Below are 144179 nucleotides of genomic sequence, written 5' to 3' on the forward strand. Positions count from 1 at the left end.
GGCCACACTTTGTCTCCTGCACTTGAATTAATAACAGCTTAGCAGAGGGAGCTTTGAGAGAGTCCTGAGCTTTAGCTACAAAGGGAGTCTCAGCTTCTGTCTCTTTAAGTGTGTTCTGTGTATTTCCAGGCCATAGAAACCATTCTGGTTTGTCATCAAACAGACAAACAGCACAGACCACAAACTCTCTCTTTTTCCTTTTTTCTTTTCCCCAGACTGAGTATTCTGCTTGTCCCTGACAAGGCTCCCAGGTAATGCAGGACTGGGATGAGCAGTGGTTCCTCACTGAGAAGCAACCAGCCTTTATTGCAGCATCCCAGGGGCCTAAGGGTGAGAGAAACAAGAAGTGAAAGAGGCAGCAGGTGCTGAGGGCAGAGCCATTCCTTTTCTCCAGGGAGCAGCCCATGTCCCAGCCAGGCACATCTGGGATCCACTCATCCCTCTGTCCTAGGTCTGACCCTGTCTTCCAGTGGTCACAAGTTGAACATTAATTGCCCAAATGACTCCAAGCTCAGAATATCAGATGAATTGGAGCAGCCAGCCATCCGCCAGAGAGATTTCCATCAACATTCCCAGTGCTTGGAGTGCAATGGAGCAGATCTGCGATGTGATCCTGAGCTCCTCCTGGCAGAACTGGGCACTCAACCTCAGAGGAGAGGACTCTGCACTGCAGCCAGCAGTTGTGTCTCAGCACCAGGATGCACCAGCAGCCAGCCCAGCCCTGGGGAGGTGCAAACTCTTGTCACATATTCAGCATGGGAAGAGAAATGCTCTAATGCTCTTTGCTTACCTTTTGGAATGGGATACAATTTCAAACCAAAGGGTTTCCAGAGCAGGTTGGCAGCTGTCATTTTGCATGTCTGAATATACTCAGTAAATTAGAAGGTAAAAGAGAAGCATAAACTTAAGGCAAAAGCTTTACTACTGTAAAATCAGAGAGTCACAGAATGGCCTGGGCTGGAAGGACCCTGAATCCCACCCAGTGCCACCCCAGCCCTGGCAGGGACACCTTGCACTGTCCCAGGCTGCTCCAAGCCCCAATGGCCAAGCTGCCCTTGGACACTGCCAGGGATCCAGGGGCAGCCACAGCTTCTCTGGGCACCCTGTGCCAGGGCCTGCCCACCCTGCCAGGGAACAATTCCTGCCCAAGATCCCATCCAGCCCTGCCCTCTGGCACTGGGAAGCCATTCCCTGTCTCCTGACTCTTGCAAAATTCCCATCTCCATCTTCCCTGTAGTCTTTTTAACCCTCAGGCTATTGGGGATGTCTTCATTCAAGCAGATAATGCTGAAGAAGGTTGTGTAACAAGATATCAAATGATTGGCTGACCATTGAAAATCAAATGGCATGAACAAAAAAATCCAGTCAGTCTCCTTGTACCTGCCACAGACCAATAACCTCAACAAAACCCTGATGCTCAGCAAGAGAGCAGGAAAAGCAAAAGGGGAAGGGGAATTGGTAGAATTATTTTCTCTCTTTTGCTCCATACTTTTAAACATTTACATTTCTATTGCTTTTGAATTGCTTTATGTTTGTTTGGGTCCAGCTAAATTGACACCATTTGCGTTAAGAATGAGGCAAGTCTCCCAGATTGTTTAATGTTCCTGAGGTGGATTTCTCCAGGATGTAACACATTTATTGGTGTTCTCAACTCAGCCTTCAGCAGATCTGAATCATTTAAGGGTTCATCCTCATCTAGTTAAAAATCAGTGTTTGAATATCTATCAGTATGCAAAACATTCATTTGCTACCAGAGTTTTAGAGCTCCTTATTATACCAGGAAGAATTTAAGTTTTAATTAGCATTTCCTCTGGTGTACTAAACCCACTGAGACTACTAGACTTACTAAAATTTAATTAACTTGACAAAAGATCCTAATTGTTTTCATGCCACTAGTCCTTAGTGGGACTAAAAATAATACCCTTCAAATTAAGTGTCTGCAACCCACCTTCCTTTTGGCTGTCCTACATACATCAAACTGGTTGGCCTACATAGAATTATAGCTGGTGGGAAGCCTTGCCCACTCTGGAATCAAAATTGTTTCCTCAAAAATGGAGATTTTTATGGCAATGAAGAGTGTTGAAAACTTAGTATTCAAAAGACCTCGGCTAACATTAATTCTTTCCACCATCTTATTAAGTTTTGGGAGGTTTATTGATTTATCTTGGTGCACAGACTAATCGACGAGATGAAGCATCCATTTAAATCAATACAGAAGCCTAATATTGGCAAGAGAAAAGAAAGATTAATGTATTGGTAGTGCAACTATGATAAACAGTATATATCTATCTGAAGTGAAATTTGGAATTAAAATAAAAACAATTCCTATTCAGGACTCTTCTCCTATCTTTGTCTCTTATGGAGCTGCTCACACCATTCCAAGCCTTTGGCTCACTTTGAGACACTCATTTGGACAGAAATGTGAGTGTGGAAAGCATTAAGGCACAGCCAGCCTCAGGAGCTCTGGGGACAGCTTTGTCACACGAGTTTGCATGCAGAGCTGCAATCCAAGGAATGCTTGGGCTGTGGATGTCTAAAGCAGAGCTTTTAAGGAGAAAAGATCAATTTAAAAACCCAAGCTCTTTTGCCAAGATGAGGATTTCTTTGTGAGCATCCCTACATTACAGGGATCAGATATGTTTGTCTAATTATTACCTCCAAAATTTAAAGAATGGATCAGCTTGGAAATCAAATCAAATCAAATCCATCACTTGTGATTGCTCTACTGAGCTTTGTTGGGACTGAATATCCCTGATGTGCTCAGAAATCACTGCTGATAGAGGTGTGAGTTCGGCAATATAATCCATTATGTGGATGCTCTTCTTTGTGTTTTTTGGTAAGGTTTAAACTCCAACCCCTCCTGAAATTCCCAGTTCAGGCTGAAGCTGTGCCACTGTGAATGCAAGAGAATATCAAATATCTGCATTGTTACATCCTCACAGCACTGAGAGGGGAAAATCCTGTAAATCTCAGAGCACCCAGAGCCTTCACCTCCTCTTTCTGCCCAAACATCTGGCTGCTTTCTCACATCTGAATACTAAGGAGATTATCTTGGCTGATGATCCACCCAGGTTGGCTGTTAAACACCTCTGTTCTGCTTTCCTTGCCAAGTTCCTCCTTTGTTTCCTTCCCTCTCAATCTGAAGCACAAGGTGCTCTCCAGGCCCCAATTTCCATCCAGATTTATGGATGAGAGCTCAAGGCACCCATCTATTGCACTGCAATGATTAGAATCCCCTGAATATGCATAAACAAAATGTTTTTAATGAACAGCTCTGTAGACCTCACGTTCATACTTTTGCCCTAATAAATAGAACCTCTTAGTGAGTTTTTCTCTAAAAAGACCACCATTTGTCTGTAGGTGTTTACTGGAGACAAATCTTTAAAATTAAACTCTCATTATCTTCCCTCTGCATCTATAAAATTGTGAATTCTGAAGACTTGTCAAAGGCATAGGTTTAGTCCATAAAATGAAAAAAATATCCCAGGTATATAGTTGATAACACAAGACTACAGGGAAAGCAGGCCACCAAATAATCACTGCAGAAGACTTTCAGCATTTGGAAGAAATTAAGTTCATGTGTGTAGGAAAATGTTCATCTTTGCTCCTGCAGATAGCATCTCACAAACAATAAAAATCTAAAGTAAACTTTGTTCCTCTTCCCATCTCTGCCTCGTGTTTTACTTTTTTCCTATGGCTAATGAATCCTTGGCAGCATTAGGTAAAACACAGGAATTTTATCTCCTGGGTTTAACAACTGTGAGGAGCAGCTTGGAATTCTCTCATGTTCTCATCATCACCTCTCAGAATGCACTGACTTTTAAAAAGGCTGCTTTCAGCAGTTTTTCGTGGCCTGACCTCCTGCTCACCTCCAGCACTTAGACACATCACATCTCTAATGAAAGAGAAGGTATTTTATAAAACAATTAATTATGATCCAGCTTTCTGATCCTGCATTTTCACACACCTTTGGAGTTTCACGTTCCGCCAGAACAATTTATGCATTTAGCAAATTGAAGTGTAATTGAAAATTATAATGTGCAAAAGCAGTTGTGATTAACATGGAGACATGCAATAGGAATGGCAAAGACTCTGAAAAGAAAATAAAGCACTTCAAGCCTCTGAAGTTTGAAGTGTCTCTATCCCAAATATAATCCATCAATAATGCAGTGATTTGAGGGAATGCTGAGGACACTTAAAAAATCATCTCCTCATTAGCTTTCACCAAGAACACTGATAATTTCATTTAGATGTCCTAACAGTCTTTCTTTTCTTATGCAGATAGACATTTTTTAAATGGTGTGGTTTTGACTTTTATTTTAAAATTGCTTGTCCACTGTAAAGGAAAAATAGGCCCTCCAAACAGCTGGTAGTAGATTCAGAAGGGACCTTTTGAAAGAAATCCTTTAAAAAGAGAACACATGCTCAGTTTTAAATGAGCCTTAAGTACACTGCAGTTTCTATTTTTCAATAGCAAATTTAAGGCTTAACTCTGCCTGACTCAAACAAAGAATAATTCATCATGGAGTAATTTATCAGGATTTTATTTCTTTTTATCTGTCAATAGCTGTTGGAAGGATAGCTCTGGTACAGTTATCTTACAAAAATGGAAACAGTGATAAAAAAAGAAATCTGAGATTTGTGTTGGGATTGGATTTCAGAGAGGTAGAAATATTGTTGGGATGAATCTCTGATATGTGGCCATGACAAAGCTTTGTATAAGATTTTCTTAACCAATTTAAATATCAGTATAATGAATATTCATTTCCTGCTGCTTACAAAAGAGAAAAACAACCTGAAGAAGGTAAAGCCTTAGCAAGTGTTAACATCTCTCTCTTGAAATCAGTTATGCTGATTTATACTTATGGTCTAAACCACAAAAATCATACATTTTTGTAAAGAAAAACAGTTTGCAGTTTAATTATCAAATCCCTTTGCAATTCTGCAATGACAGATTTTTCTGGGAAGGAAACACAGCATCAGGCTGGAAGAACATTGGTGCCATGAGGAAGGAAAAGCTGCTTTATAAAGGTTTCCCAGCCATAAGCATGATATACAAAATTGAAAAGAGAAGTTAATATTTTGGTAGGAAAAATCCCAAACTGGTGGAAAAACATCTGCTCCATTTAGAAACTAATGGCAAATATCAGTGCAATAAAAAGAAATAGTGCAATTAAAAGAAAGGGAATTGCTGACGAAATATAGTTTGTGGAAAATGTTTATCAACTTTGAACATCTACTGAGGATTGTGTAGGCACTTCTCTCAAATCAACAGAAATGCAACTGAAACTACAGTAAACAGTGATTTTTTAGGCAGATCTCAAGAAATTTAACATTAAGTCATAGAAAACATCACAGCCTCAGTGTTCCAGGACTTTTCCTCCTGGATTTTTCAGTAAATTGAAGAGACAGACTCACTTTATTGGGGGAAAGTGCACATTGCTCTTTTGCAAGAAAATATCCTCATGTTCTCTAAACCTAAAAAAAAAAAAAGGAAAAAAAAAAAGAAAAAAGGATAATTTGTCTTTATAAAAGCAACAGCCATTAAACCATGATATTGTCTGGGTATATAGGCCAGAACCACAGGATTCTCCTCCAAAGCTTGCAGAATTCAGCAAGTTTTTTGTGCATGCATGGGCTGGTTTTAGTTACAGTGGGAGACAGGGTTGAAGAGAACTCATTCCACTCTGATTGCATTACTCTCCATCCAGCCATAACTCCCCAGACTTCATGGAACAAAGGCTGCAGAGCTGGAATACAAACATGAACTGAGGAAGATCCAGTTAGAAACAGACCTGAGGATTAAACCCAAGTTGTCTGTAATTCATTTGGGAGGAAAAGCTTATAGCAAAGAGTTCAGGCTGCATTTAACCTCCCCTGTCTTCTCTGAGAAGCTGAAAGTGCTGAGGACTGTGGGCATTCCGTGGTCTGAGCCCAACATTGTTCTGACCTCCATGCTGGGACCACAGCAATTGCCTCTGGTTGGAAAAAAACAGTTTCTGATTTAGGATGCAGAGAGAAGATCAAAACTCTCAGCTAAAAACTTGATATGCAGTTTGATGTTCTCAGTAAACATGTGGCCCTAAACCCAGATCATCTTAATTCTCATGGGTTTAAGACTTGAGTTGATCCAAGTCACTTATCAGTGATGAAACTGAGGTTTCTGACTAAAAACCTGACACTGGCTGGTTCAAAGCAGGACTTGAAAATCAGCTGCAGAGGTTATTGAAATACCCTTCATCTCATCTCTGATTGGGTTCTATAGGAAATAGGAACCACAAAGAAACCCTACATTTTCTAATAGACATAATTCAAAGCACATATCTGAGTTTCTGAACAAGTAGGAAATATCTAAATATTTTGATACTGATAATATTGTGTGAGAATATTTGACTCTGCTGGGACAGTTTTAGATGGAAATTTTTTCTAAAGGAATTCAACATCAGCTATCCTGTTCAACCTTTTGATTGCACTAGATAAGCATATTCATTACCATTTCTGATTCAAGAATTTGCTTATTTAGCCATCCATCCTTTCATTTGTAAGGCTTAATTAGATCTCAGTATTGACGTCTGATCACCGCAAATCAGAAAGTCTCTGATTTGTGTTCATACTCGTCTTTTGGTCTTGGTTTTGAAAAATTGATTATAGTAGGAAATAGCAAAATAAAAAAAAAGACTTGGGCACATGCTGACCCCCTTGAAACATTGATTCAGAAATGCTGAGATCTGTAGACCTCAACATGATTTGATGGGCAGGAACATTGTCAATATATGCAACCGGAATGATTATTTTCTAGAACTCATTTGCAGAGCTAGAAGAGCAGGATGGGGGAGCTCTGTCCTTGTCACCTGCTGCCAAGTGATCCTGTGCACTTCTCTTTGCACCTCAGAATTCCCAAGGCAGCCAAAGTCCTGTATTCCCTCTGGTCTCCATTTCCCTCTGGTTCTGCCAGCTCTGGCAATCAGCTCCTCTGTTGATCACTGAGCCCTCAGCCAGACACAAGGAGGTTTGTCTGACTGCTGACATTTGGCTCCCAGGGACATGCTGGGTCACAATTCTCTAGCCCCAGGCCCATAAAATGTGATGTTTGCTCAAATTCCAGCTTTGAATGCTCTGCTGACAGACCAGCCATGGAACCTAACTGTGCTCACGTGAAAATAAATCTGGGGCTGCTCTCCTCTTACACCATTGTTCTGTTTATCACATTCTCTAGCTGCCTATATTAAAAACAGACTTCCCTGGTGGAATGCTGATGTTAAAAAAAGAGCTCAGTGAAATCAGGAAAAGCACAGATAATGCTCTGCTTCCCTTGTCGTGGTTGAGCTGATCCTACTGTTTGCCATTCCTTGAAGGATGCAGATCTCCCAAGGAGCTGCTGGTGATGCCAGATGGGCAGATCTCTCTCTGCAGGTAAGCAGGTGATGGAAGCCTTCCTGCAAGCCAATGTCTGGAATGCTGGAAAAGGAGCACTGACCATGAATGACCACGAATTAGACACAGCAGGCCCTGCAGGGCTACTGGAGATGGAGAACTCACTCAGAACTGCAAAATGATTTCTTGGCTATGCAGAAAGCCTGTTCACATTTCTTTTCCAAGATCAAAGGTTGTGCAGGGAAATGCAATTTGAACCCCAGCAGGAGTGTGCTGTGTTCAAAGCAGTGATGCTCAGGACTGGGGCTCAGTTCATGGCTCAGGGTACATTGTGTCTCCAGAGCTGCCACCAGACCTCAGCTCAGACACTGCTGCTTTGTTCCCTGGCCTCACCTTTGCAAGTTTAATCTCAGATCAAGGAAGGGCTGCACAAGAAAATTAATGGTACCTGTGGAAGCAATTAATTCATACACTCAGCATTTTGGGTCTAAATTCATAATTATAGGTGAAATCAGCCTTTCTGAAGAGCTGCCAGGAGCACTTATGTAGGGCACAGACTTTATGCTGGCTTGCACAGAAGAAAAGTCTTATTTTCAATAATGTTTCTTTGTTTGATTTATGTAGATCATGTAGCCAAATACTTTGTATTTTTAGCTGACATGAAAATACTTTCTCAATACAATGTGGTTTAGAAAAATCCATTCAGTCAGGAAAAAAGGTTGTGATGACCCATTAAGGAAACATTCCTTAAACCCCAGCAGTTTAATTTAAAAATGTCTTGTTTCTTCAGTCTGTTAATCCTAAACAAGCCCTGGACGTTTTTGAACCATGCAACTAATCCTGAGAATGCTCACCCATGCAAATTGTTGCTTAGAATGGGAATCAAAGATTATCCTGTCAGGTTTCATATCTAGGATATGGAGGACTTCACATTTTAGATTATAGAAGTGTCACTAATCTTCCAAGGGAATGAAGCACACTTTAACCTTGCCCAAGTACTTCTTTGCTGTCATTAAGGTAAACAGAATGAATAATAATAGGAGAGTTTGGCCTGTTTGGGATGGAAGGCAGTATCTGTACCAAAATGCAGCTCACAACACTGAAATTGGCTAAAAATCCTAAAATGTATTAACATCCCAAATGCCATGAGGGGCTTCTGGGAGTTTTTAAAGGCATGAGGCTAAAATTTCCTCCAGTGTGTTCCAAACGTGCAGAGCAGAGGATGCCTTCTGCTGGAAGGGAGCAGGATTGACTTGCTGAGATGTTTGTTCATTGCTGTCCATGGATCTCCAGCCACAAGCTATCAGACAAGGTGGGAACTTGCATTTGCTGTGGGGAGAGGAGGAGAGCTGAGATCACAGCCCTGGATAACATGGCCATGGTGAAATATTCATGAGTGTGATGTATATATAGCACCTGCCTTGGGTTGCCTTCAGCAACACAAAACATGACAGGCTGTTTCTTTGTTTCCAATGATTAAACAGACAAAAAGCTTGAGACAGCTTCTGTCTTCTCTTTCACCTTTTTGCGATTTTTATCTTCCTTTTTTTTTTCTACTTCCTGAGTGTGTAGACACAACTCTTTATATAAAATAATGAAAGAATGGGGAAGGAATGAAGAAAGAATGAAACAGCAGAGAATGGAGACAGAACTCCTTCTCCAACCACTGCATAAAGCCTCTGACGCGCCTTGACATTGCTCCTCTCACATAGACTTAAAATGTGTATTTCAAAACTTCCCCTTGCTCCTAAGCCATAAATATTTAATTCTCAGCATTACCATCAATCAGGTTAGAGGATCTATGAAAGATATTGGTGGTAAAAGCTTCTTGTGCTGTTTGCTGCAAACCTCCAAAAGCACTCCAGTTTCTCAGAGAGCTCCTGAGGAGCTGATGGCAGAGGGGGCTGGTGATGAATGGCTCCCTGGGACACTCTGACACCTCTGCCTGGATCACAGAGATAACAGACAGCCCAGAGCAGCGCTGTGTGCAAGGCAGGCAAAGGTTAGCAGCACCAGGAATTCCTGCAAGGAGCAGGAGATAGGCAGCAGCTGCCTCTGGGGCAGGATAATGGGCTGCAGAGGGGAGAGGAGAGTGAAGGAGCTTTTTGTACTACTCAGGCAAAAACAAGAGACAAGACAGATGATAGTAAAGGGTTGGAATAAAAGCAAGAAGAATCCACCGAGGAATGAAGCTTAAAGTGTGTCAAGGTTTAGGGGTTTTTTTAAGGTATAGTTTAATTTATCATCCAAAACAGAGGGCTTGTATCAGGAGGATTTTGTTTATTTATTCTTTTATGTCAGCAAAATATTCTATACTTTGGACAGCAGGAGGAAGGGAATTCTCCCCCTTTACTCTGCTCTCCTGGGACCCCACCTGGAATGCTGTGAACAGCTCTGTGCCCCAGCACAGGAAGGACATGGAGCTGTTGGAGTCCAGAGGAGGTGCTGAGGGGACAGGAGGAGCTCCCTGTGGAGCCAGGCTGGCAGAGCTGGGGCTGCTCAGCCTGGAGAGGAGAAGAGAAGGTTGTGTGGAGACCTCACAGCTCCTTCCAGGGGCTGCAGGGAAACCAGAGAGGGACAATTCCTCAGGAGCTGCAGGGCCAGGAGACAGGGAATGGCTTCCCAGTGCCAGAGGGCAGGGCTGGATGGGATCTTGGGCAGGAATTGTTCCCTGGCAGGGTGGGCAGGCCCTGGCACAGGGTGCCCAGAGAAGCTGTGGCTGCCCCTGGATCCCTGGCAGTGTCCAAGGCCAGGCTGGATGGGACTTGGAGCAGCCTGGCACAGTGGAAGCTGTCCCTGCCCATGGCTGGGGTGGAATGAAATTATCTTTAGGGTCCTTTCCAATCCAACCCATTCTATGACTCTGATATTTGCCAAGCTGAAAGAAGTGCACCTCTCCATCCCAGCAGTGTCCCCAATACATCTAACAGTACAGTCCAGTATTTAGTTAAAACAATGCTCACACCACAGGGGTACAAGGAAATCTCAGATTGGTTAGGGTAGCTTGTTCTGCAAATGTGAGCTATTTGGGATGATATTTGCACAAAACATCTCTTGTAACAAGGCAGTTTCCCCGACCCAAGAACATTTCTTCCATGTAAACCAGAACAGAATGCAGGAATTTGCATTGCTCAGTCATCCATTTATCCCAGTGCCATGCCACATGAAGAGTCCAGAAACACATGCTCCACAAAACTGAAAAATTGAATTTTAGGTTAGCTTTATCTTCTCCCCAGACTGTGCTCAGAATTGCTGGTACAGGGCAAAGTAGGCTTTTTGCAGTCAGTTTCCACTTGAAGTCATTGGAATACTTTTCTGGAGTAAAATGTTATCCCACAGGTTGCCTTCCTGAGCAGGCAGGGAGCTTTGTTATTTACAGATCTAACTATTGGTAAATGCCCTGCATAGAAATAAAGGTGCCTTTAAACTTTGCAAATGTTGCTTGCAAGGCAAGGCATGAGACAGCCTTGGGAGAATTCTGTAAACAGGGGTGATTCAGAGAACCTGGGAGTCATTGGAGGGGGAAAATAAATTGGCTTTAATGAGCTTTGATTTAGTATTCAAAGTAGGAAATTTTGACACATTTGGGAGTACTTTGCATTAGTGCAAATGAGCCAGGAGCACAAATCCTTGGAATGGGAATTATTTCCAAATGATGGTAGGCTGACATCACTGACTGGCTTAAACTGCATCATTTTCAGCAGGAAAGGGATGGGGGAAAGGTCCATCAGGGCATGGCAATGTAAAGTTGTGCTTGGCATGGAGTCTGGCAAGGAGAAACACCTACAGCACCTCCAGATGTGGGTGGGCAAAGCCTAAAAACCCAGAGGTGCTCTCCTACATAGGAATCTCTATGGCCATGGAGGGGGGACTGCAGGAAAATGGCAAAATGTCAGGGATGTCCTGCTTGGCATGGAAATATGGACACAAGTGAAAATCACCCATAGGAACTCAAGAAAAAGTGATTTCTTTGGGTCAGGAAGGAGGATTTAGAAAGGTCCTCAAAGAGCTTTTATTGGCAGAGTCATCTGGAGTGACGTTTTGGGACGACAGGGATACACCATCCACTTCCTCCAAGTGTGTTATTCCTGAGAGATCCCACACCACCCTCGTGTGCAGGATCCATTTCCTAAATGACTGCAGCAAAACATAAACTTAGGAAGCAACAGGGTTTCATATGGAATTGGTCCTTCTGGTGAGGATTAGCTATTGTCTAATTAGAGACAAGAGGCAAAGACAAGTCTTTGCTGCTTGAAGCAGCAAAAATAAAAATGTTACATGTTTTCACTGAAAGAAAATAACTTTTAACATTTTGGTGACAAATTATGTCCAGAGGGTAGTGTGAGCAGTGGTTTTATTTGCTACTGGGTGTAACTGGGCACGATAGTTTGTGCCACACTCACTTTCTTGCCACAATCATTCTGAGAGGCATCACTAACATCCAAATGCACAAGATTTCTAAAAAGGCAATTAAGAAAGACTTTTATTAGGCAAATGAGCATTTTGGTGCCTGTAGGTATTTTTAAAAATCCCACTAGATGCCCTAAACAGTGAAGTAGTTTAAGCATTAAGGTCTGTAATTCCTCAAGGAAGGAAAGGCACCTCTTCCTTGCCCTGGTCTGTGAGATGCTGGCCATGCCTTTCTCATGGACTTGGGCTTTTAATGCCAAGGATGCTCCACCTGAAAAACAAATCTGTGACAGCAGTTTAGCTACTTTCAAAATCTTAAAAGCACCGTGTCACTAGGGAAGAGGTTTGGAAATAACGGGACAAGCTAATTATTTATAATTAGGTCAGACTGGGTAGTCTGATTGCCATAATTAACACAGCCTAATGACTGGCCTGGGGGATTTTACTTGGCTGTAGCGGGTGAAATGTGGTCAAATGGATGTGTGTCGTGCTCTGTGGTGTGAGAGCATCCCCAGCCTGGCAGTGTGCACGGGGCAGGAGATGTAGGTTGCTGTGCTGGAAGGCTGAGCAGGGATCTCAGGGTGCTCCCAGGAGGGAAGGGAAGGGTTCTGGGAACTGGGGAAATGTTCCCCAGAGGGCAACAAGGAGCTGGGTGAGGTTAGAGATCTGTGCATCACAGCAAACAGCAGCACTTCTGAATTGACACAGGGTATCTGGAAAATAGAGTGAAAATAGTGTTGCTGTGGCTGAGAGAGCTGAGGACTCATCTCCCAGACAGAGCTGACCCGGGGAGCACAGACTGTGCATGTAAATATTGCACACAGCAAGGGTGAGTCAGGAACACTTGCCTTCCCCCAACTCCTCGCAGGGAAGCTCAGAGAGCTCCCTTGGGATCCCCAGTGAGCCTGGGCTGGTGGCACTGCCTGCCTGTGTGTGATGTCTCCTTCCAGCCCAGCTCTGCCCTTCCCTCGCTGCAGGAACATCCCCTAATTCAGTCCCCACAGCACAGAAATGGGGCTGGATAACAGCCCAGTGCATTCCAGAAATAATTAACAGCCAAGAGAATAGAAAACAACCAGAGACCAATCTGCTTCAAGCCCACTTCAGATGAGCATCACAAACACCTTGGAAGATAGATGGTGTGAGCAAAAATCCTGATGGGGTCCTTGTGCAGCTTTTCCAACTCCAGAAGTGACCCAGAATTCCAGGCTGCACCCAGGCTGTCACAAGCAGTATCACACAAGCAGGATCACACCATCAGGCCTCATTGTAGCACAGGAAAACACTCACCCAGGTGCTTTGCTCACCAAATAGAAGTTGCCTGAGGAGAGAAGACATAAAAATGACTGGTTCAAATAATTTCATAGGTAATAGATGACAAGACATCTATCTATGTCTATTACATCTGCTCCATAATGCCTTGTGTAGCTCAATAAAAAGATGCTTCTCCATTCCACAGACCTCAGGCCCAAATATTTTTGGGATCTCCAGGTCATTCATAGGTGTTTGGTGAAAAAAAATAAATAGTCCCAATTCCATTGCTGTGATCTGTGTAATGCTGGTGTAATGCCTCTCTGTTGCCCCACTGGAAATGTGGGATTGGGGTTCTGTATTCAGAGTTAAAGTGGCTCTCTGAGGAAACCAAATGCCTAGAGGATCTACAAACCCCCCAGCTGTCAAATGCACAACCAAAACACAGCTTACTGGAAGTGTGTGACAAATACAGACACTTGACATTGATGGGCATTTTCAAATCACATATTGCTTTCACTGAAATATTCATGGCCCCAAAAAAGACAAACACAATGCTTTACAAAAATCAAAACATTTCATTTTGACAGTTTTTAAACATATCTCCCTGCTCCTATTTGCATAAGATTTCATTTGGAAGTTTATTTCAAATTCAGGTAAACTTTCCCTCTGAACTACACAAAAGTGTTGTTGAAATACTGAAATCCAAAATGAAGGTTCATTGCAGATCAAAGTAGAGGCTTCCATCCATTAGTAAGCTTCAAACACATTCTTGTCCACCCCCAAACTTTAAAAATACTGTTCTTACAAACCTAACTTTTTTTTTTTAATTGAAGAAAAGCAAGGCAAAACCTTTATCTGGAGGCAGCATTGGCAGCCTCCTGATCAAACCCAGCCAGACACTCCCAGTGCCACAGCACTGCATGAACAACTGTTAAAAATGACCTTGGAAATGCAAATTTGGGGAATTCAGTGCAGTTAGCTGCTCAGAGGGCAGTTTGGCAGTTTTCTCTTGCTTCTCTTCTGGTTGCTCTCCCCAGCTCACCATCACTGCCTCATTTGCTGAAGTCCCAATTATCCAGCATGTTAAACATTCCCACTCCTGCAGGACTGTTGGGTGTTGTAATGGCACAACCCTGGAGCCCACAAACAACAATGCTGCATTGTCTGACAGCCACAGAGCTCTGTAAAGAGGGCCATTGTGAGCCTGCAATCCCCAGGTACTGGAATTGTCAGCCTGGAATTGTCAGCCTGGAATTCCCTCCAACGCCAAGGGGGATGGAGCAGCCACAGGGGAACTGGGAATGCAGTGAATGAGTGCCATTGAAAGTGGTGCTAAAAGAAAAGCACTTGGACCCAAGACTGCTCATTTGATATAAAAATATATATTAAAAAAAAGCACCTCCACATTTTAAACTAATGATGACTTTTAGGCACGGTGTAATTACAGCACCGGTGGGAACCCATAAGTCAGCGAGCTTTCAGATGGAAAGGTTGTGCCTACAAAATGAAGCCATATATTCCCATTAATTGAAGCAGTTGATTTCCAGTTACACAATATTAGTTTTAATGGTGGGACTCGTAGAAAGTCCATGAATTTCTGTATTTTTTTTGCTCTTGCTCTCTGGTGCTAAGGTGGCACAATTTAAAGTGAGCTGGGTGACATCGGTGCCAGCAGGGTTGTGAACAGAAGTGACTTTCAGGGGGATGGTGTGTAAGGTGGCATTAGAATAACCTTGGAGGAATGGTCTGTCAGCACTGCCTGCACTGCCAGAGCAGAAAGGATTAGCAAGAGAAATTTTGATGAGGGTATTTACTACTAATGACTGCCTTCAAAACTGCCTTTTATCTACAGCTTTTCAAAGCATTTTCCATTCATTAAGTCTTATAAAACCTTTGTAAAATTGGTAGAAGATATAGAAATGCAGATATCTTTGTGCCAAAACACACAGTAATACTCTGACAGAAAAGGGCAGCAGTACACACTGAACATTATTTAAAATAGGAATTGCACAATGTTACAGTGATGCTATCGCTCTGTTAATTAGAGTTTGACCAGAACAGGGGAACAGTCTTGCTCTTAAGAAAAATGGTGTGGAATAATCAGTAAATAGTCCTCAGGGCTTCTGTTTTGTGTTGTAGCAATAAGACAGATGTATGTTATGCAGTGATATAAAAAGAAAAAAAGTTAAGAATATGAATGGCACCTGTTCTTTTATTGTAATGAAATCTGCTTCCCAAACTGCCAACCCCAAGAGATAAAAGCAATGAGTCAGACCTACTAAAGTGCTGTACTGAAAACCCTGAGATTTAAAAAATGATAAATGTACAGCGTTTTTGTTTGTTTGTTTTTAAGCTCTTTTGAGCCTTTAGAGTCAGTTTTCCTTTTGTCTGTGGCCTCAAGAAATACTAGAAGGGAAGAAGGGAAGAAAGGAAGAGAAAGAAAGGAAGGTAGAGAAAGAAAGGAAGGGAGCAAGACAGAAGACGAGGAAGGAAGGAAGGAAGGAAGGAAGGAAGGAAGGAAGGAAGGAAGGAAGGAAGGAAGGAAGGAAGGAAGGAAGGAAGGAAGGAAGGAAGGAAGGAAGGAAGGAAGGAAGGAAGGAAGGAAGGAAGGAAGGAAGGAAGGAAGGAAGGAAGGAAGGAAGGAAGGAAGGAAGGAAGGAAGGAAGGAAAAGAAAGAGAAAGCCTAAAACACTTCCAAAAGGATACTTGGTTTGGTGATGTCCAAGAGATGCCAGAACCAATCATGCAGCTGCTTCAGAATGTGAGGGCTGGGAAAATTGGTATTTGGAGGCTCTGTTAGGGCAGTCTTGGTAAGCAAAGTTTTGGATATGGGAGTTTTTGGTAAGTTCTTTTTCCTTCCTTCCCTCCTTCCTTCCTTCCTTCCCTCCTTCCTTCCCTCCTTCCCTCCCTCTTTCTTCACACACCAATTCAAACTTGTTCAACAACAAATTAATTCTCACTGCTGCTGTTTCAATTCCTGCTTCCTCGAAGCACCCCAAGAATTCAGCAGTTGCTATAGGAGCAATGTTTAAGGGCTATCAATACCATTAGTCTATCCTATAAAAACACAAGCAGTTTAATAGCTGAAGGCTGCCAAAAGATAGAGAAATCTGTTGGAAATCTGAAGTTCTGTGCACATGTGTCAGAGTGAGTCAATGTACATTAAAAAAAAAAAAAAAAAGAAAAGCACATTTTTTACTTGGAAATGACTTTTGGAAGAAGCTTCCCAGTATCTCTGAATATTTTTAAAGGGAAAGACGTAGCAGATAATGCACAGGATGACTTGCAGATTCAGCCATGCCTGCTCTGAGGGCCACAGGAGTTTAGTGCGTCACTGAGCGACAGTTCCTCCCCACAGGGCTCGGAAGACGCGGTAAGAATGAAGGGTCATCGTCACAGTGAGTAAAACATTGCATCCAATTTGGGTGGATTCCAGGGAATTCTGCTGTTTAGCTCGTTTGCTCATTGCTTTACCATTTCTGCTCATTAAACCAGCCAGAGTGAAGCTCAATTTACAAATAAATAAATTAATTGATTAACACTCCTGCCAGTTCAATGATGCAGAAGAAGGCTGGATAAGAGCTGGTACACTGAGAGCTGAGGAGGAGGGTGCAAAAGTCTCCTTGCAGCCTTCCTTCATAAATTTTCTAATGGTTTGTAGAAGAAACCTAAGGAAACTTGCTCTTTATTTTTTGGACAGTGTGAAATCTCCACTAAACTTGTGTAAAGGCCTGACCATGTCAATAATGGCTGTAATAAGGTTAGTATAAAAAATCAGTGAAGGGTTTTCTAGGTTATTCAGTTTGTAAGCTTAGGAAAAAGTCAAGTTTTTTGTTTCTCAGGGCAGTAAAGCTGCAGAATTGTTGATTAAGGAATCACTTGGTGTGTGAGAAGTACCCTCATTCCTGAGTGGAGTTCAGTTTGGTCATGCTGATTAAAATATTCCCATCCTGCAGTGCTAAACTACTCTTTCATAGCCTGGCTCTGGCCACTGCAATTCACTGCAGGATTTTTTTCACCCAGGTTATTTCACAGCATTTTGGATTATTTAGATAGTAAACAAACAACATCCAAGCAAACAAAAAATTGCTTCATTTCCCAAGAAGATGGAAACTTTCAAAAAGGTTCCTGGAGCACAGATCCATTCACAAGGAGGATCTCGGGAAATGCTTTGGGGAAAAAGGACACCAGATTTAGGGTCTTTTGAAGCCCCTGCTAGGCACCAAAGAGCTTTGAAGTTCTTTTAAATGGTTCTTTTACAAGCCATTGGCACAGAGCTCAGTTAAAGCACTCAGCTAATTTTTAATCAGATATATGAAAAAACATAGAATAAGAGTGTGGATTTCTTTTCTAAGGTTTGTTGGTTATCAGAGTAGGGCTGCAAAAAAAGGCAGCTCCATTTCAGTGCTTAATGTGCCTTAATAACTGCATGACCACAAACCATTAAGTTCTTTATCTCATAGGTGATTAATTTCCAGGAAACATATGTTAAGAGAATAACATATATCCCCAGACTTCCTCCCCAAAAGGTTCTCACAAAGCAATGCCAGTGTTTTGTATTTACTGACACAAAAATGGAAAAAAAATGGTGATGAAAAATCAGAAGAATAATTTTTTGCAGTAAAATTAGTTTTGCTCATTAGAGGGAAAACAAATATTTCCCTAATTTCTGGGAAGTTCTGTGAAGTAATACAGTGGTGATGAGGAAAAAATAATTGCAACTAACTTAATGTGAGCATGAAATGCATCATCACTGTTCCCTGACTTCTGAAACCGAGTAATGCAAGTTCATAAAATGACTATAACTTCTCAGGGAAAAAAAACCTATTTAATCTCCTTTCAAACAAGCAGAAATGTCATTCTGTTGACCCTTTCCACACCCTGTTTGAAGCAGACAGCTCAGGCTGCTCTGTGGGGGCTGATGCTGAGCCTGGGGAGGACAAGGACGGGATGGGAAAATTGTCTGCCCAGCCTCCTGAGAGAATTTAGCTGCCAAGTGCTAACAGGTCTTCACTGACCATCTGCAAACTAGGTTTTATTCCCCTCCTCCCCTCCAAGGCTTAGGCATCTTCTGCACTGGGATGGGTTTTCTTAGGGCAGGATCAGTGAGGATATGGACATGGATTGTCCAGGATTCTGCCAGTTCCCACAGCCAACCCCAAACCTGGGCAAGGCTGACATTTCACAACAAAATTATTGCCAGGATTCTCTTCATCTTTGCTCTGCCTCTTCACTGAAACTTTTCACCTGCTTTATTCCTCCAACAACTTGATGCTCTTTGAACTAAACCAGGAAAAAATGAGTCTAAATAGTTTATATTTGATAATTTATGAATGTGTGTGTGTACATGTCTGTCCAAGCAGATCTTCAGTGTGAAGTTCCAGTGCTTTCTTCAGGCATTGTGTAAGGACAGCCCAGCAGGGTTTTCAAGTTATCTCAGTGCAATTGTTTGAAAAATAACACACAATTAAATCTGTCTTTAGAACTCCCTATTTATTGTGTAAGCTTTCAACATATGGACTTAAATATCACTATTGAAGTCATCTATTTCACCTGTCTCATTAGAGAGCTGTATGTAACAGCCACAAGAAAGTAAGGGTTATATAAAATTGCATCCACTATTTATGTATTATTGTCTCCAACACATATGTCCTTTCCATATGGGATGTTCTCACTGTACAGAACATGGTCGGTTCCAAGTATAACTCAACAGAAGCATTCAACCTTTGCTTTTAAAACTGTGATCATCCCCACTTCAACAGCCCACGTTGGGAGGAAATTCCAGATTGTGGGGGGGAATGGCTGCCAATCTGAATGAGGAGGAACATCGTCAGATGGCAGGGAAGTATTTGTACGAGTTGTATTAACAGAAGCACTGACCTTTCCACACTCCAGAACAAGCCAGATGGGCCTTGGATCACAGCACCAAAACTCCTGAATCATTGCAAGCAGTGTTCAAACACAGCCAGGAGAAGCCTGAACACAAAGATCCCCTCGAAAATACAGCCCTGCAGCAGCAGAGCCGCACCAGGTTTTGAGGTAACAGCTATTTAAGCCTTCAACTCCCAGGCAAAATTTCGTTGCATAAATTTCAGCCTATCCATTGTCTGGGATGGAAAACAGATGGGCTGCAGTCTAGCTTTGCAGCAAGAATCCAAATTCAATTCTCTGGCTTGTTCTTAAGAGAGTTAATGAAAGTTGAATAATATGCACTGGCAGTCCTGAAACCCTCTGTGGTTTGCTTCCTCTTTTCCTTGGCAGGGTGAGGCCATTTTGCATTAAATTTGCATATGGCCACCCTTCTCCCCTGAGCAACTGCAGTTATCCATCTGACCATATTTCTGGTGGATAAGGGCCCTAGAATTTAGGAACTTTGCCCTCACAGACAATCTCCATCCTCCTTACAGCTTCTGCAAGTGAACCAGAAGGACCTGTAGAAGTGAGCAATGATTTAGTATTTACCCTGTTTATTCATTAAACTGGTGAGGGGGATATTCTGCTCCTCCATGACAACACTGATCTTTAACTGAAACAAATTAAACTTTCTTGAGGGAGAGAATACACTGAGTTGTGGATGTTTGAGGCAGGGATATTAATAGAGTAGTCAGGGTGGCGAACAGAACACATTTTAAATGGAATCTAAAAGAGATCAAGAAAGAAAATATCATCTTTCAGGGAAAACAGCAACAAAAAACCCAGACAAATTGAGCATGTAACCTTTGCTGTGAGTAGCATGAGTAGAGTAAAAAAACCACGCTGGGTTCTGCTTGGGGAACCTGGAGGAGAGGAGGAGCTCATGTGTCAGAACTCAGGGCTAATAAAACAACACAAACATTGCAGTCTTCTGAGTTTAAGGGATGATGGGATTCAATCTGACAGACTCATTTTGAAGTTTCTGAGAGAGATGGAAACTCTTTGCCAGATAGATAACTCTGAATTTGGCCCATTAAGAGCAAGAGCTCTTTTCCAGCTGGACACTGCTTCCCTGCCATCCCACGGTGAGCTCTCCTGAAGCTCTCCTGAAGTCAGGACTGAAGGATATATCCTGTTTTCTGGCAGTGCTCTGACTCTGCTCGGATGGCAACGATGTGCTGAGCCCATGGGGAGCCTGGAGCACCAGAGGGTTGGGAAGGAACCCAGCAGAGAGAGGATGAACGTTTTCCAGGGGTCTGCCACTCTTCTTAAAGATCAAGGCTGGTGAGAGAAAGGGCTTTAAGAGCTGCAAGGTTACATTTGAAGTCAGCAGGGCTCTGGATTCTTCCAAATGCTGCACCCTGAGCAGATCTGCAGGACATGTTGGTGGAGCTGGTGCCATTCAGCAGGGCACAGAGCAGCCCTTTCCTGGGGCATGGGAACAAAGCTGCTCCCCATCCCTGGTGTCCCCTTGGCTCTGGGATTGGGTCTCACCATGGCAATGCAATCAAAGTGGTGCTGAGGTGCACACTGAGTCCCTCCTACACTCACACACACTCAGGTTATCGTTTGCCTTGCAGGCTTTGATTTCTCACCCCACAGGACATTGAGCCAATCAGACAAAAAGCAATTTGCCTGAATCTTGTCTCCTCCCACTCTTCTCTGAAAGTTTTCAAGACAAAGAGTAAAACTCAAGGAGACCAGGATGGTTTAAGGTGAGCTCCTCCTCCTTCCCCTGCTGCCTGGCCTTTGTAGGCAAGCCTCCTTCCTAGAAATGTTTCTGCCCCCCAATTTCCTGACTCCCCAGATGATAAGGTGTTTTGTCTGGCCGTGAGGTGCTGGTTCTGGCGGTGTGGTCCCAGCACATCATTCTCTTGGCAGATGCAGCTCTGCCTTGGCTCACCTGCACTGCTGCCAGGGCAGCCCAGGTGTCCCATTCCCTGGGCAGGGAGCCCGGAATCTCTCATCCTGTGGCTGTTCCAGCTGGTGACTCCCAGGAATATTTCATAAATGTTGCCCTCAGACTGTGCAGCCAACACAAACTGGGAGCAGAGGATGGTATGCCTGCAGGGTGTGGGGGAAGGCACAGGGAAGGACACAGCCTGGGCTGGATGAGATGGAAGGCTCCAGCAACCTCCCCAGCACCAAACAGAGCAGCTGACTGCTCCTGGCTCTGGCTCACCTCTGCACCGTGTGATGGGAAGGAGCTGTGTCCACAGTGGCTCACTGGCATATGGCTTCCTGCACGGCACGGGAACGGCTGGGTTAGGCTCTGAGTTTTATAGGTGCACTGGGAGCCTAATGCTCTTTTATTAGCACGACTCCACGCTGACCTCCATGCTAAAAAAAGCAGGGACTTTCATTTCATCTCATAATCCACCAAGGGCAAATAAACAGTCAGAAATTCTACTCTTTCTTTTTCCCCAACTCTCATTAAAACTGTGGTCTCTGTTATTACCATGCAGACATTTTGCACTAGTTTTTTATTACAGTCAAGTACAGATGCCCTTTTTATTTTGAGGCAGAGTTAATAGCAAAGCTTTTTTTGCTAAAGTTTCTGATTATCTGCTATGGCTGAGAGCACTTTGCCAGCAACAGTCTCCTTGGAATATTCAGGGTTATGCACAGCTTTTAATTCTTTAAAGGGTTTGGTGGTAAATAGCTTGTGTACACTGTGATCTCACTTGAAAAGCAGCCAGCAGACTTCTGAACGTGCCTGTCCACTTCTCCCAGGGTCAGGAACGTGAAGCTGCTGATGCAAAAGGCACCTCATGGATTTAATCCAGTTGGTATTGGGGTTTTACAATGCACCATTGAGCACAGCACAAGCCATGCCCCATGTCCATGCTTTGGATGCTGCTGTTGCTCTGAGTCCTGCAGGTTGGCTCTGTGGGCTGTAGGATGGCTCTGTGTCTGGCAGGATGGCTCTGTGTCCTGCAGGATGGCTTTGTGTCCTGCAGGATGGCTCTGTGTCCTTTAGGATGGCTCTGTGCCCTGTAGGATGGCTCTGTGTCCTTTAGAATGGCTCTGTGTCCTTTAGGATGGCTCTGTGCTCTGTAGGATGGCTCTGTGTCCTGCAGGATGGCTCTGTGCTCTGTAGGATGGCTCTGTGCTCTGTAGGATGTCTGTGTCCTGCAGGATGGCTCTGTGTCCTGTAGGATGGCTCTGTGTCCTGTAGGATGGCTCTGTGTCCTGCAGGATGGCTCTGTGTCCTGTAGGATGGCTCTGTGCTCTGTAGGATGGCTCTGTGCTCTGTAGGATGGCTCTGTGTCCTGTAGGATGTTTCTGTGCTCTAGGATGCTGCTGGCCTTGCTGCTGTCACTCGGAGGCAGGGTAGGAAAGGGAAGGAGAGGGCAGCAAGACAGGAACCAGCTCCTGCTGTGATGTGTGTGCTGGCAGTGCCCAAGGCCAGGCTGGCAGGGGCTCTGAGCAGTGAAATGTGTCCTGGCCACGGCAGGGGTGGGAACTGGATGATCCTTAAGGTCCCTTCCAACCCCAGTAATTCTGTGATACTTTGATACAGTGTCTGGGTAGTAGGGGCTGACCTTGCTGGAGATTTACGGTGTCTCTCAATATAACAAATTTCTGTTGTTTTCTTCTGTCTTTTTCAAAATATTGTAAAGCAGCTCCTCTGTCTTTATTTATTTTTCTTGGTTTTATCCTTACTAGTTGGGTAAGGTAGAGTTGTGTAATTTTACTGCATGAATGAAACAGTCAGTTCTCCTTGGGTGGCCAAGACAAAAAAATATGTCTTTTTTAGCTGTTCTTAGTGGGGAATTTGGGTGTTATTGGAGGAATTTTTCTCATGAGAGGAGCGTTACAACACACCAGGCACTCCAGAGCAGTCTGCAGTGCAGTGGCCGCCTGGGTGGGCACAGAGTGTCCATATTCCTTCATTTAATGATGTTTAAACACAGAGTGACACAGCAGCCTCCAGGAGTGTGGGAGCACTTGGATTCCAGCAGTGCTCCCTCATTATAGTTACTGCTATGAGTGCTACCATTTACTCACAGTAGTAAACACTGTGCTCAAGAGTGTACACAGCATTCAGGCTTTACAAAATGATGCAATTATGAGAATGGAACAATCCTGAGAGATTGTGTTTAGTGAAAAAACATTTGCTGGAGCATTTTGTAAAGCCACAGAAATGGGCAGTTCTTGGTTGTCAGGAGTCTTTCTGAGTCTTTTTACCCAGATAAAATTCTGATAGAAATTAAATGTCTGAGATTAACTATGATCCATCAGTGAACAAACCTGCAGAACTTGGGGCACTGAGCCATTCTGTGCCTGAGCTCCTCTAAGTCTCTTAGCAAGGGTGATGGATGGCTGGATGAGGACAGCTTTTGAAGCAGAGATTTCTGCTAAATCAATGGACAAGATATATCAAATTTCCAGTCATTTCCCAGAGCTTCTGCCAGCCCCCACAAATAGCTACTCTTTCATTCATTCCAGGCTAGAGCCACATAACAGGAGAGAAAATCATGCTCTGTGAGTTTTTATACTTTAAGGCATCCAACTTTCCATTTTAGAAAGCAAGGAATGTAAACAACAGTTTTGTTTCTATGTCTGGGCAATGTAGAGCAGCTCCAGAATCAATAATAGAAAATGTTCCTGAAAGGCCCAGTAGACCTCAAAGAGATAATGTGAATCGGCCATTAACAGCAAGTCATTATAGAACTTATTAAGTGAAGCCTTGGGACTGTCATAGAGCCTAAAGGTTGACATAAATTTTTCATACACATTGAACTTTGCTAAATGTGCTTGCATTTGATTAATGATGACTTTCTCCAGTGCGCTAATAAGAAGAAGGGAAATGTGAGCTGGGGCTGCAGCAGGGAGAATGGGCTCCTGGAAGGAAGGGCAGTGGTGGCAGCAGGAGAACAATGGAGCTTTCTAGAGATGCCCTGCCAAGCAGGAGGGAGTTTATTACTCCCTGAAAAATTGCTCCTTGCCACCCAGAGATAGGGCACTGAGCACAGCATGAAAGCCAGTGTTGTAATTGTGGAAAATATCAGAGCTCCAAAGCACCAGCAGAGAAATCCTCCTCCCAGCCCCCTAATGCACTCACATATCACAAAGAGCCACCAAAACCCCTACCCTCATCCCCTGAAGACCTCCATAAATCACAAAGAACCACCAAACCCCGCATCCTTAGTCCCCAAAGCCCTCACATATCACAAAGAACCACCAAAACCCCACCCACAGACCCTAAAGCCATCCATACATCCCAAACAACCAAAAATTCCAACCTCAGCCTCTAAAGCCCTTCATATATCACAAAAGTCAACCAGAAACCTATCCTCAGCCCCTCAAACCCTCCATACATCACAAACAACCAAAACCCCATCCTCAGCCCCTCAAACCCTCCATATACCACAAAGAGCAACCAAAACCCCACCCTCAGCCCGTTAAGTCCTCCACATATCAAAAAGAACAACCAAAACCTCACCCTCAGCCCCAAAAGCCTTCAATATACCACAGAGCCACCAAAACCCCACCTTCAGCCCCTAAAGCCCTCATACATCACAAAGAACAACCAAAAACCCACCCTCAACCCCTAAAACCCTCCATTCATCACAAAGAACAATCCAGAAGAGCTTTATATTTAGTGAAAGAGAGGAGTGGTGTCTGCAAGTCCTGCTGGAGACAGAGCTGGAGGAGATTTGCCTTGGCAGGCAACGCAGTGAGTCACGGACTCATGGAATGATTTAGGTTGGAAAAGAAGACAACAACAACAAAACAAAGCCTTCACTTGCAGCTAGGTCTGGAGAACAGCATATGGATTTGTTCAGTTAAAGTAAACATGTTACTCCCTTGTTTGGAAGTAAAAAAAAAAAGAAAAAAAAAGGGAAAGCAATCAGTAACCTCAGTCCAAAGCAGTCACAAAGTCTAAGCCTCTTTCAGTAACCACCAAAAATGCTAGGCATGCCCTAATATTAAATTAAAATTGAATTCATTAAAAAATAAACAAACCTACAGGGTAAGTTTTTGGGGTATTTTTGCTTCAGTTTTAAAGCTGCTAAAGGTCAAACTTGCAAGCTTTTATTTTGTTTTATTTGAAAAGAGCACACCTATAAACAAAAGTCTTACAAACAGCCCTAGCAAAGAAGACTCAAAGTCTTCTCCTAGCTTAGATAGCTGAGTAATCAGGTATTGGTCCAGGTTTTACAAATACAAAAGGAAAAAGAAATGCGGAAAACAAGAGATGTTGCCATTCTTTCTCTTGGCAGTGTGCAGTCAAAGACAATTATTGATTCCCCATCAGCACCAGCTATAAACTTGGCATTCCAAAGCAGATTTCCCCCTGCCATGGAATGCTTTACCCACAAGCCTGGTTGGTGCTCTTGATGCAGTTATAAACTACTGCAAACGGACTAAACAAGTACAGAAAAGCAAAAAAAAATAAAAATCAGGTTTTGAGTTTGGCAGTAAGAGAACTCACAAGGACTTTGAAAATGTCAGGTTCAATTCTCCACCTTGAATAATATTTATTTATAAAACACAAATTGGCTTCACTGGGAAGTCTGAAAGACTCTTGAGTAAGACCCTTCCCTGGCCTGGAAAGAGTTCTGAGAGTCACTCACAGTCCAAGCAAGTCTCTCCCTTTGTGTTGGGTGTTTTCTTTCTGCGGAGAAACACGAAATCCTCCATACCCTCTGCAGAGGGAGGATCAGGAGCTGTCCCTGGCATGGACATCCCACAGCAGGAGACAGGAGGTCTGGGACAGCAGCAAAGTCACACCCATGAAGTTCCTGTGGCTCCTCCTCTGCTGGGACAGGGCAGGACACCCACTGTGGGACTCGCAGGTCATTAGGGGAGAGAATAACATAGATCTAAAGTTGGTGAGCAGGCAAGGCCTAAGATTTCATGCAGAAATACAAGAAACAAGTTTTTCAAATGACTATGAATCCATGAATTGGAGCAGGCTAATTGTTCTTATGGCTTAGGTAATTGTAGCCAGTCCAGCTCAGTCATGTTTGAAAGAGCATTTCTTATCAAACACAGAGATCAGTGGTAATAAATAATGGAAAACTTGTGCACTAGAACGCAGGGAATGGAACTGGGTCAAGCTGGTTGATCCCCAGTCTCAGCCTAAATCAGTGAAACCAATAGCAGAGCTCCAGAAACTGCAGCTTACTCCCTGTAAAGCTCACTCAGTCCCTTTCCCAAGCCATTCCTTTTCTTTTCTCTCTCTCATCTTTTTCTTTTTCTTTTATTTTCACCCCTTAGTACAGAATGTGATTCTGCTGCCAATTAATCGGAAAAGACCCTTTCACTACAAATATAATTCTGGATGGGGAAGACATAAAAGAATTTCAGATTTTTAGGTCCCAGAAAGCAAAGGTTGTCTCTGTGAGTCTTGTTTAAATTCCTACTTCTCACTTTTTCTCTGAGCTTATCAGCAGCAATATGGTAAAATTCAGCATTTTGTTTTGTCAGTCAGTCAACAAAATGGAGCCAACAACACCTGCAAGCTCTTTAAAAAGCTTTTCTTATCTGAGGAGTAGCAGTGTGTGGGGCAGGATCTCACCTGAGATCACAGAAATGTTGCTGGTGAGCTTGCAAGCTCGTCCCCCTTGCTATGGCATCAAAGCCTCCTTGACATTGCAGCAGGAACGCTGCAGAGGGATCTGAAAATTCCCAAACAAACCCTCCCCTCCCCTATCAGTGCAAGTTTGGAGAGTTCCCTTAGCAACCAGCCCTGCGCTTGCCTCCCTCATCGCTCCTTGCCAGCCAGCAGGAATGGTGTCCCAGGCACTGCGGGGACACGGCAGGGAGTGGCACCTCAGCTTGGTGACACCCAGCTAGACAAGGAGCTGAGCAGCTCTGCCAGCTGGAGCTCAGAATTCCCTCAGTTCACAGAAATCCCTCCTGGTAACGTCACGTTGTCTGTTCCTGATGGTGTTTGGAGGAGGTGTTTGTTGTATCTCTGCAAATGGTGCCTCAGGCAGGACTTCCAAGAGGGAAACTCAGCCAGAGCACCACCTGCACTTGTCCCTGTCCCCTGTCTTACCTGGCTCAGCCGTGGGGGTCCTCCTTGTCATCAGGGTTTGCTCCAAACCCACAGAAGTCGTAATTAACCTTTGAGGTGTTTTCCATGGATGTGAGGCTCATCCTTCCCATGCTCCTGGGGGAAGGCAGAGCCACTAGGCTAAAGAATTCCTGTGGGTGAATCCCTTCCCAGGTCGCTCGGATCATTGGGAATGCTGCAACAACCTCCAGCCCACCTGGATGTGCTGGGCCTGACCAGGAGCTGCTGTGCTGGGCTGGGTTTTAACCAGCTCAGATTAAAACCCGAGGCTCCCGCGAGCGAAGGTCAACGCGAGAAGTGTCCCATCGCGGTGCCACAAGGCGCTGCTCTCCGAGGTGCTGCCGGTGCTCCAGAGTGAGGATCATTCCCAGCATTTCAGAGGTGGCCTTGGCTGAGGTTAGCAAGCCTGACTTAATAAAGCACTACCAGAATTGCATGTTCACTGGGAAGGGGGAAAATAATCAAATGAAAAAGGACAAAACCAGCAGGGAAAAAAAATTTATTTCCAAGCATCTACGAGAGTGCTACAAACAATAGAGACTAAAACTCAAAGCATTTGAAACTATTAAAAAATGTAGTTGACAATGTCCTTCTCAAAAATTAAACATAAAAATGTAGAAAATGCAGTTATTAATTCTAAAACTTGCTCAAAAGTGAAATAAACCCAGATAGCATCAATGAGGATGGAGTCCTACAAATTACTTTTTTTTAACTTTATTTCAATTTGTTAATTTGTAAAGTGATACTCGTTTCTTTTCTTTCTTTTTTTTTTAATGTTTATTTAAATTTATAATGGAGAAATGTGCAAATCTAGCAAAATATTCTTTGGATTATAAACAGAGAAAAAAAATCAACAACCAAAGAAATTTGAACCAAGTTAATAATAAACTATAGAATTATATAGAATGCATACAGCTATAATAAAGTGAAATATTACAATAAACATTGTAGAGCAAATCTGCTGATTTAGCAAACTCTGCCTTATAAAACATAGGGATATAATGGGACAAGTGAATATGTTATGGATATAGAGCTGAAACATCAGTCATAATTTTAAGGAGTTAAATTTTAATCTAACTACATATATGGGGGTCTTCAGAAAAGCAACACACCAACAAATCAGATTTCCTCTCAGATCAAGCAGTTTGGTACCTGACTGCAAATGAAGGACAGGATCTGTAAAGTGAATGTAGGAAAACGCAGATAAATTCTATTTATTGCCTCTTCCCATATTGCAGCTGCTGATCTCTGACCCCAAACAGCCAACTATATTAAATTCAGTAGAGGTACAGCTGTACACAGATGCAGAAAATGTTGATGTGCAGAACATATTCCAATCCCTTGCTCCTTCTGAGCTAATAAAAAAAAATTATAGAACCCTTTTTGGATTAAAAACATACATTACAAAGAACAACTCTGAAAGCACTCTGTATTTCTGTCATCACAAATTAAAATGTCTCCCTATCCGCAGAAGATGCTATTCTACTGGAAATAAAAAAGAAAAAAAATAAAAGAAAAAAATTTAAAAAATCAAAATAAAAATAGGAATTAAGTGCCGGAATCTTAATTACTACTCAGGTAAGGTAATTGTCAGGTAGAACAGTCCTTAGGGAAGTCACAGCTAAACTGGGTCAGATTTCAGTCTCTAGAACCCGCAGAAGCTCAGCACAGATATGGAAACTCACAAGGCTGGAGTAAAGTGTAAGTACAGAGTACTCCCGTCCACTCACAAAGTCACTTCTGAAACCTTGGGAACCTCTAAGATATAAGATAAATGCATATTACATGGGAAATATTGAAAAGTATTACACTTAATTTAATCCAGGAAACACAGTAGGACTATATGACTACTCTTACTGTGTTCTGGGAGCAGCCACAAGCTGTAGATAGAGAGGGTACAAAATGTTCACCAGACGTTACATTTGTTTTAATCTAAAAAACATTTGTAAAATGTACTTGATTTTTAAATAATCACTTAACAAGGCAACAAACCAACTACAAACACATAATAAATAAGGCTATTAAAAGGTCACAATTGTAGTAAATTAGTCAGAACTATAAATGGGACATTAGAAACACTATGTTTTTCCTTATATGCTTAATAACCAGAACAAGAATTAAAAAAGAATCAGTTTATTTCAAAGTCTGCTTCTTATATTGAAGCACATATTAAAGCAACAGTACAATGTTCATAAAATATAAGTGTGATGCTGTAACATTTCTTACATGTCAGAATACTGATATTTGTATGTATACTAAAATAAGAATTTTAAAATTGTACAAATAGATACATTAAAAATGACATAGAAATAGGGCGCCTCCCACTGCAACAAGACAGAGTTTTTATATCTGGCACGTATTAGTTCAAGATGAAAGTATAAGCAAAAAGATTTACAAGAATCAGCAGTAACAAGTTTGATGCTCAAGAGACATAATAATTGTACATTGTACTGTACATACATCATATGGGTTTAAGCTGGCTGAATAATATATATTTCAAGTTTAAAAATGCACTACCATATAGAGTGTCCATAGTTTAAGGCGAAATTACAGCTCAGAACTGTTATCTTTTCTAATTTGTGGAAGCTTCTTTGACATAAAAGATTTAGATGTTCATAACACACAAAAGATTTCCCTTATTTGTAGGTTCGCTTTTAGCATTTTCCTTCATTTAAATATTTCGCATTTCTCAAGTGGGTGTTTTCCTTTAGTGAAGCTGGCAGCCAACTTCTAGATTTGCCTTTTGTAGGAAAAGGTACTTCACAGTATTTACCACTTTCACGTCCTTTTTTATCAAAGGAATCCTCTCTGTCAAACTTAAATGTTTAAATGAGATTTTTCTTGATTTTTAAAAAAATACCTGCTTACATTTCCTCTGGATTCTTCAGAACTTCGGACACAGTTCTTAAGGCCAAATCTTAAACTTTATTGTTAAGAATCATCATCGAAAGTGTCTTTGGAGCCATACAAGTCTGCAAGTTTCTTAAATCGAGGTCCCCAATTTTGTAGATAGTCGTAGTCCAAGTCCGAATCTGTGGTCGCTGACTCCAAGGAGCTGAGTGACCCAGCCACGGAGCCTCTGCCCTCGTAGCCATAGATCTGGATGGAGTCATAGGGAGGGGCAGTGGGGTCGTTGTCAGCCTCCTGTATTCGGGTGTTGATGAAATCATCAACGTCCACGCTGTTGGGCGCGGGCCGCAGCCCCGGCCTGGGCAGGTATTGGTACTCGGGCTTGATGTCCTTGCGCGGGATGAAGCCGTTGATGCCGTCAGGGTTCTGCAGGGTGGCGATGTCGAACGCTTCCGTGTCCTCCTCGCCCCCGCCCTCGTCATCGTACGTGATGATGTTCTCCCGGACATCCTCCTCCTCAAAAACGATCAGCGGCTCTTTCTTCTGCCTCTTCAGCGTTACGAACAGCACGACGATGACTGGAGGAAACCAAAACACGAGTTAGACTGCACTGTCAAACAGCAGCTCCTTTGTAAGGAATGATGGCACTGCTGAGCCCTCAGCTTTTGTGCTGGATAGTTGCAAACTTGTGCATTTTTAGCACTCCTTGCTAGGTAAAAGCGGCGATGTTTGTACACAGAGCTGCACACACTGATCTGAGCCTTTCTGTCTGGGCTGCGTGCCACTGCTCTTACTAATTGCTCATTACTGCAACACTAATTCAAGGAAAGTGTTTGTGAGGCCCCCAGTGCTGCACAAACACTGTGACACTGCCTTTGAGCAGCTCAAGCACATGAATATCTGCAACAAAACAAAGATGAGTCTTTCTCCTTTCTTGCATGCCTAAAGCTTAACTAATTCCAAGTGTCATTTCCATTAAAATAGAATTGTTTTAAGCAACACCTCCAAACACATATTTGTTTTTGTGGTCTCACTTCAAATTTCTATGAAATAAAGTATATAAGAAAAGAAACACTATAAATTACTGCAGAAAAATTATAAAATATTTTATCATTTTTTCCCAAATCATCAGGAAACACTTTGCAGCACTTTCTTAAAAGCAGGTCTTCTGAGCCACTCATCTGTCTTCCATATAAGATGGGTTTGAGGGAAATAGCTGGCAGGGGCCATTAATCCTGGCTGACCTCAATAAGGAACTTGTCATCCAGGGAAGATCACAAAACTTGGAACTGTATGTCATGACCTCCTTTAAGCAGTGTCTCTGATTAGCTGATATTAAGCCACAAGAGGACATTCTCTAAGCACATCGAGACAAAATCACTGATGTTTGCTTTTCAAGTTATCACAGAATCACAGAATGGTTTGGGTTGGAAAGGACCTTAAATCCCATCCAGTGCCACCCCAGCCCTGGCAGGGACACCTTGCACTGTCCCAGGCTGCTCCAAGCCCCAATGGCCAAGCTGCCCTTGGACACTGCCAGGGATCCAGGGGCAGCCACAGCTTCTCTGGGCACCCTGTGCCAGGGCCTGCCCACCCTGCCAGGGAGCAATTCTTTCCCAAGATCCCATCCAGCCCTGCCCTCTGGTACTGGGAAGCCATTCCCTGTCTCCTTGGCAATTGTCTCTCTCCAGCTTTTCTGCAGCTCCTTCAGGCACCAAAAGGCCACCATCAGATCACCCCAAAGCCTCTCCCAGCCAGGCAGATCAGTATCCCCTCTAAAAATAAAAGCTAAGAAATTAACATACACTTCTCCACCTGGGAGCCAAAGGCAGGATTATTCTTTTTCACACTAGCACAGAGAAGCAACGAGGCAAGAACTCCTTTTTACCTAGCAGGATGACGATGCAGGCCAGGATGGCGATGAGGGCGCCGGTGCTGAGCCCCGCGTTGAGCACGTAGGCCTCGGCGTTGCAGGAGAGCAGCGAGCCGCCGCTGTCACAGCCACACACGCGGATGCTCAGCGTGTTGGTGCTGCTCAGCGGGGGAACGCCGCCGTCGCTGATGACGATGGGCAGCAGGTACAGGTCCTGCTTCTGCCGGCTGAACCCTTCCCGCCTGACCAGCACGCTCGCCGTGTTGTCTGTTTGAAGAGGAGGGAGAATCGTTGTTAATTTTTACACAGAGTTGTCCTCTTAGCCAATATTGAAAAAGAAATTATGTCGCTGCGATGGGTCTCAATTTTCAGATGTTTAGCATTATTTCTGCAATAAACTAGTAAAATGTGTCACCTTCCTAATGACCCAAGAGCAATTACAGGATTGTATTTAATTCATACAGCACCACACTCAAGTTTTAATTCTTTAATTAACACAAGGAACATGGATAATCTCTGTCTGATAGTACCGGCTAGTACCTGCAACTCTCTGAAAAACTCACAGTATTTTTTCAACTACCCACATGGCTGGACCTTCTTGTTGCTGTTTGAGCTGATTTTAGTGTCTTTCCAGAATTAAAGCTTTCAGTTGAGGGGTAAAACCTGTATCTCCCTTACGTGTTGTTCTTGGAGTCACATCCAAAAGCATGGTAGACAGAGATCAGTCCCAAAATGAGCTGCATTCATGAGACTCACACCGAAACAAAAGCCAGCATTTGCTCTGTATGAGCAAATTTGAGCCTCATTATTTCAGTAAGAAACACTGAAGTTTCACAGTGTTTTATCAGAATCTGGTTTTCACCCAAACTCCCAAAGAACTCAGACACCTTGATCATACATGCACAGTATGTCTGGGCACATTTTGAATTACAGAGATGTGAGGAGGACTTAAATCATAGAATCAAAATACCCTGAGTTGGAAGGGACCCACAAGGCTCATTGAGTCCAACTCCAGGCAGTACTTCTGTAACAAGTGTTTCTATTTCCCATTGTCCCCATGAGAGGTGCCCTGCCATGGTTCTCCTGGTGCAGGTGACAGAAAACAAGCTGCCATCTGAGCATAAGACATTTGGGATGGTCCTGCACACTTCCTGTGGCTAAAGCCTTGGAAAGGGAAGTGTGGAGGTGACAAACTGGGCTGAGGCAGCCCGTGCTTCCTGCTCCCAGGGAAACACCAACAGTGCTCCCTCCCTGTGCTCCTCCTCTCTCAGCTCAGCCCGAACCAAAGTTTATCACAGCTGTAAACATCCCGAAGGAAATAAAGTGAAGCAATCACATTCGTGCTTTTCAGACCTTCAAAAGCCAGTTTATATTGAAGATTTATTCCACACAACCTTTCCTGACTTGCCATGTTTTTATTTTTCACTGTCTAATGGAAAGAGGGAAAAAAAGAGCAGTTCTTTTATCTGCTGAGGGAGGGCTGTTCTCCTCCAAAGGTACCCACTTTGCTGCTGCCTCAGGGTGCTGCAGATTAATCGTCTTCCTGCTGAAGAGTCAGCATAAATTCCAGAATTTAATAATGCAAACCACAAAACCTCTCCTAATGATCTAATCACTGTGATTTCCATGGAAATCTGTGAATAAATTACACCTAAAGAGAAGAGTCCTTGCCTGGCAGTAACCACCCTTGCAGGCAGTGCCCCTGATGTGGGACAAGGTCTGAAACTGCCCCCAGATTTGGTGGTCACAGGCCAATCTGTGGGATGAGGAGGATGTTTGCACTGCTTATGACTCTCTCAGGAACTTGTGCAGATCACACCAGAAGGGCTGGATAGTTTAGGTAGGACCTGTTTGTTACACACCAGACAAATCCATCCCCCATATCCACCCCTGTCCTGCCAGCCCACACCCCTGATGCCCTCAGTGGTCACCTGGGCACTACACAATTGCTTCTTTTTGGTGTCGAGTCTCACAAAAACAACAGGGGAGAAAACAGCTTGTTAACTTCTCCTTTACACAATGTCACATTTGCTAAGGACAGAGACGCTGATAAAGATCTGACTGTTTATTACTTGTGGCTCTTGGAGGTGCCCTTTGTCTCCCTCCGAGTGCTTCTCATCTCCTAAATGTTTACATGCACCATCTAATCTTTGAGGCACAATTTTTTACAGGATATCCATGTCTGAATGGCATGAGCTTTATTTTATTTTAAATTAATGGGCTGGTAACGATTTGGTACAAACAGAAATACAACATCTAATATCTATTAACCTATCAACTAATTTGAACTAATATATTGATCCAGAATAAAACTGTTCCACAGAGTCCCCTAAAACACGCTTAATAATTCATTTCCTCAATGGGAGAACCAAGATCTGCTCCATTAAATGAAAAATCACAACAGGGCAGATTATTCTTGTGGCAAAAAATACGAACATTAACAGCAGGCTGAGCTACAGCTGCCTCGAGGCTGCAAAGGCACTGTGCAAGGAATGGCAATACCATCAATTAGTATATTTAATCTTTGGCTACAGATTTTTTATCATATATTTTATTTTTCTTGCCTTCTGTCAGCTGAAATAGTATTCCTAATTAGAAATAAGAATAGCAAATTATTCAGCTATTATACAGATTGGCCTGTTCCTGCAGTCACTTACACTAAACAAAGCTGATTTAGATCTAATGGCTGATTTATCTGTTTTAATGGGAAGTGATTTTTATTTTAACATAAATTTTTTAAAAGGATAAGTTCAATCAACATGCCTGGCTAAAGTTTAAAAAGATCTACCATACATCAAGCCTAAAAGGTCATTTTTAAAGCTTTTTTTTACTGTTTATATTCACTTCTCACATTTAGGAGAAACATAATATCCATAAGAGGAAAAAAAACCCCTTTTACCTAGATAAAAGATAACATATAATCCTAGCTAATATTCTCATCCTTGCTTTTTTATTATTTTCAAGGCCCAGGAGTGGAACTATAATCCTGGTAAAATGGCATTTTTCAAGCCAACAGCAGTTAAATGTCAATACCAGCTTAAAACTATTACTTAACACATATGGGAACTACCTCACTGTCAGTCCTAATGAACACAATGGAGGTCAACACTAGAGGGAAGAAAACTCAACTCCATCCCCAAAAATACATATTTTTCCAGCTATTATTGCCTGGGATTCCAATATCCAAAGGTGATGCAAGTGAAGACTCCCTGTACTCTCCATGTAATCTTCACAATTAGAAGATAAAATTGCATTATTTCATGCTGATCCTTATACTGATCTTCCTGACCTTTGATTTTTGTCTTTTTCTCTGGTGATCTTATTGATGATTTCCAATTTTTCCTGCGCATAGAGGCAAATGTAGCTTAGCCTTGGGGGTTTGTTAACATATAGATTGTATAAGGAGGATTCTAGATTACAGGAGCTGACTGCAGTGTGAACTTTATCACCCATATGAGTGTGAATGCTGACTCAGCCAGAAAATGAAACCATTTCAGGGGTCCTGCTGTCTAAAATCATTGCCAGGAGTGACAATCACTGCAGATAATCCATGGCAAAATCCTGTAACTTTATTGTTTTAAAATTCCTTGTTGAAAAAGTATGAAACACATGCTTGAGTTTAAAAAGTGGATTTTGGTCACTGACTCTTGGGGGCTCACAGATTTAATTTCAGGCTCTGTAAAGCACTATCCTGTGAATCTGGGACTGCAGCCCTTCCAGCAATGCCAGGCTGAGGGAGCCCAAGGAAAGAGCATCTCAGCACAGGACCCAGCAGGATTAAAAGCAGGAAATCCATTTACTCCAATCTGCCTCTCTGCTGTGAAGTGTCACGAGCCTCTGTTGCTCTTTTGAAGGCCTGACTTCAATGGGAGCAGAATTGAGCAGAGCCCAGACAAACAGAGCTGTTTATTTACGAGCTATAATATAAGGAAACAGTGCACAAGTAATTCCATGTTTTATCCCAGCGTGGGCTAAGCCATTATCTCGTGTTTTCTATGGGAGATGGGCTCAGCTGAAGACTTGGGAACACAGTGGGCTATTAATAGGATGTAGAACATGATTATGCTTTTTTGGATTACTGCAATATGTGATTACTTTCAGGAGTCGGTAAAAAGAAACTCTATTAAATGATAATTATGGGACTGTATTCACTTTAAAGTTCTGTAATAGGCCCAAACACTGGAGTTTTCATTAACTGTTCTCCACAGTTAATAAAGCCATTTTTCTTTGAAAGTAGCAATTCCCTCTGAAAGCTGTAGTGTGGCTTATAGAATACTCAGACTTACAACTGAAAAAAACCAACTTTGAATGACCATGTACATTATTTGACTTGCAAATGGTAACACACTCTCCCTAAGAAGTTTTTTTTTAAATACGGAAGTATACAGAATTTTAACTTTTTTACTTTGCTCTACTATAACTTACTTCAAAACACCCCACAGAAATAGTTAAATTGACAACATCTTTGCACTGAGAATTGAACAAAACAAAGAAAGGATGGAAATAGATGAAGTTCATTACATTATTCATATCTCAAAAAGAAAATTATATGGGAAGATTCAATCCTTAAATACTGTCTTTTGAAATAACTTTTTGCAGTGTTGTCAGGTAGGGACACTACATTAAATTGACATCATAATTTCAACTACAAAACATTTTTATCTGGGTTAATTTTGTCAGTAATGAATTTGCTGCACATGGAAATGAAGGATTAGTGGGATTGGCTGGAGTCAGGAACCATAATACCACTAGCCTGCAGCTGCATCAGAGCATCTCAACCCTGACCTACAGTTCCTCTGCTAGATTATAAAATCTAATCTATTTTCAGTTTGATGTGCTGACCATAAAATGTATTTTATAGTGAAACTCAGCCTCAGGGTCTCAAGCAAAGAATACATTCTTATTTACTCCTCTCTAAAAATACATCCATGAATTTTTCAAACCTTGTGTTTTACTACTTTAAAGAGAATAAATATATGCCCTGCACTGGCTCCTTTATGAATTGCTTATGTATGTACAAGTGTCAAGCACCAGGCAACAGCACTACTTTGATCAGTCAGGAATAACAGAGATTTTGTTTGGGAGCTCTGATGATAATTACCCTCCCTTCAGATGTGGAGAGAGATATAAAGTGTGCCTCAACAGAACCATTTTTACTGAAATCATGTATCTGGATTGTGTTGCCTTTTGTACTTCTGGCACTCTTGGATTCATTATTTAAACCAGTTCAACTGAGTTTTACTTTTCAGAAAGCAGTCAAGTTTCCTTCAAACATTAAAGCTTGCTAATCAAAACCAATTCCTTAGAAGCTGGAACAGTTTTTATCCTGTGCAGGGAAATAAATAATGAACACTGAATGAGAATATAATGAAATAAATTGAATAAATATGTATAATGGCTGAATTTGTCTGTTTTTTGTTTGTTTATCCACCTTTTCTGGCTCCCTCAGCCTCTGGCAAGTTAAGGTCACTGATGCCATTACGTTGTGATCAATTGAATTTTGACATTCACCCAGGCCTGAGGGTTTTTGCTTACAAATTTCTTACATCGCACCATCAATCTGAATGCAAAGCCCTGTTCTATTTCATGAATAGCAAATTGGCAAGGGGATCAGGATATCCAGATCCTGAGACACCCAACCCAGGTATGTTCCACAGCAGAAATCCCCCTTTGCATTTCCTGCACAAGACAGAGATTTGATTCCATTGGGAATCCAGCCCACGTCTCTTGTAATCCATAGTTTACAAAAACTGGCAGGCACAGTGGTGAACAAATACAAGCAGCCTAACAATTTATGCTGTCTCAGCTAATTTTAGGTTTCTCTAAATCGAGGAGATCTGCCAATTCCATTTAGTGAGTGTTTGGCAGTGGTTTTATCCTCTTCCTGGGAGATAAAACAGCAGTGGATTCTTCCTGTCGAGTATTATTATGTAATTTCAAATACACATTCAGGAAAATTCAAGTGAGCTAACAAACATCACACTTTCCCAAGAACATCCTTACATTTCAGCTGTATGTTTTTGCCTTCCTCCCAGAAATCTTGGAGAAAGACACTTTGCCAAAGTTAATGACAATGCTGTTGCATGACATTACATTGGCCATTAGTTCTACTTTGTCATTTCTTTGGACTCTGGTAGAGTGGGAATCTTCACACAAACCTCTGTTGTCTCTCAGTGTAAAATTTGGATTATGAATAATTTCAGGTGGTAAACTGAAGATAAATCTTGGTCCATTGGCTGAGTCATCCTTGTCATCAGCACTAATTGTAATAAATTGCTGTAAAAGAAAAGCACTCTGTAAACAAACAGCTCCTTCACTGGGTACATCACACACAGACAGCATCCTGAGACAGCCCTTGAATACATAAAATTGTAAAATAGCAGAACCCCCCTCAAGTACAAATGTATGCAATTATAAACACAGACTCCAAACTACAGCAGGCAATCTTTATTTGCTATTGCATTTAACCACCTCAGAATTACAGCTGTAAAAGCACACACCTTCTACATTCTTATATACAAATATGTGCTAATGAGAACCCAGCAGAATAAATAAAATTCTGCAGAAAACTCAGCAGCTGAGAAAGTACTTTTTAAACTGCTACACTAACTGCAAAGGCACAGATCATGCGTAGAGCTTGCTTTCTGTGTGATCCTAACCCCTCTTCCTCACAGATTGACAGGAAGAAATCTGTTGGCTAAACTCTACAAGCACTGCACTGGGATTCTTCCCATAAGGCACTGAGTATTTCTGTAATATCCAAACCAGTCTCTCAACTGGGAAAGCTGCCCCCAGCCTGCCCTGTTGCCCATGTTGTGGTGGGCACTCCCAGCCAACACCAATCCCACTCAATACCCAAAACACTGAATAATTTTTGATAGCAGCTCAGAGTTGAACTGCCTTTCTGGGTGCTTGAGGCCTTCTGGACAAGATTTCAAAACAAATGTTCATTTACTACCTCTCATTGGAGCTGACAGGACAAAACTGGGCTAAAGCCCTGCGGGAAGAGCTGTGTGTGCAGGGAGGGTGGTGGGAACAGGGAGATAGTGGGCATAGGGAAGGTGGTGGACAGAGGAAAGTTGTGGGAACAGGGAAAGTCATGGTCAGAGATGTGGTGGGCAGCAGACTGGTGGGCAGAGGGAAGGGGGTAGGAACAGGGAAGGAGGTAGGAAAAGAGAAGGTGGAGGGAACAGGGAATGTGGTGGAGACAGGGAAGGTGGTGGGTGAGGAAGGCGGTGGGCAGAGAAGGGTGGTGGGCATGGGGAAGGTTGTGGTCACAGGGAGGCAGTGGACAGAGGAGAGGTGGTAGGAACAGGGAAGTGGTGGGCACAGGGAGATGGACACAGGAGGGTGGTGGGCAGAGGGTGGTGGTGGGCAGAGAACAGTCATGGATAGAGGGAGGTGGTGAGAACAAGGAAGGTGGTGGGCACAGGAGGTGATGGCAGAAAAGAGTGGAGGGCACAGGAGGTGCTGGCACAGGAGATGATGGCACAGGGGGTGGTGGGCACAGGGGGTGGTGGCACAGGGGCTGCTGGCACAGGAGGTGCAGGGCAGGCCATACCTGGTTACTTCTGGCGTTCTCACACACAAAGGCTTCGTAAGCTGCGGCAAACTTGGGAGCATTGTCATTGACGTCAACAACCTTGATGGCAACGGGAACTTTGGCTTCCTGGTGCTGTTTGTCTGCAGGAGAGGCAACACCAAGATGAGACAGAAGCAGGAAAACTCCCCAAAACAAACAAATTCCCAGCTGCGTCCAGGGAAAAATCAACTATGCTGAGGTATTTCTATTTGGAGTTACTGCAGTTTATCAAACTGAGACAATTGGAGGATTCCAGCATTCGTACCACTGATTCCAAAACATCTCAGTGCAATACTCACGGACTTCAACTGCAAAGACAGAGATATTATGCCAAGCCATTTCTTCCCTATCCAAAGCCTTTATTGTCTTGATATTGCCATCTTCTGCATTAATAACAAAGTATCTTTCAAGGTCGGTGTGTCGATCAATTGAATATCTAAAGAAGATTGAAAGTCAGTAATTAGAGAAAAGAAGGACTTAGGAGTTTCATGCATCCAGATTTGTTCTATATAATTATTATTTCTAAATAATTGTAAGTAGTGCACCTATTGTTGCCCTCAATATCATTGTCAAAGGGATAATATGTGTTCTTTTAAAAGGAGAATCACCTGGCTGGTTTCTACATTTAGAAAAACAGTACATCAGAATGTTTGTAATAAGTGAAAATTGCTGGTCTTTGAAGTCTCTGTATCAAAGCCCTAATATACTCTTTATTTTCTTCTCTTACAAAACATGATAAAAATATCCACTGAGATATTTCTTCTCTTCTGTTTCATATTAATCATGGTGATCTTTTAAGTCTTCCAATCTTTGGTTTGCTCAGAATATTAATTGATCATACCAGTTTATCAAATATTATCCACTCTGCACATTTATGCAGCTTTATACAGCTCTGACTTTCATAACGTTGAAATTCTTTGAAATGCTAAGTATAGCCACAAAAAAGAGACCTTCACAATTTAAGTTACACTGAGAACATGACAAATAAAAATAAATTAATAGAAGGCTATTATAATACAAGAATTCTTTACCATGAGGGTGGGCAGGCCCTGGCACAGGGTGCCCAGAGAAGCTGTGGCTGCCCCTGGATCCCTGGCAGTGTCCAAGGGCAGCTTGGCCATTGGGGCTTGGAGCAGCCTGGGACAGTGCAAGGTGTCCCTGCCAGGGCTGGGGTGGGAATGGATGAACCTTAAGGTCATTCCAGCCCAAACCATTCCATGATTCTCTGATTCCAAGACAATCCAACATAACTGCAGAGATTAGGTGTCTGTGTGTGTTTATCTCCAACAATTAACACTTAACAATTACCCAACATGATCTCTAAGCTACAGCTTAGACTTCTATATCTTGAGAAAAATCCACACTGTGATAACAGCACAAGATATTTGTGGAAAATGTAATTTAGAATAGAATTTAGAATAGAGTCTACCCCAGATGCCCTTAAGTATATTTTAATTAGCCATAGCTGGGGTTATGATACAGGCTTTGAGAAACTGGCCGTTTATGGCACAAGGCATAAAACCAATGCTGGATGGTTAAAGTTTCAATATTCTGGGTGTCTGCAGATCTATCATGCTGTCTTCAGAACTTGCCTAACAATTCCAAAAGCCAGTGCTTGGGAGGAAACAGGAAATGCAGCAAACCTTATAGCACTGTTGGCAGCATCAGGGTCTTTGGCATGTACTTTTCCAACCACAGTACCAGATGCTGCATTTTCCTGTACTTCGAAAATGTAACTTGGCTTCAAAAACACCGGTGGCTCATCAGCATCTTCCACTGCTATTTTCACTGTCACCGTGTCCTTGAAGGGCCCATTGCTGATGAACTTGGGGTCAATGTGGACATTGGCTGCCTCCACCTTCAGGCTGTAGGACTTTTTGGTTTCATAATCTAAGGTCTGTGAGACACAAGGAGACAGTGCATTCCAGAGTCAGGAAAACCAGGGTGTGAGAGCAGCAGGCAGTGCCCTAGTGCTCAATGACATCAAACAAATGTGAGCATCTGTCAACAAGCTTGGACTGAAATGTGTATATTTAAAAACATAGAGACTCAAATGGAAGGAGCTACATTCTATGTATGGAGCAGCATAGGAAGGAACTCAAATTATCCCCACAGAGTCCTTGTCTTGCTCTTTGCTTGTTGGATCACTGAGGAAACCATCTGTACTGGGAAAATGAACCTTGTCTCTGTGCAGTCTTCCAGACAGCACAAAAGTGTGAGGGATAGGAAAGGGGCTCCCATGAGAGGCCAGGCTTTATCTGTTCCAGACTGGCAGGTGTTCCACATGAACGTGGTTTGAAGTGCTCCTGGGGGCACCCAGGATAGGACACAGGGAAGTTAAATTATTTAAGTAATGCAGAAAAATATGAAGATGGTTTGCAGTGCTTTCATTCCTGCAGTTCTCTCCATCCACAGAACTCATAACATTTTCCAAAGGGGAGGGGGAATAATGGCCCATGGGCCCTAATTGGCCTTTTGGGAGCCTGACCAAAGCCACAGCACCTCCACACCTTCACTGGCATGAAGAGGCTGCAGGGCTGCACCTCAAAATGATCATGCAGGTGCCAACCAGAATTCACAAAGTATGTTAACACCATAGACTGAGTGGAGTGACAGCCCTCCCACATTTCAAAACACACAAAATATCCACTCCCACCTCCAGAACAGAGACAGAAATTGAACGAGGGCAGTTTTGAGTAGAGACCTCTGGATCCCTTCCTGAGGGATGGCCCCAAAGGGCAGGGCAGGGCTGACCAGAAGTTAAGTTGCCCAGGCCTTCTCCTTTGAGTTCTGATTATCTCCAAGACAGATAAATAGCTCTAAAGACACAAAGGGCAAAATAATATTTCTTACATAATAATAAGGTTCATGTTTTGTAATTTGCAATTTAAAATTAATTTGATAACGCCTTCAAAGCTCCCACTGCTGGGTTGTGTGTGAAATCCCCTCTGCTGCTTTTCCCATAGCCTGTGACTCCTTCAGAACACTATTGTGGACAATGCACAGCTGAAGAATTCAAACTATAGGGCATGAGGCTTTTCAGACTGAACATAAAGCAACAGTGAATGTCTGCTACTTATCAGCACTAGGCAAAACTTCATTAACAATGAAGCTGATGGCATCGTATTTTACCGTGACTTTTTATTATGAATTCATTTAGTTTGTGCAATTAATCCACTGTACAGTATTTATGTAACTCTTCTTGGTTATTTTCTTCCATTCCAATTCAGCTAATGGGGAAATGGAATATTAAGAGTTAATCACACCTTGAGAAACGAATTAAGTGAAATTTGCATTTACTAATATTTTAGCTTAGGCGGCAATCCATTATTACCAAATATTCTGTCAGCAGCAAAGAACATTACACAGCAGTAGACATTACTCACCTTCTTAAGCTTCACAACCCCTTCCTGAGTCTCGTAATCCGTGGTGATCTCAAACATGTCCATGCCATCTCCATCGATGATGCTGTAAGCCACCAAGCCGTTCTCCCCAATGTCAGGATCTTTGGCCTTCACTCTCCCCACCTCCTCTCCCGGGACAGCCGCTTCCGACACCGACATCTGGTACACACCTGGCCAGGGAGAAGTGTGCCCCAGTCAGCAGGCTGCTCTCCAGCTGGGTGCTCATTAACTCGTTGAACTTGGAACCTCCAAATAAATTCAGCGAATTTTTGTGTTTCCAACCCCCCTGAAGGAACGTTGTGTTCACTTATAAAGATCTCCGAGGGGCAAGTCAGCTGTGAAATCTTAACCCACGTGGATAATCTATAGAACATGACCTCCTCCCTGATGTGTTACACCCCATCCTTGTTACCTCTCTGCTCAGGACGGGCTAAAAAGGACAACCAATCACTCAGAATGCAGAAATTGTTGTGGCATCAAGGCTGCCATTGATAGCAGAGATGTTATTACAAAAATGGAAGGAAAACTCCCTTTCACATGACTCATGGCATGGCCTTCAGCTCAGTTTCTCATTTCTGCCCCTTCATTCAGGAGCCATAAATTCCATACAGTGAATTGGATAAATCCTGTCTGCTGTGCTGGCTCGAGTATAATTCTGTTGCTTTCTATGCCTTGAATTTGGAGTGTGACTGTAGAGTAACAATGATCATGAAAAATTCAACTGCAGAGGATATGCATCAATTTGGATGTGATTTCATGCCAAACAAACAATGGCTTTCCCATGGCAAACTCCAGTAGGAAAACCATCCCCAGCCATCCCACAGGTGTTTCCCTGTGTATTCAGGGACACCAGAGGAGAGCAACACTGCTCCTGGATAAATCTCTCTCCAACACTTGTCCTTTAAGGCACTATTGATTCCAGAACCTTCCCAACCCGCTCCAGAGATCAGATAACATAACCTGATCCTAAGTATATAAATCTATGCCAGCATTTTCTGCCACCTCATCAGCATTAATAAATTGGGGAGGGAAAAAAAAAAAGCATGATAAAATAAAATAATCTAATTTATTCCCCTCTGTAATTGCTCTTTTTTGCTCCATGAGCACCCTAGGAACATCAGAAGACTTACACCAGGCAGGGACTTGGCTCATTACCCATAAAAACAATTGGCACATGTCATTGAAATAGATCATTAACTCCAGTCATAAAGAACCCAACATTTAAGCACATAACTCATTAGCGGCTTGAGCAATGAACGTTTTGGAAAAAAAAAAAAAAAAGGAAGATAAGAATAAAAAAATCAATCATTTGGTTGTTTGTACAGATAGGTAAAATCCTGGTTTTGAGTTATAAAGCATTCCCAATTCAGGTTTAACCTGGGGTGAATGATTAAGCAGCGTAACTGCTTTTGTGCATTTCTGAAAATTTAGAATGTTCTTCCAAAACACTCAGTAAGGAGGCTTGAATTTGTAGAGAAAAATCCATTATTTGATGGAGTTAACAAAACACTGTATCCTGGGGTCCCAGGTTATGTATGATCTGGAGTGAAAATGCTTGTTTGCAAGGTATGTAAAACCTGATTTTTCTAGGATTTAATCCCTTCTCTTTGAAGGGCAGATAATGCTGACACAGATTTTCACATTTAGGGGCTAACTGTCACTTCAGCCCTTGCAGGAGGGGCTGGGAAGCTGCAGCATTGCAGGAAGAGCTGTGGAGGGATGGCCACGTCCAGGACGTGTCAGGGTCAGAGCTGCTGCTCAGAGAAGCAGGGTGGGCTGGGATGGTGTCTGCACTGCACTCCAAAAACCCCAAACCCACACAGAGATGAGATGCAGAACAGATGTGTGCATCCATTAATGTACTTCCACCCAGCTGTGAAGGCTGAGGCTGGTAATGTCAGCCCTGATTAATTTTATATATGAAAAATAAATTGCTCAGGTATAAAAAATTGCTGTATTTGACCTCTGTTAATACACTTTAACAATTTAAGAATGTAATTGTGCAAAATTTAGTTTGGTTTGTCGTGGTAAATATAAGTCTTGAGGATGTGTCTCCCTGCTCATGTAAGTTTTATAGCATGGCCCAGTAGCTTCAAAAATGAAGTGCAGGGTCAGGAATATTTGCAATCTAATCCTGACCTTTGCAACACAAAGCAAATAATCCAGACACTAAATCCCCATATGTTAGCAGCAAAAAAAAGAATAACTAATACTTCTTTATTCCCGTGTGCTGCAATAAGCCATCAGTTACTGCTTTTTCAAGTTTGGAATGTGTCTGCTACTTCTCAACCATGGGTCCTAGTACGAAATGCAAGCAGGATTTTGTTGTCACTCACTCTGTGGGAACTTTGGTGGGTTGTCATTGACATCTGTAAGTGTAATTGTCACTTTGGTTGTCCCTGAGAGGCCTCCCATGTGTCCTCCCATGTCCTTCGCCTGTATCACCACGTGGTACTCCTCCTTGGCTTCCCTGTCCATGTTGGGAAGGGCAGTTCGGATGATTCCTGCAGGCACAAAGAGAGTGGGGCACACACTGACTGAATGAAAACCTGGCTGCTGCACCATGGGCATTAAAAAAGAAGTATTTGCAGGGATGGTGAAGGTTCTGTTTTCCCTGTGCATTGTGCTACATAGGGAAAGCAGCCCTAACATTCCACACAGTGGAACAGAGGACAAGCCTGGAGAACCAAAGCTGAGCATGACGTGTTCTCAATCATCACAGCACATTGTAACACACAGAAATAGCATCCACTTTCTAGTGTGGCATCCTCAGCAGCTCCACCAAATGCCAGGAGACCAACCTGAGCCAGAGCTTTGCTAGAACCATGGCAGAATGAAGCTTTTCTCAGACACATCAGCAGCTCCAGCCAGCCAATAATTTAACACATCCAGTTCACTTTAACACATTCTGGTTCTGAGATGCCACAGAAATTAAGCAATACCTGTTTGAGCCTCCACGGAGAAGTAGGGCTGCCCTTCGAGGATACTGTAAACCAGTTTGGCACTGTTCCCATAGGTAGGGTCATCAGCATCTGAAGCTGTTACCTGAATAACTGATGTACCTAGAAACAGAGAGCAAACACACGAACAAGAGTCAGAGGCAAACACGTCTCAAGGACTGTGCAGAGACACTTTCAGTCATGCAGCACAGTTATTCCTTAACTTTTTTATTTCCATGTGTGGTAAATGAAAAAAAAAATTACTTGACAATTTCTATATGACAAAATACACTCATACGATCCAAAAAGATTTGTCACCAGCTGTGATGTGGATTAATGTTCTAACCAGTGAAGATATAAATATCAGCAGTCACTCTGTTCCATTATAGTTTTTCTCCTCTGTAGTTTAAGCCTTATATTGCTTTTGTCATCAGACAGCCAAACAATAGTTTTCTTTTACACTTTTCTCAGTAAGTTTCAGACAAATCATTCCTGTAGAAATCTCTGAGACAGACATAGGCTCAAACAGGAGATGAAAATGGAATAGATGGTGAGGCAGTAACTCCTAGCTTTATTACACAGCTCTGCCAAAGGAATGATCTTCATGTTTACCCCAGAGGATTCACACTCCATAAATTCCAGGGGACTCTCATGATCTTTTCTAGGAGGAAATAGTTCTATTCTAGGAACATCTCCCAGTTAGGAGCTGTGCAGGGTTTGACTTGGTCAGCAAATGAAATACATCAAGTGAGTCACTGGCTGAGCACGAAGTAAATTTTACTTCCCCCAAATCCTTGACAATGAACGAAATAAAGCCAAGATGTCCTGACAATGCAACACCTTCCCCAAGGGCAGGAAGGGCAGTGCCTGACTGAGTACTCACCTACATTTGATCTCTCGGGCACATTGGCATGGTAGTTTTCATGGAGGAACTCGGGCGGGTTGTCATTGATGTCCTGGACTTTGACAATGAATTCAGAAGGGGGTTCCAAAGGTCTGTTGGTGTTCCTGTCCACAGCCTGGGCTGTGAGGGTGTACTGAGCTCTCTCCTCCCGATCCAGTGTCTTGGTTGCATGGATGTTCCCTGATTTGTCATCAATAACAAAAATGATTCCTGCTCCTTCACCTGAGAGAATGTATTTAATGTTTCCATCTCCAGAATCAATATCTGAATGAAGCTACAAAACGAGAAACAGACACACCTTAACAAGGGGGCACACATTTCCTGGATGTGCTAATGAAACAAAAAAGTGCAGGAAATTGCTGTAACTTCACAGTTTTCAACCACTGGGTCTTCCACCAGGCAATAATCCTCACTCAGGGACATGCTGTCACCACATGTACCCTGCATCCAGGACAGTGCCAGCCCAGACCTGCCTCCTGCCACACACAGGGGGCTGCTGAACCCAAGTCTCCAGATTTAAGGAAGAGAATACATGAGAAGATACATATAGCAGCTTCTTTATGCATACCAAGTTGGTGGGAAGAGTCATTTTTACAAAGATTTGTACACGTTGAACAAATAATGTTCTACTATGTTGCACATAAAAAGCTGTTAAGTGATGAATGGGATGAGTAAAGTGATAAATGAGAGAGCCCAGCTGTGCCCAGGTGTGCACAAAGGCCAAGGGCATCCTGCCTTGTAGCAAGTAGAGTGTGGCCAGAAGGGCCAGGGCAGTGCCTGTCCCCTGTGCTGGCACTGCTGATGTCCCTCCAGGGCTGTGTCCAGTTCTGGCCCCTCATGGCCAGAGGGTCACTGAGGGGCTGGAGAGTGCCCAGGGAAGGGAAAGGAGCTGGGAAGGGCTGAAGAATTCCTGAGGGAGCTGGAAAGGAGCTCAGCCTGGAGCAAAGGAGGCTCAGGGAACCTTGTGGCTCTGCACAGCTGCTGCCAGGAGGTGACAGCCGGGGGGTCAGGCTGTGCTCCAGGGAACAGGGGCAGCAGGAGAGGGAACAGCCTCAGGCTGGCCAGGGGAGGCTCAGCTTGGCCAGCAGCAGGAATTTCTCCATGGAAAGGGTGCTCAGCCTTGGCAGGAGCTGCCCAGGGAGGTTTGCAGTCCCCATCCCTGCAGGTGTCCCAGGAAGGCCTGGCTGTGGCACTCAGGGCTCTGGGCTGGGGACAAGGTGGCCATTGGGCACAGCTGGCACTCCATGGGCTGGCAGAGATTTTCCAGCCTGAACAATCCTGGGTTTCTGTGTGATTCTGGGTTTGCCAACTAGTTTTTAATTACACACTCTTTAATATAAAAGAAGCAACACATGCTTACTAAACATGCTTAATTCCACAACCAGTGCACACTTCAGTTTGATGAATGAGGGAAACATTGAGCCAAATTACAGATTTATTGATTTTATATTGACAGCTACAAATTGCACCATTTTAAACCAGAATACCCAGAGTTATTTGCTGACATCGACCTTGTTTCTCCACTCTTTTTGTGCTGAGGTTAAGTCAACACAGTCCTGCTGCCCATTTAGAAACAGGCAATTATACTGGTTTATTTGTTTATATTTTGCTAGTGTTAGATAGTAGCAGAATAAAAAATCAGCCCAGGACACGTGTACATACACATGTGCACACAGATATTTGCTTCCCTCTATACACAGCCCTTGATATATTTAATTTTACTGATAATTTGAAAATGAAAGGATAAAGAGATACCTATTTTACTGAGCTGCTGGGTTAGACATTACATTTTTAACTGCTGTTTTTGAAGACCTGAGAATGATATTCTTGAAGCATTTTGTCACTCAAGTTGTTGGGGTGACTCTTGCTGTTTTGCAGAGTAACAGGGACTATTGTATAGAATGGAAATATTTCTATTGATTATTATCTATTTATGGAACAGAAAAGGAAATATTTCTATTGACTTAGGCAGTATTTTGCCTAGCACCTGAACTTAGTGATCAGAAAATGAAAGAGCAGCTTATAGAGCAAAAAGGCAACAGTGCAAAAAAAACCCAAACCAAACAAAAAAAAAAACAAAACCAAAAACAAAACAAAAAAAAAACCAAAACAAAAAAACCAAAACAAAAAGCCCACATTAAAATCAACAGGCAAAATAATACAAATCGAGAATATGAATCAATGGCTGAGAAATCAATTCTTCCTTACCCTTCCCACGAGCACAGGATCTGGCCCCGTGTACTCCTCTATGACAAAGAACTGGTTCCACACCCAGCCTCTCTTGGAGCGATGCAGGACTTGGCCCTCCTTGCCCTTCTCGTGGTGCCCATGCAGCGATGGCCGCGAGTGGTTGAGCCTGGGGGTGCTCAGGGCGTGGCTGTAGCACAGAACCCCCAGGCAGAGCAGAGCGGCGTGTAAACAACTGTCCTCCTTCATTTTTGGTTATTGGGTAGGCACGGCAGAATCCCAGAATCGACCCCTTCCACCTTGGAAGTCAGACAGTTTGGGGCTGCTGAGGCGGTTCAGACCAGCTGCTGTGCACATAGGATGCCACCACGCATGAAACACATCACCCTACTGCTCTGCAGCTTCCCAACTCAATTCCTGGGAGAAAGGAAAATGGAAAAAAATTGTCAATTCTTTGGGGATACAGTTGGTTTTTCATTGAGCAAAACAAAACTAGGACTTCTTTGGTAAATGTCAAGATAAGAAGATTAAAACCAATATGTCAATACTGGTGGAATACTGAGTAATGAGCAGATTTGGTGTTTTGCTGCATGGAGCTGCCACCTTGCAGGATCTCCTGGCTGGCTGGTTTGGACACTCAGTGGCTGGAAGCTGAAAGACAGAGAATCATATTCTCTCATGATCCTTTCAAATAGATTTAGCCCAAGATGCAAGGTAACTGCAGAAATACCTAATTTATACCTAATCCCTCTCTGGAGCTTAGATATAAGCCTTAGATATAAGCTGCTAAGCCAGAGGTCCAGATATAAGGGAGATACCAAGATTTATCAGGAATGCAATATTTCTCCACAAGTCCTTTCATGATCAACAGATCCTCCTGCTGAACATAACCACCTCTGTTGTCTCAGGGCAGGAGCAGGGCTGACAGAGCTCCAAGGACTTCCAGTCTGGATTTAGACCCTGGAAGGACCTCTGAGGATCAGAGCATCACTGGCATTGATTGCCAAGTGTGCTGCTCTGGGCTGGGGAAAAGAAAAGCCTCTGATCAATAAAAATGCATTCAGATATTTCTGATAGTATAACAATTGATTTAACTATTTATTTCTACTTTCCCTGGGCATTGAATTACCAGGATTACATTGATTTCCTACTTTCTAATACTTCTTAAAACACGAGGTCAGAATTAATATTTGAGGGAGAAATTGCATAATACAGTGAAACCTGAACTAAGCAGCTCTTGATCCATCACAAAGGTCATTTTCACTTATCCCTGGGGTTTCCAACATATTCTCCTTGAATCTTTACACAAAACCAAATTTTCCAAGGTCCCTACAATGTTTGTTTTAGTTTTTGGAGTGATTCACTTTAATCTTCTGCAAGATACTGATGAAAATCTTGATGTTATATATTTAGACAGGCAAACGTATAAACATTTGCCACCATCAGCTTTAAAACAGAATGATTATTTAATGAGAAATCAGGAGATCTTATTGGTGTTTGCAGCAGAGAAAATGTGAATATAGGCAAAGGCTTGAACCAACAGCTCATTGTGTAACTCCAGCAACACCTGAACATCTCAGTGGTCCCAAACCCACTCATTTGGGGATCTTTCTCACATCCTGAGCAGTCATGTCCTCCTTCCCTATCCCTTTTACAGTTACATAAAAATACATCTGCTGACTGACAGGGGTTCATGGATAAGCAATAAAATATTTGGATTCATTGCCTCAAAAAAGATCAGGTTTTAATTTTATTTTATTGAAAACTGAAACCACCTCAATTACAACACCAAACTAGCTCCAGCATAATGAGCTAAATGACATTCTCACACATAGATGAAAACATACTCTGGCTTTCCCAAGCATATTTATTAAATAGATTTGTTATTTCCATTTAATTTTTTTCTATTGTTACATGATGATACATTACAGATTATTCACACCAGCATGGAAGACACAACAATGAAAACAATCTCTATTATTTTTCTGAGGAAAATGCTTTTATTTTGACACAATATGTGTGTGTGAAGTGTGGAGAATTAGGTCTCTGAATTCTATTTCATGTCTCCATCTTGTTGAGGGGTAAAAACAATGTAAGACTTAAAGGACACGAAAACTGAGATTTCACCTATTTTGGACACTTCTTTCTCCACCCAGCTTTGCATAGAAAAGCAATAAAATCTGTGGGATCTGTTGTGTAGGAATCACTGATGTGCAGCAGTTAGAGGGGCCTGAGCTCCTGGAATGTTATACAGAGCCTACATGGTCCAGACACAGAACAGAAGACATTCCTGGACAGCTGTGCATTTTTAAACCTGCTGTCAAAAAAGAAATCTGTAAATTAACTGCTTATGTTAATAGATTTGGGATGCATTTGAAAATTAAACTCACTGATAGTCGTTCATCATTAGCATCACATAATGATCTCAGCTACAAAAATAAGCAAACAAATCCCCCCACTCTTCCCCAACTCCTCAATACTGTTATGTAAACCAGTAAACACTTTATAAAGCTGCTTAGCCAGACTGGCAGAGCCAAGCTGATACATACACTGCTTATTATCTGCTATTCAAGTGAGAAGTGCTGGAAACAAAATGTTAATCACAGATCCATGCTTAATTTACTAATAAGGATTAAAAGCAAAAGTTGTTTGCTATCTTTTGTTTTATCCTCTGCATGTACATTACATAGAGGAAGCAAGAAGGCTCTTGTGTCTTCAAGCTAAAGTATTATCTCTCATGCACTGCTTCAGAGAATCAGAATCTCAGCATGGTTGATGGTGGAAGGATCTTCAACAGCATCCCATTCCCACCCCAGCCCTGGCAGGGACACCTTGCACTGTCCCAGGCTGCTCCAAGCCCCAATGGCCAAGCTGCCCTTGGACACTGCCAGGGATCCAGGGGCAGCCACAGCTTCTCTGGGCACCCTGTGCCAGGGCCTGCCCACCCTGCCAGGGAACAATTCCTGCCCAAGATCCCATCCAGCCCTGCCCTCTGGCACTGGGAAGCCATTCCCTGTCTCCTGGCCCTGCAGCCCTTGGCAATTGTCTCTCTCCAGCTTTCCTGCAGCTCCTTCAGGCACCAAAAGGCCACACTGAGGTCACCCCAAAGCTTCTCCTCTCCAGGCTGAACAATCCCAGCTCTGCCAGCCTTTCCTCCCAGCAGAGCTGCTCCATCCCTCTGCTCATCCTGCTGCCTCCTCTGCACTCTCTCCAGCAGCTCCTGTCCTTGCCCAAAGAAGGTCCCACTTGGTCTAAGAACAAATCCCTGAGGCTGTTTGCAGGAACTGCCTCTGGTTTGAGCTCTAAAGGACAAGGGCTCCATGGCAGCAGCAGTTCCATATCTGTAGGAAGTGCCCCAGGGGAGCCAGGCTGTCAGCAAAGCTGAGCTGCAGGAAGGTGTCCCTGCCCTCCTCATGCCCCTTCTCCTCTCCTGGAGTTGATGCTCTGCTCACTCACATTGTGCTCACCCCAGCAGTGAAACCTCTGGCTCCTGTCCTCAGAAAACCCAAACAAGCATCAATCAACAGGCTTCCACGGAAGGCTGTGAAATTAAATTCAAACCAGATACAGTTTGCATTTTTATGAACTACTTGTATTCTAAAAGACAAGGTGCACAAGATGCTCTTAAGTTAAAGCTAAAAGAAACTTCATTAAAAGATGAAGCAGTGGCATTAAGAAAAAAAAAAAAACCTCTTTTTTTTCTTCTTTTGTTTTCCAAACAATCTACTTAAAACATTTCAAAGATTTCAACATTAACTCAGCTGCTGAAAGCCTAGATTCTTTCTACTTCAAGCAGAAAATGTGGAAAAACAGCTAAACACTTTATAAAGCAATTTCTTTATCTCTTGGGGAAAAATACGTCAAAATCCTGAAAGCTTGGAATACAGATGTGAGGATGGCAATTGTTGCAGCTGCTGGGCTGCTGCTCCAGTGAGTGTCTGAAAATTCTGTGTGCAGCACTTGTATTCAGGCCCTGCACAGATTTGTCAAACTCATTTGCTGTGAATGGTTCCAGTCTTTAAAAAAAAAAAAATCACAGTCTTTGAGATAATTGGGTATTTCTGCCCATAGATTATATTCCTCACCTACAGCAAAGCCAGCCTCAGTGGGCAGTTGATCAAACTGCAGCACTGCCCTGGTTTTGGCTGGGATTGAGTTAATTTTCTTCCTGCTAGCTGCTCCAGTGGTGTGGTTTGGCTTTAGGAGGAGAATAACGCTGATATCACACTGAAGTTTGAGTGGGTGCTGAGCAGTGTTTATCCTGAGTCAAGGAGCTTCCAGCTTCTCCTGTCCTCCCTCCAGGAGGCTGCAGGGGAGGCACAGAGGCTGGAGAGGACACAGCTGGGAAAAGTGACCCAAAGTGGCCAGAGGGATGTTCCAGAGCATTCCACACCGTGCTCAGCACACAAACTGGGGGAGCTGGCTGGGCAGGAGTCTGTGAGTGGTGAGCAACTGCAATGTGCATCACTTGCTTTGTTTATTCTAATTCTGTCCTCATTATTGGTATCATTATTTTCTTCCTTTTCTGTCCTCTTAAAGTGTCTTTATCTCAAACCATGTGTTTTCTCACTTTTACTCTTCCAAATCTCTCCCCCATGCCTGGGGAGGGACAGGGAGTGAGCAGTGCCTGTGTGGTGCTTTAATTGCTGGCTGGGGTTAATCCACAACAAAAATCCTGATTTTTTTCCAGCATTGTTTAGAATTGCACAACATAGCATTCTGAAATTCCAAATTTCCCTAACAAATCAGAACCTTTCCTGATCTCCAGCAGCACAGCGAGCAGAGATCCAAGCTGCCTCCGGTCAGGAAGTTTCAGACTGCTCTGGCTGAATGCAGATGTACTCAAAAGGAAGAATTCCATAAATAGATTTTAACTGTATACAAACAATTGTTGGCAATTTTGGTGTTGAATAATAGCTTCATCAGGGATAAAGGATGAACAGGAGTTAATCACCAACCACACAAGGTCTGATCTCATCAGTAAGGCACATGAACACAACACCCCTGAATGTAAGTTGATCAGCTGAGGTTTGCAGGACTAAGAAAGATCTAAAAAGTTTAGTCCACACTCTGGAAAACAACCTGCATGGGGAGGTGTACACCAAAATGTCTGCATGGAAATCAAAGATGTCCCTAAAGAACTGTGAGAACAGGCCTGCTGGGCATTTCTAGCTGCACAGACAGTGTGGCTGGGCTGTGTACCTGTAGCTGCTAATGCAAAGCTCACCAGTTTCAATTTTAACATAAGCAAATCTGGTTTTCTACTGTTAGAAAATCATACTCATCGATATTCCTAATGGAAATATGCTGTTCTTTTAAGAATTCAATTAAGAACACATCTATCCTAAACCTGAAAAATAATATATCCATGTCCACGTGGAAACCATAGTGCAGCCAGCTCCTCTGCACAGTCAGTGCGCTGCACAGCTTCACACAGAGATCTCAATGACTGCTCCAAGATGACTAACAGCAAAAAATAAAGAGGCAGCAGAGATGATTTCAATGACAAGAGCAGCGGCGGAAGTGAAGTCTAGCCAACTTTAAATTCCTTTCATTATTTTTATAGCAACAATAATCCCCAGCGTTCCTGATGATTTCCTGTGTGCTATTAAATGACCATATGCCAAATTATAATAGACTAAACAATTTTTCTGATTTGTCTAGGCCATAACTTCTGGATGATGCATTAAAATGGCAATTGTTCTCAGGAATACACTTGGCAGAAGGCAGCCAAGATCACAGTGTTGCAATATAATAATGGCTGATTATGTTCTGAAATGTTTTGCAAAAGTATCAAGCAAATATAGCAAACTCCCAGCCTAAATGAGATTTTAGCTGTAATTAGAATTAGCTGAAAAGATGAATGATTTATTTTACCGTAATTTTATCATCAGACAAGGAAATGAATAGCTTTTTAATGACAGAATAAATATTGGATCATATTAGTTCTGGAGCTGAGAGTGCCTGAGTTTGGGGCAGAAGGATGGAGTGTGGGGCACAGCTCTGGGAGGGACCTGCAGCGGCCAGGGGATGTCCCCATCTGGGCAGGGACCTTTCCTCCATGGCACCAGAGGGCCATGGCATCTCCTCCATGGGCACTGCAGAGCTGCCCAGAACCTGGGCAGAGTCTGCTTTGGGGATGGAGATGCTCTGAGCACTTCAGAGCTCAGCACAGAGCTTGTCCCTTCCCTGGAGACTGCAATCAGGGCAGGGAAATGAGCAGTTCTCATGGAAAGGAGGTAGGGAATCATCCCCAGATCAAATCAGCAGTGGAGTCCCATGGAGCCCAAACTGGTTAATCTTTAGGGCATATCACAGATTTAACTGCTTTGGGAGTTTTTAATAAAGCACACGAGGCAAGGGAGGTAGAAGAGCTCAGAGCACAAGGGTTTCATTACTCCTGTGCATTGAGGAGTGTGTGAGGAGTTCAGTCTGCCATGGATCTTTATCCTCCTGGAGATTTCTGGATTCAAACCCCTGATGGGTACCAATTTTCAAGAAGTTGGTGTACATTCATATGAAGAGATTTTTGAAGGCTACCAATTCTTGTTGCAGAAAACTGTTCATCCCCAACAAGTCAGTCTCCCACATTTAACATTTAACATGATCTTTTTCCTGTTTAACAAAATTTTGTTCTCATCCTTTACTCATTTCAAGAAAATTATCCAAAAAATTAAATAAATAGCGTGTTCCTTATTATTTATGGATCAAGAAAACACACTAGGAATCAGTACCTTGCCCATTCAACTTAATTCTCCCAGTTACTTTTTGATATTAAACTGTTCTGCATTATCAGAGCAATTTTTGAATAGCTTTTATCTTGGATTACACAACACACTTGTGCAAAAGAAAGCCTCTCATTTTATTTACACAAAATAATCTTATGTAAACTATCAAGATGTGTTATGCAGCAAATTCAGTTTGCATGACACATATGGCATTGCCAGTTCTTCAAACAAATCCTTTAGTCCTGAAAATGGCTGAAATTTTAAATTCTAGGTGTGCTAAATTTGGACAAGACTCAAACTAGGATTATTTCATTTTTTCACCAGAACTAGAACCAGACTGAATTGTCCTGAGCAGAACTACCCATGTGATAAGCAGAATGAAGGGAGGAGCAACACTACTGTGCCATCCCTGCAAGGTCTACTTTAAAAGCACAGCTCAACTGGGACATGAGACAACATCAGCTCTCAGCAGTTTAGGGCTCTCTCTGTCTTTCCAGTCAGGAAATCATCCCTTTGGGAGATGGAGTTTGGTTCCTGCAATGAACCCTTTCTCCCAGGGCAGCACTGGCCGTGGCACCAGCAGAGTTCCCTCTCAGGGCCAGGAGCAAGGACATCACTCATCCCGTGCAAAAGAGGAGAATTAAAAACTGAAGGACTCCCTCTGCATCAAACTGACTCCAAGCCTGTGAGCAATCCCAGGGTCTCCTCATGGATATCTGTATTTCCTGGGAATCAGGGACTAACAGTAAGGAATGACAGCACAACTGACAGAGAGTAGCTTTAGAGCAGATCTTGGGCAGGAATTGTTCCCTGGCAGGGTGGGCAGGCCCTGGCACAGGGTGCCCAGAGAAGCTGTGGCTGCCCCTGGATCCCTGGCAGTGTCCAAGGCCAGCTTGGCCATTGGGGCTTGGAGCAGCCTGGGACAGTGCAAGGTGTCCCTGCCAGGGCTGGGGTGGCACTGGGTGGGATTTAAGGTCCTTCCAACCCCAAACCATGCTGTGATCAAAGGCCAGTGTGCACCAGTTTCATGTAAAACCTTTTGTTTAGATTACAAGAGCTCTGTTCTTTGACACAGGAAAAGATTGTCCTGCTGCATCTGTTACTGGTAAATCTGATTTTTCCCAGTGTGTGATTCTAAAGCAGCCCAGCAGTCAGGAACTCCCTGTGAGCCCCGTGGAGCACTGAGTCCCTCTTCTTGCTGAAGCACATTCCAGGTCTCACTGGAGAGAACAGCAAACAACCCTCATCTGAATGCAAATTGATATACAGTTTTCTGTGCCATTCACAAAACATAATTAGCCTTATGAGACAAAAGTATTTAGTCCAGAAAAGGAAATTCTTCATATTTAAAGATACTTGGGGGAAAAACTTCTCATAGTTATTGCACTGAATAATGAGAACCTCACACACCCCCAGTTCATGTTCTGTGTTTTGCATGGGAGCACTTTAGACTGCAATGTAAAGGATTAGAATCTGTGGCTGCAGTTCTGCAGAGATAAATATATATATAACTTATATATAACTTTATATTTGGTGTGCAAACAACCAAGATTCCAGAGGTATCCAAACACAGAGGAATTCTAGGTCATGGCAAGATTTGTATGTACTAAATACAGAAATGAAATCTTTACAGAACTGGTGATTTTCATCTTGACAATAGAAGTTGCTTCAAAAATGCTAAGCAAGTTTAGTCGAATCCTATTCTGAGTTGTGTAGAATCCTATGAAAGGAAATCTTAATCCTTTGCATTTTTAAATTATGTTTTATAGCAGTGTATTGGATTACTGAGATGTTTAAAGCCAATAATCCCCAGCTGCTCCAAAGAGCAGTTTTTGAAATGTAGCCATGTTTTCCTGGAGCAGCTTTGAGGCTCAGTATTACGAAACCATAGACAAAAGCAGAAAATGATGGCCCTTTGAAAACAGAAGTCATTGTGCAGGGAAGAGGGAGAGAAATAACCTCCTGGATAGTCTGATGTGCTATCTGTCAGTATCCACCTCTGAATCCATCATGGAAGGAAGGCATTTTCCCCAAGCTTGGATTGAATTTGTGCTCGCTGGAGAAGGGTGAGATTACTGCTCGCTGTACCTCATATAAAACAGGGGAAAGCAGGAAGACAACTTAGTACATTATGAAGTGAATGACACAGAAATAAGCCTGGGAGAGTGATATTAAAAGGCTTGGGAAATGAAAAATGGCTGTAAACAGAGTTTTACATTTACTTGCTGCCCTGGGGAGATCCACTTAAGATAAATGTGACAGAGGCTGTCTGGTTTTAAGCATAAACTCTACAGGAAAACAACCAGCATAAGAAAGGTAGTCTTATTAAAGAACATGGTGATTGATAGAGTCATTTCAAGTAATGACTAAGCTCTTGGTAGAGTTTATTTTAAATAGTAATTGTGTTCTCGTGCTTCTCAGACAAACTGGAATTCTCATAATTCCCTGGATGCTCAGAGGCCAGCAAGGCTGCAGCCTGGTCTCAATAATTTGGTATTGTGTAAGTGGCTATCAGTGACACCCTGAGGAGGAAATAAATGACAACTAAAGTCAACTTACTTATAACTACTAATGCTGTATTTACATGCTAAGCCAACCCTGATTTTTTTCCCCCTAAGAATTGATATGTATGAATATCTGAATAACACTTGTGCTGTGACTGATGGTCTCTTTGCTTTGTGCCAGAAATGAGACAGAAAGTCAAGATTACAGAGTGAAAACCTATCAAAAGCTAATGATTGCAGGCAGGTCTATTCAGCTACCAGAGCAGGGCAGACAGAATTCCAGCCAGCAATCCATTTCTGCTTGGATCTATAATCTCTTGCTGAAGGGCTGGCAGCCCCCACAGCATCAGAAATCTAAATTCAGGCTGTGGTTCTGCACTTACAGCTTCATTTCCAGAGGCAGCTTCAGCAGCGCTGCCGAAATGCCAGACTATTAAAGCCTCCTGGGTGGTCTTTGTGTGGCCAATGTGTTCCTCTACAAAACATTTTTCCACTTGGAATTTAATCCTGCTGGACTCCTCAATCCCCGTGTTTCCTTCAGTTTGGTCTCCTTCAAGTAGGGAAGTTCCTAGTGAAAGGCTTCCCATGGTGACTCTCATTTGGAGAGGTTCACATTTCAGCCTCTGTAACATTTATCTCTATAAAGCTTGACAACTCAGGGAGTTGCTGAGAGTCTCTTTCACAAATACATTTGCTAAAAGGAGAAAGGTGAGAGCTAAATTCAAATCAAAGATCCTTCTCCTTTCCCCAGCTTTCTTGGAGCCGCAGAAGGAATAGCTCAGATCCTTCAGCCATGTCCATGGAAAGTTCTTTTTTTGATAGCTTGCTTAACTATTCTAGTTTAGTGCAAATTTCTTCCATAAAGAGCATAAAAACCACTTTGAGACTTCTGAATGAAAAATGGAATCAATAATTAATTTTTGCCTAGGCAGAGATTGTCTGTGAGGAGACCAATTTTGGCTCGAAAGCATGAGATAACAACCTCAGAATATTCAAACACATTCCTTTCCAGCCTCAGTAGCACTAATAAAGGAGACCATCACTGGTTGAAATACCTAATGGGAAGCTACAGCTGAAAAGACCAAATCTTCACGTTTATATGATTATTTGCAAACCATTAAATCAAAAGATCGTAGTTAAAACAATATTTGCATGAGTGTTTTCTGAGATGCCTTGCTGTAATTAGTCACCACAGAATATTTCCATTTAACCAAAAAAAACCTCCAAAAAACAAAACAAAACAAAACAAAACAAAACAAAAAAAACCACCAAAAAAACCCCAAACCAACCAAATACACAAACACAGAGAAAACACCACCTGCATTAAAAAAACTTCCCTTGGGCTTCCTGATCTGCACTGAGCACAAATCAGAGGAATTATCTGGATTTTTAGTGTTCATAGGCTGTAAGGACTAAGACAAAATTCCCAATATTATGTTTCAAACCCAAAAATCCAGCAACAGGTGCTAAGGTGATGCAATCAGATGCTAAGTATACAAATAAATACAATAATGGCACAAAAAAGGAACAAAAATAGCCCAAAAAAGACAGGCTGGTGTCAGCTTGCAATTAAAATTTGTTTTTCAGTCAACTGATCCATTTAAAAAAGAAGGGCAAATGATTCAGCAGATTTTTCATGAGCATAACTCATTTTGAGTTAAACCTGTTCATTACATCTTCCTAACAGATCAGATGAACCACAAACACATCCCACAGACTCTGCCTTGACACTATTTCTGACCTGTAATTGCAGATGGTTGTGACAAAACATTTCATTTCTGTTCTTCTGACAGAAGCAGCAACAACAACAGATTGAAGGCAGTGCCTTGCTACAGCTGGAATGATGTTTGCTGCCATTGCTGTCATGCAGAAGAGGCAAATTTTAGAGCTGTTCTTGCATAAAAGTTTCAGAAACCGATGTTTCACGGAGAGCTTGTCATGGGAAATTTGCTAAAAACGGGTATTTTTTAAATTAAATTAGTGATATTCGTAGCTGAGTCTGGGAATCAACTTTAATTAGATATATTTTGGAAGTGCATTAGGTGTTTTGAGGCTATAAATACATTTAGCCACCATTTCTCTGGTGCCAAGGGCAAGTGTTGACCTTACGAGTGCAACAACCAGGTCTGGTGGGGTATAGCTGTATTTTCCAGGGGTAAATCTGTATATTCCAGGGGTATAGCTGTATTTTCCAGGGGTAAATCTGTATATTCCAGGGGTATAGCTGTATATTCCGGGGGTGTATCTGCATATTCCAGGGGTATATCTGTATATCCTACAACACTCACCCCATTTCTGCATCTTGCACCAGCAGTGTCTTTTTTAACCAACAGGACAATATAAATTACTGGAGCATGAATGAACCTGTGTCCAGTCAGGTAAAGCTTTACCTTCCACACCAGTAACAATTTTCTCACTAATGAAGATCCCTGAAGTGCCCTTAAAAATGAGTTTGTGAAAAAGAAAGAGGAAAACCTGACCTTTGGTAGAACTGCCGGATCAAGAACAGTTTAATTTTCTGATAAACTGACCTTAATATGAGGCAAGTAGAGGCAAAAATTTTACATTTATGGAAGTGAAATAAATCCAAAAGTCATTATTTAAAAAAAACCCCATACATGTACATACATACACATAAAAAATACTGAAAGCTCCATTCAACAAAATAGGATTAGGCATTTTTCCTCCACATTAAATATGCCCTTACATTCAGCATATTTTCTACCAAAATGTTCTTTTCAAAATGTTGCCAGGGTGATATCACTATTTCAATCCAACCAATTTCCTTTGAAGTCTCCCATAACAGTAATTAAATAAATTGCTCTTGGAGTAATTATGTTTTTTTCTGGAAAAGGAACTATTAGGTTAAAGAGAGATGAGAGAGTCTGTCACCAAACATCATCTTTCCAGAAACACTGGTGCTTGCTACATTTATTGGAAGAAAGATGGAATACTTAAAAACTTTGGACCTTTTTAGTTTTTGTAAAGGAATTGTCGACTTCTCAGCTGAAACGAGCAACAAGCTGAAATGACTGCTGACAGTGCTGGGAGTGCAGAGAGGAAGAAAACAGAAGTTGTGTCAATAGAAAGCTTTTAAATCCTATGTATTGAGCCCAGTAGGGCTGGTGAGGACCAGAAGGCGAAATGATAATGTTAAAGGAAGCTCTGGTGGGGAAGATGAAGGAGCTGAGAGCTCAGACTGATGGTCCAGCAGAGGCTGCAGAATGGAACATTCCAGAAAGGCTTCGTGCCAGAGCCTTTGGGCTGCTGGAGCTGAGGAGGGTCTGTGTGTGGCAATCCATCAGCTCGATGCCTCCCTGCTCTGCTCTGCTCTGCTCTGGGAATGTTATCATCCCTGATGGAGGCAAACAAAGCTTTCACAGCTCCGCGCGGTTTCCAAATGCGTAACTTTATGTTTCATCTGTGCTTTTGCTTCCGTTCCAAGTCAGGCTAAAATTGTTAGGTGCAGTATGTTGAGCATCCCATGAGTTTTGTTCAGGTTTGTTTTTTGGTTTTGTTTTTTTTTTCCCCAGATTAACTTTACTAAGGATCTTTTAACTTTGCTAAGGATTCCCCATTATTTGTGGGAATTTGCCATATACCTGATAAGCAGCACTAATTTAACGACCAGAACAAGCTGAGCTAAGCCTCATCATGTTCTCTGGTGTCATTTGCTACCTCAGGCTTCAAAGAATTTGTATCCTGCTGCTTCCTGGGTTTGTTCACATTGCAAAGAACTGGAGTTTTTAATTTAAAGGTTTTTCGTTCTGTGGGTATGTTTTTCTTTAATGATGCTGAACACTCCCATCCTCCTTTTCCTTTCAATCTCTCTGATATATAAGATAAGGTTGCCTAAGAGTGACCCATGTGGATCAGAATCTGAATTTCTTTATGGAACATTTACCAGATCCCATCCAAGGACAGTGATACAGTGCTTGTCTGCAAAGATAACCTTCTATTTTCTCACCCCTTTGAAGACCCAAAACCGGTGTTTTCAACTTAAAAACTCACAAGGGTGGGCAAAAGGACAACAAAAAATAGCTTCCTGGAAATCCAGTGGTCAGAGGGAATAAAGCACCAGACAGGCACCAGCTGGAGAAACTGGATCTGGGGATTCATCCAAGAACAGGGAACATCTTTCTGAGCAGACAGACATATTTCTTGTTCCAATGGATGGCTGACAGGGTAAACATTGCTATAAAAAACTGAACATGATCTCCTTTTTTAAAACTCTTTGTGCAAATTTCGTGAACCCCTTCTGGCTTAAGCTTCAGCAAGTGAGCTTAGAATCAGACCCAAGGAATGGCAAATCCATACTATAAGCAGGAGGAATCATTATGAAGGTCACACACAGGCACTTGTATTCTGTTGGTAAACACAGCTTTAACTAAACCCAGCTACACTACGTGACACGAATGATGCTGTAAGAGTAAGATTGCTAATAGGAATGTTTACTGAATGCTTATTTAATAATGGGGTTTAAATAAAGAGTGTAAAAAAATCATTTTCCACGTGTTAACATGAATTTGTTAAGATTTCAGAGCCTTGTAAGCCCTCAGGACAGTGTTACCATTGCTTGGTGCATGCCCAAGCTGCTGTGAGCTGCCAGCACAGGCAGCAGAGCCCATCTGGATTCTCAGGCAGCATCAGCACCTCTTCTGGCCTGCCTGGGCCTGGGTTTGGGTAATCTATTTGGCTGCAACAGATTGTCTAAGAACTGAGTGGCCATTGCCTGATTTGTTTTGGCTTTTTGCTCTGCTCAGGATGGCTCTGTGCTGTACCACAGTTGGTTTCTGTGTATGTCTGAAATGAAGAGGCAAAAACCACAACACACTGGTCCATCCAGAATGAGCTACCTGTGACACCCCACAGAGTGCAGCAGGGAGACAGCACAGGATGGAGAGGAGATCTGAAAGGCAGGCACAGGATGCTCAATCCACAGAAAATGCACCTTTCCCAGCAGCACAGACTGTCCTGGGCAGCTGCAGAGCAGGGGGAACAGCACAGGCTGAGGAGCAGGTGTGCAAACATGAAAATGGCTCTGGGAAAATAACGCTAGAAACATGAAAATGGCTCTGGGATAATAATGCTAGAAACATGAAAATGGCTCTCTCTGGGTGCAGGAGGGAGGATCCATCATTGCATTCTTGGGGACAAAGGCCCTCCATCCCCATCCTGCCTCAAGACCTGTGCCCGAGGCAGCTGATGGCGAGGGGAACACCAGGGAAAGGCAGGGACTGGGAAGCTCCTGTGCACAATTTTTAACTGTGCAGAACTTGTGTGAGAGCTCAGTGTGGATGAACTAGTAATTCCTTGGCCAGACTGTTTAGAATTTAGGCTGACAGAACATTCTTGGCTTTTAAATTCTCTTCCTTTGGGTGAGATGAGCTCCACAAGCTACAGCAGAATAAACTGACGGAGCCTTCAAGGAGCCTGGACTGAAAGCTGGATGTACCTCAGCTAACTGCTGACAGGGAAAGCACTCAGCTGGACAAAAGGCAATGTGTGAACCTCGTGTGAGCTGTTCAGAGCAAGCAGAGTGTGCAGAAAGGAGGGAACAGCATGTGGGGAGCAGAGGCAACCTGGATAACCCTAACCCCAACCCAAGAGAGCAGCAGAGTGCTTGGGAGAGTAGTTTTGAGTTATTAACACAGTCATTCCCATTCCATTCTTTGTTGAAAAGTTTTCCCACTTAAAAAATTAATTATCTCTCCATTTGTTAAATGTAAAGCAAACCAAATCACTGCAGAGCTCCAAGGAGAAAAGTGGTGATCCCATTTGCTGCACACACAACTTCTGTGCCATCCTGCTGACCCTGGGAACTGCAGAGAGGTGATAACCAGTGGGTCAGGGGCTTTGCTGGGAGGCAGCACAGCACAGCCTGGGTTGAGCTGTCCTTGGAGGAGTCACCGTGGCTCCCTGGGAGCCTGTTCCCTGGGATGGGGCCCCTCCCTCCTGGCTCTCCCACCCAGCAGAGGGGACAGGAGCCACAAGTGGCACCTTTGGGCTCACAAACAGGTCTGAGCACTGAAGTCTGCAGTTGGTCCCCAGCCTTGGGATGAAGAGCTCATTAGTGAGTGCTAAAGGTTGGTGTGAGCACATTCCCTGGAAAAACAGGAATATCCTCTCCCCAGTGTGCTGCAACTCGTACATGTTGCCTGCAGTAAGGAAGTATGAGAACAGCTCGGGAGGTCAAGGCACAGCCTTTTGGTTGGTTGGTTATTTTTGCTTCAGTGCAGCCCTGGTTCACAAAATACAGCTGAGAGCATGAAAGCAAGGCAGGATGGCCAGGAGGCCTCTCACAGTGGCCACACTGTGCAGCTTACATAACCTGCTTTTCTATTTTGGGGAGAGAGAAGCGAGAATTGGAGGCCAAACGCCTGAGCTCTCTTGGAAAAGTAGGGAGAAACCTGCAGAAGTGCAGGGGGTCAGACCCCTCTTAAATATTCAGTATTTCAGGCTGTTGTTGCTAAAAGAAGATTGTGTGCATAAACAGAACCAGAAAATGCCCTTCAGGGTCACTCCTGCTTTTGATTCCAAATGTTCTGTTGGCTCAGACTTCCCCTGCTCTGGCCTCTCCCATTTTCCCATTGAATGCATTAGGAGGTTGTGGCTACTGGCCAAAAGCAATGGGTAATTCATCCCAGAGCCCATATTCTTTGAAATATCTTCTGAGACAGGAATTTATAGCGTTGATATAATGAAACTCAGATTACAACATTAAAGTCTGAGTCTGAGTGCTCACCACGCATACCAGAGCTACACAGAAAGTTTGAGCCATGGAACCCTGAGGAAATTGGGAAAAACATGCAGCCACATCTAGAACGAGGTTTAGGACTTGGTTGGGCCCTTAAGAACAGCCTTAAGCAAGAGATAAATCACACAGGTAATAGCAGCAGACTGAAAGAACTGCCATGGAATCACAAATACTTCAGCTTTGGCACACTGAATTTAGCCTGGTCTAGAGCAGTTACCGCCTTAAATAAGGAAAAATAGGGTCAAGTCCTCACTCCATCCTCATTTTGTCCTTCCTGCCCCAAGAGGGTTATTGTTTTACTTTAATGCACCTGTTTAGTGTGTGGGGTTCTATGCCATTCTCTTTTATATTATGTTTATTATTATTATGTATTCAATGATTACCAAATGGGTGTTTTCTATCCCAGAGAAATTACTCTTGTAAATACTCTTCTGCAGTAATTACAAATATTGTTTTTATAGACCAGAAATGGTACAGCTTTTTCCTGTAAAGGAACAGAAGTGGAGACTTCACCTAAAGCCTTGGAACAAACCTTCATTTATGAGACAAGGGAATCATTTTTATTCCACTACATGAATTCAGTGGGCTGCCACAGGCCAGTCATAATCTGTTATTGTTTCCCTCCAACCTTGTACTATTAATTTTTCTTTTTAATGAACTGTCCAGTCTAGTTTAGCTGTGGGAACTATGATGGAGCTGCAATAGAAATGGTTTATGTCACGCCTTTGTCAAAAAGCTTTCCCCTACAGCGGCAGAATGTAATTGAAAAGCCATTTTAAAATAAAAGTAACAGAGTGGTTGCAAATGCAGGTTGTCAGGAACAGAGAGGGAAAAACCTTTGCATTACATGAGATTTTAGCAATCACTACTTTCGTGTCTTTATTAGTGTTTATACAGATGAGGAAAGCCACATAAACTGCATCTGTTGTACAGTTATATCAGCAAGTGTTCCTGAAAAATACTGACAGCATTTCAAAGAAGTTTTTCTTCAATTGTGACTAACAATGCAGTAACAGGCTTGGGTTCAACACCTCAAAAGAATTAAACACACTAATTCTTGATTTATTTTATAGCATACAGAACATGTCCGTTTTTGAGAGAGCAAACTAACCTCTGAGCAGAATTCAAGACAGCTTTTATTGCATGGGAAACCTTAAAATGGCCAAGTGTACAACTATCTTATTATATGTAATATATATGTGCAAGATACATTATTTAGTTTCCTCTTGTGTTTATTTTTTCTAGCCTTGGCTGTGTGTATTTTTTCTTGGAGACACTATAGCGTAAATTTGAAATGTGTTTTTATTATTATTATTACTTTCATCACGATCATCATCATCATCCTTCTTAAAGCCCAAAGTGAGCAACTATAGTTTATATGTATATGTATATATATTATATATTTATGTATTTGTATTTTAGGGTATTGGGGATTTTTTGTATTGTATTTATAATGTATTGTTAACACAGACAATAGTTCTCTCCATAAATTCCCATTCAAATTGTTTCAGAAAGACTCTGATTTAGCTTTTGGTTCACACTTTCACCTTTAAAGTAACTTTGGAACTTTTGCCAGGAATTCATTTTATCAGAGCACAATTTCCAAGTGTTTGAGGTCATTCTGACCCAGAAGTGATTGGAGTTTTGGCCAGTTTTTAGTCAATGGATCAATCTTGTAATGCCCTTTCTCTGCTGGCCAACCTCTGCAGGCAGTGCAGTGCAGTGCAGTCTGTCCTTAGGGAATCTCATGCCTTGGGGGATTTCAGGAGTTTCCCATTCCTTAGCCCAGCCAGGCTGCTCCACATCCTGCTCCAGAGCCCAGACAGGGCTGGGATTCCCCAGAAAGCTGGGAAAAGGCAGAGATGAGTCTTTGATGACTCAGTTGTTTCAGGATTCAACTTGGAACAACATTTGGCCACCAAGAGGTGAATTTCAGCTCAGGTACAACTCATTGTTTCCAAAACCAAATTACTCATTCCAACATTCTTCCACATTCAAGATTCTTTCAAGGCAGCCATACCTCATGGAAATAATTTTCTATTAAAAAGCAGATAGGAAAATCTGAAATGTCCATATTAGGAGGTATTGAGTCAATAACAGATAACAATGTGAATGTATTTCCCCACTTGGTGTCTTTTAAGTCTTTGTAATTTCTAACAAAATAATCATTCTTTGGTATCTGTTTGACCAGAATATATGTCTCAAAATTATCCTAACCATATTTCCAAAGGTTTTTCAGCTCAAGCAAGTCTTGAAGAGAACCAAAAAAGCAGAAGCAATAAATTCAGACCCCATTTCATTGCACAGACTATGTGAAATTACATGGTCTTACTCTTCTCAACAGTTCACTCTCAGACCTTTCTTTAAGAGCCACTTAAGGATCCCCTGTACTTTGGGGTGTCATCCTACTAAAATCAAAGCTTTTGCCCTCCTATGTGAGCCTATTTCATTTCGATTACTGATTGCCATCCTAAAGCACACGTAATGAGCTAATCCTGCAGCTGTACTGAGTGTCTGTTCCGTGGGTTGACACTGAGCATCCAAAATTCAGGTTTGAAAAACCTATAGAAATGGATATTTGTGGAGAAGCAAAGCGAGAGGTGTGAGACAGGATAAAATAGGCAACTGGAGGGGGAACACTGCTCAGACAGGTCGGCCTGGTTAACCATGCAGGACAGGGAAATTCTAAGTGAAAATTAATTTTCTTTCCATGTGGCATCTGTGCAGAAACAAAACCATAGAGGAATTTCCTTACAAGATCTGCTCTGCACATCAGGAATAACCTGGTTTTCCCATTATGGGCTTTCCATGTAAGAATTAAAAACATGTAATAAAAAGGGTGTTAGATATGAAAGAGGCAAAGTATGCATCATACAACACTAATTTGTACATTCAGAAAGTGAACTTCAGTTTCTCTTCTTGTATGATGAACTTATCACAGCCCTCCAGGGCCTGAAGGAGCTGCAGGAAAGCTGGAGAGAGACAATTGCCAAGGGCTGCAGGGCCAGGAGACAGGGAATGGCTTCCCAGTGCCAGAGGGCAGGGCTGGATGGGATCTTGGGCAGGAATTGTTCCCTGGCAGGGTGGGCAGGCCCTGGCACAGGGTGCCCAGAGAAGCTGTGGCTGCCCCTGGATCCCTGGCAGTGTCCAAGGCCAGCTTGGCCATTGGGGCTTGGAGCAGCCTGGGACAGTGCAAGGTGTCCCTACCAGGGCTGGGGTGGGATGGATGGGATTTAAGGCCCCAACCCAAACCATTCTGTGATTCTGTGATTCTATAATTCTGTGAGGGTATTTTTTGGGGTCCTGTGGACTCTTTATTCATGTAGAAGGCTTTACAGAATAGCATAATCAAAGGGAAGTGTAGCTGCTGTACCCCCAGTCTGCCTTGAACTTGAGTATAAAAAATCCAAGGAGCACAGGAAGGAAATGTCTCATCAGGATAGTCCCACTTCCTGGAGCTCCTGATCACCTTCTGCTGTGCCTGAGCCAAGGCAGTGTCACAGTGTCACAGTGTCACAGTGTCACAGCCCCAGAGAGCTCAGCAGGGCCTTGCTGTCTGCCCTGCTGTTCTTTGTTCCATGAACAATAGTTAAACATGAATATTTTACCTTCTCAACTCTGTCATTAGCCAGATACTGTAACAGGAAATTTGCATTCCTGCACAGGCACAGCTGGAAGTAATTTAAGAAAGATCCTTCAAAAGAAGGGAAGAGAATTTAGGAAGCATATGGATTCACAGGTTTACATGATAATCAACAAAAGCAGCTCTTGTTCCTCCTCTTTTGCAGGGAGACGCTTCACACTCCAAGCAGAGGGAACATCCCACAGTCTCCCTGCAGGAAGCTTTCTTTCAGAAATTATTTGCTTTAACTCTGAAATGCAAGGAAGTCTATGAAAAAAAGACACAACAGTTTGTCAGATAAAACTGGGGTAGGCACCCAGTTAGTTCAATTCACTTATCCCACACACTAGTGAGACTGATGGGCCTTCACATTTTCCTTTATTTCTCACTGTCCTCTAATTTCTAAAACTAAGTGTATTTGGAAATAGCTCTGAAATCAGGAACAAGCAGAGTAGAAAGAGGCCTGAACTAAACCATGAATTGAGATACAAGAAAATGCCAAAAGAGGCAAAACAGTGGTGAGAAAATTCATGTAACTGTGGATGGAATAGAGACATGCAGAACTAATTCCAGATATTTTGTCCATGTTTTCTTGATACCCATAAATTAACTTGAAACCCAGTCGGGAAGTCTTCACACCAAACCCTCTTTAGAATTGTTTTTTTGAAAAGCTGGATCTGAACAAGAACTGCACACTGTTTGCAAAAGGTGCCTTTTGTGCTCAGACAGGACAAGAATTGGCCATGCTGAGCTGTGCCCTTGCTCAGAAGCAGAGGAGCTGAATTACCCTGAGTGCTGCTGGTGTCCCTGTCACATCCAGCTGCAGTGTCCCTTCCCAGCTCTGAGGGCACCACAAACACCCATCCCACAGAGCTGCTCACAGGGATGTGCAAGAATTGCTCTGTTTGGCTGCCAGGAATAAGATAATTGTCATTCAAGGACATTTTCACAGAAATGAAGCATCTGTCAAGCAGGACTTGAGTGAATTGAATGTAAAAACTGTAAATGAGTCAGCAAGAAAAAAAGCTTTAATATCCTGGCTTTGTACCTTTTATGCTACTCAATTCAGGTGGGCTCATGCCACCTTTGATTCCGTGGAAATGACAGTGTTTATATATTTATTATCTCTTACACTTCATCTGTTTCTATGTTAAACTTAAAACCAAGCAATGGACACTCCTCTAAGTGGGCAATTGTCACCCCTGTGGAATCACAGTAACAGCACAAGGTCACAGAGGATTTGAAAAATTAAAGGCATCACAGCAGCAGATATAACATTTTTTAGGTCTAGGGTTTCCCATATTGCTCTATTTCCACACTTTCCACCTTCTCTGAAGCCTAAGGGTCACCACTAAATTCCTTTCAAAACCCAATTCTGAGCAGTTCTATTAAGCTCAATGGCATTGCACAGAATATGAGAGAAAGAGTCCAAACATGCAATTAATCACTCACTCACTAGAATAAGGGAAATAATTCACTAGAATAAGGAAAGTATGAACCTTTTTTGACTGATTAAATTCCAGTGGTAAACCTAAATATTAGACCTTTTTTTACATTATTTCAGTGCTCCATTGCTGCAAATTTTCAAGTGATTTTCTGATGTTCTAAACAAGCAATGAAACAGATGAGATCCCAAATATGTGCTGATCAAACTATAGAGATAGAAGGATGGTCTGAGTCCTACAGCATCAGCTGAGAGAGCTCAGGAGCTCTGGCTGAACTCTCTGAGGGATCATTCCCTGCAGAAATGTTCCCTGTACTGCACAAACAACAGACACTCCAGCAAGGAGGCAGCAGCCATGGATATCTGCCATCCCTCAGGAATCCCACCGTGGGGTGCAGGACTCACCTTCAGCCACTGGACACCTGCTGCCAGTTGATGTAGCATATTCCACTCATCTGAAATGCCCCCCAGGAGCCTGGGACACTCAGCTCTGCTGCCCCTCAGCCACTACTGCAGCTCTGCCTGCAAAGAGGAAAGAGTCCATTTGAAATCCACAGCAAGGAGGGTGCTGTAATGAAAGGAAAGTCAAGTCTGGCCTAGAAACTCCCACAGCAGCCTAGACAGAGTGGAAAGACAAGCAATTAAATGCTTAAGTTTCAAGGAGAAAAGTAATAAATAGTCTTTACCTAGAATCACAGAATGGCTAGGTTTGGAAAGGACCTTAAAAATAACCCATTCCACCCCTGCCATGGGCAGAGACACCTTCTCTTATCCCAGGCTGCTCCAAGCCCTGTTCAACCTGGAACATTTAACAGACTCTTTTTTGCTACAGTGTTCCCATAACTAAAATGCTTGAGGCCATATCAAAATTCTTTCACATCTTTTTTTTTTGTTATCTGTGGAAAAAATCTGTTCTGGGAACATTATCCAAGACAAGACACACTGTAGTGAAAAAAGTAACAGCTGCAGATGCCATTAACCAGCAAGATGTGCTTTGAACATTTCTAAGTGCTATAAAGGCATATTAGAAAATTAGTGGGTTTGCCATTATGATGGGAAAGGGAGCAGATTATTTTAGGAAGTAGAACTGCCACTACAGTAGTGAAAAAAAATACCCAAGATAAAACATCTGAAGGAAAAAAAAATACCCAAGGAAGAAGTGCCTTTGCCTGTAAGTTCATCTATAGTTGTTGCAGTGGTTACAATTCTTTCATAAATGGAGCAGGAAGCTGAGCCAGTCTGGACAAAAGGAGCAGAAACAAATATAAACCTGCTGAAGCATTTCTCATGAGGTGAGGCAAGGCTTCCCTTGAATGTAAATTGGTAAGTTAAGGATGGGCACAGTTTCACAGAGCAGTTCCTTATCACCCCATGTGTTTCTGACAATGTCCCCACACAAGTAAAATATAGATAAAATATAATTCATGTGACTGAATGCAAAGGAAATACTCAGTGTGATCTGCTGTTACCTACTGGTGTAGACATTGCATTTCTGAGGTTTGTTTGAGACCTTGACAGACACCTAAATAACCCATTTAGGATCCATTCCAGCCAAAGAAATCAGGCTGGATTCTCCAGTACTTTCAAATTTATTAAATGAAAATTTCTAGAATGAATTATTTTAAAAAATATCACTGTTATTTGGGCTGACAGATCCTAGTCAGTCATTTTCTGTGGTGTTTGACAGTTAAAGATACCTCAGCAGTATCAATCCTTCCTTTTACACCCACTTTCCACCCCCATTAAACCAATCAAGTTTTAATTGCACAACACCCAGTTCAGCAGCACAGGTCAGCTTTCAGAGTTCCCAGCAAAAGTGTTGAAAAGCAAACAGCCATTGACTGACTATTTTATATTCAATATTGCACAAACAGTATTGAATATAAAAATCACCTTTGCTCCATCAAAGGAAGAAATCAAGTCACGTGGCTTCTATGGTCCCTCATGCCTGCAAATACATTGATTCCCTTTTAAGAATTTGGGGTACATGTGCTATAAAAACACTTTCCTAGAAGGTGCATTTTGCTAAGTCTAAGCTCTGTGGAGTGTTGATTTGTGTGATGGCTGAGCCACTGATATAAAAGCACTTGGTTTATAAAAGTACTCCACACATTCATGCTATGAAGTACCTGTGGCATTTTGAAATATATTCATTTTGCAAGTAATTTTTTCCCCATAAAGGACCCTTTTGAACTAATTCACAATTCATATGAGCGACTGAAAAGACTGAAACTGAATAAAGTCCCTCCTTTTGATAATTTGTTCAGTATCTTTACAGAAAACAACTCTATGGATGACTTTGCAGCTCAAGATTCCTTTATGCCCAAGACATTTGCAGTAGCTTGGATGAGGACTTCTCAAGATATCCTCTAACATATCCATCCCTGCCATCTCATTTTTTTAGCTCTTCTTTTGCTTTTAAAAGCATCAGAGAGTTGAAACCAGACACTGCCAGTGCCCCACCTGAGCTGCAGCTCCATGAACCTCTCCCTGTGTGCTCACCTGACCACCAGCAAAGGGACCATGGACCAACCATGGAACCACAGAATGGGCTGGGCTGGAAGGATCTTAAAGAATAATAGATAATAAATAATAAATAATAATTTCCCTCCCAAGTACAGCCTCTATTCTTCACTTACATTTCAACAGATATCAGGAGTTACAAAGCAATATTTTTTTGCCATTATTAGAAGTAAATAAATCTTCATATTAACATCGAGCAAGGAGAAACACCTCCAGATATCAATTTTCATTAAAAACACAGTTTAAGACTGCTGCATGATTTCCATCTTTGTGACTGTAGACAGAAGAGTTTAGCTGATTAACTGATGTTTAGGTATCAGATACCTATTTATTTCCTATTGCCATTGCCTTTATCAGATGCCTGTTATTTACTATATAACATTTTTATTTCCTAATTTTCCCTGCAGCTGAATATGCCTTCAGTAGTTCTAATAACTTTATAACGCTTACAAAAGGGAGAAAAACCAAAGACCCCCAACGGCTGTATTTACAGAAGGCTGTTTCAAAGCTCAATTATAACGACAAGAAAACAAACCAAACCAAAAAATCCATTAAACAGTTCCAACGCTCCAACTAGATTCGCCACAGCGGCTCTTTAAACCACACAGCCTAACAAGAACAAGACTTTCTGGGGTAAAAGAAGGCAGTTGGTGCAAAGTGCCAACCGCACAGTTTGGAAATGTGGCTGGGGAGAGGGGCAGGAGCCCCCAGCCCATTGTCACTATGGTAATTATTGCACAATGCTGATGTGCAATGGGCAGTGCTGGGGCCGAGGCAGCAGCTGAATCCGGCATTGTCCTCGCATGATAAAAAGATTTGAGAGTCTGAAAAGCAGAGGAACGGAATCTCACAGCTTCTTAGAGTCCCCTCTGAAAGGGCCATTGTAACATCATCATAAATCCTGGGCTCCCCAGGCACTTGACAACTAAAGCAGTGGACAATAGAATTCTTGTGTTGGACAAAACACTCCTTGTCTGCCAAAGGGCTTATCTGCTTCATTTACAAATGTCTTTCATTGTACCAAAATAATTCCCTATTAGAAAAACTATTAGGAACAGCACTAAATAAATATTCACAGCTTTGTGGGCCGTTTGGCAAAGTGAATAAACCAATACAATCAGGGCGCAGGCAAAAAGTGAGATTTACGCAGAGGAAAACCAAAACAAGCCCAAAGCCCTGTTTATTTTCATTTTCCCTTTTCCTGATACACTGCACACACATTTGCCCCTCTAAAAAAGACCCAGGTACATAACTCTCATCAAAAGAGATAAAAAATATTTGAAATCTGCAAAGATCTCAAATTGGAGCAAAATTGTATCCAATGTGTCCCTAAAATTAAATATTTCCAGAGCAGCAGTTACAGAAATAAACTTGGGAACATAGCTGGGAGTTTAATGAAATAGAGACAAATCACTCACAGTCATAAAAGGATTTAAACTGTGGGTTTATAACTACATATGTTTGGGTCCCACTTACTGAGAGATCCAAAAGCATCAGGGATCAGTTTTTTAAATTAAACAGTGCCAGATTTTTGCAACTCTTTTCAAGCCCAGTGAAAATTCTGGTAAATATCACAGAAATGACTGAAAGAGATTAAAATATCCCATATTTATGACATTTCAAAAAGCATTGCTAACACAGTTGGAACTCCATTGCCTCAGGTTTCCACAGAAATTGTTATTTGATTACAATTTACTAAACGAGTGCTTGTGGAAAGACAACTGGCACCACACACAGTTATTAAAGAAAAACCCTAATAACCTAAATTATTGCTCAAGCAAAGAGTTCTGACCATATTCAAAGTGCCAGAGACGTCTGTATGGCTGAATTAAAACATGAAGAAGTCAAAACCTCTTGACTGAATTATTGATCATAAACTACTTATTCAAATCCAATATAGAAACAAGGTTTTTACACAGCCCAGGCAAGTGGACTGAGTGGCTGAAGGGCTTTTTTCCCCCCTGAGATTAATTATTACAAGCCTACAAAAAATCCAGGTACTCATAACCTGCGTATTAAACAGATTACTCATATTAAATATTCAGAATGTACACAACAGACAACAATACTGGTAAAATGCAAAAAACAAAAAAAAAAAGAAAAGGAACCTAACATAATTTACAATAAGAGTGATGCAGGTTTGAGCTCACAATCACAGAGGTTTAGGAATATGTGAGCTTTCCATGGCTCTATCATGAATTTGCTGTCTGGCCCTGCCACACATCACTTAACCTTAGAGCCATTTGTGAAAGTGAGCAAAGGCACACTGTAAAACATTTCCCCTCTGAAAAATGCAGCAATCCATAAAAAGATCAGAGGAAAGAGGCTGGAATTCAGAGCTCCCACACGCCAGCTGAGGATCTCTACTGTTTGGGTGCAGAGCTTCCCCATTTTTTCTCTCACTTCTCTCCTCAGTGAATAATTACTGTTCTAAAGATGTAGGTATAAGTTCTATCTTAAAATAGAGTTTAGACTTGACTTCCCCTATGCCATTTTTTGGTGTTGCTGTTCTGTGCTGTGCTCTGCCCAAGCTCCCCTCTCTCCCGAAGCTGTATAATCTCATCTGGCTCATCTGTATAATTATAATTTGCATGAAGCTATTCTGATCATTTCTGCAATTTGCATTTCAGGAACACAGCTTCAACCAAATCTGTTTCCTGCCAGCTCTCTGAGGTTTATTCTAGTTCCTACTACATGGCACAGCACCACACCATATTTTTATATACAGTAATCTCTGTTTAGGTCTAAAAGCATGATCTACATTGAGTTTGAAGTCTCTTGGTGCACAGCAGGGATTTAACCCTGCTGGAGCACACAGGTCTGGGGGCTCTGACCAGGATGGGTGTCCTTGGCTTATGTAAACTGCTTCTGCAAAAGAAATTGCTCAAGCTGTTATCTGAGCAGCTAAATAAGCTTATGCTTGGAGTCATCTTGCAGGAGAATCTCTTTCCCCACTTACTCCAGGCAGCTAAGGCAGGCAATGGGAATTCCATGTGCAGCATGATTTAGGTGGGAAGGGGCTCTGGAGGTCACCTGGTCCAACTCCACTGCTGAAATTCAAATTCGTCACCAAATTCAAAGCTAATTTAGGTGATTAAGGCTGTCATTTATTAGTGTCCACAGCTGACATCAGCAGCATGGCCAAGGTCTCTGTGTGGACATGGACACTCAAGGACTTCCCAGCTTGTGCTGAAAGATGGTCACATGCAAAGGAAAGAGCAAAGCAAAGGGCAAGGACTGCAGCAGGAAGGAGGAAAAGGCAATTTGTACAATCTGCCTTCTCCACCCACATCAGTGCTGGGGTGTGTTGGCAGGCCAGGGTAAATCATTGTGATTTCAGAGCCTGGGCAAGGGTTTCACCGTGCTGTGCTCACTGCTGGGCAGCCAGGGTGTGCCTCGTGCTGGGCAGCAGAGAGAGGAGCAAACCCTTCATCTCTCACTGCCCTTCACCATCTGTGAGATAAATTAATAGTGTTCAACAGCACTGCACCTTGGATTATGTTTGGTGCCTTCTGCTTCTGAGGGAGGGAAGTGTTAATGTCTGTACCCAGCACCCAGAGCTCAGTCCTGGGGAGCTGCCTTCAACCCAAGATTCGTGTAAGAAACCTGACATAAAACGAGGCTTGAAAACAGATTTGGACTCAAAAAGTTGTGCTATCCTGTAGCTCCATCCAGAAGGAAAGGACCTTTCCTCTTGAGGGGGATGCTTGTGCAGGACATACAAGAGAAAGGCAAAACACGAGAGCTGCAGAAAGGGTTTCACACCAACAGGGTTCTGATCAAAGCAGGTTAACAGCCCATTCCTCCTTAATGCTTATGAACTGTTCTGACTTTACACTCTCCCCAAATATTTCCCCTGGTGCTCCCACCCCTCTGCATGCAGGCTGCTGAGTGCAGGGAGCAGGGAGAGTGGCTGCTGCCAAACGCTGTGCTCAGAAAATCCACCCACCGCCCTCAGCGCTCAGCTGGGAGAGCACAAAGCAGGGCAGAAGCCTAACTAAAAAGCAGAATAGCTCTGTGCTCTCATGAGAGACAAAACCACATCTTAATGCTTTGCAGAATGTTAACAGACTGCAGACCAAAGCCCAGATCTCCCCTGTCTGAGGCCAAATTAAACAGCAGGACAGCAGAGGTTCATGTGGGCTAAGGAACAAACGAGCTCCCTCCAAAAATCTCTGCAATCACATGAGTGCCACGTCCTGTGCTCACCCAATACAATATGACTTTATTGGCTTTTTCTTGCTTTTGGGTCACAAGGGCCTGGAGGCAAACGATAGGCCCTGGAGGATAAAGTCTGTATTAATTATCCTCATGCTGCTCCAGTCCTGTCCTACCCAGGTACTGCAATACAAGTGGATTGGGAGGCCTGCAGGCAGGTATGTTCTGTCATTTTAAATATCATAAATCAAGCCCTCTGTTTCAATGTTTCCAGCTTCCCTGTGTTTCCTCTAAAATCTAAATTTGGAAGGAGTGGATCCACAGCAAGCAGCTACAGCCTTTTTGCACATAAACACCTATATAAATATATAAATATATAAATATATATATATATATATATATATAAATATATATATATATATCTGCATGTCAATAAATATGAACTAAAAATTATACAACTTTTTCATGCTTAAATAAATATTTCTATGTACCACATTGTATACAATTCAAATTACCTATGTGGGGGAAAAGTACTTCATTTGTACTCAAAAACTTGACTTTTTATTTTTGTTGTCCAGCAGATTATCCTAAACCTGTGCTCTTGAGCCTCTAGCAGTAAAAGGCTCACGTATATTCTCTCAGAAAAGCATATTGTACATGCAGAGCATACCAAATCAGTTCCTGCCATTGCAGGAAGCACACAGAGCTGCTCTAAAGCCTTCTGAGTCACGCTGGAGCTCAGCTTCCACCAGCAGCAGATGTCAGACACCACGGATTGGGAGCTTGTCAGCACTGAAATATTTTTATGGCAAATTTTCCCTACAGTTTTGTTCTCTGGTTTGCTTCCTCCCCTTGCCATTTTCCTGTTCTTTGGTGTTTTCTTCCACTAAACATGAGTGGCCAGATCCTTCCTCTAGAGCAAATCCATAGCAGAGGCTGTCTACAGTAGCATTTGGTGCTCTATTTATATTATCTTTCAGGAGGCTGTTCTCTATTTCTTTCCTCTGGCTTTCTTCTGCTCTCTTTTATCAATCTCTTCTAGTGACCTGAAAAGAAAACCTAAAAATTGAGAGCCACTGAAGTATATGCTGAATGCCCCCATTAGTCAAGCTGTAGGGGACACTCAGCACAGAAAATAAATTCAACTAACCTTTGGAAAAATCTTTATATAAATGTTCTACAAAATCATCCTGCTGGTTCCAGGTCCACTGGAGACACCCAAGAAGAATAATTCTGGGACATCAGAGATACCATAAAGGAGAATAGCTCAGAATCTAATCTGTCCAAGAGACTCAAGAGAGACAGAATTCTTTGGTCTCAGGGACATTTTTTTCCTACCTTCTTCCTTTTATTAATAAATAAAGAAAAGAAGAGTTGTTCAAAGTCACCACAGAGATCTGATGTTTCTGAATTTCTGTGTGCCTCATTCAACTCACTGAATGTCTCTGTCAGCCCAGGAAGATTCATGATTCATTCTGGGGAGCCTATTGCAAACCCAGCAATGACTCTTCAAACATTTGTAAAGCTTTTTTAAAAAGTTTCATTTGGTTTTATTTCTGGACCAAATACATCCCTCTGCCTATTCCTATTCCATTCTCCTCCCAGACTCCCAGAGGTCATGGCTTGTCTAGATCTAGGGAGGGTGGCAGGAAGGGAAAAAGAGAGTAAATTCATTTTAGGTCACCAGAAGCCATTCTGTCTCTGTCTTTCCTGGCTGGCTTTTCCTCATTTCCTTTTGTGTTTCCTCAAAGGACATTACACAGTTGGCTTCTCAATCAAGGGCAAGGCAATGTCAAACACATTAATTTGTCCATGAAACTGTCTTTGAGTGTTGACAAAAGAAAGCTTAAAAAAGTGCAGGCAGACAAGATAAACATTCCTGATTTAGAAAAAAACCCAAAAAAACCCCAGCAAAACCCAACGACTCTTTAACTGGTATTTTAGTTTTCAGGACTGAACAATACTGAGCAGCTGATGTTTTGATACTGCCATAATATTTGTATCTTAGTCGTTAGTTGCCAAAATATTTGTATATATAATATATATACACACGTATATATTTATATATCTATTACATATATATGCATATAATTTTTAAGAAATGGCCATTAAACACACAGCTAAATATCAGTGAGTAAGAACTTGGAAGAAGAGGAAGGACTAGGAGCATTTCATGATTCTTGCTGTGGAGTTTCACTCACAACTAATCCAGCTTTCCAGAATTCCAGCAATATTTATAGCAAGGATGCCATGGTTTTCCACCACCTATCATTTCAGGACATCCTACTCCAGAAATTACGATATACTTACATTTTTATGGAGTTATTTTGTTATTTGGTAAACTGCCTCTCTATCTGTTTTTGGAGCAGCAACACAAGCACATCTCTGTATTTCAGCTGCAGCAGGTGATGAAGTGCTTGTCACACTGAAGTTCACAGCCAAAATGAACCAGAATAGTTGACAATATTAATATTTAACATCGGTCTGCTCTTCATTATGCCTCCCAAACAGCACCAAGGCTCCAATTTTCTGTAGTGTAATTATTATAAGCTACAAGCAAGTGCATTAGGAGGTTTCTCCCAAACAATGGTTGTGAAGTAGAAATACACAAAACCAAATAATAAAAGAGCAAGTGCTCTGCATATTCCAGAGAAACTGCAATTAGTGAGGAATTCCTGCTGATATCCATGAGTGATATGCCTGATGGAGACAGTCCTAGGTGCTGTAAAGGCACTTCTTTAAATAACAATAGATGAGCTCCTGAGTACCACTGGCAATCATCTGCTAAACTCATATTCAACCAAGAAGATGTATTTATGAAAAAATAAGGATCATATAGAAGTAGAATTAAAAAAAAAACCAAAAAACAAACAAACAAAGCAGCACAGATAAACCAACAAGGCTCATAGTCTGAAAGCTGAGAACTTGTCTCCACTATTGAGACTTCAGAAACACAGCTGCTCTCTAAGTTTCAGTGGCTTTTTAAGGGACTCAGCAAGGAGTGCCCAGTGTTAACAGACCTAGACAAAAAGGAAGATTGCATGGAAATAATACCACTGGGAGCTGGGAAAGGAGCTGAGGCTGGAGCAAAGGAGGCTCAGGGGAACCTTGTGGCTCTGCACAGCTGCTGCCAGGAGGGGACAGCCGGGGGGTCAGGCTGTGCTCCAGGGAACAGGGACAGCAGGAGAGGGAACAGCCTCAGGCTGGCCAGGGGAGGCTCAGCTTGGCCAGCAGCAGGAATTTCTCCATGGAAAGGGTGCTCAGCCTTGGCAGGAGCTGCCCAGGGAGGTTTGCAGTCCCCATCCCTGCAGGTGTCCCAGGAAGGCCTGGCTGTGGCACTCAGGGCTCTGGGCTGGGGACAAGGTGGCCATTGGGCACAGCTGGCACTCCATGGGCTGGCAGGGATTTTCTAGCCTGAATGATTTGATGATTCCATGATTCTAATTCCTAATAAAAATCAAAGATAACTTTATAATAATGACAGGAGTCACTTTACCAACTCTGCAGAAATGTGACTCTCCCCACAAGCACAGAAAAGCCTGTTTGCCAGAAGCTTGTCTGACATAGATAAGTGCAGTAATTTTCACACAGCAGTAACATTTTTCCTTCTGAACTGAATTGGACAGAGATGGAAGAATATTCCAGGCCATGAGTGAAGCCTTCTGGGTGGCCTTGGGCAGCATTGCTGGGAGTATCCACACAGTGCATTGCTGGCAGATGTGAGCTTTTCCTGCCCGAGCTGCAGGCTGAGCTGAAGCTGAATAAATGTGGTTAGCACAGCTCAGCATGCCCAGCCCAGCGGCTCCTGCAGCGAGCTGAGGCACAGAGCTTGTGATCAGAGCTGAAACTCAGCCTGGCTCAGTGATAAACAGCTCTGTGTGCCTGGGCTGGGCTCAGGTGCCATCTGCCAACCATAGGGTTGTCACCACAACCTCTGCTCGTCAGCTCCAGACAGCAATTAACACCTGGATGTGGCAATGGCAAGGCAAGGTGAGTTCATTCACTCTCACAACCAACATCAAGATGCTCTAAAAGCAGGATGAGATGGCCATATAATGATTTCTTCAGGGAGCCAACCTTTTTCCATATGTGTGCTGTGGAACGGAGCCAAGGCGAGGCTGTCTGCACACGTAATGTTCAATGTGGTGAGCTCTCCACTCCAATAACAGAAATACTCACAAAACAGTGGCTGTGCTATCAGCTTCACGAGACTTACGGGGACTTGACAACTCAACATGTCTAAACAAACCTGTTATTGCATTTTCAGATAGTGTCAGCCAGAGTTATCAGGAAACAACCCCCTAATGAGTTTACCTGGGAGTGTGGATAACCCAGCTTCAGCACCTTGCTGCTTCTCCAGTCACAGGAATGATCATTGCACTGCAGCCCTTCCTAGCAGACAGCATTCTGCACGCTCAATTATGGCTGAACACTTCACAGGATTCATGGCAGAGGTTTCAAATGGCAATAATATGCTTCCCCGCTCCCTTTTTAAAAAATTAAATCTAATTATTCATTCTTTCAATCTCCTGCAAGATGTTCATTGTTTTTACATTATTGTTTTCTTATTACTGTAACTGCAGTGCCCAGAGAAAAAGAGAACATGAGGAATAAACCACAGAAATTCCACTAAATGTTGGAATTTTCTTTTTATAGTTTGTATTTTATTCAAAAGCTAGGCTTATGCTCTTATTTTTCAGTGCACAGGAACTGCCCCAGCCACAGCTGAGAAAATAAACCTCAGCAGCCCCCCACATCAGGACAGTATAATTTTATGAGCAGTTACATAAATTACCTTCCAAAATACTTTGTGAAAAATATCTTGTGGTATTGAGAAACACACACTGCTGTAACTCAAAAGGTCAAGATTTCACAGTTAAACGCATTGCACATCCACAAATACAATAGTATTTGTAAACAAAAATGGCCAAAAGTTGCAAGTTTCAGAGCAAATTCTGGTGTTTCACCAAAGAGATAAATGTGGATGAGCACCCAAGGCTCAGTCACACTCTGCTCTTCCTTATCTGTGTGATAATCCACTTTCAGCCCAGCTGGCCTGGGGCAGCCACAGCCTTCCCACCCTCTGAACCACACAAACCTGCAGAGCTGGACTTATGGACACAGATGTCCCCAAGTGCCTTAGGAACAGGCAGGAAAAATGCACATTATCAGAAAGATGAAGCTCTGCCACTTGGAAGTGGAGCTGTTGAGCTGTTTTTTACCCTTCTGGTTGCTTTGTGGCCTGGAGATTTTCAGTACTGGAGTTACCTCAGTACAGCACAAACATATTTCAATGAATTAAAAATAATAATGGAAGGAAAGGACATTTACAGGGAAGAAGAAAAGCAATCCACAGCATCAAAGATATTTCAGAGCACTAATTCTATTGGAAGCCTAAAGATTTTATAAATTAAACCACATTGACTTGGAAAAAACTTGAGATCCTGTGCACTTGAAGATTTTCCCCACACTAGCGAACTCAAACCCTCTAGTTAAGTAGTAATAAACCCTCTAAATCTGCAATGAAAGTGAAGTGTAACTATTCAGCACCATTTGGCAAATGCCATTAATTTTAATTATCAAAACCAGAGCCAGCACTGGGTTTATGCCCTAAAGAGAAAACTTTCCCAGCTCCTGTGAGTCCAGAGCTGCCTAAGGATAATTCAGGGACATCCCCAGCTCGGAGCAATCCCAGAGCCACCACATCTCACCCCACTGGGATTTCCCCCACTGCCACTTTTAGGAACAACCCATGGGCTCTCCATGGCACAGCAGGGGTGGAAAGGACCTCAGGCTCCCTAAACCCAGCTCTGAGCAGAACACAGCAACTCGAGAAACAGAAAGACAAGTTTTGCTGTCTTGAGGAAAGAAAAAAAAAGAAGGATCCTTAAGACTGAAGCCAGCAATCTTGGAAGAGCCAGCAGGCTCCCATGTCAGCCATATGCCTTCATATGTCTGTTCTGGGGGAGTGTTACAGCTCCTGCTGTTCCATTCTTCACTTTTTAAAGAAAATGTTACAGGGCCACAAGGACTCACAAACATTTGTTGACATTTCTTCTGGGTCAGCCTTAGGAGGCCTGCAAGAATTCAAACATATGGCAGTATTTAGCTGCATGAGGGAATGGGTTGTTTCGGAGAAAAGCAGTATTTAGTTGCAAAACAGTTTAATCCACCATAAAGGTTTTAAATTTTTTGGCCCAGATCCAAACTTTTTCTCGTTATAGTTTTCACATCATATTTTTAAAGCAACAGCAGCTTATCCGCTGAGCTGGTATTGAGAAATACTTTACAGTGTTTTCTACTGCCCTCCACAAAAATAATATCTTGATCCGGGCTTGCAGATCAAACAGATTTGATGTGTGCTTAGATTGAAAAAGGGGGGAAAGCAGGAGAAATCAGTTGAGTACTGAAATGAAGGTTATTTCCCACACTGGAAAGACACAGAACCTTTGCATTTTGAACCACATGATGAAGTAAATTAGGTTTCCAGCATGTTTCAGTAGCAGTATATATGCATTTGCAGGACAGAAAAATGGCATTTCCAAGGCTTTGTCTTGTTCTTCAGCTCCCATTGCTCCCAGTCAGCTCCAGCAAAGGCACAATGACTCCTTGCTGACACTCGTTTTGTCTTGCTGTTAAAAAGAATCCATGGCACATCAGGAGCTGAGCTCAGGTTTGTCTCAAACACTGTACAAAGGGCAGCACTGTGTGAAAGCTCCCCAAAGCCACGCTGGGAACACACCTGAGCCACCTGCAGGGCCAGGGAAGGACCAAGGCAAGGTGCAGCCTCTTCCTTCACTGCTGCTTCCTCCAAAACCAAGCTCGAGGAGGGCAGCTAGAGCAGAGATAAGAAAGAAATTCTTCCTTTGTCCCCTGGCAGGGTGGGCAGGCCCTGGCACAGGGTGCCCAGAGAAGCTGTGGCTGCCCCTGGATCCCTGGCAGTGTCCAAGGGCAGCTTGGCCATTGGGGCTTGGAGCAGCCTGGGACAGTGCAAGGTGTCCCTGAGTGGGATGAGATGCGTTTTAGGGTCTCAACCCTAACCATTCTGTGATTCTGTGATTGCAGCTCACAACCAAAACAGCTCCTGCCACTCTTCTCCCTTCCACAATCTTGTCTATTAATTGTAAGCATAATATTTAGAATGAGCACTTCAGGCTGTTGAAATGGAAGCTCTTGCACAGAAAACAAGGATGCAAGAGGCACTTGCTGCTTTGTTTTGTTTTTTTCCAAACTACAGACCAGACAAACTACAGACCTTTCTAAAAGGAAGACCTGATCCAGAAATTACGCTTTTTCTGAAATGTTCTGTTAATTAATATCTAATCTAACACATGAACTAACATGAACCAGGAGTGGTCAAACCCCTCTGGTGTTGAATAACGTTTTGGAGCCTCAGAAGGAACCCAAGATTATTTTGCTGAAAATATTTGTAAGAAATTCATGTATGAATGACTGAGGTGGATACAGAAGTTTTATAGGAATTATGAGAGGAATACAAAAATGGTCTAATTCTAACAAATAAATTGCACATAGAGTTAAAACCTCTGGATGAGGAAGTTTAAAAGAGAGAGGCAGCACTCCCTTGGGGTTCATCAGCTGGCAGCAGGTAGGGGTTTGGGTGCACTACCTGTGCTCTCAGTCAGATGAAGGAAAGTTCCTTACACCACTTATTTTAACTCAATTATAGTCTGGAAAATCATCAAACATTCTGAAATTTAAAATGAGTCAGAGGACAAACTTCTGTCGTTACAAATTTGTGTAGACATAAAAATGATGGGAATAAAACTTCAAGGTCAGGGTTCTTTTATCCAACTTTCCTACTCTCAACCAAACTATCACCCAAATTTGGTTAGAGAGGTCACTGTCCAAAATGTTGCAGACTGTGCAGCCCTTGAGAAACAGAGCACGTTCCATCTCGTAAAGCTTTGCAAAAAAAAAGTTTTTATAATCTTGCTAAAATTAAGTTGACATTTCCTGAAAGTTACCCACTTACATTTAACCTTTATCCAAAATTACTTTTTATTCTAAACTCTTCAATAATAAAATACATGAGGCATTAAGGGAAGGTAAAAGCTGAGTTTCAGAATCCAGTTAGCAGCAGTGATCACAACCAGGAAAACTAAGGTTACTATGAGAAAGTTCCAGCAACTTCAGAGGAAATGAAATAAAAAAATCACTGCTTTTTAGTCACCACATAACAAATATTAACACTTAGGGAGGAGGAGATTTATACTTAAAACCTGAATTGGACAATGATGAAAGATCCTGACTACAGAAGACATTGAATGGTCTGAAGAATCTGGTGACCTTGATGGAAATAACTGGCAAGTATTAATTCAATGGTCATGTGATTAAGTAAATAAAAATTAGAAGCCAAAACCAAACATTTTAATGCAGTTGTGCCCAACCTTGCAGCTGAATTCCAAGCTTAAGAATTAGTGAGCCAAGTGGATCACAAGATGTATCAGCAGCACAGGAAAAATAACAAAACAAGGAATAAAAGAGACCATATGACTCATTCGGGGTGAAAATGGCAACAGAGACCTGAATGCACCAGCTTGCAACAAAAAATAAAAGGTTAAAAAGAAGTTTTATGTATTTAAAAACCAGCAGGAAGGCTTAGCTGCAAACTTTCAGGTTCCTTCAATAGCAAGAGCGGACTGATTTAATCAAAAAGCTGGAAATCCTGAAGAAGTTTTTATATTGATTTTTTTTGCAAGCACTTGGTGTTAAATTCACATTTTTTCAACATCACGATAGAGGGCAAGACACACAAGTCCATTTCTGTCTTTGGGCAAGGAAAACAATGGAAGTAGTTTAAGTCCCCAGTGTGATGAAAAAAGGCTTGTTAGGTTCTGGAGTCCATTGACATTTTTGAAGTAGGAAAAAAAGAGAGAAGGATTCAGTTCTGGATCTGGAGACAACATAAACAAATGTAAAAATAACAGTGTGAGTACAGAACAGGGAGGCTGAGGTGGGAGATCCTCCAGGAGTGACGATTTCTGGGGGCATGCTGAGGGTTTTCTCCAAGTGGTGAACAGGCTGGTGGTGCTGGTTGGTGGGGAATGAGCTTAAAGGGCTTTTCCTTTAAAAATGGAATGCTTCTGTGATTTTATGGCTGAAAGCAGAGCTGTGGATTTCACTGCCCTGTCCTACACAGATCAGAGCTGTGCCCTGGACTCCTGGACACAGCTTCAGCCATCAGCTGTAATGAGTGGAACTTTGCTGCAATCCCCTGCCAGCAGAGAGATTTGTCTGTATTTAGCTGCTTACCCCAACTAATTCATTCCTTTTACATGATAAGAAATTGAAGATAGCCCGATACGCCCATGAGCTGTTATAAAAGCTATGCAAATATTGCCAAAGGATCTATAAATATTCATCTCATATTAAAAAATTTTGATCAAATTCACACACTTTCAGATCCTATATCGGCAAATGCACCCCTGAATTCAGATTATCAAGTGCATGTGCTGAAACAGCATATTTTGTGCGACTTTCCACAGCAGTCTTTCAACTCGTCATTGCTAATATTCCTGTCAGAATTGAAACTCAAAGAACTACACATCCATTTAGGAAACTGAAGGTTATCACACATCACTTGTACATCACATCACTTGTACATCACATCAACCCAGCTCAAAACACTTCAAACAGCCCACAAAAAACCCTAAATAAACACAGTTCCACTAACAATGCATGTCAGTGACCTTGTGCCAGTGGTCTAGCGAGGTGAGGTAGGTTGGTGACATACACGAGTCCTTGCTGAGTATTTGGCTGAAATGAACTAATTTTGAATTATTATGTGAGTATGTAATTATTGCATGAACATACTGCAAGTGGAAAAGCAGGATGACCCTCTTTTAATGAATTCATGTAACAAAATTAACCAATCCTATGAAAAAATACTAAAATAAAAAATTGCTGTATGTTCTTAACTGCACCAAATCAAGCTATTTTTCTTAGAATCATAGGATCACTGAGTGGTTTGGTTTGGAAGGGACCTCGAAGCTCCTTTTGTCCTAACCCCAGCCCTGGCAGGGACACCTTGCACTGTCCCAGGCTGCTCCAAGCCCCAATGGGCAAGCTGGCCTTGGACACTGCCAGGGATCCAGGGGCAGCCACAGCTTCTCTGGGCACCCTGTGCCAGGGCCTGCCCACCCTGCCAGGGAACAATTCCTGCCCAAGATCCCATCCAGCCCTGCCCTCTGGCACTGGGAAGCCATTCCCTGTCTCCTGGCCCTGCAGCCCTTGGCAATTGTCTCTCTCCAGCTTTCCTGCAGCTCCTTCAGGCACCAAAAGGCCACACTGAGGTCACCCCAAAGCTTCTCCTCTCCAGGCTGAACAATCCCAGCTCTGCCAGCCTTTCCTCCCAGCAGAGCTGCTCCATCCCTCTGCTCATCCTGCTGCCTCCTTTCATTTCATCCATTTGTCATCAACATTCCAAGAGGTTTTTTGAGGCAGACTCTCAGTGGCACAACACATGGAGATACACTACTGAAAAAGGTCATAATAAAAAACTACAACAAAATAGTGAATTTCTTTTGCATGTGAGACTAAATGTTACATCCACCTGGTTTAATTTTACCACACAAATTCTGAGGAAAGGAAAATACGTGACCATTTTATGGCAAGTTAGGAGCATCTGTTTGGATAAACTGTAGTAATCAGAGCTAGAATTTCTCATTAGCTCCATCCAGTTGAATGCCCAACACTTCTGCTGTCGAATCCAAACTAATTGTATCTCAATTTTCAACAATCATTAGCTACAATTAGCAAATGTGATGGCTGCCTCAATCACAAACATCACAGTGAGGTTTTGTAATTCCCCCCACTTGGCTGAAATGCAGGTTTGGTCAAGATAATTTCCATGGATATGAGGCCTAATAAGAAATATCAGCTAAAGCATTATTTTTGTTATCCACCAATATAAATTGGCTTTGCTGCACTGAAACCACAAACATTGTGAGAGCAAATCCAATGACATTGGATTTAAACTCGGATTTTAGTCCCACAAAATTAGGGAAAAGGAGACAAGCTGATCACAGGTTCAGTTTGTCAGAAGAATTATTAAGAGATGAAGCCATCCTGGTGTACTGTTCTGCACTCCTGGTAAGATGGGAGCAGAAGCCCAGGCTGCTATTGGAGCATCTCTGCAGTGTTTAGCAAGCACTCCATGCTCCTTCATCACCCTTTAGTAGCACTCAAATAAACTGCACACAGCTAAAGAGTGAATTTTCCTGTTCTTGGCAAGGAAGAGCTCCAATTCAATAAACTGATATTAACTGTTTTACTGCCTTGCATTAAATACATTTTCAGTGCCAGTCTCAGGTCAGATTTTTCTCAGGTAGTTTTTGGCTGGAGATAAAACATCTTGTAACTGCTGCCTGTTTATGCAGGATGCAGTTCCCAGTGTCTTTAAGAAAAGAACAACTTTTTCTGGGTGGTCAAAATGCCACTGCCAGGATCTCCTCAGTACAGCTCCTATGCCAAGGTGTCACCTGCCTTCAATCCCAAGCAGAGCAAGTTTAAATGCCTTTAAATTTACATGCTCCTTTAATTTTCACAACCTTAAGTAACTTCTGTGCATCTGCATTAGTAACTCTTCTGTTTTGGCCTAACTCACCTTCTAAATCATAAATTACATAAGCAAAGAACACATTTTTCTAAATTCACATTACTTTTGCATGTAGAGAAGGTGGCAGAACTAATAAAATCCAAAGCAGTCTATGAAATACAGAGCAGTAAAAAAAAAAAAAAGAACATAAAACATGGAGTCAGAACTCTCTCATATATACACAAAGTAGAAACCAAAACTGAACCCCATTTCTAGTAAATCTAAAGAAGAATGAACAAACAGAACAGAAAACCATGGTAAAGACAATACTACCAAAAAAGTTGGTATTAATATATATAGATATGATGTATAGTGCATGTATATATATACCCTATATACTATATATTAGTACATAAAATATATATTTAAGCACTATTCTCAACCTACCAGCAGAGAAAAGATCTGGTGCCAGCTGATCCTCACTCTGTATTTGTACTACATCCCCACAGTATCAACTCCCACTTGCATTGCTTACAAACCATAAGTGCTGAGGAGGAAATAACCCCACAAAGGCTCCCATGGAAAGAAACACTCCTGGCACTTTTATCTCCCATCCCTTACATCTTTTCTCCCCTAGAACTTCTCCCTCAGTATCTCAGCTCTGCTCTGCAGCTCCAGCCCATCCTAACCCACAACTGCTGTCCCAGCTCTGACCTAGAGACAAACCAGGCAGCTGAGCCTGAGAGAATCAGCCCTTGGCACTGGCAGCTCCCTCAGTTCTCAGCAATAATGAAGGGCTTTTTGCACAGCTGAGAGGAGCTGGACAGCCACGTGTGCTGCTGGAACATTTCTGGGTGGGCAAGAAGCAAGAGGGCTGCAGCAGTGTCCTTGTGTTACTGCTATGGGCATGGCAGAGACACATCTGGGACAGAGGTTTGAGAGGTTTTTTTACATTTTTTTGGTCCTCCCTTCAGGCACAGACAGGAAAACACCGCCAGCCTGGAGTAAATATGTTCTGCTCTTAGAAACTTATACAGAGCAAAATGGAGATGGTGCTCTGCACTGAGGATGGTATCACACTGTGCATGAATGACACATTGCGCACCAGCAACGTATTAGGGGCATTTCCAAGCTAAGAAATTAGTAATTTTGCTAATTGGATGCTGATGTACGTGGTGAGCTGTAGCTCCTGCAGGTTCTGGACTGAAGGGCACTGCTGGTCACTGTCACATCCACAGGTTTTTGTTTCCTGCACATAGCTTTTATGTAAGATAAATCCATTTTAGGTTACTTAGATTGGAAACTCTTCCTGGTTTGACAGCAAGACCCATCTCCCTAAAGGCTCTTGATTTCTAAACCCTGTGCAAACATATTCCAAGAGGTGGGCACAGCCACCTGGCATGTGTAAGGAGATGAATGGCCTGGATAAAGGCCATAAAACAAGGCATTAAAAGAATCCACAGTTGTAGGAAAAGAACTCACATTTTTCACCAAGATCCCTCTAGATTAGCAAATGTGACATTAACCATATAGTCTATCAATCTTTTCTGCCAGTTTTCACAAGACCTTCAATCCCTTTCCACTGACACCTCACTGTGTTGGTGATAACAGTGTTGCTTTAAAATTGTGACTCTAGAAATATTTTTTTAAAAACAGCAGAAACTCAAGAGATGTCTAAATTAGCAATGTCTCACTTTCTCTGGCTCCCTGAAAATCTGGGTCCAGCCTACATCAGAGATGCCTCCGCCCCTCCAGACTGACAAGAGTGGAAGACAAAAACCTGAGAAGTTTTTCAGCTGGCAAAACCCGAGTCATTTCTGCCATATGAGTTTTATCCACGAACTGATAAAAGCTTTCCTTTGCCAACACACGCTGTGCTTAAAATAAGGAGCGTTGTTGATACGGATATTCTGGCAGAACTGTATCAGCAAACACTTTCTGCTGCAGAACAGGACCAAAAACATATCTTCCTCACAAGAATTTCTTTTTTTGTCTTTTTAAATTTTGAACCACAAAAATCTTCAAACTTGGAGAAGAAAGTTTGGTGAAAATTTATTTCTTTAGGAGGCAACATCTACTTTTGATGAAAGTTTTGTTTCCTGCCACTGTCCTGAGCTAAAACTAATTACAAATAGCAATCTTTTAAAAAGGAATGATTTCAGCCCACTGAGCTGGAAAAGCCTCCTGTATTCCACAGCTCCTCGAGTCTGTTCTAGTGGCTTTTCCCTGTTCCCACCCTGTGGAACAGAGAGCTACTACTGCTGTCACACCAAGCAGAAGGCTCTCCCACCAGCTGCACGTACATCCCATGTTCCATACGACTTCCAAGATATCCATACATTCTCCTGGAGGGAAACAAGAGGCAGACAAAGAAATAAATTTGGCAAGTAGTGTCAGCTGAGTCCAACTGACACCATGTGGGCGTCAGCAGTTCCTCTGAAGTTCAATCTTATGTCTTCTCCAAAGACAGATTTGCTGGTGCCTGAAAACTGTTACATGAGTCATTTACTAAGAATACTAAGGGATGGAATTAATTTTCCTCTGAATTAAAAATTCAAGGTTTTTTTCTTCCAGGAAATAAGTAGCTAAAATTACAGCAAGTCTGTCGCTTTATGATTTTTGCCTGTTTTAGCATCTGAGAAACTATCACTTCAAGGTAGTAAATGTCCTTTCTTTTCTGCACAGAGGATTGCAACTGTTGGATTTATGAGTGAATTAGATGCTCGAGAACTTTATTCTTTTAGAATAAAAGCTGGAGAAAATAACAACAGTTCAAGAATAAGAAAAATAAATTCTGGAATTCTGTATAATAGTATCTGAAGAAAACACTTGAAAGAAATTACTACTCTGTATTAATTTAATGCTCTTTCTTTTGGAAACCTTAACAGTTCCTTGGGATATTATAACAGAGTTCTATCTGAATTTTGTCTCATTCTGTGGAACTCTCAAACCTCCTCAAGGAAAATTTTACTATAGGAATAAAATATTTACATTTCCTCAATTTAAAATGAGGAAACAAGCAATCAGAACTGAAATAGTCATACTGAGCTAGTTGGAAAAGAACAAATGAAATACAGGGAACATCTTGTGAACTTATAGACTTTGAAGAATTTCTACAAAATTCATTTTTAAATGGTAAGGACAAGACTATGGATTTCACTAGACATCCATTAATCCAACATACACCTCTTGGTTTTCTCAGCCTCTGTGAGAATATAACAAACCCTTAACATTTGAAAGAGCGTGAGAGATATTTCATACAGAAAAACCACTGCAAAGAGAATTTGCCTTTTCTGAGCCAAAAGATGGCAAATAAATCTGAAAAGGGTAATTGTAGCAAACAAATTCCACTCTTCCCTTCCAAAGAAAAGTTTTGGTATTCCTTCACTCAAAGGTCCCCAGAAAGGTGATTCTCCCAGCTGACTTTAGGAGGAACAACTCACCCAGGATGGTGTTTGGGGTGAGGCATTTCAGGACTGCAGTTCTGGTTTGGAGGGCTCAGTGCAGGTTTTGGTACTCAAAACTTGTGGAGCTGAGTGAGCTGGGAGGGCTGGGCAGCTTTATCTTCATCATTCCACAGGAGGAACTCTCCTGACAGCCACTTGGGCTCAGTGCCACAGGAATATTGTGGCATCAGTAATTCAATGCTCTTCTCTCAGCTGCCTTCAGCCATCCATGGCCTCTTCAGCAGCCTGCTGACACTATTGGCTTCTGAGGACATTAACTGCCTGTTTTGGTGTTTTGCACAACATTTAGTACTCTCAAAATGTTGGAGGATGTAATTATGCTTGAAATAATTAGAATCACAGCTAAAAAAAAAGAGAGAACAAATGAAATGCAAACCCAACAACAAAAGGAGAGTAACTGGGGATCCCTGTAGAGGATCCCTGCAGTAAATGTGCTGGAAAACCTGAACTGAGTTTGGGAATCCTCTGCACTGTGAACCCTTGGATCTGAGCCAGCTCAGCAGGAAGAATCTCATGGAGCTGAAGGAGATCAAGAATGTGAAAAGGGAATCCATGTATGAGTATGGATTTTTCCATATAGGCAGTAGAGACATAGGTTAAAAGAAAGAGCCAGGCACCGAAAAGATGAAAGATGGAGCAACATTGGGGTGAAATTTTAATGAAATAAGAATTAACTCTGTACCTCTCTTTTATTTCACAGAGTGCATATGGAGCAAAGAGGATCTCTGCTCTTCCCTGCTCTGGCACTGCTTACTCTGCCTTTTAGTTCAGCTCTCACCATGGAGCCCATAGACAGCTTCCTGTAGGATAAAACTTTACACAAAACAAAGATTCTCGGTACAACACCTCCATGATCTTTCCCTTTGCCTGCATTTAACCCTATTAACCACCCTCCAAAGTTCTGATGCCTTCCACACAAATATCTACTGGGATTTCTTTGGTATCCAACAACACACAAAGTTGCTTCACATCCCCAATCCCAATGCTGTAACTGCCCAAAATTCACCGAAAGCATTTCAGAGACGAGAAACAAGAAGCTGTGTTGGTAATAATGCATGAATCACATTTGGAGTCAAGGGTCCTTTTCCCACAAATCCTAAGAAATTCCTGGGAAGTTTCTGGAAGCAGCAGTGCTGCACATCCTGTGCTGAGTGCCACAGAGCAAAGCTGAGAGATAATTACCCTGTGAGCGCCGAGCCAGTGCAGTGTAAAAAAGGTGCCAAAAATCCCAGAGCTGTCATTAAGTGCTGCTGGCTGCTTGTCAGCTGCGAGTGGAAGACAGCCCTGCACTGCTGATGGGCAGATGAGAACATACCTGAACACGGCAGGATATTTATAAAATCTAATCATGCAGGGGAAAAAATACAGCCAGTGCCTCACAAAGGCTTGTAGCACTTATTTCAGGTACATGACATCTCATTTTTCCTCTCGAGCCAGCAGTGTCACATTGCTGATCTTTCCCTGATTTAAAGCTAAGTTTCCAAAAACCTATTAAATAGGTTTTAATAGGTCTAAAGCTACAGGATTTTTGATAGTCCTTGGATTGAAACAAGATCTAGGAGAGAAAGAACTGTTAGTGGAATATTTTGTCTATTTGCAGTGGATGTGCTTTCTTTAAAAGCTGTCAACATTAATACTTTTAACACTTCTAATGTACCCTGTAAATATTAGCACTTAAGAGGTTTCTACTTTCACTTCTGTCTGTCTTATCATGTAAATTATCCAAGAAATTGCCTCTAGGCACTACTGAATAAAAGAGGAGCAGCAGGAATTTCTAGGCTCCAACACCTCAGGCGGGCAAAGCAAGAAGACATTGGAAAGGTGCAGCTCCCAAAACACCCTCACGTGTAGGCAGCATATAGGTTTGAGTGTAGGAAACTCCAGATGTGCACTAGAAGATGAAAAACCTAAAGTGCCATAAGAGGAGAGTTTAAGAAATCAAGCACAGGTCCTGGAAGAGGAACATGTCTGCAACATAAAAGCCCTGGATGATACCATTTAAAAAAAAAATCTCATTCCATGTTCCAAAAGAAGAGGAGTACAAATTGAAAAACAATCGCAGAGAGTGACCTGAGCCTGCCTAAGTCCTGTCCAAACCACAACATCTGAGTCAAGGATGAGCCATCCCCTTGTTCTCCTGCCCGGATGCCGAACTCTCCCTCCCGGGGTTAGAAAAGAGGTGTGGCTGGTTTTGTAATCACCCTAATCTTAGGCACTGCTCTAACTGGATTAGCTATAGCCTTTTGCAAAAATAAAAGCGCTCCTGATGAAAATTGTACATAACAGCATTTACAATCAATAGCTACTATTTCAATGATTAATGTACATTTTATTTTGGTGGCTGCCCAGCTTCTGCAGCCATTTCAAGAGACAACTCGCTAAACTTGTAAAACATTTTAACTTTATCTGATTTCTCTTTCATCTCTCACACTGAGTTGTAAAACACATTTTTCTTCTTCACAAAGAGTGCCACAGACAGAGATTTGGGCTGAAGCCTGATCTACATGACAGCTGCTGAAGCCACGGACAAGAAGAACTGTATCTGAAATTGCAGGGAGCGGCTGGGAGCGATAGCACCTGCAGCAGCTTGAGCTGGGTTCAGATGGATTGCCCTGCCTGTTGCATTGGATTCTCGTGGCAGCAGCAGGGTGAGTGCACTGCTCAGACTCCAGCAGCTCTTATTCCCTGGAAAGCAGCAGGACAAAGCCAGCTCGGAGCTGCTGCTGGCTGAGATTGCCCAAAGTGCCCGCGCTGGTTTTATTCGCTGGGTGAATGCAAATCCAGAGCTGCTCGTGGTTCCCCCAAAATGCAGGTGCAGCTGCCCCGAGAGGGCACATCCTCAGCTGGGATGAGCTGCTATTGCCCTGGTATACCTTCATCTCTTTGCACTTTTCCCTGTTTTCCTTTGGTCATTTGGGAGCAGCCACTGTCACCTGGGCAGGCTGGCTCCCTGCAGGTGGCCAGGAGGAGCTCTGGGACATTTCCAATTGACCTTCTTTCAGCTGAGGCTTAGTCAACAGCAAGAGGTGCTGATGCTCATCAGAATCCAGACCTGGATGTGGTTCAAGAGAGATTTCCATCTGACAGGAATGTTCTGCAAGGCTCCCAAAACCAGTTTGGGGTGCCTGCAGCTGTCCACACTGTTTATAGAGGGAAAATAATTTCAAAATTGTACATATTCCCTCACCCCCTACTCTGCAGCTCATCCAGGACCACTCTAGGGCATGAATCCTGAGCATACACATTGTTCATCCCTGCAAATATGGTTGGGCAAATAGACAGCCATGTCTGACTTTCCCTTTCTAAGTGTCTCTCTCTGTAAAGCTTGGTAGATCCTTTCAGATTTTCAAACAGTATTTAATGGATGTGGGGAAATGGTAGGAAAACAAGTAAAGGAGAAAAAAGATGGAAAGCAGACAAGAGAGTTCTTGCCAGAGGAGCTGGAGAGCAGGAGGAGATGGCATTTTCAAAGGCTGTGCAGCACATACAGCAACTCCCGTGAAAAGCTGGGAAAAAAGCGACCAGTGCTAGAGCTTGAGAGTGTTACAGCTTAATCACCTTAATAGGACCTTTTAGTGGTGAGCTCAGTGCGAAATGAGCCTCCCCTTTCCTGGGATTTTCTTCCTCTCAAAGGTTAAGTGGCTTTACATTTGTCACCTCTCTAAACCAACTGAGCAACCTACTCTCTAGGCATTAATCTTAAAACTTTGGTAATGTGAACTCAGAGTGCTCCCTCTCCTTTCTCTGTGTGCAGTTGTTGCATCTACAGCGACAGAACTCTGTTGAAAAGCCTTCTGGCAGACTTTGGGTGTCAGCAGTCTTGTCAAAGTTTCACTCCAGTTTCCAACGGAGATTGAAAGATTCACAGATGTCAGATTTGTGTCTGCTCCTCTACTTATATAACTCGCAAACACAAGTCATCATGCATGTAATACACCCACAGCCCCTTTTCTTAGCAGGGGCTAAAATAATACAATATGCTTTGGGAGTGTTAAACTCTTAACCTTAAATGAGGGATTGCAGGTTGTGTTAGTAAAATTATCTGTATGAATGTTTCCTTAAAGGACTGGAACATCTGTCCATGTAATCTCTTACAAGAGCATGGCTGGCAACATCTGAAGATATTCTGCATTTCTGTCAGGAGCTTTTCTTTGATCAAAGGTAGATAAATCTTGTACTACCTGAGCTTCTGTAGATGTTAGTACATAGATGATATTTGTTTATGCTGTTGGATTGTAAGATAGTTTGATAAAATAAAAATAAGTGTACATTCCTACACTTTAGACTGACTGTCCTTGGGCAGCAAAAGGGTTAGAATGAACCTGTGCCACATCCAAAATTCAGCAACTGAAGATTTACATGATAAATCTTGAGATGCTCCACAGAGGACCTGTGTATCCAAACCAAAGGATGCATTACATCCCTCATTTTTGTAATACTTTTAGCTCCTACAGTTTCTGTTCCCTATTTGCTAAAACATAATAATCTTCTATTTAAAAAAATTAAATTGTGCTAAGCACTTCATTTTCATAAAGCAAATGTTGGCCTTGGCAGGCAAGTCTATGATGAAGGTTTTCATTTACAGCATCTTAATTGCTTAATGGCTTTTCAGTCCCTGACTTAGTTCTGAAAATTTTCATAGAAAAGAGTCTATGTAGTAATTGCCACTAAACAAACATAAAAGGCACCTTTCCATTCAGTCTCTGAATGTTCACCTTCACTCCACAGCAGCAACAGTGGGTTTATCTCAGCTTTTTCCCTACATCAGGAAACACAGCCTAGTGTTCAAGGCTTTCCTTTAGCCCTTCTCATCCTTCATTATGATGTTTTATCCACTTTTTAATTTTTATGGGGATACTTCTCCCCCAGAAATATTCCAAGGAACTCAAAGTCTTGTGTGATCAAATTACCAGGTTTATAGCAAATCAGTTATAGCCAAAATTGCCAAGGTGGGTGTGGGGAAAGAAGGAATATTTCAGCAAGATGCAGCCCATTATGTAAATTTGTCACCACATGCCATACATAATGAATAAACCTTGTGCTCTTAACACTTTGATTATAGACTATACAGACAATGCAAATTAAAATTCCTGCTGCTCTATAAACGAAATGAGAGGAAATTATGTAAATTCTAACACATTAGATTGATTTGGTTGAAACAAAACCTGCTCCACTTGATGTTTTAGGGGAAGAGCCACAATTACAATGATTGAGAAAGTGCAGTGTTAATGAAGTGTGTTATTGCTAATCAATTCCTCCTCCTCTGGTAATGGCACAGCCATGAGCTCTGCCACTGCATCATCCACTGCCCACGGAACTCTGAGCTGCTGGGGCACCCTGAGCCTGCCATGAGCTCAGTTTGCATCAGAGAACTACCAGGAAAGCTCTGCTGGGCATTCAGGAGGGCTGTGTGCTCTCATACAGAATCAGGGAGCGCTTTGGGTTGGAAAGGATCCTAAAAATCACCCATTCCACCCCTGCCATGGGCAGGGACACCTCCCACTATCCCAGGTTGCTCCAAGCCCTGTCCAACCTGTCCCTGAAAACTTTTTGCCAATCCTGCCTGGCTGTCTTGGATGCTACTGGAAATCCCAACCAAGCAACCCTTGTGTGAAACAATCACCTTTCTGCTGGCTGCCTTCTCAGAAAATACGGAATGAGATTTTCACCTGGCAATAAACTAACCATTCATTGAAATTATAAGCAGGTTCTTTCAGGCTTAAAAGTTCCCTGTCCAAGTTAAAGAAACTGAAAAATGGAACACAATGGTTTTAAAAGTTTCAAACAAGACATCCTTCCAACCACAGTCATCTGGGTTTTGTTGTAGGAATTTGGAATATCTTTAAAACTGAGCACAGTTGATTAAATTCTGCAACCTGTAAGGAGCTGTGAAACACAGAGCAGATAGAGCTGTTCTACAGTTAATCAATATATGAAGGTTATACCTTCTTCACGCCAAGCAGAGGAACAGGTCTCTCCAAGCACCCTCTCACCATTTAAACTAAATATTCTGTAGAGATTCTCACCAGTGAGTTGCAGACTACTGCATTGCTATCTTAGTTACTTTGTACTGCGTTGTATAAAAAAATTAAGCAGATTATTTATCATAATTTTGCAGCCCTTTCTCTAAAACATTTCCTTCACATTTTTAAAGCAAAACATTTCATTTTCAAAAGCATTAGAAATGTGTGGCTCTTATCTCACAGGTAAATATGAGCAGGTGGAATGAGCCAACCTGTTTTCCTTTCTTTCCATTTATATAACTTTTATATTTTTCTCAGAAACATTTGTCACCACACGTAGCAGCTGCACTTGGTTCCTCTCTCTGCTGATTTGTCTCCCACTAATTTAGTTTTGCTGCTGCTAAGATAGGAGGGAGCCCAGAGACATCTCCCTGCCTCCAGCAGCAGCTTCACACACAGAGTGCTGCAGGTTGTGAATACAACACATCCAAAAGCAGGACAGCGCAGGCAAGGAGAGAACTTTTCTGCAGAAATGACCTAGCAGATCAACACACACCACACACGCTAAGGCTGGCACTTACCATAAGAAATTCTAGTGCATTATGTTTGCTCCATGCACAAGGGAAAAAGAAGGGTCAGGCCCCAGCTGCGGAAGAAAATGTGGCAGAGCGAGAAAAGCAAACGCAAAAATGAGAAGGAAAGGGAAGAATACAAAGGAATTCATCTCTCCTAGAAATAAAGCAACATTTAGTTTTGCGGGCTGAGAATCCATTCTGGTGTCAGCACACATCGCTCTGCTCCGGCTGGGATTCTAAAAATGCCAATCCATGTTCGCATCACTAATTGTGAGCCATCGCTGCCGCCGCTGCTGAGAGGCGCTCGGACTGAGCTCTGCTCTCAGCCACCAGGAATTCCCTCCTCTCCCCGAATTTATCCCGCTTTTGGCTGGGGATGCTGCGGGAGCCGCCCCCCCGCACAAGGGTGCCCAGGCTAATTGCACCGTGCTAATTAGGATCTCAAAGCGTGACGCGGCCAGAGAGCCACTCAGAGCTTGGCAAACTGAGATCTGCAACCCAAAATGGGAAACATCGCCCAAAACTGAGAATCAGGGAAAGCTACAGCAACTGAAGGGACTGGGCAGGAGTAGGAGCTGAGCATTTCAGCTTGGGGCAGATGTTTGCTTACATAAAACACACACAAAGAATCACAGTGGTAAATATCTCACCCTGCAGGAATCATCTTAATTTCCAGCTCACAAAGGCCTTAGAAAACTGAGTCTCTCCACATTAGCTTTTGCTTGAATTCTTTAGCTTCACACCGCTTTGTTTATAGGAAAAGGCTCTCTTTGATGTTGGAATATTAGAAGGAGAGAAACAATAAATTTCCCATCTTCCAATACCCAGGCATCCCGAGCTTGTTCAAGGACCCCTTGATTCATGAAGGCAAATAATTAAATTACCTGAGCTTTGATCAAGGAGTTGCTGCAGTCCCTTTTTGATGTAGAATGTGGCTGTTTGAAGCTCCACACAGACACCTGGCCCACATGGGCTTTAACCCTTATGGCACCAGTAGCAGAATTCAGGCAACATTCTGGCATTCCATTCATTTGGGAATGCTGCTCCAGAGTAGGATCCTACACCACACACTGGGTGGGATGCTCAGCGGAAGGCTGAACCTCTCCCTTCTAAACAAGCTGAAATTATGTCCCAGACAAATCAAGCTGGCTGAATATTATTCTTTGGGAGCTGCTTTTTAGATGGTTTGACACTGAGACATCAAAACCCTGCTGAGAAGCAGAGGGGTTTGCCTTGGCGCTACAGTTTTCATCACTCCCATGCTTTCCAACCATTTCCCCAAAAGAAATGGGAGTGGGCACAGGCTCTGCTGGTCAGGTGAAAGAACACTCCTCAAACAGGAAAACCAAGTGGATTTAAGCGTTCCCTCTCCCCAAATGCAAGGACCTGGATGAATTTATCTGTGCCATGGCCAAGGCAAAGCCCTGGTCGTGCTGCCTGCAGGAAAACAGAAACTAAAGTCAATGCAGACACTGTGCTCTCAGCTGATTTGCCATTCTGAATATGATTACTGAGAGAATTCCTCTCCATAAATGAGGAATCAGGCTCCTCTTCATTCATTCCAAGATTCTTTCGGGACACGAGGAGGTTACTAAAAGGACATCATTCAAAGGCATAATTAATATATAGCAATCTCTCACTCATTTCCCTACCCAGCTCCAACAACACAGCCATAGCTACAGCCCTAATTTTAGCAGCAGTTCCATGGATTATGGAAATGACCTTGCCAGACTACTGAGATGTGGCAAAAACAGTTCTGCAACAGGACTTTTTCTGGTATCATTCACGGCAGAAAGGCATCTGTCCTTCACGGCGCAGCTGTGGAAAGGATCCCTGTCATGCAGAGTGACATCTCAATTCTCTGGGATCCAGGCTGCAAAAAGCATAATGAACATGCCTGGCTTCCCCTAGATAACAGGCAAATGATTTTGGGGCATGAGGACGTAGATGGAAATTCAGGTATTTACATTTAAAATGCTTGATAAGTTATTAAAAAGTTGGCATGTTTCTGATTTGTTGGAAAATAAAACTTGGGGCTTTTTGTAAAGTCCAGAGGGAAAATGTGTATAATGAATTGGTAAGAATGAGAAATTAATGGACACAAAATTTTATATATTTTCCATAAAGCCGAAGGAGCTGTACATATAACTAATGTGAGAAATGGGAAACCTCCCTCTCTGAGCAAACACTCCCTGCTACACCAGTGAAAAGCGTTAAAGGAGGAGCTGCTGATCTCAAATTCAACAAGCAATTAACATTCATTAACTCAAAGTAAGAAAATGCCCAAGGCACTTATGGGTTAAATATAGTCTACCTTAAAGAACATGGAAACAGTTAAAACACAAGCTTTACTCCTGTTTATTTTGAATGATTTCATTTCTAGTAAAAATGGATGTAATTTCCAGTTGGGAGATACCTCTAGGCAAAAGCATTCTCCTTCTCTCCTCCAGTAGGCAAAACTATTAAATACCAGTGGAAAAGTCTTTTGTACACATATAATTTCATTTACATTATTTTCTTAATAAAGTAACAATGACTTTCTGTGAATTGTTGGGGGAAAAAAGTAAATATAAATTAAAAGTCCTAAGTTTTGGTAGCTCTCCTATTATATACAACTTCCAAGAAATGACTTGGCGGTCACTCATTTTTGAAGGGAAATATCAAAAAGGCTGAGCTGCTCCCCAGACTGTTAGTGGGGATAGTCAGGAGCAGAATTTCCCAGCTCTGAGACCAAAATACAGAATTTCACCCAGTCCACCAGGGATGGGAGATGTGCACAGTCTAGTCAGGACCCTCAGGATCCCAGGAAGGCAGAAATTCTGGGAGCACCATCCCTGACCTCCAGCTCATCGTAAAAAAGCCAAGGTCCCAACAAGGAGCAACTGCAAATCTTGGTAAACCTCAGAGCTGCCACTTCCTCTGCAGACTTGATTATTTCAGACCAACTCATTTCATGTTCAACTTGACTGGATAACCAAACAAATATTAGTGCAATTTCATCCATTTGATGGTGCTTTGGGAGGGTTCCTAACACTGGTTAAACCTGGCTTAGCCCTGGGATGACAACCCCATCTAAACTCAAACAAAAATCAACATAACCACCAAAACTCCTTGAAATGCCACAGCAGTGGTGCTGATCAATAATCCCAGTGTCAGGGACAAACCCCATGGGCTCCAGCATGATTTCTCTGGTTTAGATCAGGTTCACCAGTCTGAGTTTAACTAGTGAATTGCAAAATCAGATAAACACTTTAAACTTGCCTGCTCATAAAAAATAATTTTAAAAGACTGCTAACCACAATAACAAAGTTCTGAGCTTGTATTAACTAAGGTGGACATTCCTCCAGCCTTGCCAAAGTACAAATCCACACTGAAGGGCACAATAAGGTGGAACTCAATGTCAAGTCCATGCCATAAGAAAAAAAATTAGCAATCTGACTTTTGACTTTTGATTTTCCTCATGTGTTTTGACTGCTCCTTTAAAGCCCAAGCCAGCAGCCCCTTGGTAATTTGTGATGCTCCAGAATGACAGCACATCACTGCAGCCTGCAGTAACTCCTTGTGCTACCTTTTCCATGGAGTTCATCATGTCCTAGTTCCATGTGACAGCTGCATATTGTACAGATCCAGTGAGGCAGCAGGGATGGTTCCCACTGCCTCTCTCAGGCATTTCTCAGATCCTCCTCTGTTGCCTCATTTAAACGAGGAGTTTCCTTTGTTAGGAAGTAAATAATTATTGAAGCCATTGAACGCACTGAGAATTAATTCTAGCTGCTCCCAGCACTTTGACCTATACTGAGACAAATCCACAGAAAAATGAGCTTTTGCTTTTGGATCCAAAAAGCGAAATAATGTCAGCAGAAGGTCACTGGACATCAGCTCCAAGCTTGTACTGAGGGGTGAGATTACCCTGCAGGCTGTACGTGGAAAACTTGTGTAATTCAGGGAGTAGGAAGAGTCAGAGCAGAAGGCAAGAGCTGGGTAAGCCTGACCCAAGGAAGCTGAGAAGGATGTCTCCACTTTTGAACACAAGTGGAGATGGCTGAGCAAAGGAGAAATATGAAAATAAAAAGGAAATGTCAGAAGAGTCTGCTGTACCTGCTAAAGGTGAAGTCGTGGGAGGGCTGAGCAAAGTTTGCATTGAAAAGTGGGAAACTTTGCAGGTGAAACTGAATATCAGATCTGGTGCTGCACAGGGAGGGCAGGATCTGACAAACTGAGGGGCAAGAAACCTCATCCACACATCAGCCAGCTCAGTGAACTCCAGCTGATGATGCAGGAGCCTGAGAGACCCCAAACCCAGCCCAGGAGCACAGGCAAGACGCCAAGGGCACAGAGACATCAACCCGAACTGCTGTACATGGCTTGTTCTGACCCAGGGCATGCAGATGCCCCAATTAGCTCTGAATTCTCCCAGTCAGCTCTGTTTGTCCAGGGCAGCAGACTGTGACCTGCAGCACAGGATTGGGAAGCACTGAGGAAGGATCAGCTAAAACCAGTTTCACTTACAGGGCTGGAGCCAAAGCACCACAGAAAACCAGAGATCCCTAGAAACATTTGTAACTCAATACTTGAAACATGAATATAACGAATTTATTAATATATTTTTTCATATAAATGCTACAAAATTCACAATTTTAAGGACAGAAAGAACTGTTATGACCACCCTGTCTGACCTACAGCCACGTGTATTGCTACCTAATCAGCCCTTTTGTATGTAAATGACAAATTGTTTGCATGCAAATGCCACTGCCTGCTATGTTTTCTTCTTGCTTTAGAAAGAGAAATGCTATGGAAATTGCCACCGTGCTAAAAAGAATTGAAATGCATACTAATCAGCCTTATTCTCCCAGCTATACCAGCTATAATTGGAACAGTAACAAATAAAAAGGCAACAATCAGCAGTGGACAAAATTTTCTATTTGAATCAGAGCCCCAAGTAAAATTATTATTCAGCTGCTTTTCAAAATTTTGGAACCTCTTACGTCTGGCGAAATTGGGTTTGAAACTGTGAATGAACAGTGACTTTTCACTAATGTGAAATATTCAAGATCTTCTCTGGAATTTCAATTGCAAGAAAAATATGCTGAAAGAGAATGGGAAGGAGCCATTATCATAAAAAATATCTGTTCTCTGTGTGCACTGGATAAATGTTTGAGTGATTCTCAGTTCCATCAGGCTGGTGATCCCTGTGGCTCCTGCAGGGTGAAACGGGAGGGTTTGATCAGTGCTCTGTACATTCTGAATTAACCTGGCAGCCTTCAGCATATTGGTCCTCCTTGAGAAACAGCTGCCAGTCATTGCTGCCTGGGCAGGAAGTGTCCCAGAATGAAGAAATGCACTAAAACCCTGGCTTGAATGGTGATCTGCTAGGAACTGAGTGATGCTCAGAGATCCTCCACTGCACCAGGCTGTGCTCAGGTCTCTGAAGAGAATGACATTGAGTCCTAGGATTGAATCCCCACATTTCAGCTGTGTTTTCCATTGCTGATGAGACCATTCTTAATTTCTAAATGCTATTCAAACTCTTGTATTTGCCTCAGGATCTCTCTTTATCAAATTAAACTATCTCCAAAAATTAGGGATAAACTTTTTGAATGTCATTTTCCCCCAGCAATTTAAAGGTTGCAGTTTTCACCTGCTGCTTCCATCAAAGTTTTCCAGTCACCTCTATGAATGAATGTACAAAGTGCACAGAAGATGCAGGCAAGTCTATTTAGAGTATTTCTATACTCTAAAAAAGTCTGGGAATCCTTATTTGGGTGTTGGCACAGTTACAGGTATTTTGCTTGGGCAATGAAAATGTATTTATTTTTGGTTCAAATGCCAGCCAACTTTGCACAAGCTCCATTTCTTTTGTTTGCCTTGCAATGTCTATACATATATATATATATATATAGAAACCAACAAAAACTTAGTTGATAAAAGATGAAAGGAGTAGCAGAGTTATTCATTCAACAGCCAAGATCTGTGAGATAATTACTTTAAATCAAGAAGGGACAGACCATTTAAATTTATGACTTAATGCCGACACATGCATGTATTAATAAAACAGTTAGCATTAATGGAAATAGGGTTTAGTCTCCTGATTCCAATAGAGCCATCATTTCTGCTTTCCACTGAACTAATGACTTAGCCTTGGCAGAATGATATGTGTGCATGTATTTAACTATTTAACTTAACCACTGAGACCAATTAATGTGTTTCTGAAGTTTGATTTTATTTAAAAGTATATATCAGCAGCCTCACTGGGATCAAAATTATGTTGAACCAGAGTTTATATGGCAGCAGTTTAACCTTAAGTGTGACTCTCTTCCTTGGAATAGCTGATGTAAAAGGAAGAGCACTAAAATGTGGGCAGAGGCAGCAGCTCCTGCTTGGGATTGGCATTGAGTTAAGGAAGTTTTAGCGTCCCAGGCTAGCACAGACTGTGTGATTAGGGGTTCAGTGGACAGGAATGGGGGCTGAGAGAGGCACAGCACGGATTTACTGCCTAGCCTGGCTTGGAGAACAGGATCCAGGAACAAACTCAAGCACAGCTGATTACAGCAGGCTGACTTCAAACTGGGACTACTCACAGGGTAACAAAACCTGCACCAGTTACACCATTCAGACACTGGGGGATTAAATGCTCAGTGCTGTGCAGCTCACAAACACAAAATTCTCTGTTTCAAAGGATTATTGAATATAATTCCTTCTGCTCATCACTCCGTTCTTCACCTGCACAGGCTGGTGTGCTGGCAGCACACTGGGGGCTCATGGCAACAGTGTCCGTGGGCACTGACACAATTTAACAAAACTTAACTGCATTTACTGCCTAGATGGGCATTTCCTGCAGCAGACATCCACCTATCAGTGTCCTGATCAGTTTTGTCTGCTTTATAATACTCCATAATCCACAGCTGCGTGTTATGTTAGTGTATCTCCAATGTGGCCACAGCCTACCTGTTGATGAACAACTAAATCATCATTATAATAAGGAAGTGTATTTGGAAAGCTCTTGCTGCACTGTTCACCAATCACTCTGGAAAATCCTGGCTTCTCTTTTACATTCAGTTACTTGGTCCTTTTCCTTTAATCCATTTACATTGATTTCTACTACTCCAACTCTGCCTGCCATTGCATTGCAATTAAGAATTCTGATGAACCCTTGCTGATTCAGAAGGGAGAGGGCTCTTACTCACTGCCAGACTTGGGAGAAAAAAAACAAAAAAACAACAACCACACACAAAAACCCCTTAGAATTCGCTTAAGCCAGCACTTTAAAATCGAGGAACTAAATTATGGCTCGTGGAGCCAGCAGAGCTCAGTGGGACAGGGATGCCTGGGAGCCACCGCACCACCCAAGCCGTTCTGGAAGGAGCCCTGATGCTTTTGTAGGGGAAAACGAGCCATAATGTCACCTTCCCCTTGGGCACTGCTCAGCAGCACGGCTGGCGGCTCCAGATCCGCGTCTGAATTCCTGCTGGCTGCCGAGGCACCGCTAATGTCCCTGCTAATGTCCCAGCCATGCGGAATGCTCTCGGCAGAGCCTCGAGCAGCGCTGGCAGCTCCAGGTTAGCCTCCCACCCTGAGCAGCTGAAGGGATGGATGTTCCCTGCCCTGCAGCACGGAGCACCACCAGGGCTGCTGTGCTCCTTCCCCTGCACTGGAGCCACTAACACTCTCACCAAGGGTCCTTCCTCGAAGAGAATTCTGAATTCATATCTTCTCTCAGGCCGTTGACAGGCAAGTGTACAGCTGTCATGGCTCTGTGGTGCCTGGGATTGGTGTCAAAGTTGTAGGCAAGAATTTGGATCAGGTGCATGAACTTCTCTGGCTGCAGCCAGTGGATAATCTGCAATATTGTAGAGTGCTGCACTCTGCTATTTATGGGACATCATTCTGATACACAGGACTGTGGTCAAATCAAAGATCCAGGCTGTGGCAACACTCCAAACTGGATGTCTAGAAAAGAACATCAGGAGAAGGCAGGTGGAATAAGCCTCTCTCCATGCCTGCATGGTATGGTCATGTATGTCCTTGCTGGGCAGCATCCAGCATGGAAGGGCTTTGGAGCAGCCTGGTCTAGCAGAAGCTGTCCCTGCCCACGGCAGGAGGAGGAAGGAAATGATCGTTAAGATCCTTTCCAACCCAAACCATTCCGTGATTCTGTGGGTAGTAACATCTTTTGTGTTCCAAAAGGTGCTGCATAATATATTGAAGTGATTTGGACCAATCTGCTTTTCTCAGTTCTTCAGCTGTAAGCTCCACTGACCTGGATGTGTACAGACAAAACCAGACTAATTTGGCCTAATATGTCTTTTTTTTATTTCTTCTCCCGTCAAGGATATCTTTATAAGATCTCTCAAACCCATTAACATCTCTGAAAGAAATATTTTTCTCTGTATCATTTTTTTCAGCCTTTAAACTCTTGGCATGGCATGAACCGACACTGCCTTTGAAAAGAAAGAGAGAGAGCAAACCCTTCCAAGAGGGGGCTCAAGCTGTTATTCCACACCCAGACTCCAGCTGTGGAGTCAGCTTGTTTGCAGACAAGGCGGACTTCCAGTATCCCAAAACTCCGCCAGGGAGCTGCGGTGCTGCCGCAGGTGAGTTAAACCCCGGGGCGAGGGGAGCATGATGGAGCTGGGAATGGCCCCGCATCCCGCGGGATGATCCCGGTAAGGATCCAGCCCCGCATCCCGCGGGATGATCCCGGTAAGGATCCAGCCCTCCATCCCGCGGGATGATCCCGGTAAGGATCCAGCCCCGCATCCCGCGGGATGATCCCTGTGCTGGAATGGCCCCGCATCCCGCGGGATGATCCCGGTAAGGATCCAGCCCCGCATCCCGCGGGATGATCCCGGTAAGGATCCAGCCCCGCATCCCGCGGGATGATCCCGGTAAGGATCCAGCTCTCCATCCCGCGGGATGATCCCGGTAAGGATCCTGCTCCGCATCCCGCGGGATGATCCCGGTGTGGATCCAGCCCCGCATCCCGCGGGATGATCCCGGTAAGGATCCTGCTCTCCATCCCGCGGGATGATCCCGGTAAGGATCCTGCTCTCCATCCCGCGGGATGATCCCGGTAAGGATCCTGCTCTCCATCCCGCGGGATGATCCCGGTAAGGATCCAGCCCCGCATCCCGCGGGCAGCACTGCCCTCTGCTGCCCGCCTGCGGCACTGCAGCCCAGCCCGACCCAGACGAGCCCAAGGCATCCAAGCCCTCCTTCCCCTCCAAGCCCTCCTTCCCCTCCAAGCCCTCCTTCCCCTCCAAGCCCTCCTTCCCCGCAGAGAAACTCAGCGAGGGGATAAAAGGGATAAAAGCACTCGCACGGATCGATCAGCTCACGGCCTAAGAGGCTTCAGCATCGAAACACTACACAGGACTGCTGCAGTTCCTCCTAAAACAGTTTTACTCTATGTCCAGATATGCCAAACCAGATGACTACAGTGCTCCTTGACCAGTAAAAGATAACATAGCTGACATAAAAAGATATAGGTGACATAAAATGATCATAAAATCCTCTTAATTCACCCACACAAAGCGCCCGACCCAGTCTCCATTTAAATCAATGGCCATCTCGTCATTGCTGTCCCCAAGCCTTGGGTTGGCCCCAACAAAGAACAATGAAAGCTGAAGTGCCATTAAAAACATACAAATGGCTATGGTATAAGAAATTATACACAGATTTTAGCTTAAACTGCTGGTAGAAGAACTCAGACACACAGACACACAAAAAGTCCAGGAAGTATGTTGCTAAACTGTTTCAAATTAATTGATTCCAGATGAGACATCTGCTTCTCACACACTGAAGGTATTTCGCTAAACATCCAGCTCACAAAATGGATTCAAAATTCATTTAGGGGGTTCACCAAGAAGAAGAGATGCTAGTTTTAAGTTTGAGATTACTTGAAATTTCTATGATTTCTGAGCTGGAAATAGCTCCATTGTGGAATTCTCAGAACTAAAAGGTTTGTTTGTCAAGTTAGGCTCTTATGTTACAGCAGTTGCAGAAAATAAAAATGTTAGTCTCAGTCTTCTGTAACTCTGAACTTCACATATGTTCCTTACACTAAATTAAATGTGTCAGATGTTGTCAGAATAGCATATTAATTGAAGCTGAAATCAAATGATGTACTTTAAAGCATTTTATCAGATAAATCACAGAAATCACTCCAATCTTTGCTCCAAGTTTCCCCATATTGTTATGCAGAAGAAAAATTAATTTAGCTGTCCTATCTCTCAATCAACCATTTCTACCCATATTTTCCCCTGAAAGTGCTGCTGATAAATCGCAGTGACTTACCTCATCCCTTGGCATGTCCTATTGTAGCAGCATTTCTGCTAATGAACTAATCTAGTTCCTACTGATTTTTTTTGGACAGGCAGCACATATAATTGTAGCAAAGTTAAAGCTGATGTACAGAAGTCTCTAAATAGCATTCTCTGTCCATGCTCATTCTCTAATGTGCAAGGCTGAGGTGAAAAAAAATTATCTTATTCCAGGGCCTAAGAACAAGAGCCTGCCAAAGAAAGATGTCCTTTAGGTAAAATTTTCCTAAAGGACTTCCAATTCTTTCACTGAAGATCTCATTCTTAGTTCTGTAACTTCATTTTGTTCTTCTGCAAGAAGCAGAACTGCTTTTGAACTACAGCCAGGAACTTCTGTTTTCTAGAGCATAGACTTTTCTAGACTCAGAAATGTGCTAAAAGAATGCCTTGTGTGTTAAGGCATGAAGCTCAAACCAGACCTTCTGCTCCCAGTTTCCTCCCTCTCCCAGCGACACGAACTGTGCAGCTCTACCATGGATCTGCTGCTCCTGAGCCAACATCTGCAGCTCCACTGCCATGGACCTGTGCATATCTCTGCTTAGAAAATCAGCCAAAGCAGCGAGCACAAGCATCGATTTGTGTCCCAAACCTCAGCGGACAGACCTGACTGAGGCAGATGTCAGATTAATTATTGCAGGACTTCTACACTGGAAGGCAATTTATTCACCGGGATGCGTTAGAAAAAGAGAACAAAGTATTTACCTGGAGAATCACACAGACTTTGGAAACATTGAGGCAGACGGAAGAGCAAGGGAGAGGGAAAGAGATGGACATCCAGCAGCGCCTGAGTGCGTGCTTCCCTGCTTCTGAGGCTGTTAGTGCCTCTCTTATTCAACAGTTCCATTATTAAATAATGAAAAACATATAATTTCTTAATAGAGAGGCACGGAGTCTGTGAAAACCTTATCGTATCACCATCACAAATCAACAGGAAGAAAGTCTTTCCCAGGGAGTTGCTAGTAATTGGAACGTGAAAAAGAAATGAGCATTCTCCTCATAAAGGGCCAATTTCTGAATTAGTGACCTCATTTACTAAAGAGGTTCCTTTGTCACAGATATCTGGGTAGGTAAATACTGTGTTACACAGCCACTCTGTCCTTTGTAGCAGCGGTACAAAGAAGCTCTCCCAGCATATACTGGTTCTCTCCTCACCAAATGAATATTTAAAAGAGTAGACAATAAAGGGGGACTTCTATAGGAGGTAAAGGCATTTGTATCATGATGTCAGACTGCTATATGTGCTCCCGAAGGGCTGCACAGGAAGCACTTTTATTCTAAACTTAATGGTATTTATGGGGACCCGCAGCCTGATCTATTTTACCTTTCTTGGGGATGTGCTTATGCATGCATCACCCAGGAGTCTAATGCTTTTTGGACTAGCCCGTGTTAGAGACAGATACCATTTTGGTACCTTGTGAATAGTAATGCGTTTGAAAGCCAGCAAAATAAATAAATAAATAAATAAATAAAGGAGGAGGGGAAAGGGTATAAATCAAAGTCTTTGCCTTTTGCATTCTGGCTAGAGTATCCTTCATTTCATGCACTCCTAATTCCTGCATATCCATTTCGTGCCTGGGAGCTACGGCGCAAGTAAAAGATTTTCAGTCTGGGGCTTTCGGCATCTGTTTCTCCGGAGGAACATTTTAAAACGGCCAAACGCTCGCCCTCCCCCTCCCCGCCCCCGAGCAAGAACTGAAGGGAAGGAGGAAGAAAAAAAAAAAAAAAAAAAAATCCAAAGCTCCGTCTGGCAGAGCGTTCTGCTTCTCCCTCCGGAGAGCCGAGCGCGCCCCGGGGGCCCCGCGGCCGCCGCAGCACCGCACCGCACCGCTCCGCACCGCACCGCACAGCTCCGCACCGCACACCTGCCCGGCCCCGCTCCGCTCCGCCGTGCCCGAGCATCCCCACTGCCGAGCTGCCGGACACGCTCAGCGCTCGCTGCCCGCCGCTCGCCTTCCCTGCGCCTGTCCCTTTCCCCTTGCGGGGCTCCGCCGCTGCCCGCACCGCTCTCCCCGCACCGCTCTCCCCGCACCGCTCTCCCCGCACCGCTCTCCCCGCGGCTCCCCCGCTCACCTGCGGGTCCGGCGGGGCTGGCGGCGTCCCTTGGCCGCCCGCGGAGCAGGGAGACGAGGCAAGTCCCATTCACAAGTAGCCGCGGAGCGAGCACGGCAGCATCTTCAGCCTATTACACTCCAGCGGCAGCGGCTGCTGAATGAGGCTCCGAGCTAGTGGCAGGAATTAGAAAGAGGGAGGGAGGGGAAAGGGGAGAGGGAGGGAGAGGGAGCAAGGGGAGTGAAGCAAGATTAGAGGAAGGGAAAAGCGGGAGGCTGTTGCTTCGTCTCGACTGTGCTCTCCCTTCCCCCCAGCCCGGGGGAGCGCAGCCCCCTGCCCTGCCCAGCCCTGCCCAGCCCAGGGCTCCCTGCTGCCCGCGGCCACAGCCTGGGCTCCGAGGGGCGAGGGGAGGAGGAAGGGGCCCAGGGCAGCTCTGCCGTGCCCAGGCAGCCTGTTCCCTCCCCGCGGGCCGCTCTGCACCCTCTCACCCACGGGCACGGCTGCCAGGGGCACGGGGACCCCCATCCTGCTGCTGCCCTGGCTGTCCCTGCCCTGTCGCCTGTGTCCGGCCTGCCCAGGACACCCAGACCCCGCGGGTCCGAGCGAAGGGCTGCCCGGCTGTCCCCTCCCCACGGCACAGGCACCGAGCCGCCGGGCTGCACGCAGAGCCAGCGTTTTATACTCCATCCTGCCATGGCTCCTGTCAGGGGCAGACATTTGTCCAGGAATAAAAAAAGACAAAAAAAAAAAAAAAAAAAGGGAAAAAAAAGGAAAAAAAAAAAAAAAAAAAGACAAAGTTCCTCAAGCATTTCTGGATGTGGAAAAATCTTGGTCTCTTACAGCTCAGAGGCAGAGGCTGAGGCCAGGCCTGGGGTGGAGGGGGACATTTTCCTTCTCAACCACTCCTGCCCCAGCGGCTGCCCCTCTGCCCCTCGCTGTTCTCACCTGCAGCGATTGCCAGGTGGGCTGAGCTCAGGAGCCCAGGGAGGAGCAGCCTGAGCCCAGCGCCCACCCGAACGCAGAGGCAGCACACAGCCCGGCAGAGGCTCAGGTGAGCCTGCAGATCCCCTCTCTCTCATCCCTCAGCATCCATCGTGTGCCTGTGAGCACAGCCTGTGCCATCTGTGTGCCTGTGCAGCGGGGCAAGGAAGGATGCAACACGTGGCCCCTCTGGAATAAGGATTGCATTCACTGCTGGAATAAACCTGGTACCTCTTTGTGAGGAGAATCTGCCCATCCTCGGGCAACCCATCCCACTGCTCGCTCCCCAGGCCTCAAGGCAGCAGTGCTGCTGCTCTGGGACCACACCACCCAGCCCTGGAGAACAAGGCTTTTATATTCTGTGGTTAATTAGCTCTGCCAATAACTCCAGGCAAAGGGGAAAAAAAAAAAATTGGCACAAAAGCTGCCACTGTACAAACAAAGAATTTGGAAGGAGGAAAGCTGATAAACAATGCATCCTTAGGAGGCCGAGGCGCACTGAACGTAGCGCAGTGGAGCACTAAGTCACTGAATTGTTTAGCTTAGAAAAGCCCTGTAAGATCATCAAGTCCAACTGTTCTCCCAGCACTGCCAAATCCACCACTAACCCATGTCCCTAAGTGCCACATCCAAATATCTTTGAGTGCTTCAGTCACCACTTCCCTGGACAGGCCCTTGACAAGCCTTTCAATGAAGAAATTTTCTCTAATAGCCAATCTAAATCTCTCTTGGTGCAACCTGAGGCCATTTTCCCTTGTCCTGTTTCTTGTTACTTGGGAGCAGGGTCTGACCCTCACCTGGCTGTGACCTCCTGCCAGGGAATTGCAGAGAGCTGTAGGGACAGAGAGCCTCCTTTTCTCCAGGCTAAATAACCCCAATCCTGCCCCATGCCCCAGGGAAACAGCAGGAGCCTTCTGGCTGCAGAGCTGGGCCTTGGAGAATTAAGGACAAAAATGACTTCAGAGAGAGGCTGAGGGTGGCATTTCAGTTCAGAAAGCCCCAGGAACAGCCCTGGTGTGCCATGAGGTGGGGGGATGTGGGGCAGTGCCTGGAGCACAGACACAGCCCTTGGGGACACACCTGGGGACAAGGGCAGCAACCATGGTTGGGACAGCCAGGAACAAACCCAGAAACACCCCAGGGACTGAGCTGAAAGCATGAGGTAACAGCACAGCAGCCTGATTAGCCCTGACGTATTAAAGGGCTCTATTTTGTAGGAATGGGGCTGTGGGACTAAGGCAATGTGTTTCAGGAGTGGGTTTGGAGAGACAATTCAAGGAGCAATAAAGGCCATCAAGATATGAAACATGCAAAGGATCACTCAAGAATATTTTTCGGGAGATGTGGATGAGGAAGGAGGGTGGTGCATATTAATTTGGAACAACTTTGTCAAGCAACTGGTTTTGGACAGAAAATTTGAACAGCAAGTATGTCTCAAAATTGATCCTATAGATCCAATCCAAACCTGTTGCCTTTAATGGACACCTGTCAATCTCCTGATGATGGTGGAAGCATTACCACTCAGTTTTGTCATGGACACACTGCAGCACCAGTGAGCTCTGCCAAAATTGCCACTGAGACCTGAGAACTGGCTGGGCACATTTTCCCCTTTTCCCTTCTCTTGCTGACTCTAGCAGCATGGTGGAAGGGATGACTTTTGTAATTCTCTTTTTTTAAACTGCTGAGATCAGATTTTTTTTGAATATAAAGGAAATGTGAAAGCAATTTCAATCTAATTAAGCATATACAATAGGTACCCATAATATTCTCCAGTCAAAGAGCATATTGATCTATAATGAAAGGTTTCATTAATTCCATTCAAGGACGCACGTTAACAAATGAGTGCAGTAACATCTGATCTGGAGAGAGCCTTGTATCTTCCCTTCCTTCTACACTGAAACCTCAGCGTAAACTAATCAGATTCTGCTTTTATTTTTCTCATTTGTTCATCTTCCCATAGGATCTATAGATAGATAGTCCTTATCTGCAAACAAAATGGAAGCAAAACTCCTGCTGGAATCTGTGTGTTTGTACCTCTGGCTAAGTCCCAAGGCTGATTTCCTGAATAACCACTATGGAATTAATTTCACCTACCTCAAGCCATTTTAAAATTGAGTATTTACAGGCTGTCTGTAATAAAAGTTTGGTTAATATCAATAACCAGTCCCTCTAACTGGGACAGGCCACCAACTAGAGATGCCTCTCTGTATCCCAAATAAAGACTAAAACCTCCCTACAGGAATATTTCTCCCTACAGGCTGGAATCTGCCAGCCAGAGCAGATAAGGCAGGACCTCCTCATTCTGTGAGACACAGAAAACAAGGAGTGGTCAAACCCAAACCAGCCCATGATGCTGATAAATGGTGACATTTGGAATATTCCCTTCAGCCACTGCAGTTCTCATTGCAGCAGTTCCACACTGTCCTGCCATCGTTCCAGGAGAGCACAAGGAATGGCAGCAGGTCATGGAGAGGAGGGAAGGGCATGGGAAGGGGATGGGAAGAGGATGGCAGCCTGGCCTGGCTGCAGAGCTGTCCCATTGATTCCAACCACTGCTCATAAGTGAGCTCACATCCTGCCCAGGCCAGACCTGGAGATTCCCACCACACACAAGGACAAAGAAAAGAGGATTCACCATTCCCAGTTTCTGCTGGTTGGTGACTCCTCTGCTGCACAGCCCTGGCTGGAGGTAACCATGAATGGCACATTGACCCAAGCTAAACTCAGGGAGGGCAGTGTCACATTCACTGCTGGGAAAGCTTTCTAAATATAATTGTCTGCTCTCCTCACAAAATGTTCTCTGCACCCCCAAAAACCAGGCTGAGCTCTCCTGCTGCCAAGGAAGGCATGGGGAGCAGCAGGGGAGCACACTGGGGTTAGCATTTCCAGCTGCTTGAAACCTGGAGTCAGTGTCAGACATAAATAAAGGAAGTTTATACATATTTTAAACAGTATTTGTTTTTGCATATCCATATATTTAGGTTAAGAACATCTGTGATAACAAATCCATGAAATGTAAAAAAAAAAAAAAGGTTTCTTTTCTACTGTGGGGTTACAGAAACTGAAGTTTTTTAAAATTATGCTTTTTGCCAGGTAAATTAACCTTTTTGTTTGATACTAAGCTGGCTGCTTTGTTTTCTAAGCATCTGAAGGGGTACCTGCACTTCTGCTAATTGAATTATTGTTCTAGAAAATTCTGAGTTCAAGAATTAAAGGTTAGAAAGGTACTGCAAGTTTAAGTTGTACATTTGTATTGGGATGCACAATAAAGTTTGAAATGTGAATTTCAGGAACTGAGTTCCAAAAAGCCTTTAGCAACTCAAAAGAATTTATCAATACCCCATTTGCTCACCAGCTTGGGTACATTTTCACAGTAAGCAAGAAAAAAACTTCTTTCCATCTCTTCTGACCCTGTTTTCTGCAGGCCCCACCAGCCCTGTTTGCACTTGGCTTTTCCAACACACACTCTTCCCTCTCAGCTCCCTTTCACAGACCTGCAATTTCCTTCACTTTTCTTCTCACCTGGAAAATATTAGAGATTTAAGAGGCACATGAGTAGCATATTGCTATCTGCAGGAGCTGGGAGCTCAGGGAGAAGCAAGAGAGTGAAAGAGAAGCTAAGGTTTAAGGTAAATGATATTCCACACAGTCACAGTCAGAACAAAGTTTTTTATTCAAAATGCCCTTCAATTTCAGTGTCATTTTGCTAATGAATCAAAGCAAAATTTAATTCCTATGTGGAAGCATGAAAGGTAGCCAGGATTGAAACAGAGAAAAAACCTTGTTTTTAATAATGCCAAAAAAAAGGGAAACTAATTAAAGCCACAATGCCAGCCCAGTGAGAAGACAAGTGTGTAAAAAGAGTATGACTAACAAAAGTGTTTTTCTTGTGGCGAGGAAGCAAGGCTTTTGCACAATAAATAATGAACAGCTCAAAGCAGCTGCTACCTAAAGCCATTTTTTCCAATAACAAATGTCTTCCTTGTAGAAATATAAGAATACAACAACATGTGTTTACTTGAAAAAGGTTAAAACAAAGGCAAAACCACCAGGGTTAAAACAAATATACACAAAATAACTGATACGGAATCTCCACAAAGTTAGCAATGCAAACATTTTCCTGGGGTTGGATTTGAAGTGTTGAAACCTGGAGGGAAAAGGAAATTTTGATGTAGGAAGAGGATTAAAGTCAAAACAAACTGAACTGTGGAAATAGCCCAATCGTAAACAGGGGTTTTGGGGGTGGTTTTTAAATTTCAGATGTGCACCTGGAGCTTCTGGGAAGGGCACTGGCTACACTGATAAACCATCAGCTGGAAACACCCATTCCTAGTGGAACAGCTATTCCATGGAGATGGAAATCCTCCCCTTCAGCCAAACCCAGGTGTCCAGACCTAGACACAGAACAATCACCTTCCTACCCAGAAAAACCAGCAGAATGGAGTCTAATTTCATTTAGGCTGCAGTAGAGAAAAGCCTATTTTTCAGAGACCTTTTAAAGCTTGGTCTGTTTATATTAAGGCTTTGGTGGGAGAGCTGCCCTCATCACTTTGTTTTATAAAATCTGAGGACATTTGGCAATGTATGGACATTTAAACATTCCTGTCACTGAGCCTTGAGATCATCTTACCCTCATCCAATCCTCTGTTTTATTCAGTTTTCTGATGTGGCTAGTAACTGATGTGATTGCAGCAGCTTTCTGACCATCATCCCATTTCTTCACCTCTGCTGTGAAGCAGTGCAGACTGGGCAAGACTGGACTGGTCAGCTTTTGTGGCCTGAAGAGCTCTCTCATGCATGGGAGGTCTCCAGGAGCACTGAGACACTTTTGGTGGCCTTGAATTACACACTTGGCCCCATCAGGGATCAAGCCCCAGCTGGGTGATTTTTACCACACTGAAGTGGATTATCACAGAGAACATTATTTATAAGGACAGTAATTCAAAAATGCTGTTTACAAAGGGTCTGCTGACCAATGTAGATTCACAACTATAGTCTATTTATAGCTTCAACCGAGTACCCAAAAATTACAGCACAAAGAATCCAGGGGGAAAAAAAGGCCTAAATGGGTGAGTCAGACCGACCTCATAAACTTTTCAATGCAGCAATGGCTTTTGCTAATAAGTTCTTTAGAAATGCAGATACTAAAATTAAATTTCTCGTTTAGACAAGGTATTATTTAGTTAGGGTCTTGAGGCTCATTTGTTTCTGACACTGCACATTAAAAGGAAGAAATGCATTTCTGTGTGTATGTGTGTGAACACACAATAAAGGACAGGCTGGGAATGAGAGACTGGGGAGAAGGGAAGGGAAGGGAAGGGAAGGGAAGGGAAGGGAAGGGAAGGGAAGGGAAGGGAAGGGAAGGGAAGGGAAGGGAAGGGAAGGGAAGGGAAGGGAAGGGAAGGGAAGGGAAGGGAAGGGAAGGGAAGGGAAGGGAAGGGAAGGGAAGGGAAGGGAAGGGAAGGGAAGGGAAGGGAAGGGAAGGGAAGGGAAGGGAAGGGAAGGGAAGGCTGGATGCCCAGTTGGATCTGGGCAGGGCTATCCCTGTCCTGGATCCAGCAGAGCCATCCCTGTCGTGGCTCTCAGCCCCAGCAGCACTCACTGAGCCAGGCAGGGATTGTCCTGCTCTGCTCTGGGCTGGGGCAGCCTCACCTCCAGCACTAGGGCAGCTCTGGGCACCACGAGGTCCAAAAGCTCCAAAGCTGCTGCACTGATTATCCTTGTGGGTCCTTTCCAAGCCCGGATATTCCATAATTCAGTGGTTCTGTGATTCTAACTGTGCGTTGGGCACTGTCTGCTCAGGCTGCAAACAGGATGATGCCTCCGAATATATCCCTCTAATGTAGTCAACTGATAGCTTATTAATTTATCTTGTTAGAAAACAAGTTAAAAAAAACCCACTGCATCTTCCTGGAGAGCATGCACGGCTTGTACACACATCATTTGACAGTGAGATATAGCACAGCTAAATAGCTGGTAATAATTATGCCTTCTAATTCCAGTTCTCAATGTCAGTTATTTTGTGCAGGACACGCTGTACAATTAATGATTCTATGTCTTCCAAAATCTAAGAAAAATATATATCAACTTCACAGTTTTTCATTTTCTTCCATTTTCCTGCGTTTTGTCTAATGAAATCCCGTTTGATTTGTTAGAATGTACTTCAGCTAGGACTATTCTTTCCGTGTGTGTTGGCCACATGCAGCAGCAGTGTGTGAGCAGCCGTGGCCATGCCCAGGAAGATTTGAAAGAGAGTGATGTCCCTGCAATCTCCCTGCTCACCCTCCTGTGCTGATGAACACCAGGCAGTCATGCTTATCTAGCACAAAGATCTCTCTTCATTTAATGCCCACAGCCTGAGATAGTCAATCTCGCCCAGCGTGCGCCTCGAGTATTTCAGATTGTCACTGGGGATTTTTGTCTCTGTCCCCAAGCTGTTCCAGGTACCAGGAGCTGGGAGTTACTTATCTCTCCACATAAGGCCATAATCAAAGAGGTTTTTACATCTGTACATGAATAGCCATGATCCAAGAGACCAACCACTATCATGTTCACTAAATAGCTATAAATTGTGCACAGACTAGCAAAATAATGGCAAAATTATAAAAATTTATCCATAAATCACATGCTGTCACTGCAGTCACATCTATCTGCTACTGAAAAAATCCACTGTGACTTTAATGGAGCAAAAAAGTTACAAAAAGATATATAGTTCGCTTCACTATTTAAAGTCCACAAGATTATAATTCTTTATTATTGATTGTATCAGGAGATAAAAATATAACAGACTTTAGAGCTTGTCAGATGAGTCACAACTAAAAACATCAGATGATTCACACAATAATCAATCACAAAACAAGAAAACAATCTCAGTTATTAAACTTGTTAAAAAAAATGGAATGGCACCTCTGTACTATAAATCTGCCACAAGCTTTAAAATTTCATTGATCACTCAGTGCAATCTTTTTAAAATCCTATGTATAATGTGACACCATTTTGCTTGAGCCCAGATAATTATTTGAAGAGTCTGCTGATATTTTTTCCCTGTATTTTCCAATAACACAAACGAAATATTGAATAACATTTTTCGTTCCCTCTACAAGTCATGGGTCATAAATCCCACTCAGAAAAGTGATGCCTGAAAATGAGAGGCAGGAAGCTCAGCCTTATTTATCTTTAATTCTCATCTAGATAGATCTTCTAACCAACTTCTGTGGCAAAAGTTGGTGTCCTTTAGGCATCTGCAAGAAGTCATGAGAATGCATTTCTGTTGCTTGGTCATTTGATGATTTTGGTTATTTGTTGTGTGCATTTGTTGATGGTTTTGAGTTTTTAAGAAAAAAAAAAGCAAACAACCCCACAAATCTTCTGTCGATTCCACAGAGGAGATGTGTTGCTGTTTGCCTTCCATTTTTCAAAATCAGGAGGTAGATTAACACAGATGTTTAATGTATCAAACAATGTCAGGTTTTTTTTCCAAGTGAAACATTGTGGGTGCTAAAAAATCGTGAAAAACATGCTCAGACTGTGCTGCCACAGTGTCAGATCCACCCAGGAGAAAAACATGTTCCATCTGAAGATCCAACGCACTGTTCCTACTAATTTAATCAACGGAGGAAGCTAAACTACGTATTTAAAATAGAAACAAATGGGAATTTCCTCATGGACTAGGCCTCTTCGGCCTCTGTTCAGGTTATACAACACAAAGCAATGCTTCACAGAAGCATTTCATACAATTTAACACAGCTGAATGGCTCTTTCCTAGGAGTATTGGAGAAAATTACATATGTTCTGGATCTGCAGAGCCCTTAATCCATGGAAAATGCTTTCATTTCCATAAGACCTACTCAGAGAAAGCCTCATCTTTATCCATTTTCCACTCCTGCCGTGTAGGAATGTGCAAGGAGCCTTCACCAAACTGTTTAGCATCTAGATGAACTCATTTCCATGGAAAGCAGGACCTGCAATGCTCTCCCGTGCAGAAACCTCTAAGAGGTTCTCTGGAGCTGCTTCTGTTTTTACAGATATATTGATTACTCTGACTCTCCTTAGCTGTCCTAAGAATCTCCTTGGAAAGGGGTGGCCTTCTGCAGCATTTCAGAATCCAGGGATGCTCTGTGTCCAACAGCAGGCACTGGGACCTGTCCTGAAGGGACCAAGATCCTGTCCCAGTTTCAAGAACACACCTAAAGGTTGTTAAAACGAGCCAGCTCTTACCTTCTTCAGATCTTTAAAGTCAGTTATTTCAATGGAGGTACAACCAGACTGCAAATAAAATCATGGATCTGGCACTGTGCCCTGGGCTTAGCCCAGCGTGGGCAGCAGGGCAGGAGGGAATCTGCCCCTGTGCCCCTCAGGTGAGAGCAAAGCTGCAGAGCTGCCCCAGCCCTGGGCAGCACAGCAAGGAGCTGGAGCTGCTGGAGAGAGTGCAGAGGAGGCAGCAGGATGAGCAGAGGGATGGAGCAGCTCTGCTGGGAGGAAAGGCTGGCAGAGCTGGGATTGTTCAGCCTGGAGAGGAGAAGCTTTGGGGTGACCTCAGTGTGGCCTTTTGGTGCCTGAAGGAGCTGCAGGAAAGCTGGAGAGAGACAATTGCCAAGGGCTGCAGGGCCAGGAGACAGGGAATGGCTTCCCAGTGCCAGAGGGCAGGGCTGGATGGGATCTTGGGCAGGAATTGTTCCCTGGCAGGGTGGGCAGGCCCTGGCACAGGGTGCCCAGAGAAGCTGTGGCTGCCCCTGGATCCCTGGCAGTGTCCAAGGGCAGCTTGGCCATTGGGGCTTGGAGCAGCCTGGGACAGTGCAAGGTGTCCCTGCCAGGGCTGGGGTGGCACTGCATGGGATTTAAGGTCCTTTCATTCTATCATTCTACTATTTTTATGGTGTCATACATAAAGCACACGAAAGTATAATATAGGCCTAGATATTTTCTATTTTTTTTTTTATGGTATAGTTTGGCATTGTTTTGGATATTTAACTGGACTGCACTACTTGTGGTAGAATATAGTATTTGAATGTTTTGGCTCAAGAATACCTGAAACAGAGAATTTAAGAACAATATTGATAACAGTCCTGTTTCCCCAAGAGTTAGATGTTTACACATTTAATGCCTGGATCCAAAATTAAAATTTTGGACTTCTATTGTAATATTAAAAGTAATAATAATGATGGTTACAACTGTCCAACAAGACTAAGGTTAGAAAAATATACCTGACTGTTTGAAGCTCCTGGTCATGCAGTGAAAAGAGAGATTATTTTTCTTTCATTGCAGCGATTCATGCAATGAAATGAATACTGTTCCTATACTGTTTCAGTATCTGTTCTGATGAAAACTTGACTGACAAAGACTCTATAGGAGAATTGCAAAATAAAGAGGCAAACAAATGAGGCAAAGAAGTTGGAGAACATTACTGATTAATTATTAATGTCACAAGTCTTCAGGTCAAGCTCAAAAAAAGCAAACAAACCTTTTGACTGGCAAAGATGAAGAAGCAAGAGCACAGGATTCAGAAACTTTCACACTTGCTCCTTCAACAAGCTAAAGCATAAGGATGCCATGCCAGATTCTGTTCCCATGCCATAAATCCAAAATAACACCATTGGCTTACTTAGATTTTACATTGACTTCAGGAGAGTTACTTTGAATTTACATCACTGTGGGATCAGGATCAAACTGCTGAGAGGATATTAAAAGGAGATTAAACATGATCTTAAACAGCGATTTCCCAGGAGATCCAAGGATTTTCAATTTGCAAGATTTTACAACTGTCTGAGAGTTGGATAAATTTCAAATGCAGTTGCTGATAAGAGCATTTGCAGCTGCCAAAAGAACGTGTTTTAAGGACCTGGAAGTTGGCAGAGAAGCTGAACATCATGGCAGAGCATAACAGAGCAAGGGAGATTGTGAGGGAAGGGAGATCCAAGAGCATTTTGGGGAGTACAGGGGAATTCCTGGATTAATTTCAGTCAGATATTGGATAGATCTATGCTCTGGTCACTCATTCAGTAATACTTTGAGTCTATATTTAAAGCAGGTATCAGATTTTGCTATCAAAGTCTACATTCAGCTGCCTGACTCCTGTTCAAGGTAGACTCATGCTGAGAGAAACTCAGAAAACTTTTAAATACTTTGGTCTGGGTTGGTTTGCTTTTTCCCAGGCACAAGATTAATATTCAGCATTTCCATGTCTGAATGCGGATTTCAGCCTTGATGCCTCATCTTGTTTTTCCTTCATTCATTAAACAGGATTTCTACAGAATTTGATGGAAAAACTAATTTTTGTCTGGAGGCCTGTGCTCTTGGGTCTCTGCAGCTGTAATTTGCAGGAAACTCTCAGAGCACCAGCGAGAGGAGCGCAACAATCCAATCTGTAATTCTTGAAACAGAGGATGGCTTTCATTTCGTTCAAATTAATTTCTCATCTGGCGTACGAGGGCACAATATCCATCTTGTGATGCTTTGAAAGTCATAGGCTCAGCTGATAAATTTTCCTGAATAAATGAGAATCCCAAAGAACTGATAAACAAACAATGGATTCTACTTCGGCGCTGAGCTACAGGTAAGAGATATAAGAAGGAATTAATGCTCCACTCCCAAACTATGTGTGCAATTCTGAGCAATGCATGTCCTTTAAACCTGCCTGTGCACATGAACAAACTGGGAAAATAACGTTGTGCAGATCTACTGATGCCTTTTGAGCACAACTGTAATGGTTCTGTACACCAAAGAATTGAATAAAACACACACAAGGCAGACATACAAATTTTTTTGTACCTTTAACCCTGAAAATCAAGCACTGTAAATCATCCTCTTCAGGGATGTGCTGTAGTAACTAAAGTATGCAGATCTTAAAGATACCAAGAGAATAATTTCAAATAATCTAAACTACATTCAGACATTATACATTAAACATGAAACATTATATAATGGGCTCATTTGAAGAAGTCTCCAAATCCTACTGCCCTTAAATTTGGCTGAGGAAAATCCTTAAATAAAGCATCTTCTCTAATTTGCAAGTGATTTTTTTATTGTTTGCACTTTATGATGGAACAGTGACCTAGTTCACATTTTATACAATTTTGTAGCACTTTTCCTGAAATAAAATGTAACTGAAATACACATGCAAGTAAAATAGTTTCAATTTATTGCCCAGAGCAATTACAGCCTGAAATCAGACAAAAAGGGGGCAGAGCCTGTTATTAAAAAACCAAAGTGTTCAGATGTCAATATAACTTCATCCTCTAGAAACAAATCTGCCACTAGGAAAAATAAACTGGGACTTTTCATTCATTGTAACTAAAATCCCAACAAGTGTTCCCCAGGTACTGAAGCTTGTCCCACATGACATTCCTGAGTTGTCCTTTAAATACAATTATTTCTGCATTATTTGTAGGTATATCCAAAACCTCCATGCATCTCACCTCCCTGTCCTGAATCAAACAGCCCTTGTGGCACCAAGTGTCTCACCTTGCAAAGCATTTGGTGCTTCAGCTTTTCCAATTAAAAGCCCAATTAGCAACAGGAATATTCCTTTTCAGCACAATATTCGGTGCCTTGTGTAATTTGGGCCTGAATTTGCATGTCTTTTTATCAGCTACAGTTTAAATTGTTCATTTCCATAATAGACTTACTGGAGGTTTTTTTTGTTGCTAGTCAAAATATTAAACTGAAGTTTTAAAAACAAATTATTGGTAAATTGACATAAAATCCAGTGTGCAAATGGGATTGAGACAAATGGAGAGTGGAAACATTTTAGAAAAGTCAAAACATTGTTTTAATATATTTTAAACAAAATGTGTGAAAATATAACTTATAAATGTAAACCAAAATGAAATGTAGCTAAAGTTAAATTTCTCAAACCTAAATGTTTAAAACCGTCTTTGAGCTGAATAAAGAATTTAGTTCAACTGTAAATACATTTTTGGAGTTTCAAAGATAATTCAAACAGAAAAAATGTTTAAATTGTTTCACTGAGAGAACAAAATGGAAAAAAAATCAGTTCCCAGTTCAACTAAGGTTTATGGGAACACCTATAAATGTTGGTATCAAGTAATATGATAATGACATGCACAGAAATATTCCACTGAACTTGTAAATGATGAAGTTCACTGGTTTGATAAAAAAGTATTTCAATGACCTTTGTTCCCCAGGATCTTATGGATAGGTTCTCATGCTAATGTATCCAGCATAAATATATTTTTATAATTTACATATTCCCAGGAAAAAAAAAAGAACAGCCTATTTTTACCTATCTCCATACATATTAAATAACTAAAAGGCAATGAAATGTGAAAAGGCAGCAGCTAAAATGTGTAAAAACAAACTTTTATGAAGATATGATCAGTTCTGAGCACAAATGTCAACCTATTCATGGTGCAGACTGCAAGACCTGTGAGGATTGATGAAGATGGCAAAGTGAAGGTCTGTCACAAGCAGTGCCATGCTCAGGATAATGAGGTCATCACACCACTGTGCCTTGTTTGAATGGAATTAACAGGGAAGACTCAGTGAGGGTCAAAATGCTGGGCTGCAATCACAGTCCTTGAAAGAACCTGTTGGAGAGCCTGAGCATCCCAATGGCAAAGAGAGGGGTTAGATAACCCATTGTTGCAAACTGCTGTGTAACAAGGAAATTAGAGAAATGCATAAAAATAAGAGAAAAATATGAGCATTAAGTGTTGTTTGTAACTACCTAATGTGGTTCATTCATAGAAACAAAAGCAGTGTCGTGGTTTGTAATATTCATGAGGAACACCCAGAAAAAGAGAATTCATTCATATGCCAAAACTAGACCTTTCCCTGATGACAGAAATAGGCATTTCCTGGGCAAAACCCAGAAAATCCATTAAACACAGGGATGACCTGAGTTGGTGGCTTAGATCTGGGAAGAGACATCATCTCAGTGCATGGAAGAGAAACAGAGAGGGGGAGTTTAGATGGGATCTTGGGCAGGAATTGTTCCCTGGCAGGGTGGGCAGGCCCTGGCACAGGGTGCCCAGAGAAGCTGTGGCTGCCCCTGGATCCCTGGCAGTGTCCAAGGGCAGCTTGGCCATTGGGGCTTGGAGCAGCCTGGGACAGTGCAAGGTGTCCCTGCCAGGGCTGGGGTGGCACTGGGTGGGCTTTGAGGTCCCTTCTAACCCAAACCACTCTGGGTTTCTATGACTCTAAGAGTTACCCATCTCCTTCCTGAAGATGAATACACAAAATGTCTCCAATGTATTTTTTGAAATATTTTGGAATTCCAGCAGAGGCAAGTGAAAGGAAATTTACCAATTTCATCAGATTCCCAACCATTTTAATCTACAGAATGATGATTGACATCAAGGAAATGGAAGAATAACTAATTTAAATTAAATTGTATCTCATGAATCTACACACTTCTGCCAATGTATTAAAAACTTACGCACTGCCACCTCAACAAACAAACTACCACAACTCCATTAAACAAAAATGCTAAAAATTGGCCTCCAGAACAAGGCAGTTCTAATGAGACTTGTCACTCATCCCCTTCACATGAGGAGTGATTCATTAGGTTTGTAAAAGGCTTTGAAACCCTGAGATGAAAGGTGCCAAAGACATGGAAAGCATCACCAACACCATAAAAGTGGTGTTATCATTGTCATCAAACACAGTGCCTCAGGAAAGGGCACTCTTCCACAGCAATTCATTCAGGATTTTAATCCATCCTGAATCCTAGTGGGAAGCTGCTGCTACCATCAGATCCAAACCTGCATCCAGGGAGGGAAACTAGCAGGAATATATCCTTGCACTGCCAGCCCGAGATGGCATTGAACACAGAGAATTGTATCTGAACTGGAGCAGAGCAGGGTGCAGCATGGATCCAGCATCCACCTCCATGGGCAGCAGCTCAGCTCTGCAGCAACTCTCCTGCAGGACAATGGGCAGAAATTCCAGAGGAACTCTTCTGCAGGACACTGGGCAGAAAATTCCAGAGGAGGTCTCCTACAGGACACTGGGCAGGCAATTCCGGAGGAACTGTTCTGCAGGACAATGGGCAGAAATTCCAGAGGAACTCTTCTGCAGGACACTGGGCAGAAATTCCAGAGGAACTCTCCTGCAGGACACTGGGCAGAAAATTCCAGAGGAGCTCTCCTGCAGGACACTGGGCAGAAAATTCCAGAGGAGCTCTCCTACAGGACACTGGGCAGGCAATTCCAGAGGAACTCTCCTGCAGGACACTGGGCAGAAAATTCCAGAGGAACTCTCCTGCAGGACGCTGGGCAGACAGCTCCAGAGCTCCTCTCCTGCAGGACACCAGACACACAATTCCAGAGGAACACTCCTGCAGGACACTGGGCAAATTATGTCTTTTGAGTTCATGCAACTGCTGTTCTAAAGAATACTGCACAGAGAATGCCAAAATAAAAATATATGCAGGTCCATAATGCACAAAAGGGAAAGTTAATTTCTTTTTAATTTATTGTTATTGTAATATATTACTATTTTTATTTTAACATCTCCCTGAATACAGCAAGTAGTTTAACTTCACAGTGACACTGAATACCTCCAAAATTTCTTCAATATTAGCTGAGAATTGAGGAGTTTTTTGCCATTCTAGTCAGCAACACAGGCTCACTTTGACATCTGTGTCATTAACAGAGCAGAGCTGTGCTGCTGTTGAAGGAGGGATGGTGGTTCCATCCATCAGCACCAACTCATCCCCCCTGACACAGCAGCAGGATTTCCACAGTCAGCATCTGCCTGGGCAGAGGAATTTGTGAGAAGCTTGGGCATTTGGAACATGCCCAAGTTCTGCCTTTTGCCATTGCTGTTTCCCACTGATTAAATATTAATGATTCTTTACAAGGTTCAGCTATGCCATGCTGGTAGTCTGTCACTTGTACTCACTTATCTCTAAGTAAGCAAATGTCATCAGTGTTTAAAAGGTTACATTTTTTATTGATCTGAACCCATGATCTGACAGATGTTACTTTTTTTCCATGGGTGCTGTTTTTGGCAACATACCTCAGCGGAATTGCACTGAAATTAAATTCCTGCTTTGGTTCATTAGAATATTCAACAAGTGAATACATTTATAAATCATAATTAACTTCTCCTTTCTGTTTTGTTTCTCTCTTGAATTGTTTTGCATTTGTTTGTTACAGTTTTGGGGCAGAGAGAAAATATGTCTATTAAAGATTTTGGAAGTCTCCTGGGAAAAAAGTAACTTTCATTGATTGCTGCTGAAGGAATTTGTTCCTGCTTGGAGAGGATCAAGCTGTCCTTGTCTTTCTCCAGTTAAACCCAAACCAGTCTGCAAACTTCAGCAGTGCTGACCAGTCACATACTGGGCCTGTCCCAAATTACACCTCTGGCTTTTAATTCTGCTGTTAACCCACAGAACTGTTTTGAAGGCAATGGAGCTGTGCCAGTTTTCACATACAGAATAACCTGCCCATTATTTCTGGCATCGCACAATTACAGAGCAGCTCTCCCAGGCTCCTTGTTTCTATCAAGAAACAGTTTATTTAAATCAAGTGTATTGTATTTTACAACTCTTTTAAAAAGGCTTAAAAAGCCAAGGGAGTAGAAAGAGTAGATTACTGTATTACTTACAATAGGGGGGTGGAAGAGCTTCATTTTGATGTAAATTCCTCTAAGGAATGATGGGTTCATTTTGCCTTGATAATATTCAAGGTGTCAGTAATTCTTTGTGGAAACAACATATCAGATATACAGAAAAGCTTTCCATGAGAGTACACTGCAAGCTAACACGTTTGTTACTTTTAATAGAATAATAAAGTAGTTTGGGAGCAGTTTCTTGCACTTTGGCTTTTTTTCCTGATGGCTTGGGAAATAATGATCAGCAGTGTCATCTCTGAGCAGAGGATGGTTTGGGACAATCAAAGGACACACAAACCATACACAAAGGGTGAGGGGCTGATGAGAGCTCTCCTCCTGCTGACCCTGCCCAGCCACACAGCAAACTGGACATGGATCCCTCATCCTGAGGGGTGATTAGCATGGTGCTAATCCTGTCTGCTAAATGGTGATCACAGTGCTAAATCCCACAGACAGAGGAAATCAAGGATTGTGCTCCTGGGGTCGTTCCGTTCCACATCTCCACACGGCAGACGGGCAGCTGTCTGCCACAATCTGGCCTCTGCTGCCTCACTGGAGGCTCTTCTGGCAGAAAACACTGCCTTAATGCTTCCTAAAAATGATCCCCAAAGACAATACACAAATTTCAACACTCAGGAAATCGATCTACTCCTTCTTCAAATCAGGGAACAGATGGATCTCCAGCCCTGCACTGCAAACTCTACTCCCCACACACAAGACCAGTGCACAACACCTGGGGTGATGCCTGGAAAATAGAATAGATCTTCCCAACAACATTATAGTGAATGTAAAAGCAAACCTTTACTTGAAAGCTTTCAGGTACACAACATAGCAAAAATTGCATGTGGCATAAAAATGGTACAATTTTTATAAGGTATAAATAAGTATTAATTAGTATAGTGATCATATATGGTCCAGTTAAAAGGCTAGTTGGTTGGGTAATAATTCCTGGGGTCCTGCCCCATGGGAAGCACTCCAGAGGTTTCTTTTGCCCCACTTTGTTATATCTGGTCCAGATTCTGGTTGGAAAACAGAACATCCTTGTAGTTGGTTCTCTTCCTGGAATAAGACTAAGCAATATTTAGGAATGTGTTTATAAGGTTAGCTTCATAACCTTAATGCATGCAAGAAAGAAAAAGTGCTAGAAGCTCCAGCAGTGCTTCAGCAATCTACAAAGCTACAAATCTATGAAAAATACAAAAAGCTGAAAATCTTAGGCATCAGGGACATACTCAATGGCTCAGAGGAGGCCAAAGCAGCACTTTTGGGAAGCTCTGCCTGAGGTGCCAACCTGCCAAATGCTCACAATTCCCATCTCTGTAACCAGGAACAAGTGAGCTCTTGGCTTGCAGACCACCAGGTCTCTGCAGAAAGGCCACAGAGTTCACAGGGAAAATAATGTTTCTTAAAGCACCATTAGCTGTCCCTGTTCCTCACTGGGATCATTCCCCTGATTCAGAGCACACTTGCTCTTCTCCTTGCCATCCTTCAAGTCACCACTCAACTCATTTGCATTGTTGCCCCTGGGAAAGAGAAATGTTCTGGTTCTTTCTGTGTTGATCCTTGTCCCTCTCCAGTTCACAACATTATAAAAAATTAAGTGTTGATCCTACAATAAAACCTAGAGACATCTGAAACACTGTCCAGGAAGCCCAAAAAACCAATATGAAGTGAAAGGAAAGGTAGAGGGGGAAACTGCATATTGCTGCTTCTCTTCAAAGCCCAGACTGCCTGAAAGAAGCCAGAATGAATATAACATTGAAGTGACCTACAAAAACTATAAACACTTGATGTTTGAATCACAAAACAGAAGAAACCCAGGTAAGACATCAAATACAGTAAAAAACAGCAGAGAATAATAGCTACAAGGCAAAGTACAAAGGTGAAAGAAGAGAGATATTACAAAAATCCTGAAACAAAAAGGTGCTAATTGCCATTCATCTCAAAAGTGGGCAATTTTCCAAGGCACTGTAACTAGCCCTTGTCTTCCTGTTAGATGAAAGAATAATATTTCAGGTGGAACACTTCAAATACAAAGCCAAAAACCTCCCCCTCAAACCTCAAGTAAGAAAAAAAAATCCCTCAGAATATTCAGAGTAAATTGCATTAAAACTCCCTGGATTTGTAGAAGCAAAACAGGAGAACCCAGTTCTGTGTTTAATCATTGCTCCATCCCCTGTCAGCAAAGACTTAGTGAGCAGGTTAATGTGATTATTTGTATCATTTAGCACAACCATCTGGAGATACATAAAATATTGTTTAAGGACTCCCTGGGCCTGTTCCATTGTGGTTCAGCTTATGCTATCACTTTGAAAGAGAAAAGTTTGCTTTTAACCACGGGTTTACATTTACTGCTAAAATAAACACGTCAGAATGCACTTTCTGCTTGATTTTTAGGTATTATGTTCACTTAGCCAACAGAAGTTTGCAGGAATATATATTGCCAGCTGTACACATTCCAGTCATGGAAATATGGAGCCTGTGGAAGCTTTGGAGCTCTTTTTATACATTTAGAGCCATTAGTGAGTGGCTGAAGTTGCTCCTTTGTCTCAGGAGCACTGGCTAGGGTTCATTCCTGGTGGCTCCTTGGGGAAGGTTTTGGGGAGCTGTGGAGCAGCAGGAACTGCACCCCACCAGGCTCCTCCCAGGGTTCCCACATTCCAACATCCTCTGGCAGGAGCTTGCTGGCTCTGCTTTCCCCCAGGGATGCTTTGAACATGGCAAGATTACATTAGGATAAAGTTTAAAGTCAAACATTCTGGTAGGTCAAGGCCAGCAGAATTAATGATCTGCATTTGTAAATCACACAGTGATGTCTGTGCTGTTTTTCCCTATGTGCAGAATAGAAATCATGTGGTATGGGATGCAGAAATAAACACCAGCTCCTTCTAGCATTTGTCTGTCAGTGTTTCAGATGATTTTGGGATCAATTCTTATACAGCCATTTCTCCTTTTGTTCTAGTCTTTACTATGCTCTCCATGGCACAGTGGGGGACACTGGGATCTGGTTTGGCTTTTCCACCTGATTTTCCTGCTTCAGGAACACTGAAGGAATTTATCTTCACCTTGAAATGTTAATCCCATTTCAGCTGAAATACTTGCTCCAAACCAGGTTAAGTTTAAGTCATTTATCCAGGGTTACAGAATTCCATTTTTACTCTATTTTTTTGGTCCAGGCCATGGTGGGACCTGAGTTACATACAGCCTGTGGAGCTGGAAAAGCTGTGCCATGGCCAGTTCTCTCCTTTGAATCCTCTTGTATAAAAGGACTCATTTAGGAGAATAAACAGCCCCCCAAGTCATGATTCTAACCTTCTATAGCATCTTGAGGGTTTGCACTTGTTAAAGCCTCAGCACAGATTCCCCAGAGGAAGCCAAAGAACTCCTCAAACTCTGACAGCACAAGGGGATTTATATGGACTGAAATATCCACCAGAACACAGTCAAACATCCAGTGAAGCAATGTTTGGTTTAGACATTCTTATTAAAATCTCCTGTTAGTCTGACTCCATCTGTGACGTGTTGATGTTGACTTGCTCACCACAGCACAGCACTAATCAAACCCCAAACCCTCTGCAGGTTACACATCTGGGCTGGACAGTGCTTCCTTCTGGGGAAATCCACCAGGGAAATCAGTACTGGAAATGCTATGAAAAAATAAAATTATTTCATTTTGTTGTGCCTTGAATGAAGAATATTGCAGCAGTGCAAAACCTGAGGGCAGCCCCCCCTGCTGCGGGGGATGGCTGCCCTAGAACCGGAACACGCAGGATGGTCATTCTATGGCCACGAGCTGTGGGGCTGGTCAGACACGGTTCTTGTAGAAGCGTCGCAGGTTTAGAAAGGCAGCTGTTTGGTTCCTGGTCTGCATGGTGTTTTTATTGAGGAAAACAGGGGAGGAGTGGGGAGACTGGGGAGGGGGAAGGGAAGGCAAGGGAGGGTGCAGGCTCCATGTGAGTCCAGAACCAAAGAGGCTGTTCCGGATCTTGCTGGGGATTTTATCTCTAGGGATGGGGGGCTGTCCTGACTCACATCCAGTCAGAAGGGGTCAGGGGGGTGGGGTCAGGGACAGGAAGGACACACGTTACAACAGAATATGACACACAAATAATTTGGGTTGCACACTGTAGATGCAAAACTGTCTGTGAGAGGAGAGAAAAAGCTGTTTCAGTAGCAGGAGAAAATTATGGGCAATGACAGGATACCTCATAAAGTTTCCTGGGGGAAAAAATTGACCCAGGCTATCAATAAGATAATTCCACTCTATCTTTCAATCTTTGTCTCACCTTCTTTTTCTTCTTTTTCTTCTTTTTCTTCTTTTCTTCCTTTTCTCTCCTTTTCTCTCCTTTTCTCTCCTTTTCTCTCCTTTCCTCTCCTTTCCTTTCCTTTCCTTTCCTTTCCTTTCCTTTCCTTTCCTTTCCTTTCCTTTCCTTTCCTTTCCTTTCCTTTCCTTTCCTTTCCTTTCCTTTCCTTTCCTTTCCTTTCCTTTCCTTTCCTTTCCTTTCCTTTCCTTTCCCTTCCTTTCCCCTTTCCTTTCCTTTCTTTCCTTTCCTTTCCTTTCTTTCCTTTCCTTTCTTTCCTTTCCTTTCCTTCCTTCCTTTCCTTCCCTTTCCTTCCTTTCCTTCCCTTTCCTTTTTCCTTTCCTTTCCCTTTCCTTTCTTTCCTTTCCTTTCCTTTCCCCTTTCCTTTCCTTTCCTTTCCTTTCCTTTCCTTTCCTTTCCTTTCCTTTCCTTTCCTTTTTTTTCTTTCTTTCTTTCTTTCCACTTTACTACTACTCTTATTTAACCTTCAGCTAATCATTAAAGTAACCATTGAGCAGCAGCAATAATTTTATAGTGTGCTTTATAATCTTCTTGCATTTGGCAATAATCTCAGGAGATTTTCTTCTTTTTAACATCACTACTTAATGTTTCCAGGATGATAAGAATGTATTTTCTGCTATTTGAATTGCTTTCCATTGGTACTAATTATTTTCCAGAATTTGAAAACTTTGGAAAAATTTTCAGGCACTGAGACCCTCAACTTAATTCCATCTTGCTGCCAAAGACTTCTTTTGGATTTGTGCAGAACTCTAGAGCTGTTTGCATGACAGCAACTCTTCAGTCCATTGTATCCTTCAACAAATAAATAAGAATTTCTTAAAAGTCCTTGGGCTTCTCCCTGATAAGGTGACATGAAGGGAACAGAACACTGGTGCTGATGTAGCTCTGCTAAAAAGGGCAACAAGTACAAGCTTAAATTAAAAAAATAACACACCTACTTTTCAGTTTTGTTGTAATTCTGGATGCTCTATTATATTACCTATTACCAGGGACTTTTATGCTTTCAGCTCTGCAGAGTATAAACATCACCTTAACAGAATTAATAACTCCAAGTATTATGGCTGCTAAGAAAGTACCAGCAAAACCGCTGGAAAGCATTAAAGATATTAACATTAACATTAAAACAAGCTGCAGAGAAATGAAATTGAAATTAAATCAGAATCTTTCTGCTGGCTCTTAATTTTAAGGAAATCCATGAATTTCACTCGCAGGAATGCTCTTAGGAAATTAAATTAAGCTGACAGTGCTTGCTGAAAATTGTGTGAGCCCCAGATGAGACTGCACAAAGGGGTGACTTGGGAAACTATCCTGAGCAGCCCCCTGCACCCAGACAGGGAAATGTGGGAGCAACTCTGGGATTTGGGGTTGGTTTGTAGCTAGAACTGCACCAACCAACTGTTCCTTCATGTCACAGTGACAATGTGACTTCCAGTGACAAATGGGGGATGTGACAGACCAAAGGCTATTTTTGCCAGGGGAATGGGGGTGAATTCTCTGACAAATATGGTGAACTCACAGACAGAAAACTTGCCTGGGGAAATCCTAAACATACCTGGCATAAACCATGCTGAAATCAGACAAATCCCCAGCAGGCATGGATTTGTGATGGCTAATTGAGGCCAGCAATGGTTAAGGGATGTCACCTCCATCTTCTGCCATCGAGGTGTTCTTGTTCAAATGCTGTTGCCTCACTCACATCTTTGGCCCAGAACAGGAAAGCAAAAGGGCAACAGTTATCACACACAAAAGGTCAAACCAGATAATCTAATGGCTCCAGCCAATCCTGAAATTAAAACCACTTTTTGATTACTTGCTCTCTGAGCTCTATACACACTCACATCTTCATAAATGCCTGTGCTGCAGGAGCAGTTTCCTTCATGTGCTCCTTTGCTTCCCTTTGTTATTGTTCTCCAATTGATTTTTTTTAATGGAGAAGAAACAGGATGGCAAAAGAGGTTTATTTGTTGGTTTTTTTAAAATATTATTTATTTAAGTACTTATTACAGAATTAGTCCCCTTATGGCTTTATGGCTGATATTTTCATTATTAATATTCCAATGGAGGGGGTGAATGGTCTGGAGTAGTCAGAGGCCATTCACACTGGCAAAGTGAATGCTGCTCAAAGGAAAGATTTTGTTTACATCTTTTTATGAAAAATAACCCATTTTGACTTTTTTCCAATCTAAAAGCTCTTTATTTCTGAACAAAAGAAAGTACCAGGATGCAAGTCAATTCTAATTCTTAGAATTAATAAAAGCAGGATTTCTGTGCTGTCTACAGAACTCTCTAAAGATGTGACTTGCCAAGATTACTTAATGTGGCATAAATACAAGTGAAAGAAATCAAATCAACCAAAAGAAGTCCAGGAAAAAACCACCAAATCTCCACCAAACCAACAAATCTCATTTCTAAATATCCAGTGAATGTCTTTGTAGAGCAGACAAATGCATCAGACAATGCATGGATCCCTTCCACCCCAAGTTTTATGGCTGAAAAACTGACAGAAAGGATAGGGAAAGGGCAATATTGCCAGCATGAATATATGGAATAGATAATCAAGAATATTATTTTTATGCTAAAAAAAAAGTTGTGCTTTCAGAATGTATTTGAGTCTTTTTGTAGCTCTCCACCCAAGCACATGCTGAAAGAATGTCACTTGGAGGGCAATAAAAATGTGTTCTAGATTAGAATTGCACATAATGAAGAAAGAATTCCAGTCAAAATAGAGCGATTCTCATGTTACTTTCTTGGGTTCAAGAATCAGATACAGTTTCCCCTTTTTTTTTTTAACTGATGAATTTGAAAAATGTTTCCTCTTTAGGATATAATCAGGAACATGTGTGAGAAAGATCTAAACTGATGATACTCTCACGAAGCAATGAAAGAAACAGATTTTCAGAGGCAGGATTCTGATTTTGTAATGTATGTACATAATTGCAACTAGGAAGGTGAAAGCATAAATTGCTACAGGCATCTGCACTCAATCCACTTTAGAAAGCAAACAGAAGAGATCTAAAATTCGATGTTTAACCTCTAAAATGCTCAAGTCCCAATCCTGCAGGGAACAAAATATCCTTAATATATATTTACGTAGCTAAATAATTTTTAATATCTTGCTTTAAAAAAAAGCAATGTGAACAAACCACAAAAACCAAACAAAAAATATCTCAATTGAATCTCTGATTCTACAAAACACAGTTCAAGGATTTTCCAGCTCTTCCCCTTTAAGACTGAATTTGCATGCTTTTCACCAGTCACACATTTTATTGTTCTGTCTAAAAGGCAGTAACCAGAAATATCCCAGAGCCTGTTTGTGTTGAGGACAACATCCAAATTAGCTCCAATATTTCTTAGGAAGCTTTGATTTTGCAAGTTTTCAAAGAGATCTCTGCTGAGAAATATGGATTTGAGACATAAATTATCTTCCATGTAGCACCCAGAATCTGAGTGGAGCAGGTGAAATAACATCACAGAAGTGAAAGAGAGACAAGAAATAAGGGAAGTATTTCAAATAATTTCTGTTCATCTCCCCCTGCATCCCCTTCACTGAGCCACATTTTATGGCCAAAGATCAGCACTCAGGAGCTCTTTGAGGGAGCTGGGGTCAAGCACAAATACAAACTTCCTTCTAATTTTTCTCCACGTTTCACCCTGGGACATACAGAAGTCCCATCCTGGCTATTCTTCTCCTCTTTTCATGCATGCATTAATTTTCAGAGTAAATAATTTTCATCTCCCTTTATTCTCTTCATTCCTTCTGAGCAAACGTGGTGTTTCTACAGAAGGAAAGCAGAAGTGATGTAAATAGGGGTACTGGGAAACTTGGATTTAACTAACTTCACTGAGGACAGGATTTTCCACCCTTCAGTTCTTTAGGGGATCTGTATGAGATACAGGACAAAACCACAGCCATGTGTTGGGCAAAGTTTAAAAAATGAAAAATAAATAGGCATCAAAGCAGTTGGTATTAAGAAAGCTGGTACTTTGCTTCTCTCCTTGGCCTAAATATTTCTGGGAATTTTCTGAGCATAGATAAGATTCTGTTCTGATGCAATTGGAAGACAGTAAATCTGAGCTACCTTCCTCCAGCAGAAGATGTGCCCTTATAAGACAAACTTGAAAAATCATATAAAAATGAACCCAGTCTGAAGGAGGAACACAATTCCAAATGTAACTGCACTGATTTAAAAACAAACAATAGTTCTGTTAGACACTGGCAGCATTCCCAATAATAATATTTAAACAAGCAAAGACAGAATACAATACGCACAGGCACACTCCAACTATTTTTAACTGACATATTACTGTATACTTTCTGAGGAAAGTTCAACGAGATTTGTCAAATAACTCAAGGTCTGGCTATTCAAATCCTCTCTGCACAGAACAATGGCCTCGTTTTGCAGGGCTGCATTTCTGTGCTCCATTAAAAACGTGCTGAGGAGCTCCAGTCCCAGACTGCCACCTTGGTACCTGCAGGAACATCTCACACATCGTCTTGCTCGGTTTCCTGGGACAAAAAGGGAGTCAGATGGTGACTTTATGGATTTACACACCGAGCAGGCTGTGGACAAGCTGCTTCCTGCCTGCCCACCTTCAGATATTTGGCTCTCCAGGGAGAAAATTTTGGTTTTTCTCTAGAACAAAACATCAGCTCTGGTGAAAACGCTCTGCTCCAGGATCTGGAAGTTTTCTGGGAAGCTGCTAAAGACTGGGAGCAGTGTGTCCCAACAAAAACTGTACCAGCACAAGCTCTCTTAGCTTTAACTCCTTGACACCCAACTCAAAGCTGAATTGGAAAATATTGGGCCAACACAGATTTATCAGGTCTGTCTGATACCTAAAGATGTCCAAGAGTTATGGCTCCACAGTGGGCTTTTCAAAGGTTTCTTTATCAGCAAATAAGCGAGTGAAACCCATCAGCACAGCCCCATGGATGAGATTAGATATGTTTTTAGGTCGCAAGCTAAAAGCTTGCTAATGCTTACAGGCATTCCTTGTCTAGGAATGTTTGTTAATTTGAACTCCCCTCCCTTGCTGGGTTTCTTTAATCTCCCAACCAGCTGTCTCCCATAAAAAGATATTTCTGTTTTTAGTTACAAATCTGTTTAGAGATAAAACTTGCTCATAAATACACAACTGCATCCATGGCCGGGTTTTTGTTTTTGTTTTGTTTTTTTTGCTGACAGGAGAAAATCAATTCCTGATGAAAAATGCTGAACTTTTTTGAGGATCAGAACATGTTTCCTACTTGCTGGAAGCATGGTGCATGTGCTATAGATGCTCTAGATTTTAGGGCTGGCATGACACTGTGAAAGAACTCATTGAAACAGCTGTTTTTGTCACTTTTTTAGATTTAGAGCTCATGAGATGGGAGAAATTGAAGTTCTCTCAGAGACTGGCAGTATTTTTACCTGCAGAACACCCAAATATAAGAAATGGACTCAGTGTAAGCACCTAAAAAACCTCCCCCAAGCCCTACAACTTTTGATTTTCTAGTAACAGCAATTCCGGGAAATTTCTAACTTCTTTTCCCTTCTCTTAATTTCTAGATTTTAACGAAATAAATTGGACCTATTTCTTAATTTTATAGTCACTACAGGTGCATCAATCCAGAGTTCAACATTTCTGGGAATAACCTGGAGTGGAATTAAGGGCTGAACCCCATGTTAAAACACACACATTTAGGGTTTTTAAGCATTTTCTCTAGAATGCGATGAGTTCTTTAATTTACCCATACCATAATATTCCTCTTCAAGTAACCCCTGTCTTGTGAATATTCTGGTTCCCACTGCTATGATTGCCAGGTATTTTATTAGAGATAAATTGTAATACTCTTCCCTGTAATTCAAGCTAAGTGTACAAGAGGAATAGAGTTGTGATGAATTTTAGTGCTGCAGAAAGTAACATTTCAGTGATACCCCAGCAACACTCTCAAAAATGCTTCTACCCCTCATCCCTCATACCTATAGGAAAACATTTGCTGTCCCAAACCTATCCTTCCTCCACTGGTCATCTGCTAATTGAGGCTCTGGAAACTCATCTTGCAGTATTACTTAAAGATTTAGCCATGAATATTTCTGTATATATAATATTCCAGCGTTACCCAGCCTATCTTAATTATTAAAATACTATTTCAAATGTATTTTCATTAATATTTACTTTACTCCTGCTGCAGTTCAGCACACAATTCAGTGGAAGACTGATTAAAAATATAGCTGCATGAAATATATGAAAATTAAATTCTCCTTGTCTCAAAATATCAAGATTTTATGGACAATGTGCCAAAACTCTGTGTTACAATGTAGAGTATAAATATTTACAATTGAGTTTATATATTAGTAGTTAACTGCTATGGGATGAGTTCATTCTCCCAAGTGAATTCCCATCTGAAGACACTCTGCAGTGTCAATTTGTTACTCCACAAAGTTATTTTATCTGAGCTGTCTTCCATGGCAGGTCTGTGCCATTTAGATCCTGAGCTTGATTGTGCCTTAGAAATGCCCAGATTGATAAAGGTGACTGATGAGCTAAAAGGAAGCAGAAAGCTACTTAAAAATGAAAAGATCCTTCCCTGCTCCTCACTCCAGGAATGTTTTCCAGACACAGGAGCTGCCCTTGGTTTCCTCCAGGGCTGTTCTGCAGTGTCTCTGTCCCAGCTGGGTCTCCATGGCTTTCTCTGTGAGCAAGAGGGACACAGCTTGGAGGGACAGAGCAATGAACAACTTCAGCCTTGGGGAAGAGGCAAAAATACCTGAGGGTAGGATCACAGAATGGTTGGGGTTGAGAGAGACCTTAAAGATCTTTTCATCCCACCCCAGCCATGCAGGGACACCTTGCACTGTCCCAGGCTGCTCCAAGCCCCAATGGCCAAGCTGCCCTTGGACACTGCCAGGGATCCAGGGGCAGCCACAGCTTCTCTGGGCACCCTGTGCCAGGGCCTGCCCACCCTGCCAGGGAACAATTCCTGCCCAAGATCCCATCCAGCCCTGCCCTCTGGCACTGGGAAGCCATTCCCTGTCTCCTGACCCTGCAGCTCCTGATGAAGAGTCCCTCTCCAGCTTCCTTCTGGAAGGTGCTATAGATCTCCACACAACCTTCTCCTCTCCAGGCTGAACAGCCCCAGATTTGGAAAACTTGGAAAGTCTGAGCAATCTCCTCATGGTCTAGCTTCACACCAGCCATGGGATAACCCTGGGATTCCATTGGCTCCAAGAAGTTTTGAAAACACCTGGAGCTCTACAGTAAGGGCTGAGCTGGAAGTCAGTAGCAACAAAAGAAATTCCAGTGGCTCCTACATCCCTCCAGTCCTGCTGTGCTCACACCTGAACCAGAGCAGAGCCCTGGAACCCTCAGTGCATGATCAGAACAAGATTTTACCCAGTGCAGGACAAACCCTTTCCTTAAAAAAAACCAAACCTTGGCAAAATGAAGACTCAACCAAAATTTATTTTAAAAGTAATGGTAACTGTAGGAAGCAACAACATGGAACTTCTCAGTGTCCCGTCTATAAATTAATTAAAGAACTTGTTACAGGGAGAATAAATATCACACCCAGGCCTGTGTGGCACTGCTGAAAAATGATCTGACAAACATGATGCCTCCAGAGGAATGAGCTGGCAGTTAAAGCAGACAGGTTAATACCCTTCTTACATCCACAAGACACTCAGTGCTCCCTTGTAACTGCTGGGACTTGAGACTAAAAGCTTTAACCAATAAAAACCATTAAACCCAGGCCATAAAACAATGTCAGCCACAGCAGAGCACATGACTCTGGATCAATACATGGTATTTCCTTTAGAAATCATGTCATAAGGGTTTCAGTCTGAAAATATTGTTTTCCTGCTTTAGAAATGCAGAGGGGAAAAGAATTAAAAAAAAAAAGGTCTGTATTTAAAGAACCCAATCCAGAGGGCAACAACTGGAGGAGATTCATGGTGAAATCACTCCCAAAATGCTACAAATGAAACATGGCCAGCTGTGGGATTGTAAGCACATAGGTTTGTCTTTGTAGGGCCAGCAGAGTCATGGATTTATCCACAGCTACACTTTGTCTTTAACATACATATATAGATATATCTTAAATAACAATCCCCCAGATATCCTAGAGCTTCTTCAATTTTTATCTAGCATGCAGCAGGAAGATAATTACTAATGAGAGCTGATGCCAAGGAGTTCCTTTCCAGGATTCAGGCATTACACAAACAGAACCACTAGGCCAGTGCTGTGCTATCCAGGAGGGCAAAACTACCTTGCCATGAAGCAAAATTTCCCCCAGGAATTGGGTTTTTGGGTTCCTGTGCCCTCAGCACAGAGCTTTCTCTGCATGTGAGTCACTCCACACCCCTGCACAGCCCAGCAGAGATGGGGATTTCTATCCTCACCAGATCTCCACCCTGTGGGGACTTACATGTTTCCAACACACGATTTAGCATATTCAGAAAGTGTTCTTTGTATTTATATACTGCTTGAGTATCAGGTAACATTCTACACCAGAGAAGGGAGCTCAAGACAGAGGTGAAAGAACATCCCAAGAAGGTTAATTAAAGGCTTATTTCTTGCACATTTTCTACCCAACCCCAGCCCAGCTCACCCATTTACCATGTCTCTAATAAATACCCAATGATTTTATGCATCCAAAGGAAGGTCTGTGCCAGAGCTGCAGGCTAGGAGTGTGCAGGGGAGCTGCACCCAACCCGTGGCTCCTGAGCATCACTCTCAGCTGCACAGCCTCGTTTATGGAGCCTGACAGAGATGAAAAGACAAAGCAGATCCCCAACGCTCCAGAATTTCCAGTGCTGCAATCCTTCCTGTTTGTGTTATTGCTGAAGGCATGGGGGTGTTGTATCTGCACAGGCAGGACATTTATCTTGCCCAAACATTGAGCCCAGCCAGGCAACGCCACGCTTTGTTTCTTTATGAAAAAGAACAAAAAAAAGGGAAAGATATAAAACGATGATGAAGCCTTAATTCTTAGCTGAACGACCCCTTTGACATCAAATTACTCTGATATTTCAATTGCTTGTGCCTTAACAGGGCAGCAGCTTTATCTCTCTCATTGTTAAAGGACTTGGGAAGTAAGATCAGCAATCAAAGTAATAGAAAAAGCAATACAGAAGGTATATAAAACCGAGCTGAATACCCTCAAATGTTTCTCAGCATGTTGGCTGTTGCAAGATCAGGCACCTGGACAGCAAATTACTGGAGTTTGATTTGTGTAACAGGTACTTTGAGTGTGGTTACCAAATTAGCAGAAACAATCCAAAAATTCCCCACAGTTGCCGCCGTCCACGTTCTGGTTTTGAAATGTCATTGCAAGTTTACTTGGGAAGGAGCTTTGAAGGGCAGTTTTCCAGAACCAGCTTAAATACATTTTCATGGGTCAATTTCTGAAGAATATTATTGTTTCTATTCTGAATTGTTTGACCTTCATGTTATGAAAATCAAAGTCACGCAAAGCCTTTTTTATATAAACGGAAATTAGGAAAATGTCACTTCTTACATTGGTAAGGAAGGTTCAGAGGCACACACACACACATACACACTGCCTTTCCCTCCTAGCCAATTTTCTGTTCCAGTAAATAGAGAAAAAGGGAAGATTTATGGCAAGAATAGTTTCCATTTCTTTCTCCGTGATTTGATTCTTTTTTCTCCCTGTTATCCACGTATCAGAGAAAATATATTCAAGTAGAACAACCATAATAAAAAAAAAAAAGGTGAAACTTTTTTAGATGTAGGAACAAATCTTCTGGACCTCTTATCTGCTTTTTTTTTTTTCTTTGTAGATAAAATATGGTTTGGGGGAGGCAGGGGGTGTAATTAGAGCCTTAATTTTGGGCACACAGGAGAAAGCAAGGAGAGGAATTTCTCCTGCTGAGAGAAAGCATCAGGTCTGGGAGATGAGAAGGCATGGGAGGACAAATCCTCCTCCATACCACCTGACCTCCTTGAGGAATCTGAAAGATTTTCTTCCTCCATGACTCGAAGTCAATAGATGCAAGAACATAATGACCAGATGACCTTAATGAGGAATAAAATACTTGCACTATTTTTCCTGTCACCACAAACCCTTCATGCTCTGGTGTCCTCTCCCTCCCTCTGGCACTGCTTACCTTGAAGTGTAACTAAGGTCACCTTTGTTAAAGGCTGTTTCTGCCTATTTCTTCTTGGAAAATCAGAATTCAGCCACCACATGCAAACATCCCACTGCTGCTGTTTGTTCTGCTCCTACAGCCACAGACAGGTCGAACAAAATGGCACAGAGGGAGAGGGAGCAAGAACATCTCACAAAGCAGAGCTGAGGACAGGAAGGCACGTCAGGATGGCTCTATCAGTAAACCAGGACAGTGATTCATAACTATAGATTTCAGCCTGTCTTTTTAAGGTATTTTAAATGTTTATTGATTTCTAAGGCAGCATGACTCGAAATTGTGCTGACCTTGGAAAGGCTGGGGAGGCAAAAGTCATCACGTTTTTACCAAATGAGCTCCAACAGCTCCAGGAGCATTCCATCCCTGCCATGAACCTGGGAGAGCTCCTGCAGCAATCCCCAGCCTTGGATCACCCTGGGAATGCAACACCATTCTCACCACTGCAGAACTGCACAGTATCCAGGTGCTGAGGCTTTGGCAAAGGGAGAGCAAATGGGAGGGAAAGGGAAAAAGTATTTAGTGGTGGAGGAGAGGAGGGAAGGTGGTGAAAGAAATGTTCCTTCTTAGAAGGAGGTTTTTGTTTCCATTGGCTTGATTAGAGGCCAAGGCTCAGATATGAGAGTTCAAAAGCACTCAGAAGACTGCAAAAATTAGGAGTGAGAAATGCAGAACATTCCAAACAAGCGCTGCTGAGACTTTTGTACCCTGAACCATCTCATATATTCTGTCAAAAAAAAAGTATTTATTGAAAGATGAAAAGGAGTTTTAAAATAGATTATTGAGACTATTTTTGCAGCCTGTGCCCATAAGCCCCTGTTCTCCAGTGAGTGCCAAGACTGAGGGCTCAGAGGGAGAGAAAAAAAATGGGAACTAATAAATTCAGCTTTGCTTTTGTGAGTAAGGCACCCCCTCCCAACCCCATGCTGATAAAACCTTTCTGCCTCTCTCTCGCATATTCCCCCTCTCCCTCAATTTTAATTTGAGTTTTTTCCCACCTCATATGTAGCATATGCAGAAAACACGATGGTGCTGGGAATAAAGGTTTCATTAGCACTCATTTGGGATGCAGCAGAACTCCCTCCTGATTTCACAACATGGAAGTGAGGGAGCCATTCCAAATACCTCCTGCTGAAACATTTATAATGCAACCAGCGCTCTCCCACTTTGCCTTTCACTCCCATCCACTCTCCACCCACACACGCTGCCTGCCCCATTGCAAACTCAATTTTCTGTGGTTCCTAAGACCTGAATAAACAGACCACAGACATCTATACATGCATCCAGTCCCTGTGTCTTCACGGAGATTAATATAATTTTAACTCCTCTGCTGTGGTGGGGTTTTGGTGATGGCTTGGGAGAAAATAACGAAAATGAGTCTACTTAAAAAAAAATTTGATAACCCCCATCTTTATTTAAATGCCCTTTTAAATTATTGGGGGGTTGGCTTCTTTTTTTCATAGCAATCCTGTTGAAAGCTCTTGGAAGAATTCAGTTAACATTTTCTCTTTAAATATCACACACATCCTGAGGAATCTGTATATTCGAAAAAAGTTTCCCCAAAAAAAGCTGAAAAACTTCAGGGTTTTAGCAATTGTGGCTCTTTTCTGGCCTTGAAAATGAGAAAGAAATGTGTGTTTATTTTAGCTAATGGGTAAGTAAAACTCTCAGGATCACGTCTCTGAACAGATCTGTCATTTTCAAGTTAGGTACTATACATATCCCTAATGGTACTGGGGGAAACTGCTGGTATGAAAAGCTATTAGGAAGAGTGGGAAACTTTTGGGTGGAAAGCAGTGTTAATGAGAGCTCATTATGTTATTGCAAATTTTGACACAGTGCATGTTTTTCTCACAGCCCCAGCTCCCCAAGCAAGGGAAGCTTTAGTTGTCTAAAAAGGTAAAATAAAATGATGCTTCCCCTCTACCTCCAAAAATAAAAGCAGGATAAAAGGATCCATCATTTAGATCCCCATTACCTGAAACTACCCTAATTACATTGGATAAAGCAATTTATGACTTCCAAAAAGTATGACTGGCAAAACAAAGAATATTTAATATCTGCCACGGTGGAGAGCAGCAAGGAATTGCCTTTCAGGGAAGATGGATCTGCCCCTCCCTGGCTCCAAGCCTCTGGCATGGCTTTGCCAACAGAAGCCACGAGCCTCATTTGTTCAGAGTTTGCTTTGCAGCTTTACCTCCTGCAGGAAACACGAGACCATTACTCCTGGTTTCAAAAGTAACGGTGATTTAAGAATGGAAGCTATTTTTATTAGTTTGAGACAGTTTCTTAATGATGTGATTTATCGAGGTTATTTTGGGAGGTTAGAAAAATGCACACAGACCTGGGTGTGTGGATAAACTGCCCCTGAGTAGTTCTGCAGTCACAGGTTCTCCTACAAGATGGGCCTTTCACACCAATTTAGTTATAACTTGAAGTATCTTGAATAAAAAGTGTGAGTTTTCCCTATTCTTCTTGACTTTTCCAGTAGTAAACAGCATTGGAGCAAACTAGATTTTTCATTCCAGCCCTTGAATTTGCTGGATGAAAAAGTGGCAAAATTGTAAACAGGACAAAAAGGATACCAAGGCAAAGTTTCCTGATATACATTTTTATCTATTGTGAGCCCTTATGGAAAATCAAATGAAAACTATAACAATAGTTTTCAAAAATGAGTGCAAAAAGCCCTACAAAAAACTCAAAAAAAGCAGTGTCCCTTCTAAGACATGTCTTTGGATCAGACTGGGCTTCTCTCTTTACTTCCCAT

The 144179-nt window shown here is 42.6% G+C and overlaps 1 protein-coding gene across 2 annotated transcripts; it reads right to left on the reverse strand.

The window, feature by feature from the left end:
- Window positions 1-27467: 27467 nt before the first annotated feature.
- CDH11 (cadherin 11) lies at window positions 27468-110574 on the reverse strand. 2 transcript variants are annotated; one of them, XM_085072003.1, is made up of 13 exons: window positions 110410-110574; window positions 70183-70299; window positions 48744-49139; window positions 46515-46809; window positions 45635-45754; window positions 45029-45196; window positions 42675-42862; window positions 40932-41185; window positions 39588-39724; window positions 39268-39389; window positions 37865-37982; window positions 31722-31973; window positions 27468-30411 (listed from the first exon to the last, which is right to left on the reverse strand). In XM_085072003.1, the coding sequence occupies exons 3-13, from the start codon at window positions 48969-48971 to the stop codon at window positions 29915-29917; spliced, it is 2379 nt and encodes a 792-aa protein (XP_084928129.1). In that variant the 5' UTR covers window positions 48972-49139; window positions 70183-70299; window positions 110410-110574; the 3' UTR covers window positions 27468-29914. The 2 variants fall into 2 exon arrangements, with proteins under 2 accessions (XP_084928129.1, XP_084928130.1); XM_085072004.1 differs by lacking the exon at window positions 110410-110574 and adding an exon at window positions 98027-98045.
- Window positions 110575-144179: the final 33605 nt, after the last annotated feature.

This window comes from Lichenostomus cassidix, chromosome 11 (genome assembly GCF_008360975.1).
Source record: "Lichenostomus cassidix isolate B80296 chromosome 11, HeHo_3.0, whole genome shotgun sequence".
NCBI lineage: Eukaryota > Metazoa > Chordata > Aves > Passeriformes > Meliphagidae > Lichenostomus > Lichenostomus cassidix.

Bases quoted from the DNA above. Each gene is read 5' to 3' on its own strand.
- CDH11 (XM_085072003.1), bottom strand. From the start codon at position 48,971: ATGAAGGAGGACAGTTGTTTACACGCCGCTCTGCTCTGCCTGGGGGTT. The intron at 39,725-40,931 runs GTTTGCTGCATT...AATCTTCTTTAG, and splicing joins GCTGCCAACAGTGCTATAAG to ATATTCAATTGATCGACACA. The intron at 37,983-39,267 runs GTATGGCCTGCC...TTTCTTTTACAG, and splicing joins AGAACGCCAGAAGTAACCAG to CAATTTATTACAATTAGTGC.